At 43.1% G+C, this 139,141-nt stretch overlaps 4 protein-coding genes and 1 long non-coding RNA gene across 9 annotated transcripts; 2 read left to right on the top strand and 3 right to left on the bottom strand.

The window, feature by feature from the left end:
* The first annotated feature begins 1,973 nt into the window (after positions 1–1,973).
* On the top strand, positions 1,974–18,392 carry il34 (interleukin 34). Of its 2 annotated transcripts, none has more exons than XM_035790958.2 (7): positions 1,974–2,205; positions 9,821–9,956; positions 11,605–11,708; positions 11,890–11,967; positions 15,109–15,291; positions 15,387–15,549; positions 17,878–18,392. In XM_035790958.2, exons 2-7 carry the CDS (start codon positions 9,917–9,919, stop codon positions 17,922–17,924), a joined length of 615 nt encoding a protein of 204 aa, XP_035646851.1. In that variant the 5' UTR covers positions 1,974–2,205; positions 9,821–9,916; the 3' UTR covers positions 17,925–18,392. The 2 variants fall into 2 exon arrangements, with proteins under 2 accessions (XP_035646851.1, XP_035646850.1); XM_035790957.2 differs by having other exon boundaries at positions 1,975–2,314.
* Positions 18,393–22,014: 3,622 nt separating this feature from the next.
* lonp2 (lon peptidase 2, peroxisomal) lies at positions 22,015–48,608 on the top strand. Of its 2 annotated transcripts, none has more exons than XM_052465700.1 (15): positions 22,015–22,395; positions 24,582–24,834; positions 25,320–25,451; positions 25,622–25,744; positions 26,434–26,597; positions 29,210–29,304; positions 30,010–30,268; positions 32,446–32,587; positions 35,907–36,057; positions 36,318–36,444; positions 40,274–40,422; positions 42,003–42,115; positions 43,436–43,643; positions 43,761–43,951; positions 47,471–48,608. In XM_052465700.1, the coding sequence occupies exons 1-15, from the start codon at positions 22,163–22,165 to the stop codon at positions 47,699–47,701; spliced, it is 2,571 nt and encodes an 856-aa protein (XP_052321660.1). In that variant the 5' UTR covers positions 22,015–22,162; the 3' UTR covers positions 47,702–48,608. The 2 variants fall into 2 exon arrangements, with proteins under 2 accessions (XP_052321660.1, XP_052321659.1); XM_052465699.1 differs by having other exon boundaries at positions 22,019–22,395; positions 41,991–42,115.
* On the bottom strand, positions 29,013–35,897 carry LOC127908225 (uncharacterized). The gene is made up of 3 exons (XR_008066409.1): positions 35,525–35,897; positions 32,827–32,958; positions 29,013–30,273 (listed from the first exon to the last, which is right to left on the bottom strand). It is a non-coding gene; the product is annotated as an uncharacterized LOC127908225 (long non-coding RNA).
* A 4,246-nt stretch (positions 48,609–52,854) lies between the features above and the next one.
* On the bottom strand, positions 52,855–77,605 carry siah1 (siah E3 ubiquitin protein ligase 1). 3 transcript variants are annotated; one of them, XM_035790955.2, is made up of 3 exons: positions 77,403–77,604; positions 64,083–64,139; positions 52,855–54,675 (listed from the first exon to the last, which is right to left on the bottom strand). In XM_035790955.2, the coding sequence occupies exons 2-3, from the start codon at positions 64,090–64,092 to the stop codon at positions 53,825–53,827; spliced, it is 861 nt and encodes a 286-aa protein (XP_035646848.1). In that variant the 5' UTR covers positions 64,093–64,139; positions 77,403–77,604; the 3' UTR covers positions 52,855–53,824. The 3 variants fall into 3 exon arrangements, with proteins under 3 accessions (XP_035646848.1, XP_035646847.1, XP_035646849.1); XM_035790954.2 differs by lacking the exon at positions 77,403–77,604 and adding an exon at positions 69,400–70,226; XM_035790956.2 differs by lacking the exon at positions 64,083–64,139 and having other exon boundaries at positions 77,403–77,605.
* Positions 77,606–90,311: 12,706 nt separating this feature from the next.
* On the bottom strand, positions 90,312–116,399 carry n4bp1 (nedd4 binding protein 1). The gene is made up of 8 exons (XM_052465708.1): positions 115,485–116,399; positions 112,450–113,975; positions 96,830–96,960; positions 93,984–94,080; positions 92,888–92,995; positions 92,633–92,734; positions 92,418–92,507; positions 90,312–92,380 (listed from the first exon to the last, which is right to left on the bottom strand). Exons 1-8 carry the CDS (start codon positions 115,800–115,802, stop codon positions 92,125–92,127), a joined length of 2,628 nt encoding a protein of 875 aa, XP_052321668.1. The 5' UTR covers positions 115,803–116,399; the 3' UTR covers positions 90,312–92,124.
* Between the last annotated feature and the right edge of the window lie 22,742 nt (positions 116,400–139,141).

Raw genomic sequence — 139,141 nt, 5'->3', positions numbered from 1 at the left:
ATGTGTTTGTCATTCACCACAGTTTGACTCAAGACTTAACCAGTTGCCATGTTAATGTAGCTTCTCAAAATGATGGTGAAACATCCTTTCTGCTGGCCAGAGATAGACATCTCAATTAAAGACCTATTTTCAAATTGCATGCATATTTACATATAAATGTCTACTTAGTAATCTGTCTGACATTTATTTACTTCAATGAAATAGTTTTCTAAAGTAACTTCAGTAAATTCCATTGACCTCTTTACTGCATCTGTTTTATGCAAACGTCTTGGTGTTGTAACTGCAAGCAGGAATTAAAATATTGAGCACCGGGGTCGTTCACCCCGCCCCTTGTTTGAGTAAGAATGCTGAGGATGTATATTCTTCATTGGAGAGTCATTGGTCTCCATCTTCTGGGATTTCCCCCCTGATGTCACTCTGTCTGGACTAGCAGATGGTGTTGTTATGATTGAGGTTTGGTTTGAGATTTTGGGGTCTGCACTGCACATGGAATGCCCCTTCTCAAAATGTCTCCAGTGTCTATCTGGCTCTAGGCCAGCCTGAAATCTGAAATGACAGTTCATCTCGATGGCCCACAGCTGGGGTTCTTAAAGTGGGGTCTGTGGATGAGGTACAGCAGCTAGTCCGGAGCCAGATCTAAAACATATATTTTTTTAATGAATATTACTAACTGATTAAACACATTTTGGCCGAGGGATCAATGGAATAAGTTTAGAAGTTGTAATACAATATTATTAAACAGAAGCAAATGGAACAAAATGGGGATAAACATACCTGGATTTGTCCAATAGAAGCTCTCGTTTGCAAGTGTTGGACTTATGATTACACCCTAGATCAGTTTGATGCAGGCAAGGCAGTATTTAAAGCGACAACAACAAAACATCTCTGCCCCATGACAAAATGTGTAGAATTGCAGGAAAATTGCTTGAAAACTGCTAAATGTTCTCTCAGATGCCAAGAGATGGGCCTTCCCAGGGCCTGAGAGTTGTTTAGTTCGGCCATGCACTGTCAGTCATAGTAGAACTTCTTGTATGCTATTTTTTAATAAATCTCACTGGAGTTTTTCCTGATTGAGGGGGTCCCTGATGAATTTACTATCACAAAAGGGGTCCCCGGCCCCAAAAACGTTTGAGAACCCCAGGTGTAAAGGAGCTTCCTCTGCAATGATCCTGATTTTGAAACATAGAAATAAACAATATTGTATCAGAGGTGTTTGCTTTCACCAGTAAACTTTTTTCACATACAGCATCTGAAGGGAAGGAAACAGGGGAGAGGATTCCACTTTGACTGTTGGCTACCTACCCCTTATAGTGTAATTAGGTTTAGGCAATTCTAATCAGACCTAGTCTTTGATTTTACAGCTGACTAATGGATGATGATAAGTTAACCACTTGGGTCAGCTGGCAAATGAATGTCCTCCATAATATTGTAATTTTCTCAAACTCCAGCAGCCCCATTTCCGCTTCAGACATTTTTACCAAAACCATTAACAAATCCTGTAGCCATTGCAGTATTATTTTCCAGTCTCATTCATGCTACACCTCAGTACCGCAGGATAAAGCCCAAATAAATCCATGATGATCCACGTGGGCGTTTGTGGTGGGACAGTTTGGTACCCTAGCTGTCCTGAGTAGGCATATGTTGGTCACTCGAGCAGTCAGTCTATTTGTTCACAATGAACTCTGTGCCCTAGAAGATAGGTGACATTAATGTCATGAAATTGTGTGATTGTGAATAAATGGCCTTACATGGCCGCGTGGCTGTTGAACACATGGAGTACGTTTTAAGGAGCTGAATGTGGAGTATGGTGCGATATCTGTGCCAACAAATTGTATTTGAATTTTATAATTTATAATTTGTATTAGGATACTGAATTAGAATGTAATATTTAGGGCAGTCTAGTCGGGGATGAGATTATTATTTGGGAGAGTTATGGCGCAGTGCATGGAAAGTGAAAGTAAAACCTGACAATTTGCGCCTGCAAGGTGGAGCTGGAGACGACCATTTGGACATTGCGCAATTTATCAATATTCTCTCGTTTTGGAGTTCTGGGCCAAAGAAAGTGGAGCTTCAGGGATTTTCCCAAATTCGCGTTCGCCAAAAACGGGGGTTTTATTTTGGGTGTTGCTGCGCGCAGGTCATCTATTAAAGATGACATTGTTTAAATATCACTGACCAGTCACGCACGCGTGGTTTCCCAGCCTTGTAAGTAAATCGTTTGTGTGAACCATGTGTGCTTTTGGTCGCTGCTGCTGATGGTCATTGGAGTGTTGAAGTTGCGAGTTTCTGTGGAGTTACTGCTGAGATTGTGCAGGTGAATATGGAAGTGATATTTGTAACGTCTTGAGCAAATATTGGATGTGTTATGTATTGCTGCGCTTAGCCAATTTTAGTTATATGGCCTATTTACAAGACATGCTATTATTTAATATTGACGCTGGTGCCGAAGGTGCTGTTTTGATATTGTAGGCTATATGGTTAAAAAATGAAGACCCTTGGGATCCATAGGATATATATACATGCTATTTGCCAGTGTTGGCTATGCCTACTCTATTTACGATGCATTTTATTGTCATATAATTGTCATATAACATATGTCCATACATGTGATATATGTAAGTTATGTTTGGGGCACTGTCCTCTACTTTTCTCCAAGTTACAGCTGTGATGTGTGATTTAATGTTCTTGTCAATTTTGTCAGAAGTTTCTGTATTTAAAAAAAAATTTTTTTTGGAACTGATCATGGAAATTCACGTGAATGAATGATCACATTATTCATACCCCATTCACATTTGTCATGCCTCCAGATTGGAGAATTCCTGAATTCAAAGGTATTTTGGATTCGCATGTGAAGTGGAGTCGTTAAAACTCGTTTTTCAACCACTTTCAACCACTCAAATTTACTGTTAACAAACTGTAGTTTTGGCAAGTTGGTTAGGACATCTGCTTTGTGCATGACACAAGTAATTCTTCCAACAATTGTTTACAAACAGATTATTTCACTTATAATTCACTGTATCACAATTCCAGTGGGTCAGAAGTTTACATACACCAAGTTGACTGTGCCTTTAAACAGCTTGGAAAATTCCAGAAAATGATGTCATGGCTTTAGATAGCTTCCTATAGGCTAATTGACATCATTTGAGTCAATTGGAGGTGTACCTGTGGATGTATTTCAAGGCCTACCTTTAAACTCAGTTCCTCTTTGCTTGACATGATGGGAAAATCAAAAGAAATCAGCCAAGAAGTCTGGTTCATCCTTGGACCACGTTCATCTGTACAAACAATTGTACGCAAGTATAAACACCATGGGACCACGCAGAATTCATACCACTCAGGAAGAAGATGCATTCAGTCTCCTAGAGATGAACGTACTTTGGTGCAAAAAAGTGCAAATCAATCCCAGAACAACAGCAAAGGACCTTGTGAGGATGCTGGAGGACACAGGTACAAAAGTATCTATATCCACAGTAAAACGAGTCCTATATTGACATAACCTGAAAGGCCTCTCAGCAAGGAAGAAGCCACTGCTCTTAAGGACAACAAAGTCAAGATATTGGAATGGCCATCACTAAAGCCCTGACCTCAATCCTATAGAAAATGTGTGGGCAGAACTGAATAAGCGTGTTGGAGCAAGGAGGCCTACAAACCTGACTCAGTTACACCAGCTCTGTCAGGAGGAATGGGCCAAAATTAACCCAACTTATTGTGGGAAGCTTGTGGAAGGCTACCAGAAACGGTTGACCCAAGTTAAACAATTTATAGGCAATGCTACCAAATACTAATTGAGTGTATGTAAACTTCTGATCCACTGGGAATGTGATGAAAGAAATACAAGCTGAAATAAATCATTCTCTCTACTATTATTCTGACATTTCACATTCTTAAAATAAATTAGTGATCCTGACCTAAGACAGGGAATTTTTACTAGCATTAAATGTCAGGAATTGTGAAAAACTGAGTTTAAATGTATTTGGCAAAGGTGTATGTAAACTTCCGACTTCAACTGTATATTTACACAGTATCAGTCAAAAGTTTGGACACCTCATTCAAAGACTTTTCTTTATTTTTACTATTTTCTACATTCTGGAATAATGAACACATCAAAACGACGAAATAACACATGGAATCATGTAGTAACCCAAAATGTGTTAAACACATCAAAATATATTTTATATTTGAGATTCTTCAAATAGCCACCCTTTGTACACTCTTGGTATTCTCTCATCCAGTTTCACCTGGAATGCTTTTCCAGCTGTCTTGAAGGAGTTCCCACATATGCTGAGCACTTGTTGGCTGCATTTCCTTCACTCTGCGGTCCAACTTGAACTCTGAAGAATTTATTTGGGCTGCAATTTCTGAGGCTGCTAACAATAATGAACTTATCCTCTGCAGCAGAGGTAACTCTGGGTCTTCCTTTCCTGTGGCAATCCTCAGGAGAGCCAGTTTCATCATAGTGCTTGATGGTTTTTGCGACTGCACTTGAAGAAACTTTCAAAGTTATTGAAATCTTCCGTATTGACTGACTTTCATGTCAGTCATAATGGACTGTTGTTTCTCTTTGCTTATTTAAGCTGTTCTTGCCATAATATGGACTTGGTCTTTTACCAAATAGAGCTCTTCTGTATACCACCTCTACAACACAACTGATTGGCTCAATGCATTAAGAAGGACAGAAATTCCACAAATGAACTTTTAACAAATCAAATCAAATGTTATTTGTCACATACACATGGTTAGCAGATGTCAATGCGAGTGTAGCGAAATGCTTGTGCTTCTAGTTCCGACAATGCAGTAATAACCAACGAGTAATCTAGCTAACAATTCCAAACTACTACCTTATACACACAAGTGTAAAGGGATAAAGAATATGTACATAAAGATATATGAATGAGTGATGGTACAGAACAGCATAGGCAAGATGCTGTAGATGGTATCGAGTACAGTATATACATATGAGATGAGTATGTAAACAAAGTGGCATAGTTTAAAGTGGCTAGTGATACATATATTACATAAAGATGCAGTAGATGATATAGAGTACAGTATATACGTATATATATGAGATAAATAATGTAGGGTATGTAAACATTATATTAAGTAGCATTGTTTAAAGTGGCTAGTGATATATTTTACGTCAATTCCCATCAATTCCCATGTTGGCAGCAGCCACTCAATGTTAGTGGTGGCTGTTTAACAGTCTGATGGCCTTGAGATAGAAGCTGTTTTTCAGTCTCTCGGTCCCAGCTTTGATGCACCTGTACTGCACTCGCCTTCTGGATGATAGCGGGGTGAACAGGCAGTGGCTCGGGTGGTTGTTGTCCTTGATGATCTTTATGGCCTTCCTGTGACATCGGGTGGTGTAGGTGTCCTGGAGGGCAGGTAGTTTGCCCCCGGTGATGCATTGTGCAGACCTCACTACCCTCTGGAGAGCCTTACGGTTGTGGGCGGAGCAGTTGCAGTACCAGGCGGTGATACAGCCCGACAGGATGCTCTCGATTGTGCATCTGTAGAAGTTTGTGAGTGCTTTTGGTGACAAGCCAAATTTCTTCAGCCTCCTGAGGTTGAAGAGGCGCTGCTGCTGTGTGGGTGGACCAATTCAGTTTGTCTGTGATGTGTACGCCGAGGAACTTAAAACTTACTACCCTCTCCACTACTGTTCCATCGATGTGGATAGGGGGGTGTTCCCTCTGCTGTTTCCTGAAATCCACAATCATCTCCTTAGTTTTGTAACAAAGCACGCCTGTTAAAATTGAAACGCTTTCCAGATGACTACCTCATGAAGATGTTTGTGAGAATGCCAAGAGTGTGCAATGCTGTCATCAAGGCAAAGGGTGGCTGTGAAGAATCTAAAATGTTAATTATATTTAGATTTGTCTGACAGTTTTTTGGTTTGGTTACTACATAATTCCATATATGTCATTTCATAGTTGTGATGTCTTTACTATTATACTACAATGTAGAAAATAGTAAAAATAAAGAAAAACCCTTGAATGAGTAGGTGTGTCCATACTTTTGACTGGTACTAAAAAAACATTTAATAATAATGTCAATGATTTTACTGAGTTAATTAATATAAGGAAATCAGTCAATTGAAATACATGAATTAGGCCCTAATCTATGGATTTCACATGACTGGGCAGGGGTGGAGCCATGGGTGCGCCTGGTAGGGCAAAGGCCCACCCACTGGGGAGCCAGGCCCAGCCAATCAGAATGAGTTTTTTCCCACATAAGGGATTTGTTACAGACAGAAATACTGCTCAGTTTCATCAGCTGTCTGGGTGGCTGGTCTCAGATGATCCCCCAGATGATGAAGCCGGATGTGGAGATCCTAGGCTGTCATGGTTACATGGTTGGACTTACTGCCATATTCTGTAAAACAACTTTTGGGGCAGCTTATGGTAGAGAAATTAACATTCATTTCTCTGCCAACAGCTCTGGTGGACATTCCCGCAGTCAGTATACCAATTGCACACTCCCTTAAAACTTGAGACATCTGTGGCATTGTGTTGTGTGACAAAACTGCACATTTTAGAGTGGCCTTGTATTGTCCCCAGCACAAGGTGCACCTGTGTAATGATCATGTTGTTTAATCAACTTCTTGAAATGCCACACCTGTCAGGTGGATGGATTATGTTGGCAAAAGAGAAATGCTCATTTAACAGGGATGTAAACAAGTTTGTGCCAAAATTTGAGAGAAATACTCTTTTTGTGCGCATGGCATCTTTTATTTCAGCTCATGAAACATGGGACCAACACATTACATGTTGCATTTATATTTTTGTTCAGTGCGTATGTATGTATATATACTGTATTTATATTTATACATACAGTCGTGGCCAAAAGTTTTGAGAATGACACAAATATACATTTTCACAAAGTCTGCTGCCTCAGTTTGTATGACGGCAATTTGCACATACTCTAGAATGTTATGAAGAGTGATCAGATGAATTGCAATTAATTGCAAAGTCCCTCTTTGCCATGCAAATGAACTGCATCCCCCAAAAACATTTCCACTGCATTTCAGCCCTGCCACAAAAGGACCAGCTGACATCATGTCAGTGATTCTCTCGTTAACACAGGTGTGAGTGTTGACGAGGACAAGGATCACTATGTCATGCTGATTGGAAGCTTCAAAAGGAGGGTGGTGCTTGAAATCATTGTTCTTCCTCTGTCAACCATGGTTGCCTGCAAGGAAACACGTGCCGTCATCATTTCTTTGCACAAAAAGGGCTTCACAGACAAGGATATTGCTGCCAGTAAGATTGCACCTAAATCAACCATTTATCGGATCCTCAGGAACTTCAAGGAGAGCGGTTCAATTGTTGTGAAGAAGGCTTCAAGAAAGTCCAGCAAGTGCCAGGACCGTCTCCTAAAGTTGATTCAGCTGCGGGATCAGGGCACCACTAGTACAGAGCTTGCTCAGGAATGGCAGCAGGCAGGTGTGAATGCATCTGCACGCACAGTGAGGCGAAGACTTTTGGAGGATGTCCTGGTGTCAAGAAGGGCAGCAAAGAAGCCACTTCTCTCCAGGAAAAACATCAGGGACAGACTGATATTCTGCAAAAGGTACAGGGATTGGACTGCTGAGGACTGGGGTAAAGTCATTTTCTCTGATGAATTGCCTTTTCGATTGTTTGTGACATCCGGAAAAAAGCTTGTCTGGAGAAGACAAGGTGAGCGCTACCATCAGTCCTGTGTCATGCCAACATTAAAGCATCCTGAGACCATTCATGTGTGGGGTTGCTTCTCAGCCAAGGGAGTGGGTTCACTCACAATGTTTCCTAAGAACACAGCCATGAATAAAGAATGGTTCCAACACATCCTCCGAGAGCAACTTCTCCCAACCATCCAGGAACAGTTTGGTGATGAACAATGCATTTTCCAGCATGATGGAGCACCTTGCCATAAGGCAAAAGTGATAACTAAGTGGCTCGGGGAACAAAACATTGATATTTTGGGTCCATGGCCAGGAAACTCCCCAGAGCTTAATCCCATTGAGAACTGGAGGTGAATCCAAACTCCAAGCATTGATTAAGCAAGAATGGGCTGCCATCAGTCAGGATGTGGCCCAGAAGTTAATTGACAGCATGCCAGGGCGGATTGCAGAGGTCTTAAAAAAGAAGGGTCAACACTGAAAATATGAACTCTTTGCATCAACTTCATGTAATTGTCAATAAAAGCCTTTGACACTTATGAAATGCTTGTAATTATACTTCAGTATTCCATAGTAACAAAAATATCTAAAGACACTGAAATAGCAAACATTGTGAAAATTGATATTTGTGTCATTTTCAAAACTTTTGGCCACGACTGTATAAACACTACATGACCAAATGTATGTGCTCGTCGAACATTTAATCCCAAAATCATGGGCATTAAAATGGAGTTGTCCCCCCCCCTTGCCGCTATAATAGCATCCACTCTTCTGGGAAGGCTTTCCACTAGGTGCTGGAACATTGCTGTGGGGACCTGCTTCCATTCAGCCACAGGAACATTGGTGAGGTCAGTCGCTGATGTTGGGAGATTAGGCCTGGCTCACAGTCGGCGTTCCAATTCATCCCAAAGGTGTTCGATGTGGTTGAGGTCAGGGCTCTGTGCAGCCCAGTCCCATTCTTCCACACCGATCTCGACAAACCATTTCTGTAAGGACCTCACTTTGTGCACGGGGCATTGTCACACTGAAACAGGAAAGGGCCTTCCCCAAACTGTTGCCACAAAGTTGGAAACACAGAATCATCAAGGATGTCATTGTCTGCTGTAGCATGAAGATTTCCCTTCACTGGAACTAAAGGGGCCTAAACCGAACCATGAAAAACAGCCCCAGAACATTATTCCTCCTCCAACAAACTTTACCGTTGGCACTATGCAGTCGAGCAGGTAGTGTTCTACTGACATCCGCCAAACCCAGATTCGCCGTCGGACTGCCAGATGGTGAAGCGTGATTCATCACTCCAGAGAACATGTTTCCATTGCTCTAGAGTCCAGTGGAGGCAAGCTTCACACCACTCCCGCCGACGCTTGGTGATCTTAGGCTTGTGTGCGGCTGATCAGCCATGGAAAGCCATTTCATGAAGCTCCCGACGAACAGTTATTGTGCTGACGTTGCTTCCAGAAGCAGTTTGGAACTTGGTAGTGAGTGTTGCAAATGAGGACAGACGATATTTACGCTCTTCAGCACTCTGTGGTCTCGTTCTGTGAGCTTGTGCGGCAACGACTGAGCCGTTGTTGCTCCGAGACATTTCTACTTCACAATAACAGCACTTACAGTTGACCGGGGCAGCTCTAGCAGGGCAGAAATTTGATGAACTGACTTGATGGAAAGGTGGCAGCATGGTGCCACGTTGAAAGTCACTGAGGTCTTCATTAAGGCCATTCTACTGCAAATGTTTGTCCATGGAGATTGTGTGGCTGTGCGCTCAATTTTATACACCTTTCAGCAATGGGTGTGGCTGAAATAGCCAAATCCACTAATTTGAAGGGGTGTCCACGATATAGCCGTCTGTAGCGCTGGCAAAAAAACATGTTTTTCCCCCACCCCCAAACATCTTCCCGCAGCTTTGTCTAATGCACCGGTTTTGGCAATACAGCGTTTCAAAATTCAAACTTCTCCTTTTGACATTAAGTGGTTGGTGGCCGGAGATGTACACATACATCTGTCATCAAATGTCAACGTATACTGTACATTGATTATTTCCTGTTCTTTCAACCTGACAAGGGTTTTGTGGTGTTTATAGCTATTCAGAACAAATCTGATTGAAACCAGTGAAGACAGTCAATGTTGAACTGTTAAAAATGCCTGTCTGTGTTGCTGTTACAGGCTAACAAGGAGCGAGAAGGACCTTGTGGTGCTCTGGAAAAGTGTGTGATCTGAGTCGGAGGCCTCCAGCGTGTTTAAACGGGCATAAATTGGAGTATGGTCCGGTCAACAACCTGGCTCCTGGGAGCTCTATTGGGTAAGAGAAGTCCTGTGGTGCTTGTGTGAAGAATTGGAGGGCTTGCAGATGTCCCTCTAACCGACTGCAAGTGCCCTGGGAACTACGTGTCAGGCCAAACGCTAGAGATTTGACATATTGTGGGGATGTAGTGGTGTGGGATCAGAACTGAGATTATGTGTACCGGTAGATTATGGATGTTATTCCTGGTTTCTTGAATAATTTTTGTTTGTATTGCAATGGGCTGGGTGAGGCCCCATCACTTCAGCCACTTATACACCTACTGAGCGCTAAGAGGCCCTTAATAGTGTGAGGAAATACATCTGTCAGTAGAGACCGTTGGGAGTTTATAGTACCAGCAACTGAGCCCCAGTTGTCTTTGGAGAGTGGTAATAAATCGAATGATGCATACCTTTTCCCATTGGGCACCCTGGTTTGCATACCATATGTTAGTAAAAGAAAATTAATCACACTGACATTCTTGTGTATTCTACAAAGGGTTTAATGGACCACGAATGTTTCAGACAATAGACCTTCATCACAGTTTACACAAAGTTTGTTCTGCTATGGAGAAACCCCTAAAGTGTTTTCGTAAAAGAGATCAATGCCCCCCCCCTCCCCTTAAACTGAAGAGCTGTAACCATGACTCATCATAGACAAACAATGTATATTTCAGAGAGCTCAAGCTAGAAAGTGTATAGGGGATTGACAGTAGAAGACATCATATGTCTGATCAGTTCCTATCTCAGATTGAAAGAGAGATAACAAAAAAAAGTATTGCGTAGGTCTGGTTTCTGTTCCAAAAAAGCTGTTAAACCGATGTATCTAACCACGTCCTGTAACAGAGAGAAAGAAATACACACACTTGACTAAAGAATATGAGGAAGAATGTGTATTGAAGGCAATAAATGGGGGTAGGGTAAGTGAGGTATCTGATGTTTGAGCCCCTGACTGTAGACTGAGTGCAGTGAGGTACATTCCTAGGTCTTTGTGAAGAGTGCTGTGAGGTCTTGGGGATTTTGCTGACTCGGAGTCACTATACAATCATCTACATCTAAGCCCTCGGCCACAGGATCTAACCACACAGTGGTCCACAACAGACTGGCTTTGGACTGCATGCCACCACTCACTCTGCCCCCACTGCTATGAAACTGTGCTAGTCAGAGTTAGTTACTCCTGAGAAAAAATACCCTTTTGTCAAAATAGGTACTACTGTCTCAGTCTGCGTTTGGACCACAGGACCAAAATACTGTTTTCAAACATAATAGCAAAAATGTACCACTGACCATGAATGTATTGGATGTCTCCTGCACTTGACCACATGCAGATTAAGGTGAAAGCGTTTTAGAGGAGATTATTGTTGTGTTTAATCAGTATTGTAATCTGGCTCAGTTTGGGCTTTCTCTGAGATTGGTGGATTCTCAGTGAGATGATGAGTCTGATGGAAAGAAGAGGTCGTGGTTCAGCATAATTCATTTTAGCAAAGCAACCACAAAGGTCTAGCTAGGAGCTATGGTCTGGCTTTGCACTGTGACAGTCTCAACATCTTTGCTCAGTTCTCACCACAATTATACCACTTCAATACTGCTACGACACTGTTTTAGAATATTTAACTGCGTCAGTGGGTGACATGTTATATGATATCATATGTATGTTGTGCCCCCTGTAGGTTTGATATGTGTACTACCTCTTGTTTTGATGACGCCCAGAACTGCCCAGTGCACGTCTTTGAAGACATTGGAAAACAAACTCATAGGCAGAAGACGTAACATGGTAAGAAGGGGACAGGATATATCGAGACAGTTACAACATGTTTGGAATATTAATGAAATTAGGCAAGACTAGTGTGTGGATCACACACAGTAGTCTTGACAGTTGATATATGTGGAGATTACATTAAAGGTGGTATTTTTCTACCAACACAATCTGACACCAACATTTTTCTTTTTAACAGAAACACAATTTACCCATTAATTACACCATCAGAGTTCACTATGAGGAGGTCTTCAAACTCAGCAATATCAGCAGGCTGGTGAGTCCCTCCCTTGGTTTTCTTATCATTACCACTGATCTAACTTAAATTATGGAAAAAATCTACTTGTCACACCACCCACTCACTCACCCTTTGTCTACATTCCTTCCTTATTCTCCCTCCTTTATCTTTACTCTTATCACTACATCAGTCACCTAGCAACCAATTCCATAGTCCAAGTCGATATTCACGTAATAATAGGGAATTCTCCTCGACCACGCACACAAATTGGGGAAAACAAAAACATTTTCCCTTTCACACCCCTTGTAAAAGAGCCAACATTGTCCTTGATTTTTTGGTCATACAGAAAAGGGTTAATCTAGGTAATCACACCTTGTTTTCCCCACGGGCAGGCGCTCTATCCAATGATGTACAACCACAGAGTTTCTAAACCTAGAGATGCAAAATCGTGAGAATTCCCGGGAACGCTTGTGAAACAGACCAAACAGACCAGGCCGGGGTTTGAGAAGTCCCCTAAGTTGTTGATTTTCTCAAAATGTAAAGAGACAACCTAGATTTGAGCCTATGTCTTAAGTAGTTGAACATGTGAGACCACCGTTAGACCCGATGACGTGTTTCTACACTTGAGCGTAGCTAGCTAAAAGACAATTTATACTTGATCTGTACATTTGGTGGGAGGCTCCTTATGGAGGGTGTGACGCAATTTCGGAGCCTCCGGAGGCATGCAGAGGCCAAATTGAGCTCTCTACCGCATCGCCGTGCACCCCCCAAATGTTGTAACAATGCTGATGCTTATGTATAGCTCCGCATTGAAATGATTGGTTAACAGTAGTTGGCCGTGGGAGGTTCTGTATAAACACAAACTCACTTCCTTGACAAATTCAGTTCTGTGCTGCTCCACCAAGTGCAAGAAATATGAATGCCCTAATTTCTGCAGAGGCCATATCACTGTAAATGCTACACGGCCAATGCAGATGTCAGATTGACCATGCAGTGCCTTTTAGCAAGCCATGACATTGCCTACAAGTGTGATCAGGGATTTCTATTGGAGAAGCAGTTTCAGCATATCATCATCCAGTACTGTCTTTGTATACACCCTGGATTGCTGATGCTATGTATTGGCCATTGAGAGGCTTTGAAGTCACCTGACTGCAATATTAGCACTCCCCAGTAGGAGCAGTCCTCCATGGGAATGAAAGGAATTCTACAGTATTTGAATCAAGGACAAAATGATATGTATTTAACAATGTTTTTGTTGTAGTGGGGATGGCTGCATTCTCTAAGCATTGTTTCAGAAACTGTGCCATCACCATAGAAATAAGAATGAATAGAACGGGCTTGGAACCTCTTACCCTGGCAATTTGACTGGTATGGGTACATGGGTACACTCGCAATGGCTTCCTTGTATTATGATGTAATAATTTCCATGGTAATGTAGAATGTTCATTCAAATGATGCTAACTGATGTGGCTCATGCAATGGAATGTATTTTTTGTAATGTAATTTAAGTTGATTCAACAAATTGATGGGTACATTTCCTGCTTTTACTTCCTGCTTTGGGTACACTCGCAATGGCCGCCAGTCCACCCATTATGCCATCATTGACTTGAATGGGGACGGTTTGGAAGGCGGCCCATGTACTAACCCTTCACAAAGGTGGTGACCCTTTTGACCTAAATAATTATCGCCCTATTTCTAAACTTTCTTGATCTAGCTAAAATATTTAGAATCCTTGATTAATTCTCAGCTAAGATCTTATTTTTGAAAATGTATTCTAAATGAACATCAGTCAGGTTTTAGACCAGGTCATAGCACTATGTCTGCTGCATCCATAGTTATAAATTATGTGCTTAACTGTATGGATAAAAGGCACCATTGTGCTGCCCTCTTCATTGACCAGTCAAAGGCTATTGATACTGTTGATCACTCACTGCTAATTCAGAGGCTTTCCTCAATTGGCCAAGAACTGGTTTAAAAATGACTTGACAGATAGAACTCAATGTGTATCTACCGATGGTGTTAAATCATGTCTCCTGGATATTACAAAAGGTGTCCTACAGCGATTGATTTTGGATCCTGTACTTTTTACTGTTACATACAATATCGACTTGCTGTAAAAAAAAAAAACTACATTTTTTTTACCTGCACTTGTATGCCAATAATACTGTTGCGTATGCTATTGCCCCCACGGTTGATCAGGCTCTGTCTGAACTACAAGTCTGCCTTCATTGTATTACAGAAAAACTTTATTGACCTGAAATTAGTAATGAATGCAGATAAAACTAAGTATATGTTGTCCTCTAGAGTGCATAAAAATATGTCTTGTTTAAGCATATGTACTTTGAATGGTGTCCATATTTATCGTGTCCCTGCTTACAAATATCTGGGCATCTGGATAGATGACAATCTGTCTTTTAAAAAGCATATTGATGAGTTAAGAATCTGAGAATAAAAATGGGCTTCTTCTATAGAATAGATCCTGCCTCTCGCTAAATAGTAGAAAGCCGACTGTTCAGACAATGATCTTATTGGTCCTAGACTATGGCGACATCATCTAAATGAACGGACCTGCCACTTCATTAAAGTCGTTAGATGCAGTTTATCATAGCACACTGCGCTTTATTACAGGTGACAATTGCAGTACTCATCACAGCATTCTCTACCAGAAGGTTGGTTGGCCTTCTTTGATGTCACGTAGGTTGATACATTGCTATGTTTTCATTTATAAAGCCATATTACAAAAAGTCCCGCTGTTCCTAATATCTTTCCTAAACTTTAGACATATGACTTACCACACCCGGTCTCAGATATAGTTAACTCTGGAAGTTCCTTTGGTTTTTACTGAGTTAGGTAAATCAGCTTTTAGTTTTCTTAAACCTTATTTGTGGAACAATCTTTACAAATTCTTAAATTGGATGTTTTGGTGCCTCTAGGGAAATTCAGAAAGCTGATTGAGAACTTTATTAATGATGAATGTGTTTGTTTGTTTGATCCTGTTTTTCTTTCTGCTTGCAGTTTGTATTTATATTTTGAAGTGTGTATTTTCTGGAATTGATTTAATTCAGGGCTCATCTGTAAAATAGACCTTGGGATCAGTATGGCTCCCTGATAAAGGTTAAATAAAACATCACTATCTCTTCCTATCTACCACACTTCTTTCTCTTCTCTTTGTCCCTCCAGAGGGCGAGGGTGGAGGATCTGGAAGACTGGGACCTGCAGGATGTGTGGCTGTTGGTCAACCAGGAGGTGTTGAAGAGGATTCTGAGGGTCTTGCCAGTGAGACACCCCTCCTACAAGTACACCACCGACCTGGAGGATCTCTTCAGGAAGGTCCAGCAGGTGTTCCCACCACAGACTGATGAGGTGTGTAAGACCGGCCATAGTGTCACCATCACTGTTCTACCCATCTCTGTTTGAACAAACGTATCTCATAATGGCCATGTATATTTATCTCTCAGAGAGAGCCACCAGAGCGAATAGAGGAGATCTACAAAAGGGTTAAGGAGATTGACTCAAAAGGCTGGAAGTTCGTGACCCCCAAATCTCTGTTGGATAACTGCTATCGGACAATGCACTGTCTCTTCAAAGACTGCTTTTCCAGTGAAGACAGAGAGCAAGACTGTGAGTGCACTTCATTCCCTTACTGTACTTCCTCTCTTCCATTACCTCTGAACTCTGCCCTCTCTAATTCAATTACCCACTGTCCATCCATATAGTACTTTTCCAGACGTGCAGTTTTCATTCATTCCTCCTCTTGTAACATGAGTTAAGACTATACACTATATATACAAAAGTATGTGGACACCCCTTCAAATTTGTGGATTTGGCTTTTTCAGCATAGCTGTTGCTTACAGGTATATAAAATTGAGCACACAGCCATGAAATCTCCGAATGGCCTTACTGAAGAGCAACGTGGCACTGTCATAGGATGCCACCTTTCCAGTTAGTTAGTCAAATGTCTGTCCTGCTAGAGCTGCCCGGTCAACTGTAAGTGTTGTTACTGTGAAGTGGAAACGTCTAGGAGCAACAACGGCTCAGCCGTGAACTGGTAAGCCACACAAGCTCACAGAAAGCGTGTGCCGAGTGCTGAAGCGTGTCGTTCGTAAAAATTGTTTGTTCTCGGTTGCAACACTCACTGCTGAGTTTCAAACTGCCTCTTGATGCAACGTCAGCACAATAACTGTTTGTCGGGAGCTTCATGAAATGGGTTTCCATGGCCGTGCATCCACACAAGCCTGGGATCACCATGCGCAATGCCAAGCATCAGCTGAGGTGGTGTAAAGCTCGCCGCCATTGGACTCTGGCGCAGTGAAAACGCGTTCTCTGGAGTGATGCTTCACCATCTGGCAGTCTGACAGACAAATGTGGGTTTGGTGGATGCCAGGAGAAAGCTACCTTCCCAAATGCATAGTGCCAACTATAAAGTTTGGTGGAGGAATAAGGGTGTGGGGCTATTTTTCATGGTTCGAGCTAGGCCCCTTAGTTCCAGTGAAGGGAAATCTTCATGCTACAGCAGACGATATTCTAGACGATTCTGTGCTTCCAACTTTGGGCAACAGTTTGGGCAAGGCCCTTTCCTGTTTCAGCATGACAATACCCCCGTGCACAAACGGAGGTCCATACAAAAATGATTTGTTGAGATCGGTGTGGATAAACTTGACTGGCCTGCACAGATCCCTGACCTCAACCTCATCTAACACCATATTAATGCTCATTATTTTGGAATAAGATGTTCGATGAGCAGGTGACCACATACTTTTGGACAGAATAAAACAATTAATGAAAGTCCCATGATGGTAGTGATTGTCCATCAGCATATAACTTATAAACCATAATTTATTAACATTACAAATATTTAAGTTGTTATGTATATTTGTTTTATTTGATGACTTTATTATTTCATTCCAAGTCATCATCTCGTCTCTATAGAGCCTCTGCCTATGCAGTCTGACAAAATCACTATTTTAGTAGTTCTTCAAAGTAAATAAGGCGTAGTTGTCTGACTGCTAAATACCAAAAGTTGGCGTTTTCCCCATCAACACAAACCTACTCAACTGGTTTGGCATACTGTATAAGGGTGTTGTGTTCATTGCGTCTCTTCAGTGTCTGTAGACACTATGTTCTTATTCAACACTGTTTGAAAAGAGATGGTTCTGCATGCCCAGGTCATACCCATTTAGGTCTGTGCTATAAAATGACTTGGACATGCCTGTCAATATCTCCTGTTAGCCTATTTATTATTTATTTACACATCCTATATAGGTAAAACATGTGTTGCCTGGTTAGATTGGTCAAACAAAGTTTAACCCAGATGGTACTTTGAGTTAATGTAAAGAAAGCTAAGTCATGTCAGACCGTGGGAAAGAGAACATACGGACTGATTTCAACACAATCTTAAAGGGGAAGAGATGCGGTGTTGGCTGCTTTCCACACATCTTGCCAGTCCTCTTACTGTTTTCTTTGTCTTTATGTGCATCATACTGACACAACATAGAGCCGTAGACATGTTATGTTAGGGCCTGTTATCATGTCTGTATCATGCACTATTCATTTCACAGGTTAATAGCATCAGCACCTCTTAAGGTTGATATTTTCCCTATTTTACAGAGAGATCAGTAGATGTTTTGCGGCTATAGCATATCTGTGAACCATTCAATTGAAGAGTTTCCATATGAAAATATAAGGCAGGAAGGAGTATAAAGCACTTGTGTGAGGAACATGAATGATGAATATAAAAACCACAAAGAAAAAACATAACATAGCAACACAAAAATAGGTGAATAGGTTAAGGGCTTACTTCATGGCTAGCAGATTCAAAGCAGACCAAAAAAACCCGTTTCATATAGATTATTAGAAACAGTTGGTATGATTTTATCAGATTTTATCAGAAATATTTAGATATGATTTTATAATGATTCATCTGTCACTTACACTATTTTCTTTCCTCAGATTGTGGCTTACCTCACTGGCGGAAGGGCAGAAAGAGACTACAGTAAACCTGAGAAGGGCGCTATTGTTTTCATATGTATATTTATAATATATTGTCTACTGATGTTTATGTTCTGTGTTTTAATTGCGGGTTCTAGATGTGTTTAGACAGTTGTATGGTATAGGGCAGGTGACTATGCTCAAGCAGAGTGTGATGTAGCACATGTGATGTATTATTTTATATATTTTTTTGCAATCAGGGAACACTTATGGCTGACATATGTATTAGCAACTGTTGCCCATAAAAGTAAGAACACAAACATAGCCAAGCTACTCTCATCTCTGACTGTTTGTCTTTATGAATATTATAGTAAATGTGTTTGTTTAAAAAACGTTTTTTCTCTGTTCTGTTTTTTAAATAAATTGCTTTAAGGTGTTTTGCTGACTTGCAGGCATAGTCAGTGAATTCCAGCCACTCATTTGTTTGGCATTATGCACATCAATGCTGAAATAAAGATATTATTTGTGAAAATCTATTCCAGGTTCAACGAGTTAATTTCTGCAGTATGATTGCTTGTGGTCAGATTACATTAGATGTTTATGTAAACAAGAGATTGTTTACATGCACACTAATAATTGGATATTAAACTGATTATGGCAGTAGACAGATTACGCAATAATCATGTCACACCTTACTCTGTTTATCTTAATCGGTTTGAGGTCAAAATGGAAAAACTTAAAACGGCTGGTTTTCTGAGCAATTTTTCAAATTATTAGGACATGTAAACACCTTAATCGGTGTTCCAGTAGTGTGTTTGATCCGCGCATGTGCAAGCACCAGCCGAGCGAGCCTCCTTTAGCGGTGGCTAAAGTTAGCTGTAGTTTTCTAATGGCTGTTTAAATAAAACTGAAGCATGGATTCGTTTTTCATGACCCATAGACTACTTTCCGGGTGAGGAAATATCTAACATCAAGTTGTAAAATAGCGAACTACTCCTTTAAGGTGTCTACCATTTAGAATCCTTAGTTCACTACAGCTAGCGACTGGAACAAGCTGCAAAAAAACACTAACTGGACCGTTTCATCTCCATCTCTTCATTCAAAGATTCAAATCATGGACAGTTTACTGACAGCTGTGGCTGCTTCGCGTGGTATATTGTCTCTCCCTTGCCCATTGTGCTGTTGTCTTTGTACCATGATTTGTGCTGCTACCATGCTGTGTTTTCATGTGTTGCTGTTATGTTGTCTAGGTCTCTGTAGTTTTGTGGAGTCTCTCTTGTCGTGATGTGTGTTTTGATATTTATTATTAAATGTTTTATTTTTAATCCCAGCCCCCGTCCCAGCAGGAGGCCTTTTGGTAGGCCGTCATTGTAAATAAAAATTTGTTATTAACTGACTTGCCTAGTTAAATAAAGGTAAACTATATATTTTACTCTTAATGGTCCAAGGATATTGATATTTTCAGAGGTCGACTGGCTCTGGCAGTCAAAACAGCCAAATACTCCATCAAAACGGGAATTGATTCTTAATTTCGATATGGTTCAAGAATCATTAAAGCCCTTTACTTTATTGTCACGTCAAAATAATTTCACAAATGCAAAATACACACTTACTGTACACTGTTTAACCAGCTTTATCACAGAAGCAGCCGACAGTACTTTTCAGTGACAACACGTTTTTGGCAGCTTTATTCCGTTATACACAGGTGTATGGAGCATGCTAGATAGCTAATTAGCACAAGTGGTCCGTCTGTCTTCCGTAAACAAGTGCTGGAACGTGGATATATGGCCATGTAGGGACAGACCCTAAAGACAAACCGTGTTTGTAAATTCACTCTTGAGTGCGCTCTGGGTGTTCGTAAATTCAGAACGTTTCGCTCTTGGAGCGTTCAAAGCGCACACTCGACGCTGTAGTATTTTTTAAATATTTTATTATAATAAATGTTTAATTACACTTCAAATTACAATACAATAAAACATAAATAAATATACGTGGAGTTATGTCTTATCTGAAGAAACATAAAATAACATTAAAGTGAAAAAATGTAATCACTACACACGAATTGAGCAAGTTGAGGTGACTAAACTGCTTGGAGTAACCCTGGATTGTAAACTGTCATGGTCAAGACATATTGATACAACAGTAGCTAAAATGGGGAGAAGTCTGTCCATAATAAAACGTTGCTCTGCCTTCTTAACAGCACTATCAACAAGGCAGGTCCTACAGGCTCTAGTTTTGTCCACCTGGACTACTGTTCAGTCTTGTGGTCAGGTGCCACAAAGAGGGATTTAGGAAAATTGCAATTGGCTCAGAACAGGGCAGCACAGCTGGCCCTTGGATGTACACAGAAAGCTAATATTAATAATATGCATGTCAACCTCTCCTGGCTCAAACTGGAGGAGATATTGACTTCATCAATACTTATATTTATGAGCGTTATTGACATGTTGAATGTACCGAGCTGTCTGTCTAAGCTACTGGCACACAGCTCAGACACCCATGCATACTCCACAAGACATGCCACAAGAGATCTCTTCACAGTACCCAAGTCCAGAACAGACTATGTGAGGCGCACAGTACTACATAGAGCCTTGACTACATGGAACTCTATTCCACATCAAGTAACTGATGCAAGCAGTAAAATTTGATTGAAAAAAGCTGATGAAAAAAACACCTTATGGAACAGCAGGGACTGTGAAGCAACACAAACATAGGCACAGACACATGCATACTGTACACACACAGTACAGATTTAGTACTGTAGATATGTGGTAGTGGTGGAGTAGGGGCTGAGGGCACACAGTGTGTTGTGAAGTCTGTGAATGTATTGTATTGTATTGTCTTAATTTTGCTGGACCCCAGGAAGAGTAGCTGCTGACATGGTTGCAGCTAATGGGGATCCATAATAAATACAAAAACAAACAAAAAAATAATGTAAATTACTTGAATCATTAACTCTGATAAATCTATTATAGTAGTAGATCAGGATTGGAATATCCATTGCAGTGTGTAATGCAGCCTAGTTTTATTTACACCATCCAGCAGATATCTTAGAAATATAATATAATAATTACTTTGTAGCCTATAGGCTATGAATCATTTGATTGAGAACACACTAAATAGCCTATCGGTGCACTTGATATTGCGGGCCCAGCGGAGAATCAGAGATGAGGAACTAATTCTAAAATATAGATATTTCATCAGTTACAAATTACATGACCGTCCCCTGGACTAGATTTAAAAAAATACTAACCCATGCTCTTGACTGAAATTGAAAAGGCATGACCCTCACGCAGTTTCCTCCAAAGAACTATTCTGTAAATATCGATCCTTCTCTAATAATCCTGTTTACATGGACACATCTGAAATCAGGCTACCTGATGGCTAGCCCTTGATCACGAGTTTCAGTTCTATTACACTGCACATGAGAGTCATTGGACAAAGGCGTCTTCTGAAGGGGTAGTTTAGTTAAGATCCTCAACGCTCGGTCTGAACATTAACATGCATCGCCTGTGGTTTGGTTTTGGAAGCAAAGTTAAATTGATCCACACCTTTATAGGGTTAATCTAACTGCACTGTCCAATTTACAGGAGCTATTACAGTGAAATAATACCATGCTATTGTTTGAGGAGAGTGCATCATTTTTAACATGAAAAGTTATTAATAAACAAATTAGGCACATTTGGGCAGTCTTGATAGAACATTTTGAACAGAAATGCAATGGTTCATTGGATCAGTCAACAACTTTGCTCATACACTGCTGCCATCTAGTGGCTAAAATCTAAACTGCACCTAGTCTGGAATAATACACGTTTGCCTTTCTCTTGCATTTCAGAGATGGTACAAAAAAAATACAAAAGAACAGTTTTTTATTTATTTGTATTGTCTTTTACCAGATCTATTGTGTTATATTCTCCTACATTCCTTTCACATTTCCACAAACTTCAAAGTGTTTCCTTTCAAATGGTATCCTTGCTTCAGGTCCTGAGCTACAGGCAGTTAGATTGGGGTATGTCATTTTAGGCGAAAATTGAAAAAAAGGGGCGGATCCTGAAGAGGTTTTAAGAAACAACATTGTACTGTATCAATTTGGAAACATTCTCATCGGAAAACTCCACTGGCAATTAATTGAGCGTTGCGCTTACATGTCAATGCATTTGACCAGCAGAGGGCATTTGTCCCCTACTGCACGCCGTAGTTTGCAATGTTGTGACATTCGCCCTAGTCTGTCACTCGATGGAGAAAGAAGTACTATACATTTTGTTCATATTGACCTGAAGATCGGGAGCTGGGAAAACATCAAATAATGTCATCCAACAGCGGTATCCAAATCCCAAGTCGACTGCCTCTGCTGTTGACCCATGAAGGGGTGCTTTTGCCAGGCTCGACGATGCGGATCAGTGTTGAAACGGCGAGGAACATGCATCTGGTGAAGAACAGACTGCTGAAGGGGACCTCGCTGAAGAGCACCATCATCGGCGTGATCCCCAACACCCGAGATCCTGAACACGATACTGAAGATCTCCCCACTTTGCATAGGTAGGTAACAGTAGTTAGCCAATTCTGCTATTTTACAAGAGATCTCAACATGTCTGTGCCTGCCAAGTGCAGGCCTAACAGCTACCTGTTGTAGTCAAGCGGTAGTAGGAGCTATGATGCAACTAAGTTAGCAAGCTGTACAACAACCACTGTCAGTTAAATGTCACATTGAGAAAAGCTAGCTAGTGTACTTGAACTTCACTCAATGGAAACTATGCCATGTCCTGTCTATTATATCACTGGATGTTGTTTGAATGTTCCGAAATGTTTACGATGGTGGTGCTATCAGTAAGCGATGTTATATGATTTCTTACTAAGAATTCCTTTAATTGATTCTTAAAAATAGGACTAACTTGATAGCTAAATCATGCTTTACATTTTTGAAAGTGGAATTTAAACTTTTTCCCTATGCTTTCTCCTGTAAGTTGTTCTAGAAAGGTCGTTTGAACTTCAGATGGACTTTAACCCTGCATTTAGCAGGATACAACCATGTTAGTTCACTGGTTACTAAGTAGTAATATGTGTCCCTCCTATGCTTTAATAACTGCAACAACTGAAGTAGGATGCCAATGTTAAATCATATTGATAATTCACCATTTTCTTTGGCACAACATTAGTCACATACAGTGGGGCAAAAAAAAGTATTTAGTCAGCCACCAATTGTGCATGTTCTCCCACTTAAAAAGATGAGAGGCCTGTAATTGTCATCATAGGTATACTTAAACTATGACAGACAAAATGAGGGAAAAAAATCCAGAACATCACATTGTAGTATTTTTAATTAATTAATTTGCAAATTATGGTGGAAAATAAGTAAAAATCCCAGAACCACACGGGGGGACCGAGTGAATGACCTGCAGAGAGCTGGGACCAAAGTAACAAACGCCTACCATCAGTAACACACTACGCCACCAGGGACTCAAATCCTGCAGTGCCAGACGTGTCTCCCTGCTTAAGCCAGTACATGTCCAGGCCCGTCTGAAGTTTGCTAGAGAGCATTTGGATGATCCAGAAGAAGATTGGGAGAATGTCATATGGTCAGATGAAACCAAAATAGAACTTTTTGGTAAAAACTCAACTCGTCGTGTTTGGAGGACAAAGAATTCTGAGTTGCATCCAAAGAACACCATACCTACTGTGAAGCATGGGGGTGGAAACATCATGCTTTGGGGCTGTTTTTCTGCAAAGGGACCAGGACGACTGATCCGTGTAAAGGAAAGAATGAATGGGGCCATGTATTGTGAGATTTTGAGTGAAAACCTCCTTCCATCATCAAGGGCATTGAAGATGAAACATGGCTGGCTCTTTCAGCATGACAATGATCCCAAACACACCACCCGGGCAACGAAGGAGTGGCTTCGTAAGAAGCATTTCAAGGTTCTGGAGTGGCCTAGCCAGTCTCCAGATCTCAACCCCATAGAAAATCTTTCGAGGGAGTTGAAAGTCCGTGTTGCCCAGCAACAGCCCCAAAACATCACTGCTCTAGAGGAAATCTGCATGGAGGAATAGGCCAAAATACCAGCAACAATGTGTGAAAACCTTGTGAAGACTTACAGAAAACGTTTGACCTCTGTCATTGCCAACAAAGGGTATATAACAAAGTATTGAGAAACTTTTGTTATTGACCAAATACTTATTTTCCACCATAATTTGCTAATTAATTAATTAAAAATCCTACAATGTGATTTTCTGGATTTTTTTCATAGTTGAAGTGTACCTATGATGAAAATTACATATTTTTAAGTGGGAGAACTTGCACAATTGGTGGCTGACTAAATACTTTTTTGCCCCACTGTATCTTACTCTTTTGGATTTGACTGTCTGTACACTAGCTGTGTTGTAGATGTTATGGTCAGAGACCGCAATTCAAGTGGCACCCTTTTCCGTAATGCACTGTATAGGGAGTAGGGTGGTATTTGTAATTTTTTTTAACCTTTATTTAACTAGGCAAGTCAGTTAAGAACATATTCTTATTTTCAATGACGGCCTAGGAACAGTGGGCTAACTGCCTGTTCAGGGGCAGAACGACAGATTTGTACCTTGTCAGTTCGGGGGTTTGAACTTGCCACCTTCCGATTACTAGTCCAACGCTCTAACCACTAGGCTACCCTGCCGCCCCGATTTGGGAGGGACGATTATGTTTTTCCTCGCCTCATACTATTCTGTAATTACCGCTCCCTTATTAGTATTGGCACGGCGGGGCTGGCAGTGCAGGTAGTGGGCAGTAACTGGCCCAAGCCCCACTACACACTGCTCATCACAGGGCTGTGTCGCTTCCGCGTGGCCCAACTGCTGAAGGAGGGGCCCTTCCCCGTGGCTGAGGTGGAGCAACTGGATAAGCTGGAGCAGTACACCAGCCCAGAGGAGATGTCTGAGGCAGCCGGGCCAGATGGAGAGCTGGGGGAGCTGTCCCAGAGGTTCTACCAGGCCGCTGTGCAGGTGGGTGTGACAGACAGTGCAGGAGCAGCATCCCTGACGTTCAGTAATATAATCTACAGTATATGTGTCATATAAAAATAATATACCATTTAGCAGATGTTTTTATCCAAAGCCACTAATATTACAGTAACCGTGAATGTATGTATTTTTAGTATTTGACCCCATCGGGACTCGAACCCACAGCTCTCGTGTTAGCACCACACTCACTGAGCCACACAGGACCAGAAGCTATGACTTTATGTTCTTTTAGCATAGCCAATGAGGATTCCTCCAATGTGGGTAATAGGCTAGGCTACGCTTCTGTAAATGTACAGAATATTATCCACCTATGTAATGTATGTCATGGTATGTGTTTACGTAGACAGATGTACTGCCTGTTGTCCACACAGACCTTGATTTCTGATCTCCACCCCTGTCCGTGTTTCATATCTGTCCCACTGTGTTTCTTCACTATGTTGTCTTTCCTCTCTGTGTGTCTGGGTTAGTTGGTAGGCATGTTGGACATGTCTGTTCCTGTGGTGGCCAAGTTGAGAAGGCTCTTGGACAGCCTCCCCAGGGAGACCCTGCCTGATGTCCTGGCTTCTATGATTCATACCTCCAACAAAGAGAAGCTCCAGGTAGAGCAATGTGTTTCTGTGTCTGTGGGTGCTTGTTCATTCACGTACCGTGTTGTTTTTAGGAATGTCAAATATTTTTTTTTTCACATCCCTGTGTAAGGGTATCAGCTATATGCGTCTCTTCCTGCTTTCTGTTATACACTTACAGTGATATGTATGTGGACATGCAGGTTCTGGATGCAGTGAGTCTGGAGGAACGTTTTAAGAAGACTCTTCCCCTGCTGACCAGACAGATTGAGGGTCTCAAACTGCTGCAGAAGACCAGAAAACCAAGACTAGACGATGACAAAAGGGTAAAGGCGTTCGCATGCTTCCCAGCCAAAACAGTTTGGAAGAGTTTGTGCATATATTATGACAACGTTTTTGTTCCTTCTGGACTCCAGTAAGTTTTTTTTGGGCTGTTCTGGCACACACAACTTCGAGGCCAGCCAAAGTTCTGGTGCCAAAGTCTTAGTCCGTGATTGGTCAACTGTAGGGATTCTTCAACAGTCTTTGTTGTCATTCAACGAGAGATGACTTGTTTTCATGCACATTTTTTTTATTGAGAAATACTGCACCTAACATCTTAGTGAGATGTAAAATTGCGTGACCAAAATCTCAGCAAAAACTCAAGAAATCTCTTTAATTTTTATGTTGTCTTAGATTAATTATGACTAGTTTGAGGAAGTGTATACTGGCTATGGCTTCTCAAAGGGGACAAACAGTACTATTGTCACTTTTTTTCTTGTTTTTCAAGCGAAGGTATTTTAAGGGAGTATGCAAGCACACTCGCTCAGTTTGGCTATTCGGCTAGCCGCCAGCCGAACTGAAGCATGCTGACGCTTGAATGACACGACTACTCAACTGTTAGCATTTCTTCTAGGAAAAAGTGTCACACTTGTGGGCATGCTAAAAGATCAGAGGCAGTGCCTGCTTAGAATTGAAATGCAGCGATTATACAGTATGCCTCATGCTTGGCACTCTTCTATCCCCTATCTCTCAGGTGCTGGCTGTACGTAAAGGCGGTGTGCTTCCTGGTCGTCAGTTCTCCTTGGATGAAGAGGGTGATGATGAGGATGGTGATGACACAGCTGTCCTGGAGAGGAAGGTTAAAGGAGCGAATATGCCAGAGCCTGCCTTGCGTGTCTGCCTCAAAGAGCTCAAAAGGTACCCACAGTTTATTTACCTTACATTCCAATGGATTCAGACTTCCTGGTTATTTGGGGACACTTGCAGTGTGTGTGTACATTATGTGTGTATATTTCCATAGTAGTGGCATTGACACAAACAATGCCTTCAGAAAGAATTCACAACCCATGGGATAAAAATGTAATTCTCATTTTTTTTGTTAACGATCTACACAAATAATCTGTTAAAGTGGAAGAAAAATTCTAACATTTGTAAAATAATTAATGAAAAATAAAACACTAATACACCTTGATTACATACAGTGCCTTCAGAAAGTATTCATACCCCTTGACTTATTCTACATTTGGTTGTGTTAAGGCCTGAATCTTTGCACTATACACCATAATGACAAAGTGAAAACATGTTTTTAGAATTGTTTGCACATTTTTTGAAAATGAAATGCAGAAATATCTCATTTGCATAAGTATTCAACCCCAAGTCAATACATGTTAGAATCACCTTTGACAGCAATTACAGCTGAAATTACAGCTGAAAGACAGCAGTCTTTCTGGGTAAGTCTCTCTAAGAGCATTTCACACCTGGAATGTAGAACAAGTTGCACATTATTCTTTAAAGAATTTGTCAAGCTCTGTCAACTTGGTTGTTGGTCATTGCCAGATAGCCATTTTCAATTATTGTCATAGATTTTCAAGCATATTTAAGTCAGCTGTAACATGGCAACATCAATTGTAACATGGCAACATCAACTGTAACAAGGAACATTCAATGTCATCTTGGTCGTGCCTGTACACAACTGCATGACCAGGCACTACAACACCTTCATTAAGTTTGCAGATGACACAACAGTGGTAGGCCTGATCACTGACAATGACGAGACAGCCTACAGGGAGGAGGTCAGAGACCTGGCTTGGGTGGTGCAAGAATAACAACCTCTCCCTCAATGTGATCAGGACAAAGGAGATAATTGTGGACTACAGGAAAAGGAGGACCGAGCACACCCCCATTCTCATCGACGGGACTGTAGTGGAGCAGGTTGAGAGCTTCAAGTTCCTTGGTGTTCACATCACCAACAAACTAGAATGGTCCAAACACACCAAGACAGTCGTGAAGTGGGCATGACAGAACCTATTCCTCCTCAGGAGACTGAAAAGATTTGGCATGGGTGCTCAGATCCTCAAAAGGTTCTACAGCTGCAACATCGAGAGCATCCTGACTGGTTGCATCACTGCCTGGTACGGCAACTGCTCAGCCTCCGACCGCAAGGCACTACAGAGGGTAGTGCGTACGGCCCAGTACATCACTGGGGCCAAGCTTCCTACCATCAAGGACCTCTACACCAGGTGGTGTTAGAGGAAGGCCCTAAAATTGTCAAAGACCCCACCCCAGTCATAGACTGTTCTCTCTACTACCGCATGGAAAGCGGTCCCGGAGTGCCAAGTCTAGGACAAAAAGGCTTCTCAACAGCTTTTATCCCCAAGCCATAACACTCCTGAACAGCTAATCAAATGGCTACCCGGACTATGCATTGTGTGTGTGTGTGTGTTTGTGTCCCCAACCCCAGTGTATATTTGGCATTTGTTTTAGTTTATTGTCCTGCTGAAAGGTCAATTTGTCTGTGTCTGTTGGAAAGCAGACTGAACCAGATTTTCCTCTAGGATTTTCTCAGTGCTTAGCTGAATTTGGTTTATTTTTATCCTAAAAAAAACTCCCCAGTCCTTGCCGATGACAATCATACCCATAACATGATGTAGGCACCACCATGCTTGAAAATATGAAGAGTGGTACTCAGTAATGTGTTGTGTTGAATTTGCCCCAAACATAACACTTTGTATTCAGGACAGTTCATTTCTTTGCCACATTTTTTGCAGTTTTACTTTAGTGCCTTATTGCAAACAGGATGCATGTTTTGGAATATTTTTATTCTGCACAGGCTTCCTTTTTTTCACTCTGTCATTTAGGTTAGTATTGTGGAGTAACTACAATGTTGTTGGTCCATCCTCAGTTTTCTCCTATCACAGCTATTCAACTCTGTAACTGTTTTAAAGTCACCATTGGCCTTGTGGTGAAATTATTATCTGGCAACTGAGTTAGGAAGGACGCCTGTGTCTTTGATACACCTTCCAAAGCGTAATGAATAACTTCACCATGCTCAAAGGGATATTCAATGTCTACCAATAGGTGCCCTTCTGGTATTTGTGGTTGAATCTGTTTTCGGAATGTACTGCTCGACTGAGGGACCTTGACATTATCTGTATGTGTGGGGTACAGAGATGAGGTATAGTCATTCAAAAATCATGTTAAACACTATCAATGCACACAATGAGTCCATGCAATCAACTTATTATGTGACTTGTTAAGCACATTTCTACTCCTGAATGTATTTAGACTCGTCATAACAAAAGGGGTTGAATACTTATTGACTCAAAACATATCAGCTTTTCATTTTTTATTCATTTGTAAACATTTCTTAAAACATAATTCCACTTTGACATTATGGGGTATGGTGTGTAGTCCAGTGACACAAAATCTAAATGTAATACATTTTATATTCCGGCTGTAACACAACAAAATTTGGAAACAGTAATGGTGTGTGAATACCTTCTGAAGGCACTGTATGTTAATCTACACAGATTGAAGAAGATGCCCCAGTCCATGCCAGAGTACGCTCTCACCCGAAACTACCTGGATCTTATGGTGGAATTGCCCTGGAGCAAAAGTACCACAGGTATGCACAGTACACCACTATGACACCACTACAATCTCAGGTTCATTTCTTTATTCATTTACACTTTATTTTTTGAATTTAGAAATGTACATATCCATACATACAGAGCACATCATATGCACGTTATACCTTGAAACTCTCTGTAATGGGATAGGGCACTTTTTTGGGACGAGGGGTAGAAACCAAAGTGTACCCCGAGGAAGTCCACCACAGCTCTCTTTTTTTGAACTCTCTGTTCAAAATGGAATTAAAGGCTTCTACCACTGGAGGGAGCTCAATATCATATTTTGTCACTGGTTGCTTTGTCCTCTATAGCCAGTCATTAGACACTGAGAGTATTGGGGACATTTGCTTAGATGATTCAGCATTACCACACAGGGGAGTCCATACCATATGTCTGCTTGGTCCTTCTGTAGCTCAGTTGGTAGAGCATGGCGCTTGTAACGCCAGGGTAGTGGGTTCGATTCCCGGGACCACCCATACGTAGAATGTATGCACACATGACTGTAAGTCGCTTTGGATAAAAGCGTCTGCTAAATGGCATATATTATTATTATTATTATATAGTCATGTAGCCACATAAAACAATACTTGTTATTACAATCTAGATTATTGGTTATCTTAATCACTTGGTTGACATTAGATAAGGTCTTTGACAATATTCACGGTGTTGGAATTAAACCATGATCCGCATTGTCTCTGCAGACTGTCTTGATATCCATGCTGCGCGGGTGCTGTTGGACAGTGACCACTATGCCATGGAGAAGCTGAAGAGGAGAGTGCTGGAGTACCTGGCTGTGAGGCAGCTGAAGAGCACCCTCAAGGGGCCCATCCTGTGCTTCGTGGGGCCGCCTGGGGTGGGAAAGACCAGTGTGGGGCGCTCCATCGCCCGTACCCTGGGCAGGGAGTTCCACCGCATTGCCCTGGGAGGGGTGTGTGACCAGTCTGACATCCGCGGGCACAGGTACACTGGAGAGGGCAGAGAACGGAGGTGGGGATTAATAGGTGGGCAGGCAAGCAGCTGTGTCTGTAAATTGTATTCTGCACAGGAAATGAAACCCCTATAGATATTATATTCTGACTTAAGCGAGTGGGGAGGGTAAGTCCAGTGCCGTTTGGAAGCAGTGCCGTTCGGTTGGGTTGTGTTTTGGAGGATGCGCGGCTCTCAACCTTCGCCTCTCCCGAGTCCGTACGGGAATTGCAGCGATGTAACAAGACTAACTACCAATTGAATACCACGGAATTGTGGAGAAAACGGGGTAAAAATATAGATTTTTAACAAGGTTTCACCTGGTCAGTCTGTCCTGGAACGACCAGGTGTTCCTAATGTTTTGTATACAGCCCTCTACAATGTGAGTAATCCTGAGAGAGAGAACTAGGAGTGGAAGCATGATGTAATGTTTCATGTTCAAATGGTTCGCCTGTCACTATGGAGACTCGGCGGGATGATGACATCTCAGCCAGCAGGTCCTTCCTGTGTCTCTCAGCCAGTCTGAGTTTATCCATAGCCCCCAGTCTCTAGTCTCATGCATCAATTGTGACACCACACCAAACCACCCACCACTGCAGTTTAGGAAGCTGCCTGTTGTGTGTTTTGATGTGGTTTCAGGTTGCATAGCACACTTGTGTATACATATAAGTGTGGGGCCGGGATGTGAGGTTCATGCTGGTTCCACCTTACATGGTGTTTGTGTGCTATGCTGTAGTGTAGTGTTTGTGTAAATTAAAATCAAATACGGAGAATACAAGAGGTGTAGACTGTGAAATCCTTACTTACGAGCCCTTTCCCAACAATGCAGAGTTAAAGTAAGAATGTGCAAATAAAAATAGTAACACAATTAATAACAATCTCAAGGAGTACCAGTGCAGAGTCGATGTGTAACAGTCGTCTGTCCTTGGTTGCAACACTCACTACTGAGTTCCAAACTGCCTCTGGAAGCAACTTCAGCACAATAACTGTTCGTCGGGAGCTTCATGAAATGGGTATCCATGGCCAATCAGCCGCATACAAGCCTAAGATCACCATGCGCAATGCCTAGCGTCGGCTGGAGTGGTGTAAAGCTCGCCTCCATTGGACTCTGGAGCAGTGGAAATCCCTTCTTCTGTGACGCTTCATCATCTGGCAGTCCCACGGACGAATCTGGGTTTGGCGGATGCCAGGAGCACGCTACCTGTCCCAATGCATAGTGCCAACTGTGAAGTTTGGTGGCGGAGGAATAGTGTTCTGGGGCTGTTTTTCATGGTTCGGACTTGGCCCCTTAGTTCCAGTGAAGGGAAATCCGAACGCTACAGCATGCAATGACATTCTAGACGATTCTGTGCTTCAAACTTTGTGGCAACAGTTTGGGGAAGGCCCTTTCCTGTTTCAGCGTGACATTTCCCCTGTGCACAAAGCAAGCTTCGTACAGAAATGGTTTGACGAGATCGGTGTAGAAGAACTTGACTGGCCTGCACAGAGGCCTGACCTCAACCCCATCAAACACCTTTGGGATGAATTGGAACACTGACTGTGAGCCAGGCCTAATCACCCTATGTCAGTGTCTGACCTCACCAATGTTCTTGTGGCTGAATGGAAGCAAGTCCCCACAGCAAAGTTCCAACACCTATTGGAACGCCTTCCTATAAGAGTGGAGGGTGTTATAGCAACAAATGGGGGAGAAACTCCATATTAATGCCTGTGATTTTGGAATGAAAAATTTGACGAGCGGTCATGTACTTTTGGCCATGTAGTGTATATTCCACAATGTTGATCGATGAGTTCTGGGTGGATGAATCTTTGAAAATATTCCAATTAGTATTTTCAAAACAGTCCTGCAGTGTTGAGGCAGCCCCCTCGGTCCAATGCCTCACTATCTGTGCTGGTGGCTCCCTCTTGAGTTGCTGCTTGTAAGCTGGGAGTAGGAACAGAGAGACATGATCAAGAATGTTTGTATGTACATGGTCCAGCACGTTGTTTAAGCATCCTGTTTTGGCTTCCTTGTTTTTAGTCTTTCTCCTTCCATTGATTCTCTCTCCGTCCTGTCATTATCTCACTGCACACCTGTCTTGTTTTGCTTTCATTTCCTTTCTGCACCCCATTTTCTGTCCTCTATGTACTGGTCTCTCTGTCTGACATGATGCCCTTTCGCTCCCTGTCTCCAGGAGGACCTACGTGGGCAGCATGCCTGGCCGCATCATCAACGGGCTGAAGACGGTGGGAGTCAACAACCCTGTCTTCCTGTTGGACGAGGTGGACAAGCTAGGCAAGAGTCTGCAGGGAGACCCTGCCTCTGCCCTGTTGGAGGTGAGAAACCTGGGACCTCCAGACCAGGGGGCAGCTTCATGGTCTCTGATACAAACAATATGGAGTACAAAGGGGAAGAGGTAGGAAAGGAGTGAGGGATTGAGTGATACAGGGAGATGGACAGAGGCTCATCCAGACAGCCAGGCAGAGAGAGGGATAAGATTCTACCTAGATTATATATAGAGGAGGATGGTGGAAACAAGTCGTATCAAATAAGTCTGCATGTATGAAGTCAACACCTGTCTGATCTCTAGAAAGACCCAGTAGTCCCCTGGAGGTAGGTCTGTGACCTCGGCTGGTTCACCTGGCCCTGCTCCACTTCCTGCTGGAGTTATCAGCTTCTATGGTGCATCACCGTCCCACTTCACCTCCTGGAAACACAATGGGAGAGGAGGGATTAAGAATCCCCATCACAGTGATGGACGGAGACAAATGAGCACTGTAGTGTCCACACTCACTCACTCACTCACTCACTCCATTACCACACAGGACTATATTACCACACAGGACTATATTACCACACAGGACTACATTACCACACAGGACTACATTACCACACAGGACTACATTACCACACAGGACTACATTACCACACAGGACTACATTACCACACGGGACTACATTGCCACACAGGACTACATTACCACACAGGACTACATTACCACACAGGACTACATTACCACACAGGACTATATTACCACACAGGACTACATTACCACACAGGACTACATTACCACACAGGACTACATTACCACACAGGACTACATTACCACACAGGACTACATTACCACACGGGACTACATTACCACACGGGACTACATTGCCACACGGGACTACATTACCACACAGGACTACATTACCACACAGGACTACATTACCACACAGGACTACATTACCACACAGGACTACATTACCACGCCAGTAGATAAAAGGATTCAAGCAAACAAAGGGACAGAGGGAGCATGTGGAAGCATGCAAGATGGCTTTTGAACTAGGAGTGTGTGAAAGTGTGTGTAACAGAGAGAGACAGTGTGTGTGGCATGTCTGAGTAGTGCGCACCATTCCTACTCACTCACCACTGAATGTATGTGAGGAGTCTCAAATTCAATTAGTGTAATGGCCTGAAGACGTGAGTCGCTATGTTTAGGTGAGCGGGATACCTACCTATCTGCAGCAGTGTGATAGCCTTGCTGATACCAGGAGAAGATTCATCTCTGGGAATGCATTACAGGTAGCTCAGATAAGAGCCCCACTAGCCTCAAGTCCAAGCTTGACCCCCAAGTAGGAATGGTGCGCACTACTCAGACATGCCACACACACTGTCTCTCTCTGTTACACACACTTTCACACACTCCTAGTTCAAAAGCCATCTTGCATGCTTCCACATGCTCCCTCTGTCCCTTTGCTTGAATCCTTTTATCTACTGGCGTGGTAATGTAGTCCTATGTGGTAATGTAGTCCTGTGTGGTAATGTAGGCCTGTGTGGTAATGTAGACATGCGCGGTAATGTAGACATGCGCGGTAAGGTAGTCCCGCGCTGTAAGGTAGACGTGCGCGGTAATGTAGTCCTGCGCTGTAAGGTAGTCCTGCGCCTGCACGGTAATGTAGACATGCGTGGTAATGTAGACATGCGCGGTAATGTAGACATGCGCGGTAAGGTGTCCCGCGCTGTAAGGTAGACATGCGCGGTAATGTAGTCCTGCACGGTAATGTAGTCCTGCGCTGTAAGGTAGTCCTGCGCCTGCACGGTAATGTAGACATGCGTGGTAATGTAGACATGCGCGGTAATGTAGACATGCGCGGTAAGGTAGTCCCGCGCTGTAAGGTAGACATGCGCGGTAATGTAGACATGCGCGGTAATGTAGTCCTGCGCAGTAATGTAGTCCTGCGCTGTAAGGTAGTCCTGCGCAGTAAGATAGTCCTGCGCCTGCATGGTAATGTAGACATGCGTGGTAATGTAGACATGCACGGTAATGTAGACATGCGCGGTAAGGTAGTCCCGCGCTGTAAGGTAGACATGCGCGGTAATGTAGTCCTGCGCAGTAATGTAGTCCTGCGCGGTAATGTAGTCCCGCGCTGTAAGGTAGACATGCGCGGTAATGTAGTCCTGCACGGTAATGTAGTCCTACGCAGTAAGGTAGTCCTGCGCCTGCACGGTAATGTAGACATGCGCAGTAATGTAGTCCTGCGCTGTAAGGTAGTCCTGCGCCTGCACGGTAATGTAGACATGCGCGGTAAGGTAGTCCCACGCTGTAAGGTAGACATGCGCGGTAATGTAGTCCTGCGCGGTAATGTAGTCCTGCGCAGTAATGTAGTCCTGCGCTGTAAGGTAGTCCTGCGCAGTAAGATAGTCCTGCGCCTGCATGGTAATGTAGACATGCGTGGTAATGTAGACATGCACGGTAATGTAGACATGCGCGGTAAGGTAGTCCCGCGCTGTAAGGTAGACATGCGCGGTAATGTAGTCCTGCGCAGTAATGTAGTCCTGCGCGGTAAGTTAGTCCTGCGCCTGCGCGGTAATGTAGACATGCGCGGTAATGTAGACATGCACGGTAAGGTAGTCCTGCGCCTGCACGGTAATGTAGACATGCGCGGTAATGTAGTCCCGTGCTGTAAGGTAGACATGCACGGTAAGGTAGTCCCGCGCTGTAAGGTAGACATGCGCGGTAATGTAGTCCTGCGCGGTAATGTAGTCCTGCGCGGTAAGGTAGTCCTGCGCCTGCACGGTAATGTAGACATGCGCGGTAATGTAGTCCCGTGCTGTAAGGTAGTCCTGTGCTGTAAGGTAGACATGCGCGGTAATGTAGTCCTGCGCGGTAATGTAGTCCTGCGCGGTAATGTAATCCTGCGCGGTAAGGTAGTCCTGCTTTGTGGGAGCCAGTGTTTGCAGAACACATCACAGCCAAACCAAAACTTCAGGCTCAGTCACAGAATTACCCATCAGGTCCACTGTTCTGCTGCATTCAACATTCCACCTTCTTACTCCCACTTTCCCTCTCACTCTCTCTATTTTTCTTCCTCTCTCTCTGCTTGGGTGCCCAGAGGGATAGAGAGAGGCAGAGCAGGGAGGAGGAGAAGGGATGTGGGGGAGGAAGCAAAGCAGAATGATTTGTTTATTGCCTCTGGCAGTGTGAAGACTGAACCAACAATTCACAGATACACACAGTGTAAATGTTTCTACATCTGCAGCTGGTAGACATGCAGCTCATTAGTAATGGTCGCTAACCAGTTGAGTATAATGAAATATGCATTCCTGTTGCTGAGTGTTAGCTGTGCTCCTAATACTGAGTCTCTTCTGTGTCCGCCTGACTCCCACCAGGTCCTGGACCCAGAGCAGAATCACAGCTTCACAGACCACTACCTCAACGTGGCCTTCGACCTCTCCCAGGTCCTGTTCATCGCTACAGCCAACTCCACGGCCACCATCCCTCCGGCCCTGTTGGACAGGATGGAGGTCCTCCAGGTGCAAGGTCAGAGGTCGAGGGTCATCTTGTTGGGCACAGGGGTCAGCTGAAGGGGCATTGAGTACCTGTCTTGGCCATTGATTTATGTAGAATCAATGTAACTGGTTATTAACACATTAATAGCACACATCATGGTGTAGCCCCAAGACACAATGGGCAGTTCCCCTCCGAGATTGATGTGGTGTTAGCCTGGATAAATATGGTAATGGCCTGTCAGGAAGAGGTGTTTATTACATTCTCTGTATCTGTATTTGATGTCCTCTCAGGGTACACTCAGGAGGAGAAGGTGGAGATAGCTCATCGTCACCTGATTCCCCATCAGCTAGAACAGCATGGACTCACGCCCCAACAGCTCCAGATACCTCAGGACACCACCCAGGACATCATTAGCAAGTACGAACACAAACACTCACACATACACCGAGGGTGCTTTACACACGCTAGGAGTGTGGCAGGTCAGAGAGAGGAGGGGAGTGACTATCGTTCTAGCAGGACAGAAGGGGGAGATTACCAGAGCCAGACAGGTTAAGGCGGGTCGCAGAGGGCACCCACGGGTACATTTGTATTGTCACATGCTTTGTGAACAACAGGTGTAGATAAACAGTGAAATGCTTTTTTTTGTATAGAAAATTACAAATGAGCAATGGTAACTTTGCTGTATTACATGGGGTACCAGTACCGGGTCGTTGTGCAGGTGTACGAGGAAATTGAGGTAGATACACAACATGACCAAAAGTATATGGACGCCTGCTCGTCGAATGTCTCATTCCAAAATCATGGTCATTAAGTCGGTCCCTCCTTTGCTTCGATAACAGCCTCCACTCTTCTGGGAAGGCTTTCCACTAGATGCTGGAACATTACTGCTATAACAGCCTCCACTCTTCTGGGAAGGCTTTCCACTAGATGTTGGAACATTGCTGCGGGGACTTGCTTCCATTCAGCCACAAGCATTAGTGAGGGCGTGTACTGATGTTGAGCGTTCCAATGGGGTTGAGGTCAGGGTTCTGTCATGGTGAAACAGGAAAGGGCCTTCCCCAAACTTGCCACAAAGTTGGAAGCACAGGATCATGTAGAATGTCATTGTATGTTGTAGCATTAAGATTTCCCTTCGCTGGAACTAAGGGGCCTAGCCCGAACCATGAAAAACATCCCAGACCATTATTTGTCCTCCACCAAACTTTACAGTTGGCACTGCATTGGGGCAGGTAGCGTTCTCCTGGCATCCGCCAAACCCAGATTTGTCCATCCAGATGGTGAAGCATGATCCACCACTCAAGACAACACGTTTCCACTGATCCAGAGCCAATGGCGGCGAGCTTTACACCACTCCAGCCGACGCTTGGCATTGCGCATGGTGATCTTAGACTTGTGTGCGGCTGCTCGGCCATGGAAACCCATTTCATGAAGCTCCCGACGAACAGTTATTGTGCTGACGTTGCTTCCAGAAGCAGTTTGGAACTCTGTAGTGAGTGTTGCAACAGAGGACATCCTATGACGGTGCCATGTTCAAAGTCACTGAGCTCTTCAGTAAGGCCATTCTACTGCTAATGTTTGTCTATGGAGATTGCATAGCTGTGTGCTCAATTGTATACACCTGTCAGCAATGGGTGTGGTTGAAATAGCTGAATCCGCTCATTTGAAGACGTGTCCATACTTTTGTGTATATATAGTGTATGTTCATATAGGTAGGGGTAAAGTGACCATTTTATTTATTTCACCTTTATTTAAGCCAACAAGGCAGATAATAGACAGTAGCAGCAGCAGCAGCGTGTGGTCAAAAGGAGAGTCCGAGTAGCTATTTGGTTAACTGCACTGAACAAAAATATAAACGCAACATGCACCGATTACAGTTTATATAAGGAAATTGATCAATGGAAATTAATGTATTAGGCCCTTATCTATGGATTTCACATGACTGGGAATACAGATATGCATCTGTTGGTCACAGATACCTTAAAAAAAGAAAGGTAGGGGCGTGGATCAGAAAACCAGTCAGTATCTGGTGTAACCACCATTTGCCTCATGCAGCACAACTCATCTCCTTCACATAGAGTTGATCAGGCTGTTGATTGTGGAATGTTGTCCCACTCTTCAATGGCTGTGTGAAGTTGTTGGATATTGGCGGGAACTGAAACGCAGTATGTCGTACACGTCGATCCAGAGCATCCCTAACATGCTCAATGGGTGACATGCAGGCCGTGGAAGAACTGCAACCTTTTCAGCTTCTAGGAATTGTGTACAGATCCTTGCGACATGGGGCCGTGCCTCATCATAATGAAACATGAGATGACGGCGGCGGATGAATGGTACAACAATGTGGCTCAGGATCTCATCACGGTATCTCTGTGCATTCAAATTGCCATCGATAAAATGCAATTGTGTTCATTGTCCATAGCTTATAGCCATACCATAACTCCACTGTCACCATGGGGCACTCTGATCACCAGGTTGACATCAGCAAACTGCTCGCCCACACGACGCCATACACACTGTCCTGCCTTCTGCCCGGTAAAGTTGAAACCGGGATTCAAACCAGGGAAGAGCACGCTTCTCCAGCGTGCCAGTGGCCATCAAAGGTTAGCCTTTGCCCACAGTATGTCGCCTAACTTCAGTCAGGTCATGACCCTGGTGAGGCTGATGAGCACACAGATGAGCTTCCCTGAGATGGTTTCTGACAGTTTGTGCAGAAATTCTTTGGTTTCATCAGCTGCCCGGGTGGCTGGTCTCAGACGATCCTGCAGGTGAAGAAGCTGGATGTGGAGGTCCTGGGCTGACATGGTTACATGTGGTCTGCGGTTGTGAGGCCAGTTGGACGTACTGCCAAATTCTTTAAAAAGATGTTGAAGGTGGCTTATGGTAGAGAAATGAACAAATTATCTGGCAACAGCTCATGTCAATCCCATGCTCCCTCAACCTGAGATATCTGTGGCATTGTGTTGTGTGACAAACCTGCACATTGTAGTGGCATTTTATTGTCCCCAGAACAAGGTGCACCTGTGTAATGATCATGCTGTTTAATCAGCTTCTTGATATGCCTTGAGAAATTCTCCCTAACAGGGATGAAACAAATGTATGCACAAAATCTGAGAGAAATAAGCTTTTTGTATGTATGTATGAAACATTTCTGGGTTATTTTATTTCAGCTCATGAAACATGGGACCAACACTTTACATGTTGCATTTTATATTTTTGTTCAGTGTATTTAGCAGTCTTATGGTTTGGGGGTAGAAGCTGTTCAGGAGCCTTTTGGTCCTAGACTTAGCGCTAAAGTACCATTTTTGCTGTGCGGTGGCAGAGAACAGTCTATGACTTGGGTGGCTGGAGTCTGACAATTTTTAGGGCGTTTCTCTGACACCGCCTGGTATTGAGGTCCTAGATGGCAGGGAGTTCGACCCCAGTGATGTACTGGGCCGTACGCATTACCCTCTGTAGCGTATCTTGATGCAGCCAGTCAAGATGCTCTCAATGGTGCAGCTGTGGAACCTTTTGAGAATCTGAGGGCCCATGCCAAATATTTTCAGTCTCCTGAGGGGGAAGAGGCGTTGTCGTGCCCTCTTTACGACTGTGTTGGTGTGTTTGGACCAAATCAAATTCAAATCAAATCGTATTTGTCACATACACATGGTTAGCAGATGTTAATGTGAGTGTAGCGAAATGCTTGTGCTTCTAGTTCCGACAATGCAGTAATAACCAACAAGTAATCTAGCTAACAATTCCAGAACTACTACCTTATAGACACAAGTGTAAGGGGATAAAGAATATGTACATAAAGATATATGAATGAGTGATGGTACAGAACAGCATAGGCAAGATACAGTAGATGGTATTGAGTACAGTATATACATATGAGATGAGTATGTAAACAAAGTGGCATAGTTAAAGTGGCTAGTGATACATGTATTACATAAAGATGCAGTAGATGATATAGAGTACAGTAGGACCATGATAGATCCTTAGTGTTGTGGACATCAGAGCATGCTGCAGATGGGGCCAGCACCTAACAGCATGGCCAGGGGGGAGATTGTGATGTCTCAAACAGTCACACTGTCATTTTAACCATCATGGTTGATGATAGCGGAACTGTGTGTGTGTGTGTGTGTGTGTGTGTGTGTGTGTGTGTGTGTGTGTGTGTGTGTGTGTGTGTGTGTGTGTGTGTGTGTGTGTGTGTGTGTGTGTGTGTGTGTGTGTGTGTGTGTGTGTGTGTGTGTGCGCGCACACGCAGGTACACTCGTGAGGCCGGTGTCCGGTCCCTGGAGAGGAAGATCGGTGCGATATGTCGAGCAGTGGCAGTGAAGGTCGCAGAGGGTCACAATGTTACCAAATCAGAGGCCACGCCTGCTGAGAGTGCCCCCCAGGGAGCTGAGCACGGAGGTAGAAAAACCAGCAGGGGAAAACCACTCTCTGTGTGGCAGGAGGGAGGACTGACTGACTGGCACAGCTACAGTATCAGGCCCTGCCCTCAAACATACTGCAGTGGTGAGCTGGTCTCAGCAGTGCCTCAGTGGCTTGCTGTATACAGACTAGCACTCCCCACAGACAAGCTGTGAAATCACAATATCTGCCCCTGGAGGCTGGAGCTAATTGAGTTGTTAGGAACAGACATGGCTATATCATACTATGTACACTACCAGGTGCTCCCTCCTTCCCTCCAGTGAGCACCGTCACCTCACACACATTCACACCGCCGGTTGGTTGTGCAGTCCCTGACTTATTATTATATTATAAATCTGCTGACCAATGCACAATGCCCTCTCAAACATAAAGGCACGCATGCTCACACACCGTACACACACACACACACACACACACACACGTCATCCCCCTTCTGAAGGGTATGGGGGGATAATCCTGCTAACAGACGGCCTCACGACCACATGCCCCCTGCCTTCCCTCCCCCAGTGTCTCTGTGCAGCAGCTCTTGTGTAACAGGAGAGATCACCCTGGCAGTTAACACGGCCTGAGCCGAGAGAGAGGAGGGGGGGGGGGGGCAGAACAGAGGGGTTTTATGGCTCTGTTGCCCTATTGAAACAGATTTGGACTGCCCCCCCCTGCCCCCTCGCTTCTGTGTAACCACTCCCACTGCAAAACAGCAGCAGATGAAAAGAGAGAATGACACTCTTCCTCTGCTCTTTGTGTAAATGGCTGTCTGTTGCCAGGTAACGGTGACATTATTGGCAGACCGAACAAAGAGTTGTGAGGAGGAGTGTGTGCGTGCTGTGTCTTTCTTTTCTCTACCAGCTGCTCAATGACTGGCGGCTCATGACAGCTGTCACATGACCAGTTAGGAGCACGGCTGTTGTTCCTTTGCCCACCTCTCTCCCCTGGTTGTATCCTTCCTTTCATCCCTCTCTTTGTTTTGTCTTTCATGGCACTAGACAGCTCAAAGAGGGACTGTCAGAGCTGATTTATATTACACATTCACTCACTACATAGATATGTCAGTCCATAAAGACTGCCCTCAGTTATCCCCCCTCTTTAACTATCCATTAAGTGTTTGTAAAATAGTGTTGTGCTGCAGTGTAGTGTTGCCACTGAATGGACTAGCTTTGTTGAGGGGAACACCATGCTCCTCATCCACTTTGCATTGGTAGTCAGGTCACATGACCAGTGATCAGCATGTGCATAATAAGAGGTCTGGGGAAGCTGTGTTGTGTACAAGAACATCCACTCAGACATGCACTATGTGCACACACACACACACACACCTTGTTGTTTTACATCCTCCTCCAACCTCTCAAATGAACTTTTGCTGTTGCTAATATTTCTATTAATCTCTATAATTTGCTCACCTGCTTTCTATGTTCTCATTCTCTCTGACCTCTCTCTCTCTGTGTGTGTGTGTGTGTGTGTGTGTGTGTGTGTGTGTGTGTGTGTGTGTGTGTGTGTGTGTGTGTGTGTGTGTGTGTGTGTGTGTGTGTGTGTGTGTGTGTGTGTGTCAGAGGGGAAGCAAGGGAGGAGGGCAGAGGAGCCTGACGGTGACATGGCAGCGCCCCCAGATATGCCCATCGTCATGGACCACATCGCGTTGAAAGACATCCTGGGGCCGCACGTCTTTGAGATGGAGGTGAGAGAGGGTAGGGGTTGGCACTGTCTGGCCCAACACACTGCTCTGAGAAGACTGATGCACTGTCTTTGAGATGGAGGTGAGAGAGGGTAGGGGTTGGCACTGTCTGGCCCAACACACTGCTCTGAGAAGACTGATGCACTGTCTTTGAGATGGAGGTGAGAGAGGGCACTGTCTGGCCCAACACACTGCTCTGAGAAGACTGATGCACTGGAGAGAGAATGATGACATTGCAGATTGCAGCAAATACAGCAGGATGATTCTCTACTGTGGGAAGCACATGTATAGAAAAGCCTTGTCATGCAGAATTAAAGCCAAAGTGTTCTTATGTACCCATAACATTGGTCCTCTTGAGCGAGTGAGAGACAACTATAAACATGCACTTCTAACCGTACTAGTTTGCAGACTTGAAGGGTGCAACTTTAAAACAGTACTCTAGTGTACTATAGATGCACCTAAATGTGCCAACTTGTGATTAGGATGATGTTGCTTTGCAGTCTTAAAGCAGTGTAGCTGTGCTGCAGAAAGTACACACTTATGTTACTAATGTAGCTTAGCATTCCATTCATACCCATGGGATTTGGGGGAGAGAGGGGGTTGGGGTGAGGGGCTCTCGAGCTCTCACAGGGGGACTGGAATGTGCCTGTGTTGTGTGTACAGCAGGGAGAGCAGAAGGAGGGTTATTTGGAGGGAAGGCAGACCACAGCATTCTTCTAGTCCTCACTGAGCATAGGATACTGAGGACTACAACTAGTTTTAAAACATAGTAAACCCCATACTCTTACTCTCACCTCAGTGTTATTGACTAATATAGCAGTGATGTGTAGATGACTACAGATCCAGTACCTAGGTGTCTGTATATACTGAGTGTACAAAACATTAACAACACCTTCCTAATATTGAGTTGCACTCCCCTTTGCCCTTAGAACAACCTAAATTTGTTGCGGCATGGATTCTACAAGGTGTCGAAAGCGTTCCACAGGGATGCTGGCCCATGTTGACTCCAATGCTTCCCACAGTTGTATCAAGTTGGCTGGATGTCCTTTGGGTGGTGGATCATTCTTGATACACATGGGAAACTGTTGTGTGAAATTCAGCAGCATTGCAGTTCTTGACACACAAAAAAACAAAACTTATTTAATCTGTCCTCCTTCCTTTCATCATTTCACTGATTTGAAGTGGATTTAACAGGTGAACTCAATAAGGGATCATAGTTTTTACCTGGATTCACCTGGTCAGTCTAGGTCATGGAAAGAGCAGGTGTTCCTGTTTTGTACACTCAGTGTAGATGATTGTGTTCCTCTCCCTGGTCGTGTCCAGGTGTCGGAACGTCTGACACTGCCGGGCGTGGCCGTCGGCCTGGCCTGGACCCCCCTGGGAGGGGAGATCATGTTTGTGGAGGCCAGCCGCATGGAGGGTGAGGGCCAGCTGACCCTGACTGGACAACTGGGTGACGTTATGAAGGAATCTGCCCACCTGGCCATGAGCTGGCTGCGCAGCAATGCCAAGACCTACCAGCTGACCAATCGTGAGTGAAGACACACAACAAAACGCATTTTGCCTTAGCTTTGCTACTCATTTACATCCATATCAAAGCAATACACAATGACGGCTGAAGGACTGTGTGTCTGTCTGTCTGATGTAGTGGTCGGTGGTTCAGATCCTCTTGAGGGGACAGACATCCATCTGCACTTCCCAGCAGGAGCAGTCACAAAGGACGGCCCATCGGCTGGAGTCACCATGGTAACGGTCCTGGCCTCGCTGTTCAGTGGGCGCCTGGTACGGTCCGATGTGGCCATGACTGGAGAGATCACTCTGAGAGGCCTGGTGCTGCCGGTGAGACACAACTACACATCCTTTCCTCCGCTCCAGACTGCATGTGCTACAGTAGAAATAGAATGAAAAGAATGGGCGTCCCCATTCAAGTCAATGACGGCATAATGGGTGGACTGGCGGCCATTGCGAGTGTACCCATATGAACAAAGCAGGAAGTGTACCCATCAATATGTGCCGTGATTTGTTGATTCAACTCAACTGACATTACAAAATACATTCCATTGCATGAGCAGTTAACTAGTGGTGGGTTGTCTACTACAAAATAATAGATTGCTTGCCCGTCAACTCCAATTTCTGGGTGTCATGCATAGTGGAATCGACCCCTAAGATTCAGTATTATTATATAACGGAGGAGACTGATTAGGCTAGTTTCCGTAGGCTACTTCAGAGAACACAAACTCGCATCTTTCACAGCAAAGAAAGGTCGAGCTAGCGAAGGAGAGCGAGGGGAAGGGCACAGCCAGACATAGGTAGGCAGGTCGGCCACCAGGAAGTCAGAGCTATGCATCGGTAATCTAAAGCTGTATCTCGCAGTACTGTGTAGGTGTATCTCACAATTTCTTGCATATTTACTAAAGTAGGGGCTATCAATGAGTAGGCTAAGCTACAAACATGCAACAGACCGGAGACTGAACACACACACAGGCATCTTTCATAGTGAAGAGAAAGAGCAGGCGAGCCAGCAAGAGGGGCAGGCAAACAGTCAGAACCGTGCGCATAGGCTATGTCTTGATAATCTGTATCTCGCAATGTTTTGTCTTGAAATAGCTCTAATTCACCAAAAGCTTATTCAAGTATAGTTTACAGTCGTGGCCAAAAGTTTTGAGAATGACACAAATATAAATTTTCACAAAGTCTGCTGCCCAAGTTTGTATGATGGCAAATTTGCATATACTCCAGAATGTTATGAAGAGTGGTCAGATGAATTGCAATTAATTGCATAGTCCCTCTTTGCCATGTAAATGAACTGAATCCCCCAAAAACATTTCCACTGCATTTCAGCCCTGCCACAAAAGGACCAGCGGACATCATGTCAGTGATTCTCTCGTTAACACGGCTGTGCGTGTTGACAAGGACAAGGCTGGAGATCACACTGTCCTGCTGATTGAGTTCAAATAACAGACTGGAAGCTTCAAAAGGAGGGTGGTGCTTGGAATCATTGTTCTTTCTCTGTCAACCATGGTTGCCTGCAAGGAAACACATGCCGTCATCATTGCTTTGCACAAAAAGGGCTTCACAGGCAAGAATATTGCTGCCAGTAAGATTGCACCTAAATCAACCATTTATCGGATCATCAAGAATTTCAAGGAGAGCGGTTCAATTGTTGTGAAGAAGGCTTCAGGACGCCCAAGAAAGTCCAGCAAGCGCCAGGACCGTCTCCTAAAGTTGATTCAGCTGCGGATTCGGGGCACCACTAGTACAGAGCTTGCTCAGGAATGGCAGCAGGCAGGTGTGAGTGCATCTGCACGCACAGTGAGGCGAAGACTTTTGGAGGATGTCCTGGTGTCAAGAAGGGCAGCAAAGAAGCCACTTCTCTCCAGGAAAAACATCAGGGACAGACTGATATTCTGCAAAAGGTACAGGGATTGGACTGCTGAGGACTGGGGTAAAGTCATTTTCTCGGAATCCCCTTTCCGATTGTTTGGGGCATCCGGAAAAAGCTTGTCCAGAGAAGACAAGGTGAGCGCTACCCTCAGTCCTGTGTCATGCCAACAGTAAAGCATCTTGAGACCATTCATGGGTGGTGTTGCTTCTCAGCCAAGGCTCACTCACAATTTTTCCTAAGAACACATCCTCCAAGAGAAACTTCTCCCAACCATCCAGGAACAGTTTGGTGACGAACAATGCCTTTTCCAGCATGATGGAGCACCTTGCCATAAGGCAAAAGTGATAACTAAGTGGCTCAGGGAACAAAACATCAATATTTTAGGTCAGGAATGGCCAGGAAACTTCCCAGACCTTAATCCCATTGAGAACTTGTGGTCAATCCTCAAGAGGCGGGTGGACAAACAAAAACCCACATATTCTGACAAACTCCAAGCATTGATTATTCAAGAATGGGCTGCCATCAGTCAGGATGTGGCCCAGAAGTTAATTGACAGCATGCCAAGGCGGATTGCAGAGGTCTTGAAAAAGAAGGGGCAACACTGCAAATATTGACTCTTTGCATCAACTACATGTAATTGTCAATAAAATATATATTTTTAAATTACACTTCAGTGTACCATAGTAACATCTGACAAAAATATCTAAAGACACTGAGGCAGCAGTGAAAATTAATATTTGTGTCATTCTCAAAACTTTTGTTCACGACTGTACATCAATGAGTTGGCCTAGGGCAAAACTATTCTAAATTGTGCCAGTGAATTGAAGTTGAACATCGCCAAAACGTCAGTTTAATTCAATCTAAATGGGCGATGAAAGGTATTGTGCCTATAGCTTATTTAATGAAACCCTGGCTGTTGATGTCCTAGTTAGTCAATAGATCCAAAGCAGAGCATCCCCGATTCCCCACTGAGCTAAACTTTTTGGAAATGGCAAGTTCACTTTCTCATGCAAATACTGTCCAGTAGCTCAAATCAGCAGAATCTGGGGCATTTTTATTAGGAGGGAAGTCTACCATGGATTGCTAAAATAAGGATTATGATCACACTTCAATGTAAATATGATGGGGAGACCTATACATTTGGCATTCATGCATGACTTATCAGTGTAGCCTATTATCGTTTAGACATGACGTTGACATTTCTTCACTGCTAGAATACAAACCTCAGCTTCAGTCATAAGTCAATTGAATATATATATATATTTGTAAAAATTTTAAAAATGAATCCTGTGTGAATCGTCCTCTGGAATAACGCATATGCTTGGATAATAATTACATGACTAACGTCTCTATCAATACTAGTCCCGTCCGAATAGGGGCATACAACACATCAAAGAATAGGCTTATCAGCGTGGAGAGTGTGCCATATCATCCCATGGGAATCTGTCAAGGCTGCACACAGCTGAATTATCTCTGAAATAATCTACTTCCTACACATCTTCTATATTCAAACAAAATAGGCAAATGGGCAGCAGTATGCTCATGCCAGTCCTCTTTAGAATACAACATTTGTGTTCCTAGTAGGACTCTGCAATAATGTGGTGCGCAGCCAAAGATGACGACTCAAAATCCTGGAGTCGTTCACCCCTATAGTTATCATTTGAATGAGCATTCTACTTTACCATGGAAATGATTGCATCACAATACCAGGAAGACATTGCGAGTTTACCAGTCAAATTGCCAGGGTTAGAGGTTCCAAGCCCATTCTATTAATTGTTTGCTACAACACCTTACTTGTTTCGGCAAGGGGCAACAAAGTTTCATCGCGTTATCTCAGAAACTGACTCAACCGCACGAATGCCCGGCCAGCAGTTTGTCCCCAAAAACCCCTAAGGTTATTTGATTTTCATAATTGTCTTCATCCATAATCGTCAGTTATACGGTAATTGTGCCAGCCCTGATTCTGTCTGCAGGTGGGAGGGATCAAGGACAAGGTCCTGGCAGCTCACAGGGCTGGGGTGAAGCGTGTCATCATCCCAAAGCGCAATGAGAAGGACCTGGAGGAGATCCCAGCTAACGTCCGGAAGGAGCTGGACTTTGTAACAGCCAGCAACCTGGACGAGGTCCTGAACGCAGCCTTCGATGGGGGGTTCCCCGGAATGTCCAACCCTCTCACTCTACCACACATTGTCAGCAAACTGTGAGACAGTCCCTGTAATATTACCACTCAGAGACGGTCTATGTCACACTCTGACTAACATACAGGAACTCCCATTCATCTTCCTGGTGGATATGGAAAGCTCATAGCACATTGTCACTTCCATATATTAATTTGTATGAGGCAGAAACACACTGACCACATTATCTTTGTGGTGGATGCATAAACAGGCAGTTATCAAAGAGGGTGTGGGTGTTACTGATCTGTTAGTAAGGAGGCTTCTGTGATGCAAACATGTTCTTTATCTACTTCAACACTTTCCTTAAGTTCACACAAAGCGGACAGGTTGAAATGTAGTGCCCTCTCTTGTAACACCTGTTGCGTTTCCTTCATGCTGTTGCGGATTTGGATCTGACATTCAACATTTATGACCTGACTGGTCTGATCCTGGTGGAGTTCAGACCGAGTTAGGACCATCAATCACTTAGTTCTATTGTCTCTGCTGCATACTGGGTTGTTCTGGGAACTGGCTGAAGAATCCACAGTGTGGGGCTTATGTGGATTGTAACAGTACTAGTTGTTCCAGTTGCTCTGCTGTAAAAGCTCCTGCTACGAACATTTAAAAAATAACAAGACCGGTGACCTTGACCATGCTGTTCATGTCCCTCAGATTTAACATGACTGAATGAATGAGGTTTACAGAGGCTTCATAATTGGCATCAGCATCAGAGGTCTGCTCAATATCCAGTTAATTCTGCTGGTATGGCTTTACACATGATTTTATGTGTAGATACAGGATGAGCGTGATTGCACAGTAGCTATACTGTTAAGATGCAGTACTATGTCATACCCCTAAGGGATACAGTCTCACTAAATAGCTCTGTAACAGTTGCATAATGAAAATAAAGAATTTCAATACAAATATTAAATTGCATAATTTGCGTGTGTGACGTACTGAAAGTACTGTTGAATGTGGTTGAGAATCAGCAGAGCGCGATGCAGCCGTCTTACCAACAGCAGGGTGTGGATCATCATTCTACAACGATGATGAGCCAAGACAAGCTCCACCACAGCATGCCTGCTGCTTCCAGCATCTAGGCTATATGCCTTCCTTTGGGCCCAACGGGAGAAAGCTACTAAAATATGACTAGAAACCAACTACAGACAATAGTAGCATCCTGTAAATATTAACACTATGACGCCATCACGAGAGGCTTACAGACGGTAGGCAATTAAGGTCACAGTTATGAAAACTTAGGACACCAAGAGGCCTTTCTACTGATTCTGAAATACACAAAAAGAAAGATGGGAGGAGGCATGAGGACTGCAGATGTGGCCAGGGAAATAAATTGCAATGTCTGTACTATGAGACGCATAAGACAGCGCTACAGGGAGACGGGACAGACAGCTGAACGTCCTCGCAGTGGCAGACCACATGTAACAACAAAGGTACAGGATGGCAACAACAACTGACCAAGTTACACCAGGAACGCACAATCCCTCTATCAGTGCTCAGACTGTCTGCAATAGGCTGAGAGGCTGGACTGAGGGCTTGTAGGCCTATTGTAAGGCAGGTCCTCACCAGACATCAACGGCAACAACCTCGCCTATGGGCACAAACCCACCGTCACTGGACCAGACAGGACTGGCAAAAAGTGCTCTTCACTGACGAGTCGCGGTTTAGTCTCACCAGGGGGTGATGGTCGGATTCTGGTTTATCGTCGAAGGAATGCGCGTTACACCGAGGCCTGTACTCTGGAGCGGGATTTGGAGGTGGAGGTCCGTCATGGTCTGGGACGGTGAGTCACAGCATCATCGGACTGAGCATTACAGAGAAGACATCCCGCTCCCTCATGTGGTACCCTTCCTGCAGGTTCATCCCGACATGACCCTCCAGCATGACAATGCCACCAGCCATACTGCTCATTCTGTGAGTTATTTCCTGCAAGACAGGAATGTCAGTGTTCTGCCATGGCCAGCAAAGAGACTGGATCTCAATCCCATTGAGCACGTCTGGGACCTGTTGGATCGGAGGGTGAGGGCTAGGGCCATTCCCCCCAGAAATGTCCAGGAACTTGCAGGTGCCTTGGTGGAAGAGTGGGGTAACATCTCACAGCAAGAACTGGCTAATCTGGTGCAGTCCATGAGGAGGAGATGCACTGCAGTACTTAATGCAGCTGGTGGCCACACCAGATACTGACTGTTACTTTTGATTTGAACCCCCTTTGTTCAAGGACACATTCCATTTCTGTTAGTCACATGCCTGTGGAACTTGTTCAGTTTGTCTCAGTTGTTGAATCTTATGTTCATATAAATATACACGTTAAGTTTGCTGAAAATAAACGCAGTTGACAGTGACGTTTATTTTTTGCTGAGTTCATGACTAGCCGTTCCTGTTAGGGCCATTGCTGGAGGGAGATAATGCTTGAGGGAAGTGGTGTGAAGACAAAGCAGCAGCAGGGTCAGAGAAGGAGTGGTCTGTGTTCCCCAGTGGAGTGGGCTGGCAGGGTGCCAAGGTTCCTGGGGGCCTCTGGTAATTATGATCCTACAGAGCTAACCCTTTTTTTTTTACCTTTATTTAACCAGGCAAGTCAGTTAAGAACATATTCTTATTTTCAATGACGGCCTGGGAACAGTGGGTTAACTGCCTGTTCAGGGGCAGAACGACAGATTTGTACCTTGTCAGCTCGGGGGTTTGAACTCGCAACCTTCCGGTTACTAGTCCAACGCTCTAACCACTAGGCTACGCTGCCGCCCCTTCATTCACCAGCCAGAACACTGACGCCCCAGAGCCTCCAAACTGTACAGGGCTTCAGCTGGGGCGGCATGGGACTGGGAAGCGCACACACGACGTACCATACTTAAAAATGCACCTCGCAGCACACACACACACAACCCTAAAGACAATGACAGACCAGTAGGATTGCTGGCCGAGAGTACCAAGCACTTCTGAACAGTTTAGGCTGAAATCTGCAAACCAGTGGTGGTCGGTGCCGTTTAAGATGAGGGAGGACGATCATTTTTTTATGAGTATGGCCTTATTTCTATTACAACATATTGGATGACTGTCATTCATATTCCATTCACCCAGTTCATTGTAACATTGATAGGTTTAGGCTACTACATGATACTCAAATTTTCCCTATACACATGACGTTGCTACAACTTAGCCAATAAATGAAAGTTTACAACATAAGTGCACACAGGTTCGAAAGAAAGATTTAAGGTGACACATTCAATACCACCTTGCACACTCTTGCCTGCATCAAGCTGATTTAGGGTGTAATCATTAGTCCAACAGTTGCAAACAAGTTTCTATTGGACAAATTCAGGTATGTTTATCCCCATTTAAGAAACATTTTAACAGAATCGGTGGAATGAATACACCCCTGATCACACGCAAACAGTTCCCTTTCATAGCCACATACAACCAGCTTGTATTCCTTCTCACATCTACGAGCTCTCACACCTTTGCCCTTCTCTTGTGGACTTCAATGCACAACACAGCTGTCTGACTAGGCAAAACAACCATTCCAAGCCAAACCTTCATATCATAACCCCTTTACACAGCCTTTATCGTTGTCACCATATTAGCTAAAGTAACATCCTAGTCAACATAGCAAAAAGAACTAACACATTAGTGAACCCACTACAATCATGCAGTAGTCAGTAAGCAGTTACACCGGCGGCATTAAATTAGTAAAACCAAAGGCTTACTTTGCCTTCTAAGAATTCCAGTGTTGGATAGTCGTAGCTAGCTAACATAGCATCCCCATGTTTGAGCCGGGTATTTGAGTTGGCTAAACTAGCTAGCTGCATTTGCTAGCTAAGTGAGAAAAAAAAAGTATATAGAGCTAGCTCTCACTCCCTCTTGCTACTCCATTTGGAAGAAATTTGTTCAAAATGTTTAACTGTTTCTCTCGCTTTGAGTCAACTACTCACCACATTTCATGCACTGCACTGCTAGCTAGCTGTAGCTTATACTTTCAGTACTAGATTCATTATCTGATCCTTTGATTGGGTGGACATGTCAGTTCGTGCTGCAAGACCTCTGATAACTTTGGGAGGACGTCCTCCAACCTTTCATAATTACTGTGGAAGTCTATGGAAGGGGGTGAGAACCATGAGCTTCCTAGGTTTTGTATTAAAGTCAATGTACCCAGAGGATGGAAGCTAGCTTGTCCTCTGGCTACACCATGGTGCTACCCTACAGAGTGCTGTTGAGGCTATAGTAGACCATTAAGTGTTTTTGTCAATTGTTTGGTGATGTGAATATATTTGGTATAGTTTTATCTAGAAAGGATAACTTAATGTTACTGTTTTTATGAAATTCCCTGAGGATGGTCCTCCCCTTCCTCCTCTGAGGAGCCTCCACTGTTGCAAACCGATTCTACATGTAGAAACAATGGGTGGTCCCTATAACACACAGCGCCTACAACAAGCGAACGAACAAAGAAACGGTCAGTCTAGTAGTGAGAATTGTCCTTAAGCCTTTGATCAGCCATGTATTCAGTTTTTTTTCTGGATCAAAATGGGCCTTAGGTGGTGGGCGTGGCCATTTGTGCAGATACCAACCTACGATTTTGGAAGCCCTCTTGGCTACAGAATTTTAAAAAGGTAATTTCTTGCAATTACACACATTTGGTCATGGGTGGAGAGAAAATGTGCAGTATAAAAGCCAAATTTATGCTATGGGTTATGCCATGTTCTTATGCTGAGTGAGTAACAAAAACCATCAATGGGGCCCCACGCTATGACAAAAATGCATAATTTTTAGGTTCTACATGACTGTCTAGCTTTTAGTTCTCAAAGATGATCTTTTAAAAAAAAAATATCCATTATCTTTTATACATACTTTATTTGGCGTTCGTCAAAGTTCACACTGAAGTTACCATTCCCCCTCCCCATTTTTCTTTTTTTTACACGGGTAAAGCCATTGGACAAGGATAACGTGGTAAGATGGGAGGGATAAGTGTGTGGTTGGAGTAAACCCCTGCCAAGAAATGTTGTTGCCTATAGCAGGTCGAGTGCTACAATGATACTGTCCTCCCATTACCCAAATTAAGAGGAAAGTGTGTGACTATAGATGTCTTGTCCTAACTCAGGGCCCACCTCCCACATGCCCAGGGAGCACTTTGGGTCCCAACCCATAGTTAAACCCTGGCCAAGAGAAAAATCACAGGGAAAGGGGAAATTGCACAAGGTATGAAAAAGATAGATTTATTTAATGACAAAATAAAACAAAATAATGATGGGACCAGCAATAGTTCTACGTATCCAGAGATGTTTGGCTTTGCGTCACCCACTCCTCAAACAGAATGTAGACAAGGACTGACAAAACAAAGAGAAATCTAACTTACAAAATAAAATACATTGAAGTCTTCGAAAGAACGACACAATTTATCTACAAACACTGAAGATTAGCCACAAGGTTACAGCCTTTTTCATTAAAAGTCCTTACAAAAAAATGATAATGATAAATCTCCATTGAATAATAATAATAATATAACTGTAGAAATTGTCCCCATTCCTGGTCAGATATTCAGTGGTTTAGGCTAAAACTGTTAGACTCCAGAGAGAGAACAAACTAGCTTCGTCTCAGCCAATGTCTGTGCACACAATATCAGGACCTTCTCTTCTCATCCAATGGGGGGGGGACAGAACTAAAAACCAAAACAATAATGAACCGAAAGAAGTTAGTTTCACTTTGACTAAGCTGAAAAATGCAACATCTTCAAAAAATAAGTTGTTTTTATTCCCCATCCTCCCTCAAATTGACTCCTCCTACCATCCCCTGAGCCCCTTCTGCCAGCTTCCCACTGCAAACTGAGCCCACCTGTTGAAGTGTGTGCTCTGGGTTCAAGGGGCTGGATTATTCTCATAACATTAAGGTAAAAAAAAGGATACCTTTACTTTAGTTATAGAACTAATATTGTAATGAAGCTTCAAATTGAATCCCAGGGATAGAGTTCCATCTAACCGATCTGAACATTCTAAATCACATTGTTCGAAGACAACAGGTTCCCTGGGAAAGATCTTGCCCCCCTCCAAACCCCCCAGGTACAACTTCAGGTGTCCTGTAGTGTCTGAAATGTGTCCGAGTATGTGTGTGTGATAGAGTGTGAGAGAGAAAGTGTGTGTGTGTTAGTGGCTGTCCACTTGACAGTCCTCAGCACATGGATATGGTGACGTTGATGCCCAGGTTTCCGTTCTCAGCGAACAGCTGCGCGATGGAGGTGTCAAACACTAGGCAGTCGCTGTTCATAATGGCAGTGGCGATGCCCTCATGGATGGAGCGGGGCGTGGCCTCCCAGGTGAGCCGTCGCCGGTGCCCGTTGAGCTCCAGGCGGTAGGCAAAGTTTTCTGCCTGCTTCCGCGTGCCGATCAGCTGCACAATGGCAAAGAACTGCTGGTGACCGTCGTACTTCTCCTGCTTCTCCAGGACCAGCATGAAGTGGAAACCGAAGCAGGACTGCATCATGACCCAGTCCACTGCCCCAGGCAGGTTAATGTCTGTGGCAAGGAACACGATGTCCTCGCCCTGCAGCGTGGTGATGGATTTGTGCTGGTGCATGAGGTGGGGCATGACCGCGTCCAACGAGCCCTGCCACTTACAGGAGGCCCCTGGGCAGGGGCAGGAGTATGGCCGGAACTCACACAGCTCCTCGTGCTCTGCCTTGTCTGTGTGGGGCAGCGTCACCTCACAGCCCGACGACGCATACTTGCAGGGGAAGAGCACAGAGTTGGCCACCTTCTCCATGGCCAGGTTCCTGATGGAGCCCAGCGGGCCCCGGCAGGTGGGGCAGCAGGTGAGCTTGGGCCGGCAGTTGCTGCACACCAGGTGGCCGCTCTGGCACTGCAGGATGGGGGGCAACACATAGTCGAAGCAGACAGGGCACTCAAACAGGCTGGCCAGGTCGCTGTTAGAGGCCGTAGTGCCGGACAAGGTGGGGACGCGCTGGGAGGGGGCGCACTTGGAGGTTCCTGTGGGCAGCGCTGTGGCGGTCTGGCGACTCATTTCTGTAGAGAAACAGGGAGAACACGGGTTAGACACAACGGGATAATAAATTAACTATACATTTGGTGTGGAGACAGGAGAATAGGTGAATGTAGTGAGGAAAACATAATGGTTTCCATGAGGCTTGACCAATCACAGATTCTTAAAACAATAGTCATGGTTCATTCACATGCAAAGGTCATGTGGGCTATATGTTCTGAAGAATATCATGTAACAACCTCAAACGGAATGGAAGTGTGTGTAAAACAACGATCTAGTACAGGAACTCTGACCATACGAGGTCCAGACAACTGCTGCTTTTCTGTTCTACCTGATAATTAAATTGCACCCACCTGGTGTGCCAGGTCTAAAACTCAGTACCTGGTTTCATGCAGTGGAACTGGCTTCAAGGTCCAGATTTGAATTTGAGGGGTCTAGTATCTTGGAAAGACTAACAGAATGCTTTACTTTGTTTTTTTACTGTTCATGTGTGCCGGTAGTTTACTGGCAACTGCCTTCTATTCATACAGGAAGAGCGGGTAGGGTAAAAATAGTTACTCAGTGCAAAGGAGTCTAAAAAGAAGAGTACATAATGTACATGCAGCAGACAAAGTATTCAGACCTCATCTTTCTCACATTTTGTTATGTTACAGCCTTATTCTAAAATGGAGTAAATCGTTTTCCACCTCAATCTACCCACAACACCCCATAATGACAAAGCAAAAATAGATTTAGAAATGTTTGCTAATGTATAAATAAAAACATTTGACATAAGTATGCAGACCCTTTACTCAGTACTTTGTTGAAACACCTTCAGAAAGTATTACAGGTTTTCATCAAGGATCTCTGTACTTAGCTCAGTTTATTTTTCCCTTTACCCTGACTAGTCTCCCAGTCCCTGCTACTGAAAAAACAGGTTCTCCCATCTCCACAGAGGAACTCTGGAGCTCTGTCAGAGTGACCATCGGGCTCTTGGTCACCTCCCTGACCATGGCCCCTCTCCTCGATTGCTCAGTTTAGCCGGCGGTTTTTGCTCTGACATGCACTGTCAACTATAGGGACCATTATATAGACTAGAGGTCGGCCGATTAATTAGGGTCGATTTCAAGTTTTCATAACAATCGGAAATCTGTATTTTTGGGCGCCGATTTCCGATTTAAAAAATATATTTAAAAAACATTTTTATACCTTTCATTTAACTAGGCAAGTCTAGTAAGAACACATTCTTATTTTCAATGACTGCCTAGGAACTGTGGGTTAACTGCCTTGTTCAGGGACAGATTTTCACCTTGTCAGCTCAGGGGACCCAATCTTGCAACCGCACAGTTAACTAGTCCAACGCTCTAACCATTGCACTCCACGAGTAGCCTGCCTGTTACTCAAATTCAGTAGAAGCCAAGGTAAATTGCTAGCAAGCATTAAACTAATCTTTAAAAAAAAAACTAGCAATCATAAATCACTAGTTATAACTACTGATCCAGTTGAGCAGGCAATATTAACCAGGTGAAATTGTGTAATTTCTCTTGCGTTCATTGCATGCAGAGTCAGGGTATATGCAACAGTTTGGGCTGCCTGGCTCATTGCGAACTAATTTGCCAGAATTTTGACATAACATTGAAGGTTGTGCAATGTAACTGGAATATTTAGACTTATGGATGCCACCCGTTAGATAAAACACCGAACGTTTCCGTATTTCACTGAAATAATAAACGTTTTGTTTTCGAAATGATGGGTAAAGCAGCAGGCCCATAATCATTCATTCAAACAGCACTTTCGTAGGTTTTGCCAGCCGCTCTTCGCAAGCACAGCGGTGTTTATGACTTCAAGCCTATCAGCCTAATGGCTGGTGTAACCAATGTGAAATGGCTAGCTAGTTAGCTGGGTGTGCGCTAATACTGTTTCAAACGTCACTCGCTTTTAGATTTGGAGTAGTTATTCCCCTTGCGCTGCAAGGGCCGCGGCTTCTGTGGAGCGATGGGTAACGATGCTTTGAGTGTGGCTCTTGTCGATGTGTTCCTGGTTCGAGCCCAGGTAGGGGCGAGGGGGGAGACGGAAGCTATACTGTTACACTGGCAATACTATAGTGCCTATAAGAACATCCAATAGTCAAAGGTATACGAAATACAAATGGTAGAGAGAAAAATAGTCCTATAAATACTATATTAACGACAACCTAAAACCTCTTACCTTGGAATATTGAAGTCTCATGTTAAAAGGAACCACCAACTTTCATATGTTCTCATGTTCTGAGCAAGGAACTCAAACGTTAGCTTTTTTTTACATGGCACATATGACTTTCTTCTCCAACACTTTGTTTTTGCATTATTTAAACCAAATTGAACAAGTTTCATTATTTATTTTAGGCTAAATAGATTATTGATGTTTTATATTAAGTTAAAATAAGTGTTAATTTAGTATTGTTGTAATTGTAATTATCACAAATAAAAAAATATAATCCGATTAATCGTTATGAGCTTTTTTGGTCCTCAAATAAATCGGTATCGGCGTGGGGAAAAAAATCATAAAAATCGGTCAACCTCTATAGACAGGTGTGTGCCTTTCCAAATCATGTACAATCAATTGAATTTACCATGGGTGGACTCCAATTAAGTTGTAGAAACATCAAGGATGCTCAATGGAAACAGGATTCATCTGGGCTCAATTTCAAGTCTCATAGCAAAGGGTCTGAATAATTATGTAAATAAGGTATTTCTATATTTATACATTTGCAAACATCTCTAAAAACCTGTTTTCTAAAAAAACATACTCTAATCAATTTTAGAATAAGGCTGTAACGTAACTCAAAATGTTGAAAAAGTCAAGGGGCCTTTCGATGTTCTCTGTTGACAACCAGAGAGAGAATGGCATGTTCCTCTTTGCACAGCCCCAGTACAGTGGGCTGAGTGGGACGTCCAGGCAGGCAGCCCTATACACTGATTGGCCTTTCCCTTCCTCTCGCTGAGGGTCAGCCTAGAGGTTCTGTGATATGCCCATCTGTCTATAAAGCCTGACCAGCGAAGGGCAAGCACGGAGCTTGGATGCTATTTTTGGCACGGGAGAGCAACACAGATTCATGGTTGCATAATTATTTTTTTTTAAGACTCCATACAGCAATGTGGACTAGGATGGATGCGAGAGCAGAGCACTAGTTTGCTTCCTGTCAGTTGTTCCCATGGTAACAGGCTGCGGTTGAGGCCTTTGTGGATGGACTCGGCCCGCCGAGTGGAGGGAGGGCTGGATTTTCCCTGGGCCTGGCAGGAGCTGGGTGTGACCCACCCCTGGCCCTGCTGCTTTATATAACCCACAGCACAGCTCAGAGACAGGCAGGAAGACAGCCATGAGGCACTGTGCTCCAGACAAAAAAAATACATGTGAAATGGAGGGAAATGACTGCTGGGAAGCAGAGAGAGGGGGTAGACTGGGCAGCAGAGCTGTGCATGTACAGTTTGAAGTTGGACATTTACATACACTTACGTTTGAGTCATTAAAACGGGTTTTTCAACCACTCCACAAAAGTCTTGTTAAAACGAGTTTTGGCAAGTTGGTTAGGACATCTACTTTGTGCATGACAATTCATTTTTCCCAACAATTGTTTACAGACAGATTATTTCACTGTATCACAATTCCAGTGGGTCATAAGTTTACATACACTAAGTTGACTGCCTTTAAACAGCTTGGAATTTTCCAGAAAATGATGTTATGGCTTTAGAAGCTTCTGTTAGGCTAATTGACATCATTTGAGTCAATGGTAGGTGTACCTGTGGATGTATTTCAAGGCCTACCTTCAAACTCAATGCCCATTTTGCTTGACATCATGGGAAAATCAAAAGAAATCAGCCAAGACCCCGGAAACAAAATTGTCGACCTCCACAAGTCTGATTCATCCTTGGAAGCAATTTCCAAACCCCTGAAGGTACCATGTTCATCTGTACAAACAATAGCATGCAAGTATAAACACCATGGGACGACACAGCCGCCATACCGCTCAGGAATGAGATGCGTTCTGTCTCCTAGAGATGAACATACTTTGGTGCAAAAAGTGCAAATCAATCCCAGAACAACAGCAAAAGGACCGTGTGAAGATGCTGGAGTAAACGGGTACAAAAGTACCTATATCCACAGTGAAACAAGTCCTATATCGACATAACCTGAAAGTCAGCTCAGCAAGGAAGAAGCCACTGCTCCAAAACTGCCATAAAGCCAGACTACGGTTTGCAACTGCACTTGGGAACAAAGATCGTACTTTTTGGAGAAATGTCCTCTGGTCTGATGAAAAAAAAATAGAACTGTTTGGCCATAATGACCATCGTTACGTTTTGGAGGAAAAAGGGGGGAGGTTTGCAAGCCGGAGAACACCTTCCAAACCGTGAAGCATGGGGGTGGCAGCATGTTGTGGGGGCACTTTGCTGCAGGAGGGTCTGGTGCACTTCACAAAATAGATGGCATCACGAGCAAAGAAAATGATGGGGATATATTGAAGCAACATCCAGACATCAGTCAAGAAGTTAAAGTTCGGTCGCAAATGGGTCTTCCAAATGGACATTGACCCCAAACATACTTCCAAAGTTGTGGCAAAATGGATTAAGGACAACAAAGTCAAGATATTGGAGTGGCCATCACAAAGCCCTGACCTCAAGCCTATAGAAAGTGTGTGTGCAGAACTGAAAAAGCATGTGCGAGCAAGGAAGCCTACAAACCTGACTGAGTTACACCAGCTCTGTCAGGAGGATTGGGCCAAAATTCACCCAACTTATTGTGGGAAGCTTGTGGAAGGCTACCCAAAATTTTTGACCCAAGTTAAACAATTTAACTTATTTGGGCTGGGGGCAGTATTGAGTAGCTTGGATGAATAAGGTGCCCAGAGTAAACCGTCTGCTTCTCAGGCCCAGTTGCTAATATATGCATATTATTATTGGATAGAAAACACTCTGAAGTTTCTAAAACTGTTTGAATGATGTCTGAGTGTAACAGAACTCACATGGCAGGCAAAAACCTGAGAAAGAATCCAACCTGGAAGTGGGAAATCTGAGGTTTGTAGTTTTTTCAAATCTTGGCCTATCGAATACAGTGTCTATGGGGTCAAATTGCACTTCCTAGGGCTTCCACTAGATGTCAACAGTCTTTAGAACCTTGTTTGATGCTTCTACTGTGAGGTGGGGGCAAATGAGAAGGGAATGAGTCAGAGGTCTGCCAGAGAGCCACGAGCTGGTGACGCACGTTCACGTGAGAGTTAGCTTGAGTTCCATTGCATTTCTGAAGACAAAAGGAATTCTCCGGTTGGAACATCATTGAAGATTTGTTAAAAACATCCTAAAGATTGATTCTATACATTGTTTGACATGGTTCTACGGACTGTAACGGAACTTTGACTTGATCGCGCATCATGAATTTGGAATACTGGGCTAAACGCGCGAACAAAAAGGAGGTATTTGGACATTATCGAACAAAACAAACATTTATTGTGGAACTGGGATTCCTGGGAGTACATTCTGATGAAGATCAAAGGTAAGTGAATATATATAATGCTATTTCTGACTTCTGTTGACTACACATTGCGGATATCGGTTTGGGTTGTTTTGGTCTCTGAGCGCTGTATTCAGATTATAGCATGGTGTGCTTTTTCCGTAAAGTTTTTAAAAAATCTGACACAGCGGTTGCATTAAGGAGAAGTGTATCTATTTATTATTCTATTATTCCGTGCATAATAGTTGTATCTTTTATCAATCTTATCAATGAGTATTACTGTAAATTGATGTGGCTCTTTGCAAAATCACTAGATGTTTTGGAACTACTGAACGTAACGCACCAATGTAAACAGATCTTTTGATATAAATATGAACTTTATCGAACAAAACATACATGTATTGTGTAACATGAAGTCCTATGAGTATCATTGATGAAGATCAAAGGTAAGGGATTCATTTCTCTTTCTGCTTTTTGTGACTACTCTTCGGCTGGAAAAATGGCTGTTTTTCTGTGACTTGGCTCTGACCTAACATAATCGTTTGGTTTGCTTTCGCTGTAAAGCCTTTTTGAAATCGGACACTGCGGTGGGATTAAAAGGCAACGCTACCAAATACTCATTGAGTGTATGTAAACTTCTGACCCACTGGGAACGTGATGAAATAAATAAATAATTCTCTACTATTATTCTGACATTTCACATTCTTAAAATAACGTGGTGATCCTAACTGACCTAAGACAGGGATTTATTTGACTAGGATTGAATGTCAGGAATTGTGAAAAACTTAGTTTAAATGCATTTGGCTAAGGTGTATGTAAACTTCCGACTTAAACTGTAGGTGTCATTAAGGCTGCCTGTGACCACATCTGCTTGGATAAAGCTCCACCTATTGATGGGCCTCTTTGCAAGCTGCTCTGGACACACAAGCAACATCTGTGGACCAAATTAGCACAGAACACAACAGGGCAAAGCCAAGACGAGCAGGGCTAAAACAAGAGCTGTGTGGGTGCTGAGAAAGCAGCTTGTTGAAATGGAACAGTTGCACTTGGTGGCTGCTGTCTGGGCTATAAGTGTGTGAGGTTTAGTATGTGTGTGGGCGTGAGTGAGTGAGCACTTTAGTAGGAATAGTCTGCAGTGACGGTAACAGTATCTGCCTGTGTGTGTGTGTGGGTTGCTGCAGCCTGGATGAAGGCAGTGATGTGCTCTAGAGCAACGGGGAAAAGGGAGATGCAGACAGCTCTTCAATCTGTCTCCAGGAGGCTTTGGCATCAGCAGCCTCTATTTTACTCCCTCGTCCCAGAGTCTGTACTGCCTCCCACAGTGTCTGGCTGGATGCAGACTAGTGTTGTCACAATACCAGAATTTTGACTTCGATACTGATCCCAGGTTTAGTATCACAAAAAAAGCCATATTAGCCAGTCACAGAATGGTACTTGATCCAGCCCATAAAATACTCTGTTCAATCATTGGGCATCTTGAGTTCAGTATCATTACATTTTTATATATAAATTACTTTTTACACCAGTCAAATACAATGAAGGATAATTAACATTGACATCTAAAAAGGTCAGATTCTGGCAACATAGCCGACTCGAGGCACGGTACGTTCAGATTAAATAGTCACAAGACCGGAGAGTTAAGGACAGTGCCTGTTGCGCACCACACAGCAATCACCTTGAATCTGAGCAGAGGCGGTCATCATTTGGGAGCTATTTATTTATCTATACTTGTTTAAAACTTGGACATTTGTAATTTCAAAGTAGCCAAAATACAACCATAGAACTGTTGAGGTAATTATTTTGCAAGCAATTATTATCCCATTGTAACCAGTAATTTCTTCATTGTCTATTTATTTTAAAAATCAAAGTTATTTTATTGCCCAGCTGCCAAAGACTAGTATTAATGTCAGTCATTAGTAACCCATGCTAGGTGATGCATCTTTTGATCTCCCCACGCTCTTAATTTCTAAGGGATATTTTTCATCTCGGTCAAATGAAAACACTCACGCATGCAGTGGACTTTTGAGACCGATGTTCTCAATAATGGCATTTTGGAACATGTGCAGCACATTGTAGAGCTTTATAATATGAAGAAATAAAACTATCAACATTAAGCTAAAGGGTCTGCTCGGTTGCATCAGCCTCATTGCTTTTTTTTTATGTGCAGTGGTTGTATGAATTTTGGCTCTGCTATCTGTTTTGAACGTATATATTGTTTTTATTGTTCTAGGGACGACCTTAACTTAGATCCCTAGAGGGAATCATTGCGTATAAAGTATTTGGCTGTAATTTTAATGTTGCAATATTTTACAGGCTATCAAGGGTGGCCAACCATAAATTAGGTAAATCAAAAAACAACCTGGGCCCATCTACAATACAGGTGAATGAATATTTACTTTAAGGAGTGTGCATGCATTGAGTTGAGCTTGTTTGGCTGATTTTGTGTGACTACAAATGACAAGGCAACAGTAAACATGTCGTCCCCCATGATGCAGCAGCCTTCGGGAGAGACATGAGAGAGACAGAATAAGTGAATGAACGTTTTTGGTGGCTAACAGCATATTTCACATTATGGTTTGCACATTGTCACAAAGTACTAGGGCAGTGAACTGAGGTTAGCTTTAGCTGTCAGCCAGCAAAGGAAGTTTGCCTACAAAGCTGGAAGCTACCGGTATCTTCTTGCGTTGTAAAGTGTTTTAGCGTGTATGGACATTGTTTTGCGAACAGTATAAGAAAGCTGTTTCAAAATGTCTACATGCCATGTTGCAATCATTATTCAAGTGTTAACCCAGACTCCCAGTGCAGGTTAGCAATAATTCGGCTGCGCTGATACACAGGCTTGACCCGTGCGACACATTTGACAGAAGTATCAAAATAAACTAATTCTAGTAGCGAACCATATTTCATGTTCTAGTATCGGAAAAATAACCAAATTTTGATATACCGTGCAACACTAATGCAGACACCCATGGGACTGGTGCCATAATGAGCATAAACAACACTGCTCTGAGAGTGCGCACATTGGTGTGCCTGCAGTGATTCCCATTGGAGGAACCGGCTGCATGAGTATTTCTCCTACTGAGGAAGAGGATAGACATTCATGATTTAGAACTAGGGCGTACAGGCCAGAGTAAGAGCAGCTGAGCGGAGGCCACTGCAGAGATCAGAACAAAGCACGTTCACCATAAATAGTGGAAATTATCCCAAGACTTTAGGGCTCAATGAACACTTGAAACAACCAGGTCTTGTGCCTCATTAAACATAACGTCTAAAGAACCATTTGACATAGTTATCATGCTTTTCTCATGCTAATGGTTAAGAGGGCAGAATGATTTTTGCTGAAACGAGCAGTACACATGGTATCTTAAGAGGAGAGCAGGCTAGCTACTAGACCTCTGGTAGGACTAGATGCGCAGTCAGAAGTGTTTGTGTCCACCGTGTTCTTTGTTGTAGGATGGGCTGACTTGTGGTGCTAGTGGAGGTCATGTCTTTACACAGGACACACAAGCGGTTGTACCTGAATCACTTCAAGAGATGGGTCAAGCATTCCACCATATTTGAATTTCTTATTTATGTTCATATGTAGTAGGAACTACGTTTAGGAGGGGGGCAGGTTCTGGTCAGGCACATGTGAGAAATTGTGCGGCAATCAAACAAGAGGGAGGTACAGACAGTAGGTTGGGATTAGGCTGTGTTAGGACTCTCTCCTCCCGACCCGTGAAGCTGGGGTGAATGGCACACGAGGACGAGATGCTCAATATGTCCCTCCAGATGGAGAGGAGTTGATTACTAAACCAGCTCAGGGTGATGACCTCTCCTCCATTTACCAATCACACTCACTGAACCTTCATTAGATGACCTCTACAATCCTCCAAACACCTCCTCTGCTTTATCAAACAAGCTGCTTCCCCTGGGTTAACCCAAACATGGACACAGACAAACACACAAGAAAGAAAATGTTGCTTGCCTTCGTCCATAAGATTCCCAAATAAGGCTTTCTTCTTCTCTTGAAAAATGGGTAACTCTGAAAGGGGAGAGAGAAGAGAGGTTAACTAGTGGAGTAAAAACAATTCTTAAAAAGTAAGTCAAATGGAGCTGAGGTAGCCATAGAAACACATCAATCAACACCACTGCAGTCTCAGAGTTCTGTAAAGGCCCATATGCCCACCTTCTGTTCTCTGCAGGGTGACCATTCAGGGCTGGTCATAGTCAACAGTTCTAGCTATAGTATGAAGGTGGACATGTGTTGGGGACTGACTCAGGCCTCCCCAAACAGCACAGATACAAATTAAGTGTTAGTGAGTTGTGGAAACAAAAATGTAATGGCTAGAGCCATATTAGCTAGAGTGCCAATACTGAGCGCTCTTGGCCTCACATTCCACTGGAAACCCACTGCTTCCATCATGCAATGGGTTAACACTACTAATGCAAAGTACATTACATGGAGCATCGATTTCCCTCTTCAGTCTGTTCTCAGCACAACCTTTAGGCCTACTATCACATTACAACAACTGGCTACATCCTGACTGACACTAACATGGAAATATTTGACGAAATCAGTCCACTGATTGAGGTTTTGATTGTGGTCCTCTGTCGCTCAGTTGGTAGAGTGTGGCGCTTGCAATGCCAGGACAGTGGGTTCTAGAGGTCGACCGATTAACTTCTTATGGCTGGGGGGGGGGTAGGGGGCAGTATTGAGTAGCTTGGATGAATACGGTGCCTAAAGTAAACGGCCTGCTCCTCAGTCTCAGTTGCTAATATATGCATATTATAATCAGTATTGGATAGAAAACACTGAAGTTCCTAAAACTGTTTGAATGATGTCTGAATATAAACAGAACTCACATGGCAGGCAAAATCCTGAGTTGAAATCAAAACAGGAAGTAAAATCTGAGCATTGTATGTATTCACCAGTCCCCAATGAAATCCCCTTGAGATATTAATGATGTTGCACTGCCTAGGGGTTCCACTAGATGTCTCATAATTTCTATTGATGGTTGACTATGGTGTTGTGGGAGCGAATGATAGCAGAATCAGTCAGGTGTCTGGCAGTCAGCCATTTTTTGATCATGCTTATTCCTCATGGCAGTCACTTGCGTTCCATTGCTCACGAAGACCAGAAGGAGTACTCCGGTTGGAACTTTATTGAAGCTATATGTTAAAAACATCCTAATGATCGATTCTGTACTTAGTTTGAAATGTTTCTTCGACCGGTAATGTAACTTTTTTGAAGTTGTCTGATATAACGCTGACCAGAATGAGCGTTTGGATATGTATACCAAACGCACTAACAAAAGAAGGTATTTGGACATAAATAACAGGCATTTTTGAACAAAACAAACATTTATTGTGGACCCGGGATTCCTGGAGTGCTTTCTGATGTAGATCAAAGGTAAGGGAATATTTGTGTCATTTGTTTATGTTCTTGTTTATGTTCTGAGCGCCGTCTCAGATTATTGCATGGCTGGCTTATTCCGTAAAGTTTTTTAAAAAATCAGACACAGCGGTTGCATTAAGGAGAGGTATATCTATAATTCCATGTGTATAACTTGTATTATCATCTACATTTATGATGAGTATTTCTGTTGAATGATGTGGCTATGCAAAATCTCTGGATGTTTTTGGAACTAGTGAATGTAACGCGCCAATGTAAACTCATATTTTGATAAATATGAACTTTATCAATCAAAAGATAATACATGCATTGTGTGACATGATGTCCTATTAGTGTCATCTGATGAAGATCAAAGGTTAGTGATTAATTTTAACTCCTCTCTTTAGCTGGAAAAAAAATGGCTGTGATTTTCTGTGGCTATGTGGTGACCTAACAATCGTGTGTGGTGCTTTTGCTGTAAAGCATATTTGAAATCCGACACTGGTGGGATTAACGAGAATAGCTTTAAAATGGTATGAGATACATGGATGTTTTACCTTGTCAGCCCAGGGATTCAATCTTGCAACCTTACGGTTAACTAGTCCAACGCTCTAACCACCTACCTCACGAGGACTGCCTGTTACGTGAATGCAGTAAGAAGCCAAGTTGCTAGCTAGCATTAAACTCATCTTATTAAAAAAACAAATCAATCATAATCACTAGTGATAACTACACATGGTTGATGGTATTACTAGTTTATCTAGCGTGTCCTGCGTTGCATATAATCGATGCGATGCACATTCGCGATGCTCCAACGTGTACCTAGCCATAAACATCAATGCCTTTCTTAAAATCAATACACAGAAGTATATATTTTTAAATCTGCATATTTAGCTAAAATAAATCCAGGTTAGCAGGCAATATTAACCATGTGAAATTGTGTCACTTCTCTTGCGTTCATTGCACGCAGTCAGGGTATATGCAACAGTTTGGGCAGCCTGGCTCATTGCGAACTAATTTGCCAGAATTTTATGTAATTATGACATAACATTGAAGGTTGTGCAATGTAACTGGAATATTTAGACTGATGGAAGGCACGCGTTAGATAAGGTACCGAACTGTTTATATTTCACTGAAAGAATAAATGTTTTGTTTTTGAAATGATCATTTCATTTCAGCGTCCTGCTACTCATGCCAGGAATATAGTATATGCATATGATTAGTATGTATGGATAGAAAACACTGACGTTTTTAAAACTGGTTAAATCACGGCTGTGACTATAACAGAGCCTGTGTTTCATCGAAACGCGCAAGAAAAACTGATCACTGAAAACTGGAAAAAGTATCAATGCGCCACTTGCATGTATCGTTTATGGGAAACCAAATTACATGGGGCTGAGATTGCAAGTCCTACAGCTTCCACACGATGTCGCCAGTCTTGTCAATTGCCTGGGCTTTGTTTCTTGGTCAAACGAGTAAGAGAGAGCCCATTCCTTCCGGTCTCCGACAGGATGTTTTTGATGAGAAATTTTCGACCATGAGTTCAAGACGTGGAGCTATTGAATACACATCGCCTCGTGATCAATTTGATAGATTATTAACGTTTACTAATACCTAAAGTTGGATTACAAAAGTATTTCGTAGTGTTTTGTGAAAGTTTATCGTCGACTTTTTTACTTTTAAAAAATGACGTTGCGTTTTAAAACGGTCTTTTTTCCTGTATCACACACTTTTCATAGATCAATATTTAGGGTATATATGGACCGATTTAATCGAAAAAAAAAGACCCAATAGTGATGTTTATGGGACATCTAGGAGTGCCAACAAAGAAGATCGTCAAAAGTAATGAATGTTTTATATTTTATTTCTGAGTTGTGTAGCGCCGGCTATGCTAATTATTTTGTTTACGTCCCCTTCGGGTATTTCGGGGTGTTGCATGCTATCAGATAGCTTCTCATGCTGTCGCCGAAAAGCATTTTAAAAATCTGACTTGTTGGCTGGATTCACAACGAGTGTAGCTTTAATTCAGTACGCTGCATGTGTGTTTTAATGAACGTTTGAGTTTTAACGAGTGCTATTAGCATTTAGCGTAGCACATTTGCATTTCCAGATGGCTAGATGGGACGCCTGCGTGTCGGGTGGAGTTAAGAGGTTAATGACCAAAGGCTCGTATTTCTGTGTGTTATTATGTTATAATTAAGTCTGATTTTATAGAGCAGTCCGACTGAGCGATGGTAGGCACCAGCAGGCTAGTAAGCATTCATTCAAACAGCACTTCCGTGCGTTTTGCCAGAAACTCTTCATTGTGCTTCAAGCCTATCAACTCCCGAGATTAGGCTGGTGTAACCGATGTGAAATGGCTAGCTAGTTAACGGGGTGCGCGCTAATAGCTTTTGAAACCTCACTCGCTCTGAGACTTGGAGTAGTTGTTCCCCTTGCTCTGCATGGGTAACGCTACTTCGATGGTGTCTGTTGTCGATGTGTTCCTGGTTCGAGCCCAGGTAGCAGCGAGGAGAGGGATGGAAGCTATACTGTTACACTGGCAATACTAAAGTACCTATAAGAACATCCAATAGTCAAAAGGTATATGAAATACAAATCGTATAGAGAGAAATAGTCCTATAATTCCTATAATAACTACAACCTAAAACTTCTTACCTGGGAATATTGAAGACTCATGTTAAAAAGGAACCACCAGCTTTCATATGTTCTGAGCAAGAAACTTAAACGTTAGCTTTTTTACATGGCACATATTGCACTTTTACTTTCTCCAACACTTTGTGTTTGCATTATTTAAACAGGTTTCATTATTTATTAGAGGCTAAATAGATTTTATTGATGTATTATATCAAGTTAAAAGTGTTCATTCAGTATTGTTGGAATGGTCATTACAAAAAATTTAATGTTTTTATTTTATTTTTTAATTAAAATTGTTTTTAATTTTAAATCGGCATCGACTTTTTTTGATCCTCCAATAAATCGGTATTGGCGTTAAAATCATAATCAACCTAGTGGGTTCAATGCACAGGAGCATCTGCACGAATAATGTATGCACAAGTCTGTAAGCCACATTGGATAAAAGCTTCTGCTAAATGGCATATAGTCTTAATATGGATCCAAATCTCTGCACAGAACTCATGTCAGATTGGTTGTTTTATCATTTAAACTTCTTCCGGTCTAGCACATTTGTTGAATCATGTAGTCTTTGTGTAGGGTAAATCTATGAATTCACGTCACTACCTCGTTAAAATATGACTTCTCTACGATGACGGCCGGTAAGGAGCACCAGAATCTAGCAGATGTAGGCTAAACCCAAAACAAACACTATCATGTGTATCAGCAGCTGCCTCCATGTAGGTGCCTGGCTTTGAGTAAGCGTGGCCTAGTAGAGGCGGCGAGTCTCTGCCTGTCCCCTTTCTGTAAACTCTGGCTGCTGTTTACTATCAAACACGCCATCTGCATGTGCCCTCCACACTGCTGCAGAGGAGAGGAACACCACTTCAAAAGCAGCATAACATCCAAAACATAACAGAGGGAGACAACGACAACGTTGGCAACCATGACAATTGTTCAGTATGTTTGTACAGAGGGTCAGCAAAACAAAAGCATTTCTACTTAACAAAACATGCCATTCTTTGTTCTCCACTCATGTCCAGTCTCTCTCACACCCCTGCATATACAAAGTATATAAAAAAAATGCCCTGCCATTCTTAGGACCTGCAGTGCCTTGCAGAAAACAAAGTCATTACTGGACAGAAGTGAACACCAGTAGGTATTTATGACACCACAGTTGCACCTCGGGTATAGGAGGCGCAAGGGGAAAGGGGGCAAACATTCCAACAGACATTCTCACAGAAAATGAGCAGAGCAATATTTATGAGCCACCGAGTGTGCAAATAGGACATTTTACCTTTAGGTTTGTTGGCAGTTGTTCTAGAAGCTATGCATGTGAAGAGCTTGAGCACCCCCTTCCATGAGTTCATGGGCTGAAGATTAGCTCTGCCCGACATAGGGAGAGTGTGAGGGAACTCTTCATCGCGGTTTTTCCATAGGAACAAAAACAGCCCATAACAGAGGGCAGGCAGATCCTTTCCCGTCGCTCTCCCTAGGTCTCTACTTAAACTCCCATCAGAAAACAGATGTACTACTGCAGTCAGAGCCTGGGGGTCCAGGGCCAGACACCTTGGCGGGCTGGACGCCTCAAACAGAGCCAGAGACTCCGATTCAGGCACTTCTTTCACCAGCACGGCAGAGGGCAGGAGGCTGGAGTCTTAATCCTCTTTAAAGTGCAGCCCAGGAAAAGGCCACAAGGAAGGGTGGAGGAGCCACGGGTAGGAGGGGCCCAAATAGAGAATTTAAATTTAAAAAAATATATATATATACATACACATTTAAAAAATATATAAAAAATATATATATAAATATATATATTTCTTTTTTTAAATAACACGTAGCTGTAATCCAGGAATGTTACACAAGTATATCCAGCTCCGTGGCAAGCAGGCAGCCCAGCCAGAGAGACAGGGAAAGAAATGGAGCACGTTGAAGAGGAAGCTAAGGAAACACTGGCAGTGTTCTTCTGCTGAAAGCCCTAGTCTAGGTAACCACTCCCTGCTCGGTCACTATCTTCTGAGTGATCCAGTCAGTCAGTGGAGAAGGCGGCGAGAGGCAGGTATTAGGGGTGAAACAGACAGTCCTGGCTGAGCACCATAGAGCAGTCCCACTTGCCTGACGCCTGCACTGCTCCCTGTAGGCTAAGGAGTCCAATGTCAGACTGGAGAGCGCATGCTCACGCTCTCCCCCACCCTCTTTCTGGGGAGTGGGGCCCTTCTCAGATTACAGCTCTGGCAGCTCCACCTCCAGCTGGGCTAACAGTCCTGCCTGCTTCCCTCCCTTCCCCTGACCATGCAGACGAGACAAAGAAACTGGAGAGAGTTGCGAGCTGGAGAACACACAAGTACCCTTACTTCCACTCAGTGACACAGTCCCAAAAACAGCCTCACAGTGGAGTAGACACCCTAATCACAAACAAAGGTCAGAGTATACATTACAAATGCACAGCACAATATTCAGAGTTGATACCAAAAATACTTCATAACCTCACACACTCACTCTCTGAGCATGGACAGGGCAGTGACAGTCATGGAATTTTGGATGACTTATTGGTCATTTCCGCAGTCACCGTTCCAGTCACCGTTCCAACCATTTTCTCCTCTGTTCCTGAATGCATGTGCTACTGCTGCAGGGAGGGGGATGTTACCCAGGCAACTATAGACTCATTTGCTACAACACCTTGCTTGTTTCAGGCAAGGAGCAACAAAGTTTGATCACGTTATAGAGTCTGTTACAGCAGAAACAGACTCAAACCGCACAAATGCCTGGGTATCCAGTCTTCAGTTCGTTCCAAACACACACACAAAAAATGGTTCTGCCGGTTATGTTATTCTCATGATGGTCTGCACCCATAACTGTCGGTCGGGTACAGTTCTACGGGAATTGTGCCATCCCTAGTCATGGATTGTGGCAATGTAACCGTTGAAGCTACTACTGTATCTTTTCTAATCCAAATAGACTTCCAATGAAATTATTCCCGGTCTTTGAGAACAATCCTTAGAAGTTAAAGTACAGGTATTATAGAGGCCATTGGTCTCAATCATTCAGACAAACTTAGACCAAATGTGTCAAAATAGGTTTCAGCAACAGGTATGATGGTATATCGTAAAATCTCATTAAGTGCTAGAACAGCAACAATACTTTACCATGTATTCTATACTGACCTCATTACCAACCTAACGATACTAATAAACTATCAATAGACTAGGCAGAAAGCACATTCACTGCCCTTCCCTCCCTGAGTAACATTCGAAAGTAATGTACTTGCTAGATTGTGATAAGATTACTAGGTGAGACAATGTCAGATGAATGCACGAATGTAAGTCGCTCTGGATAAGAGTACTTGCTAAAATGTACAGACAGACATCCTTTTTTCATTTCCCCCCTTTTCTCCCCCATTTTGTGGTATATAATTGTAACTACCAGTCTTGTCCCATCGCTGCGACTCCCGTACGGACTCAGGAGAGGCGAAGGTCGAGAGCCGGGCATCCTCCGAAACAGGACCCAGCCAAGCCGCACTGCTCCGTGACACAACAACCTGGAAGCCAGCCGCACCAATGCGTCAGAGGAAACACTGTACACCTGGCGACCGTGTCAGCATGCATTGTGCCCGGCCCGCCACAGGAGTCGCTAGTGCGTGATGGGACAAGAACATCCCTGCCGGCCAAACCCTCCCCTAACCCAGACAACGCTGGGCCAATTGCGCACCGCCCCGTGGGTCTCCCGGTCGAGCCTGGACTCCGAACCAGGATCTCTAGTGTCACAGCGATACAGTGCCTTAGACCACTGCGCCACTCAGGAGGCCAGACAGAGGAATTCTAACTACTAAAAGCAGGAGCATATTCTTTGGCATCCTTTAACAGGCTGGTGAACAAAAGGTTACTCAAAGAGTCAGGTGCCAGGCAGAGCACAAAACAGCAGGCAAAAGGGTAGCTCTTACAGTTGTTCTTACAGTATAATGACTATTAAATCCACATTTATAGTCATTTGGATATAGCCTACCTCTTAGTTTAAAAGAATATTAATTTTAAAAACCTTGTCAAGCTTATTACTAAAAGGGGAGGGAAGTGGCACATGCATTTCCATCTTAAATGTGTCATAATATTTAGGCTACATCCAAGCTGTAGACACCGGAAAAAGGACAGGATGCATAGAACTCACAGCCAGCAGGATGCAAAACAGGTAGCCCAGTGGAAATGTACCATGGGTCTACCACAAAGAACACACCTTGACAATAAGTGAAAGACACTGACAAAGGCATTGCAGTAGTCTGATCAGACAGAGTGGACTAGCCTATTTTCACTCTTGAATGCATCCATAGAAACACACCTTCCATGTAAACAGCTGCAGTGACAACCCACTCCACCTACTCAAAGAAAGCACAGGCAAACCTCCTTCCATGGCAGAGTAAACCAACACAACTCTCCTCACCTCACAAGAGGGAAAAATAACTCATCTAGAAGCAAGAACACAAATGAACTAATCGTTTTACTGACAGGGCAGGAAACTATGCCGCCCACAAACACAGTTTTAGATAGCGCTACGGTAACATTTTGACTGCAAAAAAAGTAGCCTGCTTTGTGACACCCCCTTCGCAAAAATATAATAATAGTTTGCTATATACAGAAGTTTGCTCAACCCCAGAAACAGAGTATTTATTCACTCAACTTCCTGGTATAGAAGAGCAGCCTGGGCAAAGCAGCCAACTCACCCTGGGCAGAAGAGCATTATAAGCAGAAGCATGTGTTGCCATGGAAAAGTTACATTGAGGGTTGGAATCTGAAGGAAGAAACACCCACCTTCAAACATCCAGCCCGCGCTTCTGCAAAACACACATCCAGTAGCATGTTCATTAAGCCAATCTATGATGCAGGAGAGGGGGGATTCTGATTTAGAGAGAATTAAAAGAGGAGGCAGACAGAGCACTTTCAAAGTATATAGAATTCCCTCACTGTTTGAGAGCCAGTGAGTGAGTTACCAAACTGGACCTCCTGCTGCTAGAGACAGCTGTCCACCTGTCACTATGTTCAATTCACTATACATGTGCAGCTGCCAGCAAGTCAGGGAGCAACAGGACAAGCTACTCTACAGTCATGAACCAGGCAGTCAGCCATTTCATTTATTAAACCCAGGCCAGTCATAAGACACTATCAATACTGGCAGTTTTTGGTGCATTGTTTCCAACCAACAGATGCCTGAAACAGTAGTCCTAAAAATAAGGTTATGCTTTGGCTAACTAAATCACACAAACATTACACAAGGAAACGGTTCTCTGTCGTAGTTGATACATTGGACATGAGATGGATGCAGTGCACAATTACATCCAAAATCAAGGACCTAAGGAAATCAGAAACAATTCTGCAAGTAGTTTATCAACAAACCACAACATACCTACCTACACTAGCTCGATTTGCAAACAGCTCCTTTGAACAACCAGTTTTCTTGAAATACATAGACATGTAGCTACAGAATGTACACCTGATAATGTGATATAACCAAAGATTTTTGGTATCCCTTACTGGGCATACAGGTTGGCCTATACAAAACCTCGGTATTGGAGATACCATATTCGTTCGATTCAGCCAAACATGCATCTTAAAATGTCAGTGTCCCGTTGCATGTAGTTTGTTTTCACTTAGAAAATGCGCCATTACTAAAATAAAATAGGGTTCTTCATGGCACGGCCATCTTGTCGATTTAAAATATTCTATCACTGATCGACATAGGTCAGTGTCAAGACATGCAACACTTTGGGGTGGACCCACCTGTCTCAATCAATGAGAGAAGACGTGAAAATACAAGATGGCGACATGCATACTTTGGGATTACGTCAAAGCAAAAAATAGAATTCAATAAAGTAGCTTTTTTTATACAAACGATCCACCTTCAACTGGACATTTTAGAAGATACTTTTGGCCATGTAGGGTATGTGGAAACCCATTCAAATTTGTGGATTTGGCTACTTCGGCCACCCCCGTTGCTGACAGGTGTATACAATTGAGCACACAGCCACTCAATCTCCGTAGACAAACATTGACAGCAGAATAGCCTGTACTGAAGAGTTCTGTGACTTTCAATATGGCACCATCATAGAATGCCATCTTTCCAACAAGTCAGTTCGTCACATTCCTGCCCTGCTAGAGCTGCCCCAGTCAGTACTGTTATTGTGGAAACGTCAAGGAGCAACAACTGCTCAGCCACGACGTGGTAGGCCACACAAGCTCACAGAACCGGACTGCGAAGTGCTGAATTGCATTTTTTTTTAAATGTTTAAATCAAATATGCCTTCCCTTGGATGCAACACTCACTACAGTTCCAAACTGACTCTTGAAGCAATGTCAGCACAAGAACTGTTCGTCTGGAGCGTCATGAAATGGGTTTCCATGGCAGAACAGCCACACAAAAGCCTAAGATCACTGTGTGCAATGCCAAGCGTTGGCTGGAGTGGTGTAAAGCTCGCCGCCATTGGTCTCTGGAGAAGTGGAAACGTGTTCTCTGGAGTGATGAATCACTCTTCATCTGGCAGTGCACAAAGCGAGGTCCATACAGAAGTGGTTTGTCAAGAATGGTGTGGAAGAACTTGACTGGTCTGCACAGAGCCCTGATCGCAACCCCATCGAACACCTTTGGGATGAATTGGGACGACTGTGAGCCAGGCCTAATCGCCCAACAGTAGTGCCTGACTCCACTAATGCTTGTCCTTGCAGAAATGTTCCAACATGTAGTGCAAAGTCTTCCCAGAAGGGTGGAGCCTGTTATAACAAAGGGGGGGGACCAACTCCATTTTAATGCCCATGATTTTGGAATGGGATGTTCGACAAGCAGGTGGCCAAACATGTAGTGTACATGTTTGGCCGAGTCGAGAACGAAGACCGTATCACCAAGTTAAGGTTGGTAGTACATGGTCTGTGCTACACCAAACAGTACCTATCCTTTAATGCCCAGTATTGGATACCAATTGTTTTTGGTTAAATCACATTATCAGGTGTAACAATCTGTAGCTAGTTGACATGTAGGACTTGATAAAGTAGCCCGAGTTACCTTCTTAATTTTAAAATAAAATCAGCAGCCAGGTAAGATGCAGACCGCCAGGACACCGCATTGTCACATTCAGCAAATCTGATCTAACAAAGTGGATATTCGTCAAATCTGTCATGATTGATGCATTGTAACAGGCCCAAAATGTGATTACTAATGTCTGATTTGGATAGTTGGCTGCATAACATTTAGAAGTCGTCCCTTTTCTGATTTAGAAGAAATGCTTGCTAAATGCTAACTCCCATTAGTATAAGTTGGTAGCATAGCTAGCATACAGAAATCAGGTGGTGGTAGTCAGTAATTTCTAACTGTAATGAACTTGATTGGTGACAACATGAACATGTATTGGGGTTGACTGTCATACAAACATTATACTATATTTTTACCTCAACTACAGCCTACATGTTGGTTGGTTAATTGTGCTGGGGGAGCATGAGGAGATTCAGGATCTTTCCTCCACGCATTTCCATTGTTTTGGTCGACCTCGATCGCATCCATTTTACTTGGCCATTATCAATACAGAGTTAGATTTGGTTTGTAGTTGTCAATGGTTTTTGCAGAGCTGGGGTTCTCCTTGCCCCCCAAATACTGCTAAAAACCCATTGACACTATGTGCCATTCAAGGGATTGTTAAATGAAGGTTATAACTATTTGGTCTTAACGTCACCCCTCGATGAGCATAGTAAGAAGAACTACACATGAACCATTATTCCACATTTAACCATCTCAGAGTTATACAGCAAGCAACTGCATGCTTTTCACAATCAGTAAACATCAACTGATCATGTAACTTCAGAAACCTATCTAGCTAAGCAAACAAGGTGTCATTTAGCTTGCTTCATCAGAGATTAGGCTTTTGGAAAGGGCTTGACCTCAGCAAGTCTTCCTTCTGGTCAAAGTTGTCAGTTGGACTACTGCCATCACCACTATAAATAGCAAGCAAATCAAACAATATTTGGATATAGCCATCTAATTTATCCCCTGAAAGTGAGCTTGTTAACTAGCCATATTGACGTGATCTGTTATCAGCTAGCTATCCAATCTGATGTGGTCCATCAATGTGGCCTATCATGTCTGTCAGCACCGATTCAACACTTAAAAACAATGTTGACAGGATGGGAAATGAACCTAAACCACTCGTACTTTCCAGGTATAGTTGATTTTTATATCACTCAAATATCAAATTAATCGTGGCATTTGAGAGAGATATCGTGAGGCTCCACTCACCTACTGTATCTGAAATGACATAATATTTACTTATTGAAATCATGCTAAATCTGCGCTACTGTTTTGCATGTGATTATCAGAAATGTGTAGTTCTGACTACGCTCTTCAAGAGATGATGATATACAAAACTGATAATATAGCCTGTTTTCCTTTGAAAATATAGAGATATGTTCAAAGGAAAACAGGCTATATTATCAGTTTAAGATTTATGGAGAAACATGAGAGTATGAATATAAAGTAAAGGTTGACAGAGGTGATGCAGAACCTGACACATATGATTGGCACAACTAGTCTACAATCAAATCAGGCTCATTCATGTCAGCGTAGCACCGACATCCCTAACTTCAGACATGTTTGACATTCAAAGACAGCGCTTTAGCAAAGTGCAGAGTTGCAAGGTATGTATATTCAACTCGGTAGCTACGGAGGCCCAGACTATGCGAACAAATCTGCTGAGACGATGTCGTCACCATAGCAAACGAATGCGCTAACGGTTAGCGTAGCTAACGTTACTACATAAACAAATCAATGTCCGCTAGCAGCTAGTTATCCAACATTGCTTCACAAAACCGCAAAATGTTCACTTGCTGTGTAAACTAGGTAAAGTTAACGTTAGCTGACAAATTCCGTAAATTGCATGAGTTGAGACAATTTTGTCTCGACATGGGAGCCAGCAATCTTACTAGCCAGTTACTGTAACGTTAGCTAGTTGCTTAGTAGAGAGCGCGGCCTACCCGAATCCTGTAGCTAGCCAACATCAGTTAGGTATTCTGACCTAGCTACAGTAGGTACAACAAAGCCTCCGATGTGGTGACCGGAATTATCACTTAACCATCCACATATCTAGTTAGATAGTTTACCAGATAATTTAACGTTAGCCAGGATATATCTAGTTTACGACGTGAAGTAGCTAACGGTAGCTATCTAACGTTAACACAGTTAGCTGAACATGCTATTATGAAGATGGCTATGTAACAACGTTAGCATCGGTGTTGTTTTTCGAGTACATCCCGGTAAAACATCCGCACTACTTACCTTTGATGAAATGTCCTTTTTATATTGTAGGTAGCTACTGCGACGTAATCCACAAGGGATTCCACTCCAATTATACAGTCCTTCACTCTTTACCTACAGTGTTTCCACATTCGCGTTGTACTGGAGACGAGACGACTGTCGTCCAAGTACTCACCGGTCTCGTGACCGCGCACGGTTGTTGAAATAGTTTCTCACCAGAGCGGCGCAAAGGAGCACGCGCTTTAACTACATGAACGCACTAATGGTTGTAGTAGGCGTCATGAAAAAATATTTTCAATATCCAAACAGTAGCAGCTAACATGGTATTCTGCTTTATTTGTGTAATTTACCACACTCTGAATTTACTTGGGCTACTAAACAACTCATTCTCCTGTAATGGAACCACAGTCATTTAAATTGAAAAGTGGAAATGGAAGAAGAAAAAAATAGGCCTATGGCTATGCTGTGTTAAGGTTGGGTAGGCTACTTTCTAAATGTAATCCGTTACAGTTACTAGTTACCTGTCCAAAATTGTAATCAGCAACGTAACTTTTGGATTACCCAAACTCAGTAATGTAATACGATTACTTTCCCCTGAAAAACTGTTACAGACCTATATCTATCCTACCCTGCCTTTCTAAGGTCTTCGAAAGCCAAGTTAACAAACAGATCACCGACCATTTTGAATCCCACCGTACCTTCTCCGCTATGCAATCTGGTTTCCTAGCCACACTCAAGGTCCTAAACGATATCATAACCTCCATCGATAAAAGACAATACTGTGCAGCCGTGTTCATCAACCTGGCCAAGGCGTTCGACTCTGTCAATCACCGCATTCTTATCGGCAGACTCAACAGCCTTGGTTTCTCAAATGACAGCCTCGCCTGGTTCACCAACTACTTCTCAGACAGAGTTCTGTGGGTCAAATCGGAGGGCCTGTTGTCCGGACCTCTGGCAGTCTCTATGGGGGTGCCACAGTGTTCAATTCTCGGGCCGACTCTTTTCTCTGTATACATCAATGATGTCGCTCTTGCTGCTGGTGATTCTCTGATTCACCTCTACGCAGACGACACCATTCTGTATACTTCTGGCCCTTCTGTGTTAACTAACCTCCAGACAAGCTTCAATGCCATACAACTCTCCTTCCGTGGCTCTTAAATGCAAGAAAAACTAAATGCATGTTCTTAAACCGATCGCTGCCCGCACCTGCCCACCCGTCTAGCATCACTACTCTGGACGGTTCTGGCTTAGAACATGTGGACAACTACATATACCTAGGTCTCTGGATACACTGTAAACTCTCCTTCCAGACTCACATTAAGCATCTCCAATCCAAAATCAAATCTAGAATTGGCTTCCTATTTCGCAACAAAGCATCCTTCACTCATGCTGTCAAACATACCCTCGTAAAACTGACTATCCTACCGATCCTTGACTTTGGCGATGTTATTTACACAATAGCCTCCAACACTCTACTCAGAAAACTGGATGCAGTCTATCACAGTGCCATCCGTTTTGCCACCAAAGCCCTATGTACTACCCACCACTGCGACCTGTATGCTCTCGTTGGCTGGACCTCGCTTCATATTCGTCGCCAAACCCACTGGCTCCAGGTCATCTATACGTCTTTGCTAGGTAAAGCCCCACCTTATCTCAGCTCATTGGTCACCATTGCAGCACCCACCGATAGCATGCACTCCAGCAGGTATATTTCACTGGTCACCCCCAAAGCCAATTCCTCCTTTGGCCGCCTTTCCTTCCAGTTCTCTGCTGCCAATGACTGGAACGAATTGCAAAAATCAATGAAGCTGGAGACTCATATCTCCCTCACTAACTTTAAGCATCAGCTGTCAGAGCGGCTCACAGATCAATGCACCTGTACATAGCCCATCTGTAAATAGCCCATTAAACTACCTCATCCCCATATTGTTATTATTTTTTTTTTGCTCCTTTGCACCGCCCTATCTCTACTTGCACATTCATCTTCTGCACATCTATCACTCCAGTGTTTAATTGCTATATTGTAATTATTTGGCCACTACGGCCTATTTATTGCCTTACCTTCCTAATCTTACCTCATTTGCACACACTGTATATAGACTTTTCTATTGTGTTATTGACCATACGTTTGTTTATTCCATGTGTATCTCTGTGTTGTTGTTTGTGTCGCACTGCTTTGCTTTATCTTTGCCAGGTAGCAGTTGTAAATGAGAAGTTGTTCTCAACTAGCCTACCTGGTTATATAAAGGTGGAAAAAAAAGGAGGACAAAAAGGATCCATCAAACACATTTGATGTGTCATCATAGTGGTCTCTGACTTGTGGTCAGACTCGCTCAGGTGCAACATACTTAAACTTGGGGCTTTTTTCAATGTTGAATTGAATGTCATTGAGAAAACCGAAAGATGTCAATCAATTTTTTTGACAAACATTCTTTCTGAATTTGAAAGTAATCCAATGGGTAATCAATCAATCAAATATATTTATAACGCCCTTTTTACATCAGCCAATGTCACAAAGTGCTATACAGAAACCCAACCTTAAACCCCAAACAGCAAGCAATGCAGATGTAAAAGCACAGTGGCTTGGAAAAACTCCCTAGAAAGGCAGGAACGTAGGAAGAAACCTAGAGAGGAACCAGGCTCTGAGGGGTGGCCAGTCCTCTTCTGGCTGTGCCGGGTTGAGATAGTTACCTGTCCAAAATAATCATCTAGTTTTTCAAAAGTATCTGTAATACATTACAGCTAAAATATTGTAATCCGATTACAGATAAGTTTGAAAAACGAGATGATTACTTATTGTATTTCTTTTAAATTCAGAAAAGATGTATACGGGGAAAAAATGACACCTTCCACTATGCTGACACACCAAATACGTTTGATGGATCATTTTGGTCTTCTTCTAATGCCTCTTCAGAGCAACGAAGTCCAAAAGTAACTGAAAGTAATCTGATTATATTATTGAGTTTGGGTAATTCAAAAGTTACATTACTGATTAACATTTTGGACAGGTAACTAGTAAGTAATGGATTACATTTAGAAAGTAACCTACCCAACCCTGTCAGTTAGCCTATTATGACTCATCTCAACCGGACTTCGCCTACATGTTCAGAACACAAAGGACATTAGAGTCCAAGGTCAACAAAGACAGGTGGACTGACCCCCCCCTTTATTGCCCTCTCTCTCTGTCTTGTTTACTTGGTTTCAAGGACATGCAAATGATGTACAAGTTTACTTCAAACAAAACATTAGCCTCTGCAAGTGCAATTACAAGTCCTGTTATTTAATGGAAGTTGGAACTCTTGGATCTGGAATTCATTGCACACTCTCATTTTATACATTATTTCTGTGCACTTTCCAGCTGAACAATATGCCTGCTCAGCCACTGACAGGATATTACATCAGTGTTGGCAGCTTTGCAGCAGATGGAGGGACTACAGTCTGAGGCTTTGTAACCCCTCCCTTGGCTTTAAAACCAGGTCATGAAGTGAGGATAATACATGTATTGTTCATAGCCCTTTTAATCTGAATGAAGTGACACACAACAACAAAGATAATGAATAGCTTACTGTAAAATACAAATCTGGTGACCTGGGGACAACGGTGGCTAGTCTAGAGAATCTAAATATTCTTATTCGATCCAAGTTTACTCTGTGCATACAGTGCTGCTGCAAATACTTTTGGTTGTCTGCAACAACAAAAGAATCTGAACTGTGATGTTCCCCTCTGCATCCAATTTCTACTACTAAACCTCTGGCCAAACAATGATCGCTGCAGTTTACCATAAACGCGACATGGTCAATCCGAGGTCTGCATAGGCCATACAGCATTTACTGTGATACAGCCTCTGGAGAAGTCAGGCCATTTATACTTCTTGCGCTTCGCTGGGCAGATCAGAGCGATTGTGAAGGAAGTTATGGAAGAGAGGAAGAGAGCTTGTGTTTATACTGGACATCCCGCCCCCACCTACCCTCAACCAATTATATCAATGCGGTGCAATACAGAGCCCTCCATATTGTTACAACATTTGAGAAGCGCACAGCGATGCGGTACAGAGCTCAGTTTGGACTCTGCGTGACATCTGGATGCTCCGCAATTGCGTCACACGATTTATCCATATCGTGCCTCCAACAACAATTTCGGATCAAGCATAAATGGTCTCTTAGTAGCCTGTTATCAGTTTTAATACCAGGTTTGCATCTTATATCATGCTTCCCTTTTTTGCCTTCAAGTTGACTATTTTTCAAAAACGGAATCTATGGCATTATTTAGGATGCGTAAGACAGAAGCTTATACTATACGAAATAAAGCAAATTATTTCAACAACGGTGCAGAAAGAACGTTTAGTGAGCCTTCAACGGGAGGGTAACGGGGGAGATAGTAGAACCGCTGGAAAGCACCACATGGTCAATCTAACGTCTGCATTGGTCGTGCATCATTTACGGGGATACGATCTATGAAGAAATCAGGGCATTCATACTTCTTGCGCGTCACCGAGCAGCGCGGAGAAGTTGTCAAGGAATTGGGTTTGTGTTTACACAGTACTTCCCGCCCTCACCTACGGTCAACCAATTATATCAATTCGGAGCGAAACAGGGCCCCCCATATTGTTACAAAATTTGAGAAGCGCTCAGAGCTCAGTTTGGATTCTGCGTGCCTCCAGAGGTTCCGCTATTGCTTCACACCCTCCATACGGAGCCTCCGACCAAATGTTTTAATCAAGCATAAATAGGCTTTTAGAATATTTTACTGTTCTTAGATTAATTTGGATTTAAGATGCATTTGGGAAACCAGGCCCTGGAATGTTGATGGTATTTGAACATTCCTCTCTGGACAGAACAATGCTTTTTTCTTGCCATGGTCAGGGCAGAACGGGAAGGAAGGAATGGGGAGGGGTTTTATTGAGTAAAATAATGGTCTTATTTCTTTCCATACTCCAGCCTGGTGCTAATTTCATACCCTGGTCATGCTAGGTGGGAATTGGGGAGTAGAGGGTAAAGTGCAGCATCAGTTGAGTGGTTCCATTCAAGACCTTGAATAACTTTTTATAGTGTGATAGTGTTAATGTTGACATGTTACTCCTCCTCGAGTCTGTAAGTAGGGCCTAGTTACTCTAACTCTGCTTGTAAACAGAAACCACACAAGTTTGCATAATTAAGTTGCTGTTTGCATAATGAAGATGGTTGAGTAAAATATGTTTCTTACATAACTATGACCTTTGAGGGCAAGTGCATCCCTGAAGAACTAGCCTATGAGGAAACCACTACACCTCCTGGCATTTAAAACAGGGATTTTGAATTTAGTACTTGACAACCCACATCTTAGCAAAACTGTTGCTTGTGGGAACAATGAGGCAATTATCCACACTAATGAGCCACACAATGCATTCATGGTTCTCATCCAATTATTATTATTATTTATTATTATAATGACAACTAAATTCCTACCTGATGATGTTTAGACAAACTCTGATGCTCAAATTCACCAGGCTTGATGAACCACCAAGACTGAATTAGCATTCTCGTGAAGAAAAGTTTTGTAGAAATGAATTGTTTCTTACTCCATTGACTGTTCCCTGATCAGCAGTCAGTAAAGGATTCTGAATATGACAGAATTAACCTGGACTCAGGGATAGAAATATAAATCTGTCTCCCTCCATTTAGTGTAATATGTTACGTTTCGTATGGTATGTATTAATTTGTGAATGTCGATCATTAATTTCATATGATATCACAAATTACAATTCGCTTATGTTACGAATGGCAGTTTTTACAATATGTTACGAATTTGCAATACGTATGATATGTTATGAATTCCAATTTGTTGAGGCTAACGTTAGCTAGGTGGCTATCACTAGCTTGGTTAAGGTTAGGGTTAAGTTAAAGGGTTAAAGTTAGAAGAAAGGTTAGTTAACATTCTAAAGGTATTGCAAATTAGTGAAAAAAAGTAGTAAGTAGTTGCAAAGTTGCCAATTAGTTAAAATGCCAAAGGTTTTCTTAATGAGATTTGAACACACAACCTTTGGGTTGCTAGATATTCGTGTTATAAGCCAACCCATCCACCCTTATTTTGTTTTTGCCTCAAGTAACTTTCTGTCTTATGCAACCATACCAAATGTAACATATTCATTTGAGTGTGCTGGATTGATGTTTACTATGTTACATCTAGTAGGGTTTAATATTTTTCTGATATTTTACAAATTATTCATCCCGAGAATAAATCACTTTTCTCCCAGGTAACCCGGTATTTCCTGCCAAAACCAGAAGTCTCATTCAAAAGCACTATAAATCATATAAATAGGCCTACATCTGGATTTGATTAGAGGTTTGATGGAAAATTCAAGCCTGATGCTACTGATGCCTGATGAGCCCTACATTAAATACATTTTATGAGCACTACATTAAAGACATTTAATGAGCCCAAGCGCAAAAATCCCAAATGATTGTGCTGTTATCCAATACATATATACAGTGCCTTTGGAAAATATTCAGAGCCCTTGACTTTTTCCACATTTTGTTACATTGCTGCCTTATTCTAAAATGGATTTTAAAAATCCTCAGCAATCTACACACAATACCTCAACATGACAAACTCAAAAACAGGTTTTTAGATTTTTTGCAAATGTATTAAAAATAAAAAACATTCACTCCTCAGTAAAAGGCACATGACAGCCCACTTGGAGTTTGCCAAAAGGCACTTAAAGACTCTCTGGTCTGACGAAACCAAGATTGAACTCTTTGGCCTGAATGCCAAGCGTCACGTCTGGAGGAAACCTGGCACCATCCCTACTGTGAAGCATGGTGGTGGCAGTATCATGCTGTGTGATGTTTTTCTGCGGCACGTCCACTTCAGTCAGGATCGAGGCAAAGATGAACGGAGCAAAGTACAGAGAGATCCTTGATGAAAACCTGCTCCGGAGTGCTCAGGACCTCAGACTGGGGCGAAGATTCACCTTCCAACAGGACGACGACCCTAAGCACACAGCCAAGACCACGCAAGAGTGGCTTTGGGACAATTCTCTGGCCCAGCCAGAGCCTGGACTGGAACTCGATCCAACATCTCTGGAGAGACCTGCAAATAGCTGTGCAGCAACACTCCCCATCCAACCTGACAGAGCTTGAGAGGATCTGCAGCGAAGAATGGGAGAAATCCCCAAATACAGGTGTGCCAAGCTTGTAGCGTCATACCCAAGTAGACTTGAGGCTGTAATCATTGCCAACGGTGCTTCAACAAAGTACTGAGTAAAGTTTCTGAATACTTACAGTACCAGTCAAAAGTTTGGACACACCTACTAATTTAAGGAGTTTTATTTTTGTGAACTATTTTCTACATTGTATAATCGTGAAGACATCAAAACCTTGAAATAACACATATGGAATCATGTAGTAAACAATAAAGTGTTCAACAAATCAAAATACATTTTAGATTCTTCAAAGTTGCCACCCTTTTCCTTAATGACAGCTTTGCACACTCTTGGCATTCTCTCAAACAGCTTCATGAGTAATGCTTTTCCAACAGTCTTGAAGGAGTTCCCACATATGCTGAGCACTTGTTGGCTGCTTTTCCTTCATCACTCTCCTTTGGTGAAATAGCCCTTACACAGCCTGGAGGTGTGTTTTGGGTCATTGTCCTGTTGAAAAACAAATTATAGTCCCATATCCCAAACCAGATGATGGCGTATCACTGCAGAATGCTGTGGTAGCCATGCTGGTTAAGTGTTCCTTGAATTCTAAATAAATCTCCAACAGTGTCACCACACATGGGGATACCTTGTCAGTTGTACAACTGAATGCCCTCAACTGAAATGTGTCTTCCGCATTTAACCCAACCCCTCTGAATCAGAGAGGTGTGGGGGGCTTCCTTAACCGACATCCACAGTGCCCGAGGAACAGTGGCTTAACTGCCTTGCACAGGGGAAGAACAACAGATTTTTACGTTGTCAGCTCTGGGATTTGATTCAGCAACCTTTTGTTTACTGGCCCAACACTCTAACCACTAGGCTACCTGCCACCCCAATATGTGCGGAGATCATCCGTTCACCTACTCTGCGTCTCACAAAGACAGCGATTGGAACCAAAAATCTTACATTTGGACTCATCAGACCAAAGGACATATTTCCACCTGTCTAATGTCCATTGTTCGTGTTTCTTGGTGTCCTTTAGTAGTGGTTTCTTTGCAGCATTTCGACCATGAAGGCCTGATTCACGCAGTTTCCTCTGAACAGTTGATGCTGAGATGTGTCTGTTACTTGAACTCTGTGAAGCATTTATTTGTGCTGCAATCTGAGGTGCAGTTTAGTCTAATAAACTTATCCTCTCCAGAAGAGGTAACTCTGGGTCTTCCTTTCCTGTGGCGGTCCTCATGAGAACCAATTTCATCATAGCGCTTGATGGTTTTTGCTACTGCACTTGAAGAAACGTTCAAAGTTCTTGTCATTGTCCGTATTGACTGACCTTCATGTCTTAAAGTAATGATGGACTGTCGTTTCTCTTTGCTTATTTGAGCTGTTCTTGCCATAATATGGACTCTTTTACCAAATATATACCACCCCTAACTTGTCACAACACAACTGATTAGCTCAAACGCATTAAGGAAAGACATTCCACAACTATACTTTTAACAAGGCACACCTGTTAATTGAAATGCATTCCAGTTGACTACCTCATGAAGCTGGTTGAGAGCATGCCAAGAGTGTGCAAAGCTGTCATCAAGGTAAAGGGTGGTGTCACAAAGCCTGGAGTGGTGGGTGCGGAGTCAAGCACAGAGAGCAGAGGAGAATGGGGAAACCAGACTTTATTTCGGCCTCCAAAATTAACGCCCAAAACAACAGGCGAATAATCAAAAATTGTCCAACCCAACACAGGGCACAAACAGACAGGAACTCTACAAACAACCTCGACTGACACAAAACAAGCCCGCACAAAAACAGGCGGGCATAACAGGCTTAAATATTCCTGAATCAAAACAAAATAAGAGACAGGTGCAACCAATAAGACATAACAAACAGAAAAGGAAAAGGGGATCGTTGGCAGCTAGTAGACCGGTGACGACGACCGCCGAGCACCGCCCGAACAGGCAGGGGAGCCACCTTCGGTGGAAGTTGTGACAGGTGGCTACTTTGAAGTATCTTAAATATAAAATATATTTTGATTTCTTTAACACTTTTTTGGTTACTAGATGATTCCATATGTGTTATTTCATAGTTTTGATGTCTTCACTATAATTCCACAATGCAGAAAATAGTACAAATAGAGAAACTCTGGAATGAGTAGGTTTGTCCAAACTTTTGACTGGTACTGTATGTAAATGTGATATTTCAGTTAATTATATTTTATTAGCACACATTTCTCATAACCCGTTTTTGCTTCATCATTATGGGGTATTGTGTGTAGATTTGATGAGGGAAAAAAACGATAATACATTTTAGAATAAGGCTGTAACCTAACAAAATGTGGAAAAAGTCAAGGGGTCTAAATACTTTCCGAATACACTATGTGCTACTGCACATTATGCACAACAGAAAAATATCAAATGCAATAGATGTAAACTAGCTGTATTCTCTCTTGGGTAAATAAATTCAATTAGGCTCCAGGCAACGTTGTACCGGTAACCAAAAAGTCGCTGGTTCAAATCCCTCAGCCAACTAGGTGAAAAATCTGTCGATTTGCCTTTGAGCAAAGGACTTAACCATAATCTGTCTGGATAAGAGCGTCTGCTAAATGACTAAAATGTAAATCTTATTGTATGGACTGGAATTATGCACATTGTTCAAACCATGATAAAGCATGGAGAGAACAGGCAATTCTGGTGCAGCACATGCGGCCAACAAAGTTACAAGTATATGGTAGCGAATTTGGGCCTATTTTTATAAATAGTAGGCTGACACATATGTACCTTTCATAATATTTCCTCTCATGTTATTAGCTTACCTCTTTCTCTGTTGTTGCTTCATCCCTTCCATGCTTTCAACAGTGAAATGAAACAAGTTTAGTTGTCCTTATCTTCATCCTTCTAATGACATCCCTGAATAATTTAGGACTAGAATTAGATTCAGAAAGATTTCACTTCTCATCATGAAGATTGAATGGTTATGGGTCTGAATAAATAACTGCTATCACGTGTGTTCGCTCTTCTTTCAAACTACCAGTTCTATTGGCTGCTGTATTTAACATTCAGCAAACAAGAGCTTGCATCCCTCTTCAAATAGTCTGTTGGTTTAAGAAATACAAAAAAAATGTCCAGCAAGCTATTCGAGTTGAGCTTTTTCTGCATGGGACTCCAAGAGCTATGGAGCGTTTTTTAAGGAGAGGCGCCAGCGGAGCACAGGTGCTTGCATATTGTGGAAGAGACAGAAGCTAAAAGTTACAACCTTATTATGCATAAACCATCATTAATTAGCTAAATATAAGGCTAATATTGCATTGAATTTATTACCTGAAAGAGGTAGGCTAGGTTAGGACATCTATCTATATATTTTTTAATTGAACCTTTATTTAAACAGGGAGGGCGATACAGTTGAAGTCGGAAGTTTACATACACCTTTGCCAAATACATTTAAACTCAGTTTTTCACAATTCCTGACATTTAATCCTAGTAAAAGTTCTCTGTCTTAGGTCAGTTAGGATCACTAATTTATTTTAAGAATTTGAAATAACAGAATAATAGTAGAGAGAATGATTTATTTATTTAAGCTTTTATTTCTTTCATCACATTCCCAGTGGGTCAGAAGTTTACATACACTCAATTAGTATTTGGTAGCATTGCCTTTAGATTTGTGTAACTTGGGTCAAACATTTTGGGTAGCCTTCCACAAGCTTCTGACAATAAGTTGGGTGAATTTTGGCCCATTCCTCCTGACAGAGCTGGTGTAACTGAGTCAGGTTTGTAGGCCTCCTTGCTCGCACACGCTTTTTCAGTTCTGCACACAAATTTTCTATAGGATTGAGGTCAGGGCTTTGTGATGGCCACTCCCATACCTTGACTTTGTTGTCTTTAAGCCATTTTGCCACAACTTTGGAAGTATGCTTGGGGTCAATGTCCATTTGGAAGACCCATTTGCAACCAAGCTTTAACTTCCTGACTGATGTCTTGAGATGTTGCTTCAATATATCCACATAATTGTCTTTCCTCATGATGCCATCTATTTTGTGAAGTGCGCCAGTCCCTCCTGCAGCAAAGCACCCCCACAACATGACGTTGCCACCCCCGTGCTTCACGGATGGAATGGTGTTCTTCGGCTTGCAAGCAACCCCCTTTTTCCTCCAAACATAACGATGATCATTATGGCCAAACAGTTCTATTTTTGTTTCATCATACCAGAGGACATTTCTCCAAAAAGTACAATCTTTGTCCCCATGTGCAGTTGCAAACCGTAGTCTGGCTTTTTTTTATGGCAGTTTTGGAGCAGTGGCTTCTTCCTTGCTTAGCGGCCTTTCAGGTAACGTCGATATAGGACTCATTTTACTGTGGATATAGATACTTTTGTACCTGTTTCCTCCAGCATCTTCACAAGGTCCTTTGCTGTAATTATGGGATTGATTTGCACTTTTCACAACAAAGTACATTGATCTCTAGGAGACAGAACGCGTCTCCTTCCTGAACGGTATGACGGCTGCGTGGTTCCATGCTGTTTATACTTGTGTACTATTGTTTGTACAGATGAACGTGGTACCTTCAGACGTTTGGAAATTGCTCCCAAGGATGAACTAGACTTGTGGAGGTCTACAATTTTGTTTCTGGGGTCTTGGCTGATTTCTTTTGATTTTCATGATGCCAAGCAAATAGGCACTGAGTTTGAAGGTAGGCCTTGAAATACATCCACAGGCACACCTCCAATTGACTCAAATGATGTCAACTAGCCTATCAGAAGCTTCTAAAGCCATGACAACATTTTCTGGAATTTTCCAAGCTGTTTAAAGGCAGTCTACTTAGTGTATGTAAACTTCTGACCCACTGGAATTGTGATACAGTGAATTATAAGGTAAATAATCTGTCTGTAAACAACTGTTGGAAAAATTACTTGTGTCTTGCACAAAGGTAGATGTTCTAACCGACTTGCCAAAACTATGGTTTGTTAACAAGCAATTTGTGAAACGAGTTTTAATGAGTCCAACCTAAGTGTATGTAAACTTCCAACTTCAACTGTATATCAATCTAGAACAGGATGATCTATTTTGGATGCAATTTGAATGGAGTTGATGGAGAGAGAAAAAGATTGCGAGAGTGCTCGCGCATGCACTGATTTAAAGCAATGATATTTGAGTGATAGACTGTTTTAAAACTGCACCTGCAATTGAAAAATATATATCTTTAAAAAGAAAAAACAAGGTGACCCCCGTAAAATCCGATGGATATGGGTAAATTTGACACGCATTTGGTCTTTATATTACTGTAGCATAAACTATGCTGCAGCAAATGCAGAACTACCTGTCGCAATAAAACATTTTTTACCATGAGATGATAGGTCTGTCTACATGCATTGTGAACTGCGCTCCATGCTGAGATGGGCTGTCTGATTCATCATGCAGAAGCAGTAGAGAAGCCAGATTTAGATATCGCATATCATTTAACAGTTCCAATTCACGCCATGCTGTTTATTTAAATAACTTATTATAATTGACTGGTTTCTTACAGTTATTTATCTCGGGAAAAGGGAGTGGTTTTTGGCTGTAAATCTCGGTAACCGGGTTCCCGCCCTTCAACCCTCATGTCTAGTCTATGAGACCAGGCTGGCCAGTTGTCTCTCCCTTCAGACATTTGGTAAGTTACTCAGCCTGAATACATTTATTTGAGCAAATGCCTCACAGCTTTACCCTTCTGCATTCACTCTTTCTCTTATAATGTATATGGCTATTTTTAGTTTTCAGTCCATGTCTACACACCCCAACAAAACAGCTCATAAATGTATGGTAAGAACAAAGACGGCAACATACAGAATAAGAAAATTAATTATTGTTTATGACAAAAACATAGCCTTAAATTTACCAGCCTGTGGAGATCATATACATACCCTGTATTTAACTGTGAGATACCCACAAAATGTCTGTACCCTGGTGATACCACAGCATTTCCCTTCTCATAGAAATCTGAAAATGTTTTTAATTTTTTTTCTTTTTAAACCAAACATCAGTGACTGACATCCATTGCATTTAGTTGAGAGTAAACAAATGGGGACTTGGAGACATAGACCAAAGTTTTACCTCACTGGTAGAATACACTGACAAAAATATCAAAAAATAGTTGAATATTACTATTATACAGGGGTGGGAATTGCCAGGGTCCTCACGATATGATGCTGATACAATATGTCTTGCAATTCTATGTGTATTGCAATTCAATACTGTGATTTTATTGTGATTCCATGGTTCAAACATTGCTCACTATATGGCTGCTGCAGAGAGATGAGAGAGCATGAGAAAACAAGTTTTGATCAGTAATATAAAAGTGCTGAAAACAAATTGTCTCCCTATTTAAAAAGATGGAAAATAAGCTATTAAGGAAAAACACTTGAGTTTTGGTGCAGTTATAGCCAACTAGTGCAAAAATAATATTGCGATATTGTCAAACCGATACGATATATCGTGAAATATAATATCCCAATCTGTAACTGTATCGATTTCCCCCCATCACTACTGTTATACAAAACCGAAGTTATATACAACTGAAGCAAATTAATTTATTCATAATAGACACTTCTGTTTGTGGTAATGAGGAAGTGATTCAGTAGCAACTAGCCCCTGACAGCTTAGTGTATAGTGACCTCTGGTGGCCATAGCTGGTGACTGGGGTCTTATCCTATTGACCAACCATGAACTCCAGGTTTGCTATGTGTTACCATTACAAGGTAGTGACTTGCAAAAGAGAATGGCCAGGGTGTGCCAGATCATTGAGTAACATGGGTAAATTGTCTCTTCTGGCATCCGAGTCAGTCTGGGACTCTCCCGAAGATACAATGGTTATGTCCTCAGTGAGTGTAGTGGAGATTCAGTACTGGAAGATGAGAGGCAGCCAGACTGACGTGTAGTAGGTAAGAAATATAATTTACTCATATTTTAGATAAAATATTAATATAAGATATAATTAACCTCAGCACAGGAGTGTGCTAGGACAGGGCACTGGGTCCTCCAGACCCTGCCAACCTGGTACTAAAGCACTGTTTTGTGATTCACTGGAGCAATTAGGTAGATTGAAGTTTTTTTTTTTTTAAATCATCTTTATGGGCTGCTGTATTTTTCGTAGATGTTCACATAAAACAATATCTACACATGTCACAATTTTCATATTTGCTCAATCAAATAATATAAACTGTAAATATATTACATCATGAACAAAATAAATTTTCCTTCAGCAGTTATAACAGCAATTTCAACACAATTTTGGTTTCACACTTTAAAGACCTAAGTACTCAGAACAAATATGTGCACATCATATGCCAGCTGGACAGTTTCTCCCCACATTCCATGGTTTCACTAGAAAGCAAACTATTGAGAAATGTCATAGAAGTGCATTTGTGCTAGTGGATATGTTCCATGGACACTGTTGAACTTAAACAAAATGTGGAGAAAATGGAGACTGATGCCTTCCAAACAAATAGCCATCCCCAATAGCAGTGCAGTTGATCATCGTCTTTAATAAAAAAACATCTCAGTTTTCCGTACATAGGCCTACTCTTGGCGCCATTATTCGACAGACAGACTTTTAAGTGTATCTGTGTGTGAGTGGCTGAGTACTGTATGTGAGCTTGGTTTCATCCCAGCAGAAGGCCTGACAGTGCGTTCAGGTCCCTCATGTAGGGGTTGTCACACAGGATACGGTCAATGCGCTGATTCTGGCCGGGGAAGATATCGTACAGCTTACTTTTGAGCTCTATGGTTTCCGAGGGTGACCGCTGTGGAGGGGGGGACGGTGTTGGGGGAGGGGGGTGCGACCGCTGGAGAAGGGGTGAGGGTGTAGGGCAAGGGCGGTGCCACCCAGGGGCCCCAGAGTGCGGCCATTGGGAGGGGTGGCCTCATCAAGGGGGTAGCTGAGGGATGGGGGGTAGCTGAGGGGCAGGGAGCAGACTGCATAGCGTGGACATGCTGCGGGGTGGCTTGGGGGTCCGGCCTCAGAAGAGGTGCAACTGGGCTCGGTCTGTGAGAGACACATGTTTGGTCAATATTCACACATACATGCCGTGTGTGCATGCATGTACGCACACATTACAGTCAGGACATAGTGTATGAACAATACCATCATCTCCTTTCTTTCACACACACCTTTTGTCCTTCCGTAAGAAAACATCCAGGTGGGGGCCATGTTTCCCCAGGGGGTCATCTGGGATCATAAAGTGGTCCTCCACAAAGGTAAACTGCAAAAGCCTTGAAAAAGGGGACAATCAGTGTTAGGGGAGAAGGATTCTTAACATAATGTGTCCATGGATGATATATATATATATATATATATATATATATATATATATATGTCTGTGGAGAAATTAGTGCATGTCTGATGATTGGTTAAAAGGCCTTCACCTCTCTTGGATGATCTTCAACCATGCCTGTGATGTATTTACAAAGTCCCGCAGGTTGTCATTGGTGACGATAACCCCTCCTGTCTTCTCTGCTAGATGGAGCAGAAACCTGCAGGGGAGAGAGTGAAAGGACCGAGTCACCTGACAGTGAGTCAGTATGGATGAGGTGGCAGTAGAGAATGTGGGCAAGGCTCCCGAGGGGCAGAGCGGTCTAAGGCATTGCATCTCAGTGCAAGAGGCATCACTACAGTCCCTGGTTCGAATCCAGGCTGTATCACATCCGACCGCGATAGGGAGTCCCATAGGGCGGCGCACAATTGGCCATCGTCCGGGTTTGGCCAGGGTAGGTCGTCATTGTAAATAAGAATTTGTTCCAACTTGCCTAGTTAAATAAAGTTTCAATACATTTTTTTAAATAAAAGGTGAGCAAGGACCACCATCATGTTAGCAAAAAAAACATTAATACTTCAATCAGTGTAGATGAAGGAGAGGAGGCAGGTTAAAGAAGGATTTTTAAGCCTCGAGACAATTGACACATGGATTGTGTATGTGAGCGCTTCAGAGGGTGAATGGGCAAGACAAAAGATTTAAGTACCTTTGAATAGGGTATGGCGCACCGGTTTGTGTCAAGAACTACAACACTGCTGGTGTTTTCACACTCAACAGTTTCCTGTGTTTATCAAGAATGATCCAACACCCAAAGGACATCCAGCCAACTTAACACAACTGTGGGAAGCATTGGAGTCAATATGGGCCAGCATCCCTGTGGAACGCTTTTGACACCTTGTCGTCCACATGACATGTGACTGGGGACTAAAATAAACTTCATAATAATGTGATAATAATGTGACGCAATGTTCTTTATCGCCAAACATATTGCACAAGTTGACTGCAAGCATTTACTTAAACTAGCTACAAATATTAAACTTAACAAAAAATAGTTTTTTTTCTTCTCCAAATACCCCAGTATATGGTATACTGCCCGAGCCTAGAAGGTATTCTTAATGTTTTGTACATTAAGGAGGGGGGACACCGGGTTGAATATACAGAGGGTGGGCAGGCTGTATGACGAGGTGAGATGTGTGACTTAGCAGTACCTGTCATCATGTGAGGAAATCCACTTTCCACAGACCTCTCTGGAAGGAGTGAAGGAGAGCAGACGCAGGTCTTCCAGTTGATTCAGGTAATGTTGTTCTGTTGAGACACGTGGAGGAAATACACACATTTACACCGTGATGACCCGTTTTTTTAAAGAAAAACATGTTTTGTCCATTAACCTCTCTAGGGTAGGGGGCAGCATTTGGAATTTTGGATGAAAAGCATGTCCAAATTAAACTGCCTTCTACTCAGGCCCAGAAGATGGATTTTTTGTTTTGTTTGTAATTTTCTATTCAATGCCATTACAGTATCCATTGACTTAGGCAGTTCCTATGCCTTCCACTAGATGTCAAGTCTTTAGAAATGGTTTCAGGCTTGTATTCTGAAAAATGAGGGAGTAAGAGAAGTCTGAATGAGTAGACCCTGCCGTGTCACAGAGCTTTTTCATGCGCACGACCGAGAGAGTGCATTTCTTGTTTACCTTTTATATTGACAACGTTTTTATTTATCCGTTATTTTACCAGGTAAGTTGACTGAGAACACATTCTCATTTGCAGCAACGACCTGGGGAATAGTTACAGGGGAGAGGAGGGGGATGAATGAGCCAATTGTAAACTGGGGACTGTTAGGTGACCGTGATGGTTTGATGGCCAGATTGGGAATTTAGCCAGGACACCGGGGTTAACACCCCTACTCTTACGATAAGTGCCATGGGAACTTTAATGACCGCAGAGAGTCAGGACACCAGTTTAACGTCCCATCCGAAAGACGGCACCCTACACAGGGCAGTGTCCCCAATCACTGGCCTGGGGCATTGGGATATTTTTTAGACCAGAGGAAAGAGTGCCTCCTACTGGCCCTCCAACACCACTTCCAGCAGCATCTGGTCTCCCAACCAGGGACTGACCAGGACCAACCCTGCTTAGCTTCAGAAGCAATTTGGATTTTTTTGTCTGCCTGTTGGGACTGCGTTTGAGCCTGTGGATTACTGAAGAAAAAGCGCAAACAAAACGGAGGTTTTCGGATATAAAGAGACTTTATCGAACAACAGGAACATTTATTGAATAAATGAATGTCTTCTGAGTGCAAACATATGAAGATCATCAAAGGTAAGTGATTAATTTTATTTTCTAATTTCTGACTTGTGCAACTCTTCTACTTGGCTAGTTACGGTTTGTAAATTATTTGTCTGCTGGGCTATGTTCTCAAATAATTGTAAGGTATGCTTTTGCCGTAAAGCATTTTTAAATCTGACACCTATGTAAAATAGTTGTATCTATTCTGAATCTATTCTGAGTATTTCTATATTTGAATTTGGTGCTCTGCAATCTCACTGGATGTTGGCAGGTGGGCTAGTGTCCCACATACCCTAGAGATGTTAAAATAACACAAATTGATCAGAAATACAGTGTAGACATTGTTAATGTTGTAAATGACTATTGTAGCTGGCAACGGCAATTTTTTTATGGAATATCTACAGCGATGGACATTAGACCAGTGGAAATCTGTCCTTTGGTCTGATGAGTTCAAATGTAAGATTTCTGGTTCCAACCGCCGTGTCTTTGTGAGACACAGAATAGGTGAACGGATGATCTCCGCATGTGTGGTTCCCACTGTGAAGCATGGAGTAGGAGGTGTGATGGTGCTTTGCTGGTGACACCGTCTGTGATTTTATTTGGAATTCAAGGCACACTTAACCAGCAAGGCTATCACAGTATTCTGCAGAGATACACCATCCCATCTGGTTTGCACTTAGTGGGACTATAATTTATTTTTTAACAGGACAATGACCCAACACACCTCCAGGCTGTGTAAGGGCTATTTGACCAAGAAGGAGAGTGATGGAGTGCTGCATCAGATGACCTGGCCTCCACAAAACCGACCTCAACCCAATTGAGATGGTTTGGGATAAGTTGGACCAGAGTGAATAAAAAGCAACCAACAAGTGCTCAGCATATGTGGGAATTTCTTCAAGACTGTTGGAAAAACATTCCAGGTGAAGATGGTTGAGAGAATGCCAAGAGTGTGCAAAGCTGTCATCAAGGCTACTTTGAAGAATCTAAAATATATTTTGATTTGTTTAACACTTTTTTGGTTACTACATGATTCATGATTGTGTTATTTCATAGTTTATGTAGAAAATATTAAAAATAAATAAAAAACCCTTGAATGAGTAGGTGTCTTCAAACTTTTGACTGGTACTGTACGTCTGTCCGACCTCGCTCATTAATGTCTTAAATCAAAATGACAGATTGCTTCTTATCTGCTCGTCGTCCCCTTATGCCATAGTTTGTACATCTCAATTGTCAGTAGAAGCCACATTTGTTCAAGCAAGTCAGCCATATCAGCTGTTTAAAAAAAAGGCTGTAAATGAGGCTGAATTAACTTTCGCTGTCAGACAAGGCTCCGCTGAAAGCCAGGTGTAGCACTGGTAAGGATTCACTCCATGGTGCTGAAAAGAAAGCACTGCTGTTGCGACATCTCTATATAGGACCTAACAGTTTGTGGGCACCGTTTGTCACCGTTATGGTGAAATTAATGTATTGTTTAGTGTTGTATCTTTGCTGGCATGCATTAAACATTTTTGGGAGTTTACCCCACCAAGATTTACATGCTAAAATCACCACTGCATTTAAACATATCCTTAACAGAGCACACATGGAGCACATTATAACTATTCAAACATGAATCCTCCCAACTATTTTCCAATCGTCTTTCAACTGACCAAAGCCTTGGATGGCTTTCCTACCGGTACATTTCATGTACATTTTTTACCACCCAAAACCAGAAGGATGAGATTTAGCACAGGTTGAGGTGACCAGTGCTGTGGCGTGTCTGTTCTGACCTGTGGTATAGCGGTCTCTCTTCTGCCTCCACTGAGGCACAAAGACGGTGATCTCCCGGTGGCCCCGACTCCAAAAGGTCTCAACAGCAATGGCTATCCCCCGGCAGGAGAAGAAACGGTGGAGACCGTGCCTAAAGAGGAGCAGGAGGAAGACGGGGAGGAAGGGTTATTTAGCAGTGATTAGGTTTAGAGACCATACAAACGCTCCACACCGCGTGGCCGCGACCACCCTAACCTGGTGGTCCCAGCGCGTACGACCCACGTGGAGTTCCAGGTCTCTGGTAGCCTCTGGAACTGCCAATCTGCGGCCAACAAGGCAGAGTTCATCTCAGCCTATGCCTCCCTCCAGTCCCTTGACTTCTTGGCACTGACGGAAACATGGATCACCACAGATAACACTGCTACTCCTACTGCTCTCTCCTCGTCCGCCCACGTGTTCTCGCACACCCCGAGAGCTTCTGGTCAGCGGGGTGGTGGCACCGGGATCCTCATCTCTCCCAAGTGGTCTTTCTCTCTTTCTCCCCTTACCCATCTGTCTATTGCCTCCTTTGAATTCCATGCTGTCACAGTTACCAGCCCTTTCAAGCTTAACATCCTTATCATTTATCGCCCTCCAGGTTCCCTCGGAGAGTTCATCAATGAGCTTGATGCCTTGATAAGCTCCTTTCCTGAGGACGGCTCACCTCTCACAGTTCTGGGCGACTTTAACCTCCCCACGTCTACCTTTGACTCATTCCTCTCTGCCTCCTTCTTTCCACTCCTCTCCTCTTTTGACCTCACCCTCTCACCTTCCCCCCTACTCACAAGGCAGGCAATACGCTTGACCTCATCTTTACTAGATGCTGTTCTTCCACTAACCTCATTGCAACTCCCTCCAAGTCTCCGACCACTACCTTGTATCCTTTTCCCTCTCGCTCTCATCCAACACTTCCCACACTGCCCCTACTCGGATGGTATCGCGCCGTCCCAACCTTCGCTCTCTCTCCCCCGCTACTCTCTCCTCTTCCATCCTATCTTCTCTTCCCTCTGCTCAAACTTTCTCCAACCTATCTCCTGATTCTGCCTCCTCAACCCTCCTCTCCTCCCTTACTGCATCCTTTGACTCCCTATGTCCCCTATCCTCCAGGCCGGCTCGGTCCTCCCTCCCGCTCCGTGGCTCGACGACTCATTGCAGCTCACAGAACAGGGCTCCGGGCAGCCGAGCGGAAATGGAGGAAAACTCGCCTCCCTGCGGACCTGGCATCCTTTCACTCCCTCCTCTCTACATTTTCCTCCTCTGTCTCTGCTGCTAAAGCCACTTTCTACCATTCTAAATTCCAAGCATCTGCCTCTAACCCTAGGAAGCTCTTTGCCACCTTCTCCTCCCTCCTGAATCCCCCCCCCTCCTCCTCCCTCTCTGCAGATGACTTTGTTAACCATTTTGAAAAGAAGGTCGACGACATCCGATCCTCGTTTGCTAAGTCAAACGACACCGCTGGTTCTGCTCACACTGCCCTACCCTATGCTCTGACCTCTTTCTCCCCTCTCTCCAGATGAAATCTCGCGTCTTGTGACGGCCGGCCGCCCAACAACCTGCCCGCTTGACCCTATCCCCTCCTCTCTTCTCCAGACCATTTCCGGAGACCTTCTCCCTTACCTCACCTCGCTCATCAACTCATCCCTGACCGCTGGCTACGTCCCCCGTCTTCAAGAGAGCGAGAGTTGCACCCTTCTGAAAAAACCTACACTCGATCCCTCCGATGTCAACAACTACAGACCAGTATCCCTTCTCTCTTTCTCTCCAAAACTCTTGAGCGTGCCGTCCTTGGCCAGCTCTACCGCTATCTCTCTCAGAATGACCTTCTTGATCCAAATCAGTCAGGTTTCAAGACTAGTCATTCAACTGAGACTGCTCTTCTCTCTGTATCACGGAGGCGCTCCGCACTGCTAAAGCTAACTCTCTCTCCTCTGCTCTCATCCTTCTAGACCTATCGGCTGCCTTCGATACTGTGAACCATCAGATCCTCCTCTCCACCCTCTCCGAGTTGGGCATCTCCGGCGCGGCCCACGCTTGATTGCGTCCTACCTGACAGGTCGCTCCTACCAGGTGGCGTGGCGAGAATCTGTCTCCTCACCACGCGCTCTCACCACTGGTGTCCCCAGGGCTCTGTTCTAGGCCCTCTCTTATTCTCGCTATACACCAAGTCACTTGGCTCTGTCATAACCTCACATGGTCTCTCCTATCATTGCTATGCAGACGACACACAATTAATCTTCCCTTTCCCCTTCTGATGACCAGGTGGCGAATCGCATCTCTGCATGTCTGGCAGACATATCAGTGTGGATGACGGATCACCACCTCAAGCTGAACCTCAGCAAGACGGAGCTCCTCTTCCTCCCGGGAAGGACTGCCCGTCCATGATCTCGCCATCACGGTTGACAACTCCATTGTGTCCTCCTCCCAGAGCGCTAAGAACCTTGGCGTGATCCTGGACAACACCCTGACGTTCTCAACTAACATCAAGGCGGTGTCCCGTTCCTGTAGGTTCATGCTCTACAACATCCGCAGAGTACGACCCTGCCTCACACAGGAAGCGGCGCAGGTCCTAATCCAGGCACTTGTCATCTCCCGTCTTGATTACTGCAACTCGCTGTTGGCTGGGCTCCCTGCCTGTGCCATTAAACCCTACAACTCATCCAGAACGCCGCAGCCCGTCTGGTGTTCAACCTTCCCAAGTTCTCTCACGTCACCCCGCTCCTCCGCTCTCTCCACTGGCTTCCAGTTGAAGCTCGCATCCGCTACAAGACCATGGTGCTCGCCTACGGAGCTGTGAGGGGAACGGCACCTCAGTACCTCCAGGCTCTGATCAGGCCCTACACCCAAACAAGGGCACTGCGTTCATCCACCTCTGGCCTGCTCGCCTCCCTACCACTGAGGAAGTACAGTTCCCGCTCAGCCCAGTCAAAACTGTTCGCTGCTCTGGCCCCCAATGGTGGAACAAACTCCTCACGACGCCAGGACAGCGGAGTCAATCACCACCTTCCGGAGACACCTGAAACCCCACCTCTTCAAGGAATACCTAGGATAGGGTAAGTAAGGGTAGGTAATCCTTCTCCCCCCCAACAAGATTTAGATGCAAGTGGCTGTTCCACTGGTTGTCATAAGGTGTATGCACCAATTTGGCCTTATAACTAATACATCAAGTGATTGTTCTATTTCAGATTGCCAAATTGATGACTGCCTTCAAACGATATTGTCACAAATGCCAAGCGTCGGCTGGAGTAGTGTAAAGCTCGCTGCCATTGTACTCTGGAGCAGTGGAAACAAGTTCTCTTGAGTGATGATTCATGCTTCACCATCTGGCAGTCCAACAGACAAATCTGGGTTTGGTGGATGACAGGAGAACTCTACCTGCTGGAGGAGGAATAATGGTCTGGGGCTGTTCATGGGTCAGGCTAGGCCCCTTAGTTCCAATGAAGATAAATCTTAACACTACAGTGTACAATGACATTCTAAACGATTCTGTGCTTCCAACTTTGTGGCAACAGTTTGGGGAAGGCAAGACCATTTCCCTGTGTACAAAGCAAGGTCTATACAGATATGGTTTGTCGAGATCGGTGTGGAAGAACTTGACTGGCCTGCACAGAGCCCTGACGTCATCCCATCAAACACCTTTGGGATTGGAATTGGAACGCCGACTGCGAGCCAGGCCTATTCACTCCAACATCAGTGCCGACCTCGCTAATGCTCTAGTGGCTGAATGGAAGCAAGTCCCTGCAGCAATGTTCTAGCATCTGGTGGAAAACCTTCCCAGAAGAGTGGAGGCTGTTATAGTAGGAAAGGGGGGATCAACACCGTATTAATGCCCATGATTTTGGAATGAGATTTGAGACAAGCATGTAGTGTATGAGGTAAATCCATTTTCATCACTTTTTGACAGCATCCCTTTTAATTGAAACAAACGTTCAATACACGTTTGCCCATGGAACAATTGGTCAGAAAGTGACATTTTGGACCTGAATGCCAAAACATTCAGGAGATAAAGCTGCTCAAAGTTGACCCATTTGTCATACCCCACCATACCATGAGACATGCATGTCTTCATCACTAGGAAAGATAAACGGTTGAGTGTATCATTTAAAAGCGTACAAACAGTGTTGTCAAATTACTTGTTTATTTCTTGAGAAGAAAACACATCAATTGTCATTTTTAAACCATTAACATCAATGATCTAAAAATGCGTAAACTCAGATTTTCTTCTTTTTTGCGTACACTACAGTTTAAAGGTTTGGGGTCACTTAGAAATGTCCTTGTTTTTTAAATTAAAGCACATGTTATGTCCATTAAAATAACGTCAAATTGATCAGAAGTACAGTGTAGACACGGTTAACGTTGTAAATGACTATTGTAGCAGGAAACGGCTGATTTTTAAAGGAATATCTACATAGGCGTACAGAGGCCCATTATCAGCAACCATGACTCCTGTGTTCCAATGGCACGTTGTGTTGTTTTTTTCCCCTCTTCTTTTTTTTAAGGTGTGGATCAGCTTAATATTGTGGAAAGATTTTTGCTTCCATCAATGTCATTGTTTGTATCATTTCCAATTCCCCATATCTATATTTTTTTGTAAATATATCCATATACATACGCATACATATACACATACAGTGGGGAGAACAAGTATTTGATACACTGACGATTTTGCAGGTTTTCCTACTTACAAAGTATGTAGAGGTCTGTAATTTTTATCATAGGTACACTTCAACTGTGAGAGACTGAATCTAAAAAAATCCAGAAAATCACATTGCATGATTTTTTAAAGTAACTAATTAGCATTTTATTGCATGACATAACAATTTGATCACCTACCAAACAGTAAGAATTCCAGCTCTCACAGACCTGTTAGTTTTTCTTTAAGAAGCCCTCCTGTTCTCCACTCATTACCTGTATTAAATGCACCTGTTTGAAAGTGTTACCTGTATAAAAGACACCTGTCCACACACTCAATCAAACAGACTCCAACCTCTCCACAATGGTTGGCGAGCAGGGTAGCCTAGTGGTTAGAGCGGTGGACTAGCAACCGGAAGGTTGCAAGTTCAAACCCCTGAGCCGACAAGGTACAAATCTGTCGTTCTGCCCCTGAACAGGCAGTTAACCCACTGTTCCTAGGCCGTCATTGAAAATAAGAATTTGTTCTTAACTGACTTGCCTAGTAAAATAAATAAAAATTCAGAAAGCCATGACACCCACCATTTCAGTTTGTTCTGAAATTTTTTCTGTAGTTAAATCTGCTGTCTTTTTTTAACAGGGGAAGAAACCCATCAGATTCACAGGGAATACATTACATAGATTGGAAAAGCAATACTCCAAGAAACAGCTTCATACTACTTGTCAAACAGAGAATTGTTACTGTATACTGGTTATTGGGGAGGGATTGGCATGGGGTGTGGGGGGTTTGTGAATGGCTGTTGTTTTCCCCCCCGGGATTCCTCATGTCTTACTCATTGGTCGGAACAAGTTTGGTCCAAATCGGATGTTGGGTACTATATTTATTGAATATTTTGTGAATCCTATAAATAAAGAAATTGCCAATTTAGGTGCAATCAATTAGCTTAATTTCTCAGAGATCAAATTATATTTTAACAAAATATTTTCAGGAAAGCTAGTTGTATATGTTACTAACTACAGAAACTATTTCAGAATAAGTGGACCTCCAACCATCTTTGTGGTACCATTTGAATGTTGAAAATTGTATTCCCATTTTAGTACATTTATCAACCAAAGCATGACATCCACCCTGTATTCAAGAGCATGCTCTGTCTGAACCGATGGCGGGCATAACACAAAAACCTTATATCAGGGATGGGCAACTTTAAAACTAATTTCATGCAATTCTACACCTTTGCCAGAGGTTGGAGGCAAATGTTTGCAGTTAACGGATGATCAATGGGCCCCTCCCCGGTGGGTAATTCGACCATGCTTACTACAAGTTTAGATAGCTGGCCGCGGGGCCTACAAAAGGGGGTCGCCAGTTGCCAATTCCTGCCTTAGATTATGTAAAATAGAGTATAAGCTACAACATATGTGAATATGAAAAAAGCTAGATCATTGACATTAAATGGTTAAAAAAAAAACATTTTTTATGCAAAACTTTTTTTTCCAGATAAAAAAAAATAAAAAATGACAACCCTGTTTGTCAGCTTTTAAATAAAAATCAATCTCAACTGGTTTTCTTTTCCAGTGATGAAGATGTGGCTGTCTCATGGTATGGTATGCAAAATGGTCAACTTTGAGCACCCGTATCTCTTGAATGTTTTGGCATTCAGGTCCGAAATGTCACTTTCTGAAAGTTGTACAATTATACATCAAATTCTACCCTGAGTTGTTGATCCTTCACAATACATTAATCTAATTACTAGGGATGCGCGATATAATCAGTGAACATATCGGAATCAGACGATATTAGCTAAAAATGCCAACATGATTTGAACATCGGTATTGGCCAATGCTTAGTTTAACGCCTGTTGTGCAAAACCGATGTCACAGCTGACATGCATATAACGAAGGTACATGATGTAATCATGGAGGTGTGTTGGGTCATTGTCCTGTTGAAAAACAAGTGATAGTCCCACTAAGCGCAAACCAGATGGGATGGCGCATCGCTGCAGAATGCTGGTTAAGTGTGCCTTGAATACTAAATAAATCACAGACAGTGTCACCAACAAAGCACACCATCACACCTCCTCTATGCTTTATGGTGGGAACCACACATGCGGAGATCATCTGTTCACCTACTCTGCGTCTCAGGAAAGATTTCCACCTGTCTAATGTCCATTCGACCATGAAGGCCTGATTCACTCAGTCTCCTCTGAACAGTTGATGTTGAGATGTGTCTGTTACTTGAACTCTGAAGCATTTATTTGGGCTGTGATTTCTGAGGCTGATAACTTTAATGAACTTATCCTCTACAGCAGAGGTAACTCTGGGTCTTCCTATCCTTTGGCAGTTTCATCATAGCACTTGATGGTTTTTGAAAGATGTCGTAAATTCCTGAGGATCTCCTCATGGACACACAGTATAGAGAGTACATTTTCATAGAGAACAAAGGAATTCCTTCCACCTCACGGAACTTGAGGTACGAACAAATTTCATGTTCCAGAGAAAGTACAAGATCGGTGAAGAATCCAGCTACAAACTGGTCTGTTTGTTACAACTTGGGGAAGATCATGGGAGACGGTGTGGCCACATTACCATGACGCTGTTTATATAATAGCCTCAGATATGAGGTTTACATCTAATTGTGGTATAAGATGAATGAGTGAGTATGATACTGTTTACACAATTTTACAATGTGATTTTGGACTGTTTAATGAAGGAAAACTCAAAAAGGAAATTGGAGTTAACTAAATCAGAGGACCACCCCTGAGCCCAGTTAGGGTCAGACATCCCGGGACAGCCCCTTTCTGCAATTCGGAATAAGACCCAACTTTGAGAAATTATCACCAGACCATGTTTTTCTCCATTAGGAGGGGAGAAAGGTTGTAGACAATTGCTGAATCTTTTAACCATACCACGTGGTTAAACTCTTAGACCATCGATACCAACAGAATAAGAACAAGTCTTTGATATCAATTACTAGTCTGCGGCTAGGAATTTGTTATCATTGAACGCGAAGAACGACAACTGCCAAAACATCCATTCTATAACAAATGAATGAATGTCACTCTGAACTATCCCTTCTAACCAAGAGAGAGAGAGAGAGAGAGAGCGCGAGGACGAAACTCTCCAACAGAAACAAACTTTTCACCAGCGATCAAGACGACACACTGAGCATAAATATATATATTGATTGCAATTGTTCCCGAATGAGTGAGCGTTCATGTGCAAAGGATTAGCATTTCAATTGTTATAATTATCACTCTGTCGTTGACCCCCACTTCCCACCATGCCGGTTTTAATGTGATATTTCAGTTTTGTGCAAAAATCTGTTTTTGCTTTTGCATTTTGGGGTATTGTGTGTAGATTGATAGGGGGGAAAAACAAGTTAATCAATTTTAGAAAAGGCTGTAAAGTAACAAAATGTGGAAAAAGTCAAGGGGTTTGAATACTTTCCGAATGCAATGTTTATCTAAAAATAAGATTGACATAGGGTTAGTTTATATTACTTGGAGTCCAAGTAAAAATAGTGAGAGTGCTGAGCAATATGGGCAGACACCGTTTTAAGTAGAAACCATAACAGGCCTTGCAAACAAACTTCCAGAAAGCATGATGAACACATACACACAAAAGCTCAAAACACACAAATCTCAATTTTTGTGAGGCAATACAAAGTTACTGGGAAGTTCCCTCTTAAAGAGAAAGTGAGTTCAAACAGGATGTGCAACTAACCCCAGTACCATTGACGTGGATAGTAAAATCACCTTGAAATATGCAAAAAAAAAAAAAAAAAAAAAAAAAAAAAATTCCCCCTTGTAGTTTTCTAAAATAAAACCCCCATACTTGTTCATACTTCCAGTAATGACTTCAGTAGACAGAATAAAATTGCTTAGGGCAAGAAGGAAGAAACAGGAAAACTGACAAGTTTTTATTATTATTATTATTATTATTATTATTATTATAAGAAAGAGAGTTTATATTAGGCCATTTCCATGTAAAAGGACCCATGAGCACCAATGTGACGTTCATAGGAGCATATCCAATTGGGTGTCAAATAAAAGCTAAGAGTCTATATTTCTGAGAAATTTCAGCATAGATACATTTTTCAACCATCTTGCATTCTAAAAATTAGGAATAAGCTAAGGCTTTGATTTCTGGTCAAACAGATGGGAAAGGGGTCTACCAGAAAAAGTCTTAAAAAGTATTAGAAATATATCAAAACACATTCATGTTGATGTAAAGACCCATGCCAACTAATATCAACACATACTTAGTTTTGGAGAAAAATGTCTGCCTTCTGTACATTTAAGAAACATTGCCGTGCGATTTGAAATTCCATTACCCAAACCCCACATATCTTTATGATATTTTCTAATTTCTCTCCCTCCTGATGAGACAGGATAATAAAAGTTCACATAAGTAACAAGGTAGGCCTATCAATTAGTTAGTGTTTTTACTGGTATAATTTTGTTTATGCAAGTGATTAGAACTCAGAATTCTGTTACGAAATCGTTAACAGATTTTCAGCAATTGAATTGGCTACAATGGGAAATCAAAGTAGTCACAAACCACAGTTGGTTTCACAACTACAGTACAGTAAAGAAGTAGAGTATAGTTCATTATAAACTGGGTGGTTTGAGCCCTGAATGCTGATTGGCTGACAGAGGTGGTATATCAGACCGTATACCACAGGTATGACAAATAATTTATTTTTACTGCTCTAATTATATTGATAATCATTAAGGCACCTCTCTGGGGTTTGTGATATAACAGCTAAGTGCTGTTTCCAGGCACTCTGCATTGCATCGTGCATAAGAACAGCCCTTAGCCGTGGTATATTGACCATATACCACACCCCCTCGGGCCTTATTGCTTAATTATGGTGTGGAATTCCCATTGTTAGAGTCTATCCTGCCCATGATATACTAAATATACACATAACCACATTCATAAAAAAGTGCCATCGTTTACGTTGTCACCTAGCAACGCACTACTACTTTTACAGATCCACTGTCTCATCTGCCCAGCCATGCAACTTATAAACTTGATCTCCACTGTAAAAAGTATCTATACATTATCTTCGACATTTGCAACATCGCGGCAATATTGAAATTCGATCTCCACCGTGTTCCATAATAATAAACGTGTCAGGAGTCGAGACAGGCAGCTTTGTTCTCAGCCAGTCGAAATCATGAAACAGCATAATTTTCTATGGATATATACAAAGAAATTTCAATAGAAAACAGGTGAACCTAAACTAAATGCAGCTCGTTTGCTGACTTTCCAGCTTCAATCTGAAGTGATTGTGTTAGCTATGTAGTTGGCTAGCTAGCAAAGGGGCTAGGACAGCGTTTCCTAAACTCGGTCCTCGGGATCCCGAGGGGTGCATGTTTTGGGTTTTGCCCTAGAATTATACAGCTGATTCAAATAATCAACTAATCGTCAAGCTGTGATAATTTCAATCAGCTGTGTAAAACCAAAACCTGCACCCCTTGGGGTCCCGAGGACTGAGTTTGGGAAACGCTGGGCTAGGAACATACAAAGAAGGAACTGCCAGATGTGTAATAATAGCACGGGAGTAAAGGCGCATTGGTAGCCACGTTTGAAATGAATACATTGAATACATGGAGGGTGGGAGAAAAAAATTATTGCATTAACACGATTTAAATGTTTTTTTCAGAAGGGCTGTAGTCACCATTAAACATATCTCATGGTAGTGGTATAGCTTGGTTAGCATGCACTGCGCCCAGCCCGCCACAAGAGTCGCTGGTGCGCGATGAGACAATGATATCCCTACTGGCCAAACCCTCCCTAACCTGGACGACGCTAGGCCAATTGTGCATCGCCACACATACCTCCCGGTCGCGGCCGGCTGCGACAGAGCTTGGGCGCGAACCCAGAGTCTCTGGTGGCACAGGTATAGCTTTTTAAAAATAGTTTTCACAAGTCCATTATTTTCCCATTTACGTCTTATAGCAACCCTATATTCTTGGCAGCCGTGGTGTCAAGTGGAGGAATGTCAGAGTAGACCATCAATATGACCCTAAATATTTATTTAGATGTGCAACTTGTAATTAGATTTTAAGAGGACCAGTGCTTCTATAGCGAAAAAAAAAAAACCTCACATCTGTGCCATTTGGGAGTGATGTTGTTAGACTACATTGTTATTTCCACTTCAGAGTGCGCAAGTGATATATTGTATAATTTAACTTTACTTTGAAAACCACAAGTTCTTTCAAGTTTCGCACTGTATGTTCTGAAGGTTTGCATAAAAGTGTATAGATTATTTCATATCACTGGAGTAGGCCTACTATTTAATTTTTTTCACGGCATCTAAACTGATTGGATCCCCCTCACCTACTGAACAAAAGCAATATACAGTGCAATGCCCAACACATGATCTCCAGCCCAGACCACCCACACCACCACTGCTTTGATCTCCCATCAGGTCAGAGAAATCAGACAATTACATTTCCTCCCAGGTGCTATCACTAGAGAGTAACACAGTATGTTATAGTGTTTTTTTACTGTAACACTGTAGCGGTCAAACAGGGAAATGTTTTTCCACGGGGGATTTTTAAAATAATGGTTGTCTTACTGGCATGACGTTTTAATAACCTTGTAAATCTCTCCTGGACAGGCAGACGTTTTTTTTGTTGGGGGGTAGCCCCTTTTCTCCCCTTATTTCGTGATATCCAATTGTAATCCAATCTCATCACTGCAACTCCCCAACGGGCTCGGGAGAGGCGAAGGTCGAGTCATGCATCCTCCGAAACATGAGCCCCCACTTACGCGCTTCTTGACACCCACTTCTGAACACAATTGACAACTGAAGTCAGCCTGCAGAAGTCCAGACCACCACAAGGAGTCACTAGAGCGCGATGAGCCAAGTAAAGCCCCCCCCCCGGCCAAGCCCTGCCCTCACCCGGACAAAACTGGGCCAATTGAAGTGACGCCTCAAGCACTGCGATGCCGTGCCTTAGACCACTGCGCCACTCAGGAGGCCTTGACAAGGTGACTTTTATCAATATATTTGCCTGTACTTGCCCCCAAAAATAAAATGCTAATTATTAGCTGATCGTCTACTTTAATTTTTAATTATCATTTTTAAATCTGAGAATAAATAGAGCCCAATATATTAAAAGTCACCTTGTCCGAGATTTACAGTTATCAAAACATCACGCCAGGGTAAGCCTACACAAAACGCAGCCCTTATTTGAAGTGTTTATAAAATCCCCTATGGGAAAAATGAATGGTGGAAAAAACGGTTGGAATCATTTCCCTGTTTGACCGCAAGGTTTTGTGGGTATTATGACATGTCCACTGTGGGGTTCTATTATGAACAACTCCCCATATGGGCAGGTATGGGGTGGGGTCAGATGGGAGGGTATCTGCTGGGTTTTCTATGTTTTGTTGAGGCCTATGTGATGTGTGAGAAGTGCTAAGATTCTCTTGTAGAACAAACGTGAATCTGAATCGGAATTGTTTTGTCTTTTCCATCATATGACCTTCATGATTCAAATGCATTGATATAGTTTCATTCAATCAATGAATCAGTTTAATGCTGGTGTAATTTTCTCTGAGTGATCGCTCATAAAATGTTGAGAACTTGTACAATAAGATTGATTGGCTTCTTTCTCTCTGTGATACGTTTCACACCTTCCCAATCCAGCCCTAAATACACATTTGAGTTCTCTGTATGTTCCTAGGCAAGGGGTAGGGGGGGCCTCCATAGCAGCTTTTTTTTGCCATATGAACCTGCAACCAGTGCTTGGGTAGTTTTGCTTTACATGGCAGTCAATACGAATAGAATTAACGACTAGAGAACGCCTAAAATTGCACTTGACAACCAGGGTTAGGATTAGAGGTCGACCGATTAATCGGAATGGCTGATTAATTAGGGCCGATTTCAAGTTTTCATAACAATCGGTAATCGTTATTTTTGGGCGCCGATTTTTTAAATATTTTTTTTATACCTTTATTTAACTAGGCAAGTCAGTTAAGAACACATTCTTATTTTCAATGACTGCCTAGGAACGGTATGTTAACTGCCTTGTTCAGGGGCAGAACGACAGATTTTCACCTTGTCAGCTCGGGGGATCCAATCTTGCCACCTTACAGTTAACCAGTCGAAACGCTATAACCACCTGCCTCTCATTGCACTCCACGAGGAGCCTGCTTGTTACGCGAATACAGTAGGTAAGCCAAGGTAAGTTGCTAGCTTGCATTAAACTTATCTTATAAAAATAATCAATCAATCATAATCACTAGTTATCACTAGTTACACATGGTTGATGATATTACTAGTTTATCTAGCGTGTCCTGCGTTGCATATAATCGATGCAACGCTGGGGGAAGATTTAACAAAAGCGCATTTGCAAAAAAAGCACAATCTTGGACGACTGTACCTAACCATAAACACTCATGCCTTTCTTAAAATCAATACACAGAAGTATATATTTTTAAACCTGCATATTTAGCTAAAATAAATCCAGGTTACCAGGCAATATTAACCAGGTGAAATTGTGTCACTTCTCTTGCGTTCATTGCACGCAGAGTCAGGGTATATGCAACAGTTTGGGCCGCCTGGCTCATTGCGAACTAATTTGCCAGAATTTTATGTAATTTTTTACATTTATTTTATTTCACCTTTATTTAACCAGGTAGGCTAGTTGAGAACAAGTTTTCATTTGCAACTGCGACCTGGCCAAGATAAAGCATAGCAGTGTGAACAGACAACAGAGTTACAAATGGAGTAAACAATTAACAAATCAATAACACAGTAGAAAAAAAAGAGTCTATATACATTGTGTGCAAAAGGCATGGAGGTAGGCGAATAATTCCAATTTTGCAGATTAACACTGGAGTGATAAATGATCAGATGGTCATGTACAGGTAGAGATATTGGTGTGCAAAAGAGCAGAAAAGTAAATAAATAAAAACAGTATGGGGATGAGGTAGGTCAAATTGGGTGGGCTATTTACCGATAGACTATGTACAGCTGCAGCAATCAGTTAGCTGCTCAGATAGCAGATGTTTGAAATTGGTGAGGGAGATAAAAGTCTCCAACTTCAGCGATTTTTGCAATTCGTTCCAGTCACAGGCAGGTTGAAGGTTGTGCAATGTAACAAGAATATTTAGACTTCGGGATGCTACCCTTTAGATAAAATACCGAACGGTTCAGTATTTCACTGGAATAATAAACGTTTTGTTTTCGAAATGATCGTTTCCGGATTCGACCATATTAATGACCAAAGGCTCGTATTTCTGTGTGTTATTATGTTATAATTAAGTCTATGATTTGATAGAGCAGTCTGACTGAGCGATGGTAGGCAGCAGCAGGCTCGTAAGCATTCATTCAAACAGCACTTTGTGCATTTTGCCAGAGGCTCTTCGCAAGCACAGCGCTGTTTATGACTTCAAGCCTATTAGCCTAATGGCTGGTGTAAACAATGTGAAATGGCTAGCTAGTTAGCGGGGTACGCGCTAATAGTGTTTCAAACGTCACTCGCTCTGAGACTTAGAGTAGTTGTTCCCCTTGCTCTGCAAAGGCCGCAGCTTTTGTGGAGTGATGGGTAACGCTGCTTCGAGTGTGGCTGTTGTCGATGTGTTCCTGGTTCGAGCCCAGGTAGGGGCGAGGAGAGGGACGGAAGCTATACTGTTACACTGGCAATACTAAAGTGCCTATAATAACATCCAATAGTCAAAGGTATATGAAATACAAATGGTATAGAGAGAAATAGTCCTATAAATACTATATTAACTACAACCTAAAACCTCTTACCTGGGAATATTGAAGTCTCATGTTAAAAGGAACCATCAACTTTCATATGTTCTCATGTTCTGAGCAAGGAACTCGAACGTTAGCTTTTTTACATGGCACATATTTCACTTTTACTTCTCCAAGACTTTGTTTTTGCATTATTTAAAACAAATTGAACATGTTTCATTATTTATTTGAGGATAAATAGATTTTTATTTATGTATTAAGTTAAAATAAGTGTTCATTCAGTATTGTTGTAATTGTCACTATTACAAATACATGATAAAAAAATAAAAAATAAAATGAATCGCCTCTTAATGTGTAATGGCTTTTTTTGGTCCTCCAATAATCGGTATTGAAAAATCATAAATCGGTAAACCTCTAGTTAGGATATGGCCACGTCACAGCCATGATAAAAATGTCATAGCACATGGCCTCATGTATTATTAAGTACAGTACAGCACAGTAAAATAATATCAGCGTATTGTTCAGTACAGTACTGTAGAGACCAGTCAGTAAAGAAAAGTAGAGTATAGTTCAGTACACAGTAAAGCACACTAGAGTACACTATAATTACTGTATTGTACTGTAATCTACATTATTGTATATACTCCACTGTACTGTTCTGTACGGTACTCTACTGAGCTGTACTTTGATGTCCAAAGTTGTGAAACATAGATGTCTTGATTTGTTCAGATTTGGTCTGAACCAACCAAATTTGGTCTTACTTAGGGGCAGAGCTCATTAAATAAATGTGTTTTTGTAAAATGTTCAGTGTAAATTGTTCAAAGTAGTCATTGTGCAGAGAGTTGTATGGTTGGTTAAACTTTGAAACCAATGGTTTTTGCTTATATTTTAAGTGAAACATTTGAGTCTCAGCGCAATTCCGTTACTGTGGAATTGCCCATTACTATTACTTATTTCATAGTCAGAGAAAGATTTTCCCATCTGGAAAGCCACTTAGACGCCCCTCACTGCAGCCATGTGCTAGGCCTATCTACTCATATATATACACACATACATTTACAGTGGGTTACTGGAAGAGCTCTCAGCTATGAGCATTTACAATGTTACCCATGAGAAAGTCCTGACTGAGGGTTACACTCTTGCTTTCACTCACACACCAGAGCTCACATAGGCCTACACACAGGTGGTCCAGACAAAGTCTTATCTGATGATGACAAAATGTGTGTGGGCACAGTAAGAGGGGGGATTACTCACGCCATGGCCACGTTGCTGCCGTCGATGATGATGTGGCGGAGGTCAGGGTGTCCAGGCTCGTTCTTTAGGGTCAGGGAGTAGGGGGTTCTTAGGGACTCATGGAAGCGGGTCGTGGCAGTCAGGGGTGGTGGAGGGAGCTCTGTGCGGGGTGGAGGGACCCTGGCTGACAGGGTCTGGTAGGAGCAGCCTGGCCCTGTACCTGCTGGCTGGGTCGGACACTGTGGTGTGCTCCGCAGTGCCGTCACACTCTCCACATGTACCGGCCCCATGGTCTGAGCCCCTCCCCGGGAAAAGTAGTCCACCCTGGACCCCGTTGGAGGATCCAGCTGCTCTGCCGTCCTGGCCTTAACGCCAGTCATAGTGTCGGAACTGTCCTCGTCATCATCAATGGTGATGATATTGTAAGCAGCCCCCTGACCAGTGCTGCTCCTCTTTAGTATCACTGTCTGCAGCATGCTGCTACACTGTCCCCTCTGTCCCACAGCATTGCTGCTGAGTGGCTTAATGTTCTCCTTGGACTTTACATCCAGGGCTCTGTTTGGTATTCTATCTGTCCCTCTGTCCTTATCCCTGGAGAAAGTAGTGGAGGAGGAAGATGAAGACTCAGGGTTGTGGGTTGAGGACGCCCCACCTCGCTGCCCCTCTGTTCTCTGGCTCTCCTCCACAATGCGCTCCAGCAGCAGGAAGGTGTCCTCTGTCTGGCCCGTCTCCCTCACCACCCTCTCCACCACCTCCTGCTGGTAGCCCATGGTCCCGAAGAAGTTCACCAGGCACCGCAGGTTGGTCTCAGGGGCCACAGCTTCCCGGTCATCCGCACTATCAGTGGAGTCCAGCACCATAAGCCTCATGTTGGCCTTGGAGGGAGTCTTAGCTCGGCTGTCACTGGTTACAGTGTGGCACTCATTCTCAATCGACTCACCCCTCCTCTCTAGGGAGAACTGCCTCTTGGTGTCCCTCAGCTCGCTCTCTGACGACCGCCGCTTGTGGGAGGGTCGGATGCCATTCAGCAACCCCGCTTCGGCCCCGGCTGGAGCCCCAGCCGCCTTCTCCTCAAAGCTGGTGTCCACGATGCGGTTGGAGAGGTCAGTGACAGGGGTGCTGCTTTGGGAGCGATCCTGGTCCACGTCTATAACCCCACCAGGCTGAGTGGGGCTCTGGGCAAGACCTAACAGCTCCTCCTTCAGGGCACTGGGTAGCAAGAGCAGCTCCATGGCGTACTTATCGTCTCGCTCCTCCACAAACATCTTGAAGGTGCGTTTGACGGTCTGCTCCCTGTCTCCGGGCAGGCTCCGCTTCTCTTGGAAGAGAGCAACAAACTGCTGCACACGGCTCTGTGCCATGACGACAGACTCAACGCAGCCCAGCAGGCGCAATCGCCCCGGCTCCAGCACCACAACCTCAGCGCTGGTGTCCCGCAGCAGCCGATCCAGGAACAAACCCCGGGCACCGGCAAAGATGCAGTGGATGTCCACAGGGTAGCGCTCCACCTGCTGCAGCTCTGGGTCACAGAGACCTTTCAGGTACTCCTGTAACAACACAGAGTCAACACCAGTTAGAGAAGTAGACATGCCAACAACATAAAATTATTTGTCCAACATCAACTTACACAGATGTAGGCAACACACCTAGTTCATAAAGTACCATGGATGGGGATCTAGACTACATCAGTGTCAGTGTCTCCTGACCCCTCTTGTCTCAGCCTCCAGTATTTATGCTGCAGTAGTTTGTGTCGGGGGGGCTAGGGTCAGTTTGTTATATCTGGAGTACTTCTCCTGTCCTATCCGGTGTCCTGTGTGAATTTAAGTATGCTCTCTCTTATTCTCTCTTTCTCTCTCTCTCTCAAGAGGACCTGAGCCCTAGGACCATGCCTCAGGACTACCTGACATTATGACTCCTTGCTGTCCCCAGTCCACCTGGCTGTGCTGCTGCTCCAGTTTCAACTGTTCTGCCTGTGATTATTATTATTTTACCATGCTGGTCATTTATGAACATTTGAACATCTTGGCCATGTTCTGTTATAATCTCCACCCGGCACAGCCAGAAGAGGACTGGCCACCCCACATAGCCTGGTTCCTCTCTAGGTTTCTTCCTAGGTTTTGGCCTTTCTAGGAAGTTTTTCCTAGCCACCTTGCTTCTACACCTGCATTGCTTGCTGTTTGGGGTTTTAGGCTGGGTTTCTGTACAGCTCTTTGAAATATCAGCTGATGTAAGAAGGGCTATATAAATCAATTTGATTTGATTAAATAATTTCACATGAGAAGGTCCATGTTCAAAGCTTTTTGAAACTGATAATAGGATGCTCAGGGATACCCCCTCTCCGCCTGCCCAAGAAAACGTCACTCATCATCTTCAATGACAACTCGGCCATCATCACATTGACTGTAAATTGGTAAGATTGAAAAGTGGAAGATGGGAAGTTGTAAGAAATCAACTGAAACCCAATGAGGAAATCTCAAAATCTCAACAGTTTCCTGAAATATTTGATGAATCAGCCTCAAGTTTGAGATGCCCTGGCTGTCACAATACATACGTGTGTCTCCTCTCCATAGAGTGCACATGGTTTCCTGATGACTATGTACACCAGGGAGAAAAATGACATGGCAAGGAATAAATATGTTGGGGCTTCCGTTTTCTGTGTTCTCAATCGGGTTGAAAGGGATTCCAGGTTTACTGGCACAAAAGTGTAATTGACACCCATCATGCAGTCGGGATCTTATGTAATGATGTTGTAAACCTGGCACCCAGATGGACTAGTTTTATAATATTTACTAATATAATCTGTACAGTTAGCTAGAAAGAAGATTACACAAAGCCTTATATTATGAAACGCAAAAAACTTTTCATATCAGCATTTTTACATTGGTCATATCATACCTATTCCAATTAGGTACCTCTTATTTTATTACCACCACATAACATTTAAGGATGGACCTTTGCTCTACCAACGAAAGGTATTTGCTATTGAACTGCATAACTGACAAAAATAAATAAACACTTGAAGAATGGGCCTTTCATTAATCACAGTCAATGTTTACCTTTGCCTTCGACACGTCGTCTCTCTTTCCCTTGAGTTTAAGCCATATCTGCCTTGATGCTGTACTACAGTGGGCTCCAGTATGGTCCAAAAGGCCGATAATTGTGAAAGCTACCTGGAAAACCTGTTCTACTTTGCGTTTAGCGCAATTCAGTTCTTCTTCCTTGTTTTCAAGGACCGCAAATTCGTCCACTGTCAGGACCTCTTTCTGTTGTTTACTCGCTACTGGTGATAGCCTGTTTTCGGGCGGTTCCGAACAGGTTACCTCGGTGACTCGCTTCATATCAAGGAGGGGCCGCGTTGTTGACATTCTGTTCATGAATATCTGTCCCTATTGACAACGGAGAGTTTTAATATTTTAACCATTCGGTGTCATGTCGATCTTTACCCTCATTCCTGGTTTCCTGTGATCTATATTCCTCTTCCCTGCGGTGATATATTACCTAGAGTAATCCTATTTTAAAACAACTTTTTACACGACAATCCCAAAGCATCCGGAAAGTCCCAGTGATGATGTCATCAAAAGAAGACAATGTGTACTACGGAACGTACGGAAATGAAGATGGCGGAGGCGGATGTTTTGTTTGAAACTGATGGCGCGTCGAGTGGAGTAGACTGTTAAGAGTGAAAAGGAATTGACTGTAGTGGCGAACAAAAGGGGAAATAAGAGAAGTGGTTTTGGAATATGTAAAGCCAAGCCTTGCTCTGACTCTTTCTAGTTGGAGCGAGGGTGGCGTTATCTGGATATGGTTGCGTCAAGTGAGGATAACAAGAAGTGGACTTATTTCGTTTTTTGTATCCGAGGAGCAGAAGGTGCTAGCCCTTGATCATGACTCAGTTAGTTCCATTACACATAACATTAATTGGAATTAAGGCATATTCTGTACTGGGGAGTTTTGCTCAGTCTGAACAAACATGCATCGCTTACGGTACGGTTTAGGAAGCAGGAGGAGCTGCTTTTCTGTCATATCAGCGATAAATAATAATTCCAAAATGTTGAATTGAAACACACCTTTTTATAGTAATGTTCCAACACGCCATATCTCCAGGTTACAGCACTTTTTGCAGAAGACCGGCTGAAGACAAATCACATTTCATTGGTTGTACAATAATTTTGCAGATGTTATTATGGGCGGAGCCGAAATGCTTATGGTCCTAACTCCAACAGAGCAACAAGACAATACATGCAAATCCCCAAAATAAAAATTAATGAATTAAGAAATATTAGAATGAACAATGTCAGAATATGAAATATAAATATACACTTCATGACCAAAGGTATGTGGACATCTGCTTGTCGAACATCGCATTCCAAAATCATGGGCATTAATATGGAGTAGGTCCCCCACTTTGCTGCTATAACAGCCTCCACTCTTCTGGGAAGACTTTCCACTAGATGTTGGAATATTGTTGCAGGGATTTGCTTCCATTCAGCCACAAGTGCATTAATCAATCAGAATTTGGGTTTAATACTTTTTATGGAAAAGTTTGATCTTACTGATATATGGAGAGAGGTTTCCAGCTGACAGATGATTCACTTGGAGTAACAAAACAGGTTCCAGACAATCCAGAATAGATTTTTGGCTTATATCCAAATGTATTAATAGTGAGTGTGTTACTACAAATATTTGTACTACTCCCCTCACAGACCATAGGGCCATTTACATTGATATCAAAATATTTGGCCATGATACTAACCTTGGTAGAGCATCCTACTGGAAGCTAAATAGCTCATTATTAAATAATGATATAGTTAAGTTTGAGGTTAAAGATCTGCTTTCACACTTTTGGGAAAGGGCTTGTGAAGAAAAATCTTATTGCAAGAACTGGGAGCTCTTTAAATTTGAGGTGTCCAAATACTTTAGAAAATATGGTAGTAATCTTGCTAAGACCAGAAGAGCTGAGGAGGAAAAGGTGATCATTAAGATAACTTCCTTTTCTCAGAGGTCCCCAGCCGGCCTCTTGGGGGAGGAGAAGATGGCACTAATTGAGTTACAAAATAAACTGGATAATATATATAGATTAAAAGCAGAAGAAGCCTTTATTAGATATAGGAAAAAATTGATTGAGGAGGGAGAACAGATTTCATCCTCTTTCTTTAGACTTGAGAAATTTCACTCTAAAAATAACACTATCCATAAGTTAAACATTGATGGTGTTATTACAGATGACCAAAAATGAATCGCTAAATACTGTAGTAATTTTTTCAGGAAATTGTATAGCTCTACTGTAACGGATCTCGTCCTCCTCTTCTGAGGAGGAGTGGCGAGAAGGATCGGAGGACCAATGCGTAGCGTGGTAAGTGTCCATAATGTTAAATCAAACACAACAGAACACCGGAACAAAACAATAAACGTGAATAAACAAAACAGTCCCGTGTGGCAACAAACACTGATACGGAAGACAAACATCCACAACTCAAAAGTGAAACCAGGCTACCTAAGTATGATTCTCAATCAGGGACAACGATTGACAGCTGCCTCTGATTGAGAACTATACTAGGCCGAACACAGAAATCCCAAATTATAGAAAAACGAACATAGACAACCCACCCAAGTCAGGCCCTGACCATACTAAAACAAAGACATAACAAAGGAACTAAGGTCAGACAGAACGTGACATCTACTTACTGTCAGGAATCCCCAGATGTTTTTTGACTCACTGAATAATGTTCACTCTATCAGTGATATATAATCAAAACAGTTTGATGAACCCATCAAAATTTAAGAGATTATAGAGTCTATCAAACATCGAAAGAACAATAAATCGGCAGGTGTTGATGTGATACAATCCTTTTCCCAAGAGTCTGGTCTATATCTTAACATTAATAAATGTGAACTCATGGCTGTCAAACATTGTGTGACACCTTCATATTATGTTATTCCAGTAAAAGAAGAACTTACATATTTAGGCATAACTGTTACAAAAGATCAGAAGTCTAGACACTTACTACATTTTAACCCTCTTATTAAGAAACCCAGAAGAAGTTAAATCAATGGCTACAGAGGGACTTATCTTTACAAGGAAGAGTCCTAATAACCAAGGCTGAAGGTTTCTCTAGACTAACATATGGAGCTCTATCTTTATATCTTGACAGTAAAATAAGCAAGGAGATAGACCAGATGCTTTTCAACTTTCTGTGGAGAAACCGTACCCATTATACTGTATTAGAAAAACTGTTGTAAATGAAAACTTATGAGAATGGTGGGCTGAATTTTCTGGACTTTACTACCTTAAATAATACTTTTAAGATCAATTGGATAAATCAATTTCTAAGAAGACCCACTTCTATGTGGAATTGTATTCCTCATCATAACTTCTCTACTTTGGTGGCCTTAACTTCATGTTGGTTTGCAATTATAATATTGGAAAAGTTCCAGTGAAACTTTCTGCTTTTCATCAGCAGGTTTTCTTGTCATGGTCCTTAATTTATAAGCATACTTTTTATCCACAAAGATATTATACATGGAATTATCGGGATGTATTGTGTAAAAATACTTCTTTGTTTTTAGAATATTGGTTTCTGAAATAATATCATATTGGTGAGCCAACTGGTGAATGCAGAGGGTCTTTTACTCAGTAATAACGAATTCCTATCACTTTACAAGGTCCCTGTAACACCTAAAGATTTTGCAATTGTTTTAGATGCCATTCCCTCAGGTGTTGCTTTATTATTCAGGAATGTGTCAAGACCTGACCCTCAGAGCCTACCTTCCATTGACTCTGTTGACTCATCAGTAGGAAAGACCTGACCCTCAGAGCATACCTTCCATTGACTCTGTTAACTCATCAGTAGGAAAGACCTGACCCTCAGAGCCTACCTTCCATTGACTCTGTTAACTCATCAGTAGGAAAGACCTGACCCTCAGAGCCTACCTTCCATTGACTCTGTTGACTCATCAGTAGGAAAGACCTGACCCTCAGAGCCTACCTTCCATTGACTCTGTTGACTCATCAGTAGGAAAGACCTGACCCTCAGAGCCTACCTTCCATTGACTCTGTTGACTCATCAGTAGGAAAGACCTGACCCTCAGAGCCTACCTTCCATTGACTCTGTTGACTAATCAGTAGGAAAGACCTGACCCTCAGAGCCTACCTTCCATTGACTCTGTTAACTCATCAGTAGGAAAGACCTAACCCTCAGAGCCTACCTTCCATTGACTCTGTTAACTCATCAGTAGGAAAGACCTGACCCTCAGAGCCTACCTTCCATTGACTCTGTTGACTCATCAGTAGGAAAGACCTGACCCTCAGAGCCTACCTTCCATTGACTCTGTTGACTCATCAGTAGGAAAGACCTGACCCTCAGAACCTACCTTCCATTGACTCTGTTGACTCATCAGTAGGAAAGACCTGACCCTCAGAGCCTACCTTCCATTGACTCTGTTGACTCATCAGTAGGAAATACTTGTTTCTCTTTTGGTCCATTCAACAACAGAGCGATACGAACCTTGTTTCAGCAGGATGTTGTATGTCATGCCTTATTGGAATGAATGTATTGATAATATCTGTTGGAAAAAAGTTTGGATGTTGCCACACACATACCTACTTGTTAACAAAATGAAGGAAGTTTCCTTTAAAATTATTCATAAATATTATCCTGCCAACCACTATATGAATAAGTTTAAGGAAAACATAAACTCAAATGGCTCCTTTTGTAATGACCACCCAGAAACAGTGTTGCACCTTTTTTGGAATTGTATTAATGTAAGAAAAATGGCAAGAGTGGCAAGACATCAGTAGATTTATAATTGAACACATTTATGAAGATCTTATACTATTGTGGAGAGATGTACTGCTTGGATTCTTTACCTATGATAGAAATAAGCTGACATTTTTATGTAATTAATTTCATTATTCTTTTGGCCATATTTCATATTCACAAATGTAAATTTACAAACAAAAAACAAATTTTCTTCCCTTACAAAAATAATTGAACTATATTGAACTATATTTTAAGACAATTAAATACTCTACTAACAAAAAAGCTGTTAGAATTACAAGTGTATGTATGTCCCTTAAGGCCCTTGTGAAATGTGATATTGTACCCCCTAGCCCAATTGTCCATTGTATATTATTCATATATACTTGTGTTCCCACATGTACTCCCTGTATTGATTTGTTGTTAATAAAAAAAAGAGAGAAAAAAAGGAATGGGCCTTCCCCTAACTGTTACCACAAAGTTGGAAGCACAGAATCATCTAGAATGTCATTGTTTGTTGTTGAGTTAAGATTTCCCTTCACTAGAACTATGGAGCCTGAACTATGAAAAACAGCCCCAGACAATTATTCCTCCTCCACCAAACTTTACAGTGTGCACTATGTATTGGGGCATTTGACAAATATACTTGTTGGAAAGGTGGCATCCTATGACGGTGTCATGTTGAAAGTTACTGAGCTTTTCAGTACGGCCATTCTACTGCTAATGTTTGTCTATGGAGATCACATGGCTGTGTGCTCAATTTTATACATCTGTCAGCATCAGGTGCGGCTGAAATAGCAGAATCCACTAATTTGAATGGGTATTCACATACTTTTGTATATATAGTGTATACAGTGCATTCGGAAAGTATTCAGACCCCTTGACTTTTTCCACATTTTGTTACGTTACTTATTTATAATGGATGAAATTGTTTTTTTCCCTCATCAATCTACACACAATACCCCATAATGACAAAGCAAAAAAAGGTTTTTAGAAATGTTGATAAATGTATAAAAAGAAAACTGAAATATCACATTTAAATAAGTATTTAGACCATTTAATCAGTACTTTGTTGAAGCACCTTTGGCAGCGATTACAGTCTTGAGTCTTGGGGATGACACTACAAGCTTGGTACACCTGTATTTAGGGAGTTTCTCCCATTCTTCTCTGCAGATCCTTTCAAAATCTGTCAGGTAGGATGGGGAGCGTCACTGCACAGCTATTTTCAAGTATCTCCAGAGATGTTCGATCGGGTTCCAGTCCAGGCTCTGGCTGGGCCACTCAAGGACATTCAGAGACTTGTCCTGAAGCCACTCCTGCGTTGTCTTGGCTGTGTGCTTAGGGTCATTGTCCTGTTGGAATGTGAACCTTCGCCCCAGTCTGAGGTTCTAAGCACTCTGGAGCAGGTTTTCGTCAAGGATCTCTCTGTACTATGCGCCGTTCATCTTTCCCTCGATCCTGACTAGTTTCCCAGTCCCTGCCACTGAAAAACATTCCCACAGCACGATACTGCTACCACCATGCTTCACAGTAGGGATGCTACCAGGTTTCCTCCAGACGTGATGCTTGGCATTCAGGCCAAAGAGTTCAATCTTGGTTTCATCAGACCAAAGAATCTTGTTTCTCATGGTGTGTGATATATCAAAAAACTATTGAATCCATTTTAGAATAAGGCTGTAACTTAACACAATGTGGAAAAAGTCAAGGGGTCTGAATACTTTCCGAATGCACTGTATGAATGGAAAAGGTGTGTACAGTGTAGTTGTCATGGCTTAATTTGAGGGAGAGGTACCGGATCCGGCCAAAAAGGTTCCGGAACAAAACAAATCCCCAAATTGTGCAAAGCTGTCGTCAAGGCAAAGGGTGGCTACTTTGAAGAATCTCAAAGATAATGTTTTTTTTTAATTTGTTTAACACTTTTCTTCGGTTACTACTTTATTCCATGTGTTATTTCATGGTTTCTACAATGTAGAAAATAGAATATATGAATAAAGGGGGCCGCCAGAAACGTGTTACTGAAAAATACTGTTGGCTGCTACTGTAATAAAGCTGGTTATAACAGTAAACATTGTGTATTTTGCATTTGTGAACTTATTTTTTATGTGACATTAAAGTAAAGGGCTTTATGTTTCTAGAACTGTAGCGTAAGTGAGAGTTGATTCTTGTTTCGATGAAGTATTTGGCTGTTTTGGCTGCCAGTCTACAGATAAGGTCCTTAGAACTTACGGAGTAATGGTAGGCCCCTTCAGAGAATCAAATCAAATCAAAGTTTATTTGTCACGTGCGCCGAATACAACAGGTGTAAACCTTACATTGAAATGCTTACTTACAGGCTCTAACCAATGGTGCCAAAAAAAAGGTATATGTGTGTGTGTGTGTGTGTGTGTGTGTGTGTATGTGTGTGTAGGTAAGTAAAGAAATAAAACAACAGTAGAAAGACATTGTCAGGACCCGGTTACGAACCCGGGTCTCCGGAGTGAGAAACAGTCACTTAACCAACTGAGCCACGAATAGTCGGCAGAACCCAGAACATGAGGCAGACACAGCAGTACTTGAGACGGTGTATTTAATGAAGTAAAAATTGAAGTCCTTCAGGAAAATAATATATAATAATAATAATAGGAAAACATGTAACTCCACAACCTCAAAAGGAATTCCACAAGAACAAAGGTAATCCTCCAAGACAAAAAGGTAAATCCACAAGGTGGTAGGTATAGCACAAAAAGCCTCAAAAGATACTCAAAAATAAATAAACAAGAACAAAAAACAGAATTCCACAAGAGTCCACCGAGATCAACAAGAGTTCACAGAATACTAGGGCTGGGTACTAACATACAAACACAGAGCAAAGAACTGAGGAAAACTAAGGGTTTAAATACAATCAGGGGAAACGAGGCACAGGTGCAAATAATAATGGGGGATCAAGGGAAACAAAAGGTCAAAAAAGCACAATGGGGGCATCTAGTGACCAAAAACCGGAACAACCCTGGCCAAAACCTGACAGAATCCCCCCCCTAGGAACGGCTTCTGACGTTCCTACCAGCTCTCTCGGGGTGGAGGGCCCTGAACTGACGAATGAGGTCAGGGTCCAGTATGTCTTTGGCAGGAACCCAGGAGCGCTCCTCGGGACCGTAGCCTTCCCAGTCCACCAGATACTGCCAGGACTGCTGCACCCGGCGGGAATCCAGTATCCGATGGACGGTATAAGCCGGCTGGCCTCCAATGACACGAGGTGGAGGGGGAGGTCTGTCTGCCGGGACAAGGGAGAAAAAACAACAGGTTTTAATAAGGAAATGTGAAACGTGGGATTAATCTTAAGGGATCTGGGTAAGTGTAGGCGATAAGAAACTGGGTTAACTCTCCTGGCAACCTTAAAGGGACCAATGTATTTTTGGGACAGCTTGCGAGACTACACCCGTAGTGGTAAGTCTCTTGTGGAGAGCCAGACTCTCTGGCCGGGGCGCAGGGTAGGCCCGGGACGGCGACGTCTGTTGGCTTGTTGTTGGTACCTCTGTGAGGAACGCATAAGATTAAGACGGGTCTTCCTCCACATAAGCCGACAGCGTCTGACGAACTTCAAGGCTGAAGGCACTCTGACTTCTGCCTCCTGGTCCGGGAACAATGGAGGGGCATAGCCAAACTGACACTCGTGCGGGGACATACCAGTGGAGGAGGAGCGCAAGGTGTTGTGCGCATATTCGGCCCAAACAATGAAGGACGACCATGTGGACGGGTTGTTACGAGTCATACATCGGAGGGTGGTTTCCAGCTCTTGATTCATCCTCTGTTTGGCCGTTGGACTCCGGATGGTACCCTGAAGATAGACTGGCAGAAGCCCCCATGAGTTGGCAGAAGGCCTTCCAAAACCTTGAGGCGAACTGGGGACCTCTGTCAGAAACCATATCTTGAGGAATGCCGAAGACTCGGAACACATGATTAATTACCAACTCAGCCGTTTCCTTGGCAGAAGGTAACTTAGTCAGAGGGACGAACCTGGCCGCCTTTAAAAACCTGTCGATTATGACTAGGATAGTAGTATTGCCATGGGATGGAGGAAGGCCAGTAATAAAGTCCAACGAGATATGGGACCAGGGTCTGTGGGGAACAGGTAAAGGGTGAAGGAGTCCTTGAGGGCGGAGGTGAGAAGATTTGCCCTGGCAGCACACGGGGCAGGCATTGACGAAAGTGGCAACGTCTTCTCTTATGGTAGGCCACCAGAACTTACGCTGGATGAACTCCAAGGTGCGACCTACGCCCGGGTGACAGGTGAGGCGAGAGGAGTGCCCCCACAGAAGGACCTGAGTCCTCACTGCCTTGGGGACAAACAACCGATTGGCAGGACCTCCTTTCGGGTCCGGTTCGATAGCTTGAGCTCGTCTCACGGTATCCTCAACTTGCCACGAGATCGGAGCCACGATCTTAGCAGCAGGAAGGACAGGCATGTCCATGTCATCTCGAATGGCAGGAGCGTAGACTCGGGACAGGGCATCCGGTTTGAGATTCTTCGACCCGGGCCGATAGGTGAGGATAAACTGGAATCGATTGAAGAAAAGAGACCATCTAGCTTGTCTAGAGTTCAACCGCTTCGCCTGCTGGATATACTCCAGATTTTTGTGGTCCGTAAGCACTTGAAAAGGGTGAGAAGCCCCCTCGAGCCAGTGTCTCCATTCCTTCAATGCCATCTTAACCGCTAGGAGTTCACGATCCCCCACATCGTAGTTCCTCTCAGCCGGGGTAAGCCGGTGTGAGAAGAAAGCGCACGGATGAAGCTTCTTGTCTTCACCCCTCTGAGACAGGACAGCTCCAACACCAACCTCTGAGGCGTCTACCTCCACCACAAACGGTTCATCCGTAGTCGGTAGTATCGGGATGGGAGCAGAGAGGACGCGCTGCTTGAATCCTTGGAAGGCCGTCTCAGCTTCTCTTCCCCACAAAAACCTTGCATTGCCACCCTTGGTTAAAGCTGAGAGAGGGGCTGCCACCAAGCTGAAGTTCTTGATGAACTTGCGGTAAAAGTTTGTGAAGCCCAGGAAACGCTGAACTTCCTTAACGGATTTGGGGGTGGGCCAATCCGCTACCGCCCCTACCTTCCTGGGGTCCATTTGGACTCGACCGGGTTCCACTACAAATCCCAGGAATTGTACTCGGGATGAATGGAATTCACATTTTTCCGGCTTAACGTACAGATGGCTGTCTAGGAGGCGTTTGAGTACTTGTCTGACATGCTTTGTGTGTTCTTGAAGAGAGCTCGAAAAGATGAGGATGTCATCCAAGTAAACAAACACAAATATGTTAAGCATATCCCTAAGCACATCGTTTATGAGTGCTTGGAACACCGCTGGGGCGTTGGTCAGGCCGAAGGGCATCACCAAGTATTCATAGTGACCAGTAGGCGTGTTGAAAGCGGTCTTCCACTCGTCACCAGGTCTGATCCGCACAAGATGGTATGCGTTCCGCAGGTCAAGCTTAGTGAAAACAACTGCTTCCTGGAGCAGCTCGAAGGCTGTGGCCATAAGGGGTAGCGGGTAACGGTTACGGACGGTTATGGCATTGAGTCCCCGGTAGTCGATGCAAGGACGTAATCCACCGTCTTTCTTGGCCACAAAGAAAAACCCTGCTCCTGCCGGAGAGGTGGATGGACGCATGAGGCCTGCTTCCAGAGCGTCCTTGATGTAGGTATCCATAGCAGCTCGTTCGGGTGGAGATCCGACCCCTGGGGGGGCAAGTGCCCGGAAACAGTTCGATGGGGCAATCATAAGGTCTATGGGGTGGTAGCATGGTGGCCCTCTGTTTGCTAAATACCAGTTTGAGGTCATGGTAACACTCGGGAACTCGGGTCAGGTCGATGGATTCTAAAGACTCGGGAGTAGAACTTCGGGGAATTTGGGAAAATACAAGTAGCTTGGCACGTAGGACCCCACTGCTTGATAGTGCCCACAGACCAGTCGATGTGAGGGTTATGGCTGTGAAGCCAGGGGTATCCAAGGACGAGAGGGAACTCGGAACAGGAGATCAAATGAAAGTTCATCAATTCCTGGTGTTGTGAAACTGAAAGTCGCAAAGAGGTAGTGACATGAGTGACAAGTCCAGATCCCAAAGGGCTTCCATCCAATGTAGTAACCCTCATGGGGTCACTTAGAGGTTCAGAGGGAACGCCATTCTCCTTCGCCCAGACACCATCCATGAAGTTACCTGCGGCTCCAGAGTCTACCAAGACTTGAAGGTGAAGCTTGTGGTTGTCCCAGGAAAGGGTGACTGGAATGAGCAGACGGGAGTTGGACGGATGGGAGGAGGTTATGTTTCCCGTTACAGTTCCCCCCGGTCTGTACGGGACAGAGCGTTTCCCTGGAGCCCGGGACACGTGGAACGGAAATGGCCCGGTTTGCCGCAATATAGACAGCGTCGCTCCCTCATCCGGCGGTCTCTCTCAGCCTGGGAGATGCGTCCAATCTGCATGGGTTCCGGTGGAGCCAGCGAGGATAAAGGTGGGGACTCGGAGCTGGGACTGATAGGGGCTAGAGGTCTACGGTTGAGTTCTCTCTCTCAGACGCTGGTCAATGCGTGAGGCCAACTTGATCAGGGACTCGAGATTGTCCGGTGGTTCCCGAGTAGCCAGTTCATCTTGGATAGTGTCGGAAAGGCCTTTCAGAAAGCACACCGTGAGCGCCTCGTTGTTCCAGCCACTCGCTGCTGCCACCGTGCGGAACTGGATGGCATAGTCCGTCACGCTGCGCCGACCTTGGTGGAGAGTCAGGAGCTGTTTGGCTGAGTCAGGACCACTGCTTGGGCCTTGAAACATTCGTTTGAATTCCTCAGCAAAGGCAGAGTAGCTTCCCACACAGCAGTAGCCCAGGCCAGGGCTTTTTCCGACAGCAGGGTGATGATATATGCGATCTTAGACCGGTCGGTGGGGAACAACGAGGGTTGCAGCTCGAAGGAGAGAGAACATTGGGTGAGAAACCCTTTACAAGCACTTGGATCACCTGAGAACCGCTGGGGAGGTGGAAGACGAGGTTCAGCCAGGGGGTTAACTGCCATGGGTACGTGAATCTGAGGTACTGGGACGGGAACTGTTGCCGGGGTAAGTCGATCAGATATCTGCTTTATGGAAGTCAGCATCTCCGACAGAAGATGAGAATGTCTAGCCATTAAGGCCTCTTGCTGAACCAGGGCGGCTTCGTGGCGTTGGACAGTCTCCTGGTGGTGGGACAGCATGGCAACAAGGTCCTGGGAACTGGCTGCCTCTGGGTTCATTTTTGGCTCTGTGTTTCTGTCAGGACCCGGTTACGAACCCGGGTCTCCGGAGTGAGAAACAGTCACTTAACCAACTGAGCCACGAATAGTCGGCAGAACCCAGAACATGAGGCAGACACAGCAGTACTTGAGACAGTGTATTTAATGAAGTAAAAAGTGAAGTCCTTCAGGAAAACATGTAACTCCACAACCTCAAAAGGAATTCCACAAGAACAAAGGTAATCCTCCAAGACAAAAAGGTAAATACACAAGGTGGTAGGTATAGCATAAAAAGCCTCAAAAGATACTCAAAAATAAATAAACAAGAACAAAAAACAGAATTCCACAAGAGTCCACCGGGATCAACAAGAGTTCACAGAATACTAGGGCTGGGTGCTAACATACAGAGCAAAGAACTGAGGAAAACTAAGGGTTTAAATACAATCAGGGGAAACGAGGCACAGGTCCAAATAATAATGGGGATCAAGGGAAAACAAAAGGTCAAAAAAGCACAATGGGGGCATCTAGTGAGCAAAAACCGGAACAACCCTGGCCAAAACCTGACAGACATTTGAAAAAAGAGTAGCAAGGCTTTATACAGACATCTGTTAGTCAGGCTTATTGAGGTAGTATGTACATGTAGGTATCGTTAAAGTGATTGTGCATATATGATGAACAGAGAGTAGCAGAAGCGTAAAAAGAGGGATTGGCAGGTGATGGGACACAATGCAAATAGTCCGGGTAACCATTACCTGTTCGGGAGTCTTATGGCTTGGGGGTAAAAACTGTTGAGAAGCCTTTTTTGTTCTAGACTTGGCACTCCGGTACCACTTGCCATGCGTTTTTAGGGCCTTCCTGTCACGCCCTGGCCTTAGTTATCTTTGTTTTCTTTATTATTTTGGTTAGGTCAGGGTCTGACATGGGGGATTTATGTGTTTTGTCTGGTCTAGGGGTTTTGTATGTTTATGGGGTGTTGTCTAGTCTAGGTGTAAGTATATGGTTGCCTAGATTGGTTCTCAATTAGAGGCAGGTGTTTATCGTTGTCTCTGATTGGGAACCAGATTTAGGCAGCCATGTTCTTTGGGTATTTTGTGGGTGATTGTTTCCTGTGTCAGTGTTTGTGCCACACGGGACTGTTTCGTTGCCAGTTCACTTTGTTGTTTTGTATTGGTGTTCATGTTGAGTTTTCATATTAAATACCATGGACACTTACCACGCCGCATATTGGTCCGATCCTTTTTTCACCTCTTCAGAGGAAGAGGAGGAAATCAGCCGTAACACTTCCTCTGTAGATGTCCTGGATGGCAGGCAGCTTTGCCCCAGTGATGTACTGGGCCGTACGCACTACCCTCTGAAGTGCCTTGTGGACAGAGGCCGAGCAATTGCCGTACCAGGCAGTGATGCAACCATGCTCTCGATGTTGCAGCTGTAGAACCTTTTGAGGATCTCAGGACCCATGCCAAATCTTTTTAGTTTCCCGAGGGGGAATAGGCTTTGTCGTGCCCTCTTCACGACCTTGGTGTGTTTGGACAAATCTAGTTTGTTGTTGATGTGTACACCAAGGAATTTGTAGCTCTCCACCTGGTCCACTACAGCCCCGTCGATGGGAATGGGGACGTGCTCGGTGCTCCTTTCCTGTAGTCCACAATCATCTCATTAGTCTTGGTTACATTGAGGGATAGGTTGTTATTCTGGCACCACCCGGCCAGGTCTCTGACCTCCTCCCTATAGGCTGTCTCGCTGTTGTCGGTGATCAGGCCTACTACCACTGTTGTGTCGTCAGCAAACTTAATGATGGTGTTGGAGTCGTGGCTGGCCATGCAGTCGTGGGTGAACAGGGAGTACAGGAGGGGACTGAGCATGCACCCCTGGGGAGCTCCAGTGTTGAGGGTCAGCATGGCAGATGTGTTGCTGCCTACCCTCACCACCTGGGGGCGGCCTGTCAGGAAGTCCAGGATCCAGCTGTAGAGGGAGGTGTTTAGTCCCAGGATCCTTAGCTTAGTGATGAGCTTTGAGGGTACTATGGTGTTGAACGCTGAGCTGTAGTCAATGAACAGCATTCTCACATACTGTAGGTGTTCCTTGGGAAAGGGCAGTGTGGAGTGCAATAGAGATTGCATCATCTGTGGATCTGTTTGGGTGGTATGCAAATTGGAGTGGGTCTAGGATTTCTGGGATAATGGTGTTGATGTGAGCCATTACCAGCCTTTCAAAGCACTTCATGGCTACGGACATGAGTGCTACGGGTCTGTAGTCATTTAGGCAGGTTGCCTTTGTGTGATTGGGCACATGGACTATGGTGGTCTGCTTGAAGCATGTTGGTATTACAGATTCAATCAGGGACATGTTGAAAATGTCAGTGAAGACACCTGCCAGTTGGTCAGCACATGCCCGGAGCACAAATCCTGGTAATCCGTCTGGCCCCGCAGTCGGCCGGAACAGCTGATGCTTTCATGCATGCCTCAGTGTTGCTTGCCTCGAAGCGAGCATAGAAGTGATTTAGCTCGTCTGGTAGGCTGGTGTCACTGGGCAGCTCGCGGCTGTGCTTCCCTTTGTAGTCTGTAATAGTTTGCAAGCCCTGCCACATCCGACGAGCGTCGGAGCCAGTGTAGTATGATTCAATCTTAGCCCTGTATTGACACTTTGCCTGTTTGATGGTTCGTCGCAGGGCATAGCGGGATTTCTTGTAAGCTGAATCAGCAGAATAGAGTTGTGGTCGGATTTACCAAATGGAGTGCGAGGGAGAGCTTTGTACGCATCTCTGTGTGTGGAGTACAGGTGATCTAGAATTTTTTTCCCTCTGGTTGCACATTTAAAATGTTGATAGAGATTTGGTAGAACATCTTGGGCTAAGGAGTGTGCTTTGCAATTGAAAAATATATCATATTGGAATGTGTCATGTTGCATGTTAATAAACTTTGTATAGTTTATTGCATTGGTTAGGAACAGCACAGTGCAAACATAGGAAATCTGAGAAAATAGGATTTGTTATGGGCTGAATGTTTTTTGGGACTCCAGGATTTTACAGCAGAGCCATTACAAGGAATCCTGTCTCCGAATGTTCTGTCCTCACAAGCCCCTGAGCCTTTGTAGGATTGTGATTTGGACTATGACCGAAGGAGTGGGATGTTTTTTAACATGTATTTTAATTTTGTATTGTATATGATGTTGACAGGGTTGGGGAGTAATGGATTACAAAAAATACTGTAACTAATCCATTACATTACCAGCAAAAATATTGTAATCAGATTACAGATACTATTGAAAAACGATGACTAGAGGATTACTTTTAAATTCAGAAAGGATGTTTGCGGAAAAAAATCTTTGATACTTCTCTGATTTCTTAATGACATTCAAATCAGCATTAAAAAAAGGCACAAGTTTAAAGTTTAAAGTTGACCACAAGTCAGAGACCACTATGATGACAAACCAAATGTGTTTGATGGATCGCAGGAAAAGCGCAGGAATAGGCTTTTGTAGGCTACAGTGCAAGGTATGTCCCAAGGATCCCCAAGGATTGGAAAGCTGCCGCAGTCATCCCCCTCTTCAAAGGGGGAGACACTCTGGACCCAAACTGTTATAGACCTATATCCATCCTGCCCTGCCTATCTAAGGTCTTCAAAAGCCAAGTCAACAAACAGGTCACTGACCATCTCGAATCCCACCGTACCTTCTCCGCTGTGCAATCTGGTTTCCGAGCCGGTCACGGGTGCACCTCAGCCACACTCAAGGTACTAAACGATATCATAACCGCCATCGATAAAAGACAGTACTGTGCAGCCGTCTTCATCGACCTCGCCAAGGCTTTCGACTCTGTCAATCACCATATTCTTATCGGCAGACTCAACAGCCTCGGTTTTCGGATGACTGCCTTGCCTGGTTCACCAATTACTTTGCAGACAGAGTTCAGTGTGTCAAATCGGAGGGCATGCTGTCCGGTCCTCTGGCAGTCTCTATGGGGTGTCACAGGGTTCAATTCTCGGGCCGACTCTTTTCTCTGTATATATCAATGATGTTGCTCTTGCTGCGGGCGATTCCCTGATCCACCTCTACGCAGACGACACCATTCTATATACTTTCGGCCCGTCATTGGACACTGTGCTATCAAACCTCCAAACGAGCTTCAATGCCATACAGCACTCCTTCCGTGGCCTCCAACTGCTCTTAAACGCGAGTAAAACCAAATGCATGCTTTTCAACCGATCGCTGCCTGCACCCGCATGCCCGACTAGCATCACCACCCTGGATGGTTCCGACCTTGAATATGTGGACATCTATAAGTACCTAGGTGTCTGGCTAGACTGCAAACTCTCCTTCCAGACTCACATCAAACATCTCCAATCGAAAATCAAATCAAGAGTCGGCTTTCTATTCCGCAACAAAGCCTCCTTCACTCACGCTGCCAAGCTTACCCTAGTAAAACTGACTATCCTACCGATCCTCGACTTCGGCGATGTCATCTACAAAATGGCTTCCAACACTCTACTCAGCAAACTGGATGCAGTCTATCACAGTGCCATCCGTTTTGTCACTAAAGCACCTTATACCACCCACCACTGCGACTTGTATGCTCTAGTCGGCTGGCCCTCACTACATATTCGTCGCCAGACCCACTGGCTCCAGGTCATCTACAAGTCCATGCTAGGTAAAGCTCCGCCTTATCTCAGTTCACTGGTCACGATGGCAACACCCATCCGTAGCAGGCGCTCCAGCAGGTGTATCTCACTGATCATCCCTAAAGCCAACACCTCATTTGGCCGCCTTTCGTTCCAGTACTCTGCTGCCTGTGACTGGAACGAATTGCAAAAATCACTGAAGTTGGAGACTTTTATCTCCCTCACCAACTTCAAACATCAGCTATCCGAGCAGCTAACCGATCGCTGCAGCTGTACATAGTCTATAGGTAAATAGCTCACCCATTTTCACCTACCTCATTCCCATACTGTTTTTATACTGTTTTTATTTATTTACTTTTTCTGCTCTTTTGCACACCAATATCTCTACCTGTACATGACCATCTGATCATTTATCACTCCAGTGTTAATCTGCAAAATTGTATTATTCGCCTACCTCCTCATGCCTTTTGCACACATTGTATATAGACTGCCCATTTTTTCTACTGTGTTATTGACTTGCTAATTGTTTACTCCACTGCTATGCTTTATCTTGGCCAGGTCACAGTTGCAAATGAGAACTTGTTCTCAACTAGCCTACCTGGTTAAATAAAGGTGAAATAAAAAAATAAAAAAATGTCTTCCAATGGTGCGACTGCTGTCGGTATCCAAAGATTACCCAACTTGAATAAACGTAACATGCTGACCAGACCGGACACGTCGCATGCGCGAGCGTAGCAAAATAAATGTAGAAATCCATTTTATTCAATTATTGCACCCACACTGCTCGCGCGCACCAACGAATGTTTGCGTTGCCAAAGGCTAAAATAGAAGTCATTCCTATTTCTGACGCAGATCGAGCTCCAAGTCCTGCCTTTCCCATCTCCTCATTGGTTTATAGAAGCAGGTACCCAAGTGCCATCTCCTCATTGGTTTTACCCACGTGGGTGATTGAAAGACTGTTTTGCCGGTCGTCGTGGTAATACTATGAAAGGTTAGATCCCAATCACCATATAAGTTCAAAGATGAAAATGCTGGAAGGAGGAGAGATGACGAGAAAATATTCGGTTGACCGTTTTATGTGTGAATTAATTGTCAGAGTAGCATTTCAGGTAAAATAACAACTCAATGTTTAAATCCCAGGACAAATTAGCTAGCAACAGCAAGCTAGCTAAATAGGACAAATGAGCTAGCATGTGCAAGCTAGCTAGCTAAATTGCCATACATGTTTAATGCTTTTCGACCTGTCCCCAGGTATTTTTTTTATACAGGTAACAAACTGAGATTAAGAGTGTGCTCCTAATCTCAGCTCGTTACCTGTATAAAAGACAGCTGGGAGCCAGAAATCTTTCTGATTGAGAGGGGGTCAAATACTTATTTCCCTCATTAAAATGCAAATCAATTTCTAACATTTTTGACATGCGTTTTTCTGGATTTTTATGTTGTTATTCTGTTTCTGTCTCTAACTGTTCAAACAAACCTACCATTAAAATTATAGACTGATCATTTCTTTGTCAGTGGGCAAATGTACAAAATCAGCAGGGGATATTATGTTTATATAGCTCAGTGTATGTGTATTTATTCATCTCATCCAAAGAGATCTTATCAATATTTTGAATATCTATTTAATGTCTTTAGCTAAATGTAATAAATGTTTTATTAAATAATAATGGATTCTAGCTTCCCATGAAAAAGAACAGACAACCAGACATGCCATTGTCAAACATACAGTGGGGCAAAAAAGTATTTAGTCAGCCACCAATTGTCCAAGTTCTCCCACTTAAAAAGATGAGAGAGGCCTGTAATGTTCATCATAGGTACACTTCAACTATGACAGACAAAATGAGAAGAAGAAAAATACAGAAAATCACATTGTAGGATTTTTAATGAATTTATTTGCAAATTATGGTGGAAAATAAACTGGACATCCGCCTCATCCTTGTTCTGACTGGACATTTTGTAGTGGTTGCTACTGGCCTTAAGCCAGTACCTAAGGTTTCTTATTATATTCATGGTCCTTTGATTTTCTACAACCCTACCCCTATTTTTAAACACTGTCGTACACGTCAATCCAGAGCATACCAAACGTGCTCAATGGGTTACATGTCTGGTGAGTATGCAGACCATGGAAGAACTGGGACATTTTTAGCTTCCAGGAATTGTGAACAGATCCTTGTGACATGGGGCTGTGCATTATCATGCTGAAACATGAGGTAATGGTGGCGAATGAGTGGCACGATAATGGGCTTCAGGATCTCGTCACGGTATCTCTGTGCATTCAAATTGCCATTGATAAAATGCAATAGTGTTCGTTGTCTGTAGCTTATGTCTGCCCATACAATAACCTCACTGCCGCTGTTCACAACATCGACATCAGCAAACCGCTCGCCCACGTAACGCCATATACGTGGCCTGCAGTTGTGAAGCCGGTTGGACGTACCGCCAAATTATTAATAGGACATTGGAGGCGGCTTATGGTAGAGAAATTAACATTAAATTATCTGGCAACAGCTCGGGTAGACATTCCTGCAGTCAGCATGCCAATTGCACGCTCCCTCAAAACTTGAGACATCTGTGTCCTTGTGTTGTGTGATGAAACTGCACATTTTAGAGTGGCCTTTTATTGTCTACAGCACAAGGTGCACCTGTGTCATGATCATGCTGTTTAAACAGCTTCTTCACCTATCAGGTTGATGGATTATCTTTGCAAAGGAGAAATCCTCACTAACAGGGATGTAAACTAATTTGTGCACAACATTTAAGAGAAAACATGTTTTTGTGCCTGGAATTAAAAGAAAAAAATATTTTATTCCAGCTCATGAAACATGGGACCAGCACTTTTGGGTTTATATTTCTGATCAGTGTAGATTATTCCAAGCATATTTGTGAAACACCAGAAACCATATTATGGCAGCTGATTCATCAACTCATAGCTGATCTAAAATTATACAGTTGCACCACCTACTAGTGATGAAGCTACATAACATAAACTTGATAGATGTGTTTTGCCTAGCTACATAACTGTGCTGAAAGGTAATGTGACTATTGTTGTTGGTACAGTGTAATCAGAACCACATATCTAAATACATGGTTCTGAGTGTAATGCATTTGCCTAATAAGTTTCGGTAAAGCTGAGCATAGTTTTTCGATACTACTTTCACTCCTCTAACTAGAGTGTATCTGCTAACGTGCAAGGAACTAACATTTGTGTCAGTGTAATTTCAAGAGACCAATACATTTCAGTCATTAAGCAGATGCTCTTATCCAGAGTGACTTACAGTTAGTGCATTCATCTTAAGATAGCTAGGTGGGACAACCACATTTCACAGTCATAGTAAGTACATTTTTCGTCAAAGTAGTTATCACTTATCAGCAAAGTCAGTGCTAGTAGGAAAAAATAAGTGCAATTGTTTATAATAATAATAATAATAATATGCCATTTAGCAGACGCTTTTATCCAAAGCGACTTACAGTCATGTGTGCATACATTCTACGTATGGGTGGTCCCGGGGATCGAACCCACTACCCTGGCGTTACAAGCGCCATGCTCTACCAACTGAGCTACAGAAGGACCAACTATGCAAGGTATTTTCATTAGGTCAGGTTTGCATACACATTTTTTGCATGCAATCCAAATTCTCTTTGCACATTCAAGCTATACAGACTGGGACACTTAGCCTTTGACGAAGTGATGTGACTTGTTTTATTATTTGTTTCTGTATGTGAAAGAGATATGTTATTTTCATGCTTGTGCTCTTCATGGAGTGAAGCATGAAGTGAAAGACAAAGGGAGTTGTGTGGGCACTAGATGATCAGAGGGAATGGAGAGAGAGGTGGGAACAAAAGGCAAGGCTGTTGTCAGGCGCCGAGGCCTTGAGATGGAGGGAAACACAAAGCACAGTGGCAGCAACAGAAATACAACGCATCACCCACACTGATGGCAATGGCAAAGTATTCTCTCTGTCCATCAGGAACATTGATTGGGCATTCAATAGATACTCGTAAAGATACACATAGTGAGATAGACAGAAGCTCTGTCACAAGCACACATGCATGCTCTCACGCTCACATTCTCAGACATAAGACAGCCCCATGCAGTCAGTTCACAGATGATAGAATAATTACAAGAAGGTTAATGTGATCACCATAGCATTATGAAGCTAGCAATTGTGCTGGTGATAAAAGTAATTTAGAATATTATTCATATATGTACCAGTGAAATTATATTGTATTGTGGAGGGTGTGGTGTGAAGGCAACAGATGACTGGCAACTTTTATTTATCCTCTGTCCACTAGATGGTGCTCTCATCTTCTAGACACCAAACAACCTCTAAACCAGACTCTCTCCCCTCCCCATGGCAGAGAGTAATATTGACCAAAAAAATGTCTCAGATCAATATTTTTCATTATTTGAAGTTCAGACGCACAGAGCAGGGGAATATAGTCTTTATTAAAGTTCATTGAGGAGAAGTGTTAAACAAGGGAGGAGAACGTGCCGTGAACCATCAGCGTCCAGATGACAGTAATATCAGCAGAGGTATCCTGCCTGCGCCTTTGTCTCTGGCAGCCTCATAGTGCACCAAGCCTACAGTCACAAACTGACACCCACTGTTGTTGGACTACAACCACAACACAGCCACACCTTGATCAGCTCATTTTCTCCTCATGTTGTGATTACTACTGCCTGCCAATCAACTAGTCTCCCCATCTCATCCACTTAACTCTCGCTCTCTCTCTCTTTCTCTCACACACACATACACACACCACCGTCCATTGGGAATAGTTAATCAATATGTCAATCAGTGATTACTCTATATTCTCCTCATTTGACAACGAAGAGGAAATGCTACCCCTTTTAATTTATATGACACGGTTGAACCATAGCGATGCACATGAAATCACACATTCTAAATGTCTGGAGAAATATGGCTGTACATATCACTCAATATTTCCACTCTAAGCTGATGTTGTCTGAGTTGTAGGGACACGTGTGTGAAGTGATAGGAAGGAGCACAACAGAATGAGGGCCAATTTCTCCAACAATATAAACATTCAATATAATCAAACTTTTGTTTTGGATCACTGAAGACTCCTTGGGTTAAGTGGTCTTAATAAATGGAGCTGTCAGTGAGCCTGCTCTGCCCTGCTCTGTAGTCCGGAAGTGTAATGCTGTGTCTACGGCCAGCCATTTGGCCTGTTTCAATGGGCAGTGGACAGCTGTGAGGTGGAGAGCAGCACTGACCTGTGACACATGCTCCACTTTAGTTCCATTTGGTTGTTCACTGTTCAGCCACAGCTGGGATGACTGGACACCAGGAGCCATTATAGCATGATGATGTGGAGAACTGGGAGACATCAGAGCTTGCACGTACTGTACACACATATTCCTCACACTCACACTTGTATACACAAATACTAATTTAAGCCATTGGCTTGTCTCTACTAAATTGAAATGGTGTAAAGATAACCAAGCTTGATAGTAGCTAAGTGAAAAGTTGTTTGTGAGAATCTCCACACCACTCAGTAATTTGCATATATTAACTTCGAGTCCTCACCACTCTACCATGTAAGCTGATGTGTGGTGAGTGTTCTGGCACAACCCAAGTAGTTGCCAATCACTGGTGGTGGATGAATTGAGTTTCTATTTAAGAGCATTGACCATTTGTTTTATACAACCAGGCCCTCTAAAAGTTTGATATAAATCCAATCAATTATGAATTATTATTATGAGTCTCTCTGAGCATCCATCACTACAGCAGTCAGGAACAATTCCGACAAGTTTGGGTACTGTGGAACATGATGCTGGATTGGTTGGTTTCCTTAAGAGGAGGGAGGATATGCAGAATGTATCTGTCACATGAAATCTAATACCATAATTGAGTGCTAAAAAAAGAATGACACATCACATAACGGATGGGTGACATATCATATCCTGGCTGAGTGCAGGAGCAGAGAGGAGACAGATGAGAGAAGTGAGATGTGGGAGGAGTCCTTGGCTTGAGGTGCAGATGGGAGGCCTTGCTTACTTCCCTGTTAACACGTGTGAGTGTCACATACACACATGTTTACATATGTAACTGGACAGCTTGGGTAAGAGACAGCCCCACCCCCCCCCCCTATAGCAGGTCATTTGGTGCTGGAAATAAATATAAAACCAGATAAAAGGCAGATCATGAATAATAAAACGGTCATAAATTCCATAATCTGGCCTGATGATTTATGAATTTACAGTGTGTGATGGCCCGACCACGCTGTAAATATTCATGTGACAAGCGCTGAGCTCTCTTTAATTGTGATTAATGGTGAAACGTCTGAGCAGACCCCATAACTGCCAGGCTTTATTACAGGCAGCTGGCTGAATGCAAATGTTATTTTGTGTAAGATCAGGGAGATGAGACAAATTGGGCTTTTCCGGTGGCCACAGCACATCAGACAACGATCAGTCTCTCAGGATTCAGCACTTAGATTATTACAGTGGGTTATTGAAGGATGTGTGGCTGGACATGAGTAAAAGTGACTGGGCCCAAAGAATTCAGCAAAACTACTCAGAACTCCGTGGTGTTGTCGTGGTACATACTCAATTGTTTTCAAAATGGCCTGCCTGGCGAATGAAAGGTGCTCTGTGTGAAAAACTCTGAGAAACAGATGTAGGCTACTCTGAAAGACCTAAAATCATGGCAATGCGAAATACATCCACCATTATATCCAGAATGAAATAATAGGCCTAGCCTTTATGCCTTATATGTTGGGCTAAGGGACCAGATAAGCGCAGAGTTAAGAAAGGGAACATATTTCTGTGGTGGCACATTACATGAGAACCGGATACTCGAGGCAATTTAAGGCTTGGATGCTAGTCACTGCTGACTATTCTGTGCATTGTGCGTTTTACTAGAGGAGATTTATGGGTTACAAAAAAAATCCATACACCATGCTTTCCATGTATTGCTACCCTAATATTACTAGAATTCAATAACTTTTCTAGGCTATAGTCTTTGCCACATGAATTCTGTAGGCCTAGGCTATTTGGTCTATCGGGGAAATGTTGATCGCTACCTGTTCGAGCCAGGGCCCTGGCCTAAAGCAATTTTGTTGAGAAGTAAAATAAAGAGG

This window comes from Oncorhynchus keta, chromosome 17, assembly GCF_023373465.1.
Source record: "Oncorhynchus keta strain PuntledgeMale-10-30-2019 chromosome 17, Oket_V2, whole genome shotgun sequence".
Lineage (NCBI taxonomy): Eukaryota > Metazoa > Chordata > Actinopteri > Salmoniformes > Salmonidae > Oncorhynchus > Oncorhynchus keta.
The sequence above is the reverse complement of the archived record's forward strand: the minus strand, read 5'-3'. Positions and strand labels throughout refer to the sequence as shown.

Excerpts from the sequence above, each read along its gene's own strand:
- il34 (XM_035790958.2), top strand. The coding sequence starts at position 9,917 with ATGGTCCGGTCAACAACCTGGCTCCTGGGAGCTCTATTGG. Across the intron at positions 11,709-11,889 it reads TAGGCAGAAGACGTAACATG|AAACACAATTTACCCATTAA; the intron begins GTAAGAAGGGGA and ends TCTTTTTAACAG. Across the intron at positions 15,550-17,877 it reads TGAAGACAGAGAGCAAGACT|ATTGTGGCTTACCTCACTGG; the intron begins GTGAGTGCACTT and ends TTCTTTCCTCAG.
- lonp2 (XM_052465699.1), top strand. The coding sequence starts at position 22,163 with ATGTCATCCAACAGCGGTATCCAAATCCCAAGTCGACTGCCTCTGCTG. Across the intron at positions 40,423-41,990 it reads CCAGGGAGCTGAGCACGGAG|AGGGGAAGCAAGGGAGGAGG; the intron begins GTAGAAAAACCA and ends TGTGTGTGTCAG. Across the intron at positions 42,116-43,435 it reads CGCACGTCTTTGAGATGGAG|GTGTCGGAACGTCTGACACT; the intron begins GTGAGAGAGGGT and ends GGTCGTGTCCAG.
- siah1 (XM_035790954.2), bottom strand. The coding sequence starts at position 69,499 with ATGTCGGGCAGAGCTAATCTTCAGCCCATGAACTCATGGAAGGGGGTG. Across the intron at positions 64,140-69,399 it reads AACTGCCAACAAACCTAAAG|AGTTACCCATTTTTCAAGAG; the intron begins GTAAAATGTCCT and ends CTCCCCTTTCAG. Across the intron at positions 54,676-64,082 it reads TGGGAATCTTATGGACGAAG|AAATGAGTCGCCAGACCGCC; the intron begins GCAAGCAACATT and ends GTTTCTCTACAG.
- n4bp1 (XM_052465708.1), bottom strand. The coding sequence starts at position 115,802 with ATGAACAGAATGTCAACAACGCGGCCCCTCCTTGATATGAAGCGAGTC. Across the intron at positions 92,996-93,983 it reads ATTTCCTCACATGATGACAG|GTTTCTGCTCCATCTAGCAG; the intron begins GTACTGCTAAGT and ends TCTCCCCTGCAG. Across the intron at positions 92,735-92,887 it reads TTGAAGATCATCCAAGAGAG|GCTTTTGCAGTTTACCTTTG; the intron begins GTGAAGGCCTTT and ends CCCTTTTTCAAG.